This window comes from Eleginops maclovinus, chromosome 4 (assembly GCF_036324505.1).
Source record: "Eleginops maclovinus isolate JMC-PN-2008 ecotype Puerto Natales chromosome 4, JC_Emac_rtc_rv5, whole genome shotgun sequence".
In the NCBI taxonomy this organism is placed as follows: Eukaryota; Metazoa; Chordata; class Actinopteri; order Perciformes; family Eleginopidae; genus Eleginops; species Eleginops maclovinus.
In genome coordinates, this window is record NC_086352.1 from 27372530 (window position 1) to 27478711 (window position 106182).

At 41.4% G+C, this 106182-nt stretch overlaps 1 protein-coding gene across 2 annotated transcripts; it reads right to left on the reverse strand.

Annotated features, from left to right (window-relative positions):
* Window positions 1-10177: 10177 nt before the first annotated feature.
* mpped2a (metallophosphoesterase domain containing 2a) lies at window positions 10178-62323 on the reverse strand. Of its 2 annotated transcripts, none has more exons than XM_063882171.1 (7): window positions 61952-62323; window positions 59420-59683; window positions 44619-44800; window positions 38697-38922; window positions 13535-13650; window positions 12168-12281; window positions 10178-12074 (listed from the first exon to the last, which is right to left on the reverse strand). In XM_063882171.1, exons 2-7 carry the CDS (start codon window positions 59530-59532, stop codon window positions 11956-11958), a joined length of 870 nt encoding a protein of 289 aa, XP_063738241.1. In that variant the 5' UTR covers window positions 59533-59683; window positions 61952-62323; the 3' UTR covers window positions 10178-11955. The 2 variants fall into 2 exon arrangements, with proteins under 2 accessions (XP_063738241.1, XP_063738240.1); XM_063882170.1 differs by having other exon boundaries at window positions 59420-59688; window positions 61952-62322.
* Between the last annotated feature and the right edge of the window lie 43859 nt (window positions 62324-106182).

The following is a 106182-nucleotide window of genomic DNA, read 5'->3' on the forward strand; positions in this document are numbered from 1 at the left end:
AGATAGAGGTCTTTATCCAGGAGCAACATGAGCAAATACTTCACTTCTCTTATCTATTTTTACTTTTAATAACCTGATCCCCTTTGTGTGATCAGGGTAGCTAGCTAAGGCTAATTAGTGAGTTGCATAGCAACCAGAACAGCCCTTGGAGCTCATTTCAGTTGCAAGGGAACCTCAGGATAAAAACCCCTCGGATGAAATCACAGCCCCCATGATGGTCATTACTCCGTCTGTCTCCCCATAACCCCGTAGCTCTATGAAATATGTGATGAATGCTGTCTGCCTTCATACAGATCCACCCTGCTCCTGATTCTCACTCCATCCATTTTATTCTGGACTTCCTCTGCAGCGCCATAATTATTGGAGATTTAATTAGTCCGGGAACAAAGGCAACTTGACCTTCTCTGCAGGTTCAGGATAGTAGTGTATCATACAGACAGGAAGCAGAAGCTTAACATTTCTCACCAGCGTGTGTTTTCCCTCAAATAAAACTAGATTTCCAATGCCATTCACAGACATTTAGTAGTGTCTGCATATCATTATATTTCATGCATTATGATCTTTTTTTTATTCTTGTGTAACCTGTCGGTCACAAGCAGCATCTTCAATAACCAAGCGTACAACATACAATGCAAGCTCACATCATTGCCATGTTCCCATGTAATTCAATTTGATAATTATATTACTTAAGCTAATGTTAAACTAATCTATAAATGTGAACATAACCAGACTCCCCAGGTGCTCTGCAGCCTAGTTGTTCCTTCCTTGTGGTAAGGTGAAGTTACGTAAATCTTCATCTAGACAAACAGCTTTTGTGTTTGAGGGATGAAAAATTCCCTAACTACAGGACTCAAACTGAAACAGGTTTTGATGAGGGATAAGTCATGTAGTCATGATCGATGCTTCTTGTTTTACATTAAATTACATGCAGTGGGACCGAAACCTGCTCTCTCCAGATCTGAAGATCATTGCAATATCCCAATGTGCCACAGCCTCCTTTTAAATCGACTTCTGACTTGCTTTTTTTGTTTACGAGCTTTGAGCCATAATGTTTAAACAACATGGGTGCTTCAAAGAAGACGTTTTGTAGTTTCTTGAGTAAAACGTAGATCCTCTCCAAGATGTAATGTGTTTTTAAAGTTTCATAAAGCCAGCAAGAAGTTTTTTCCTTTTTTTCTGCTGACAGACAAACAAAGCGAGCCAAAAATGCAACCTCCGTGTTGCAGGTTAGATTTGAAAACCTGTATGTGTTTAACAGCAGTGTCAAAACGAATTACCATATTTAACAATTAGAATAAAGTACACACTTCTGTTGGAGATGGTGTTTTGTTCTGTCTCTTATGTACTTGTTGATGAGGTTTTTTATTTTCAAGGCCCATCGAGGGGGCAATGCAAATAAGCCTAGGCTAAAAATTCAAGATTCAACATTCCTTTAATCGTCATTATATGAATACAGCAAAATTGTATGCATTCCTGATGGTGCAAAACAATACAACACAACATTGCCGTTCAAATGCAAAACAACAATACAGTCATGCAGTAAAAAGTGCAATAAAAAGTGCAAAGTCAATAAATAAGTTATTGCACATTAGACTTTTGCACGTGTATTTATAATTATAAAAGCAAAAATAAATATGTATTCTCTAAAAAAACATGATGAGGAAAAACATGTGCAGTTGGATGTAAACATATACTTAGTAGGGCACAAGTTCATTTCCGTTCTATTAGTGCTGTTGTGTAAGGCTTTAGTTTATGCTACATGCGTGCATACACAATTAAAGCACTAAAAAAGAGATACACCTTGATACAAACTCACTATCAAGTTTACTATATTTAAGCCAGAGCAGAGCAGATAGGGTTGTCCTTGCTTTGTGCAAACAGAGACAGTACGCAGAAGGCCGTTTAATCAATCAATTAATAAATTCATTCAATGCACCTACATTGCTCCCGCAAAAAAAAAATGTAAGTAATAAAATAAATCATGGCTGATGCTTAAAACTTGGACTCGAGGCTACACAAGGAGAGATAAAGGAAGGGTAACCTTAAAATGAATGAACCCTTGAGACAAAACGCACATATTTACAGCAATTCAGAATCGTCATGCTCAGAAAAATGTGCCATAAGTTTGAGGCCACAAACATCATAAGGCATATTCAAGGACAGACAAAAAATAAATAAAATGGTAATAAATGTTTCACTTTCACTCAGAGGTAAGAGTGAAATAAACCTCTTAGCTCAATTAGAAGGGAAGAGAGCTGGAATATGTCACTTTAGAAAACGTGTAGTAGCCTATAGCAGGTTGGAAATTTAAGGTTAGTCTGGGTTGATATTACTGGAATATGACTTACAAGTGCCCCCATTTCCTGTAGTGTTTTATATAGGTTTTTGGGCATGTAAATATCTGCAAAGGTTAAAATCCTCTCGCACACAATCCCCCCTGCCTGAAATGCCTCCATTGGACTCCTTTGTTTACTTCTGAAACATGGTGACATCACTACGCTAGCGCTCCAACACATTGTCCATGAAAGGTTAAGGGTCGGGACATCTCTAAGCAGTTGACCAATCACAACAGAGCCAGGCAGTTAAACAAACAGCAGGGCCAATATGAAAAAATGTAACCAAACTGCTGAAAGTCTGACAGTTAGGTATTAAAAAAAACAGTGCTGTCTTATAATTTGTTTATGTGTGGTGGCAGCCATTATCTCTGCGTTTCCTTCTCATGGGGGGCTGAATGCTACCCTTTGATAATATTTTTGATAAAATCCTAAGTGACAGAAATTAGTAAAATGTCTTGCGCGATAAAACCTCCTCTGCTCCCGAAAGATACCTTCAGCTAGCTGCAGGAGCAAATCGGTGTAACTTTCGTGAAAGCATCTGCTTTGCCATAAAATTAAACGTATAACATTTACTGCATGTAATAAGGTTTCAAACTAAGCCTATGGTTTTATGTAAGCCTGTTGTATACATCCTCCAAGTCCTGGTTTGCAGCATTTACACTTTAGAGTAAAGATCGAGACTACTTCACCCTTTTAATACAGACTCCAAACATTTCAAATTTTCTGGTCAAATGTCTTGAAATGTACGGTGCATGGTGGAGAATGGAGCGAGGCTGAGTAAACAACTGTGACACAGGGGTTATCATACTCAATTAAGCCGCCATCACCCGGATAGAAACAGATCCTTTGTCATGTGAAGGCAGAGGCCGAGGGCGAGGTGGCTTCTCATGTCGAGTGGCTGCTGTTAACTCCCAGGGCAAACACAATTGACACTGTGTTGCCAACTATAACAGCCGTAGTGCGTCTGAGAGAGCCTGAGTGTGTGTGTGTGTGTGTGTGTGTGTGTGTGTGTGTGTGTGTGTGTGTGTGTGTGTGTGTGTTTACGTGTGTGTGTGTGTGTGTGTGTGTGTGTGTGTGTGTGTGTGTGTGTGTGTGTGTGTGTGTGTGTGTGTGTGTGTGTGTGTGAGTGTGAGTGTGTGTGTGTGAGTGCCAGGGGTTTGCGTCATTTCGGAAAGAAGCAACACTGGCGCCAACGGACTGTTCCACAGAGACAGAAGCAGAAATTCCTCAGGATTAAAGGACAAATCCTCCTCAGATACTCCTACCCTGTTATATCTCATCAATGTTTGATTGTGTTTGCAGCAGGTAAATGCTGTACTATGCCACAAATGAGATTGTGTTCACCTTGTTTGTGTGTGATTGAATTGCTGCAGTAGCTATTACTCTAGATTTAATACTTGATTTTTTTTTTTTTTTTTGACTGCTCAAAGATTACTTGTCTAAAAGTACTTTTGATTTGTTCAGAAGTTGTTTCGGTGGAGTTACATTATCCTATCCTATAGTACACAAAAAGTATCCATCAGATACGGCAAAACATATAGTTCTGGGATTTGTGGTGAGCCATTACAGATTACATTTGGTCTTGTGTATTGATCAGTGGTGGAAGTATTCAGATTGCATTTTAAATCATACCTAAGGAAAAGTACAGAGACCAAACTAAAGAAAAAGATACTTATGCATGTCAGTCTGGGTGTAGTTGAAAAATAAATATACCTATATTAAAAAAAATGTAGACATTTAGATTTGAAAACAACCCAATAAAAGAAATTGTACAATATACCAGAGATGATCACATATACTTGTTGTAGACCACACAGGAAAGACTAAATATACATCAGTCCTCCATGGTTTATACTCTGGGTGAGCTGCATCAGCTGTTGAGCCAGGTCCTGGTGTATGCTGGGAAAACTTGTTTATTTTTCTACATCGTTTGGGCAAACCTCTCTGTGCCCTCTTGACCCTCCCCGTGCTGTTGTTGGCATCCTCTGGCTCTGTCTGCCATAATGCGCCCCCATATGGCAGACAGCATCTCCTGCTGAGGGACTCCTTCACTCCTATTAATACACACAGTGTAATAAAGGGCCCAATTGAATTAATCAGCTTGAAGACATTAATCAGACATTAATGAAGTATTGACCTCTGCACCGCACTGCTGTTCACGTTGTCTGCCTGCCTGCTTACGTCTAGAGCCGCATAGACCTGCTGCTTCGTTTCTTGGAAGGTATTTTGTTGATAATCTCCTGATTTCTTATTAAACTGACATGATAGCTGAAGCTGCTGCAGAGTACTCTGTACGATGAGCCAACAGAAGCGGCTGTCAGGAAGCAAACAAAGTATTCACAAGAATAAACAGAAATGAGGAAATACATCTTTCAATGCCAATGTATGGATTCAATGTCACACATGGTGAATATGTTGGACATGAAATTTCATTTTGGACCATGGTTATGGTGGTTCAACAAAACATACTAAGCTCAAGGCCCTCCAGTGTTTTTACTGAGCTTTTCTCTGACATGAAAAGCAGTAGAAAGCTATAGAAGTACCCGCAAACGCAACAAAGACAACCTGGCAACTAACCGAGGAAATAGGGCTGATAACGGTACTGACAGGACTAACGAGAGAACATGGAGAACAGGTGGGCAGGGAGGATCAGGTGATGGGAATGACAGGAGAGGGGGTTACTAAAGGGCAGGAGGGAGGGGCTGCATGTGACAGTCATGTGACTTGGAAAAGTCTGAGGGCATTCTGATCGGCAGGTATGGAAATTGCAATGAAGGAAGTGGAGGGAGGGAGCGAGAGGCAGAATGTTGATTCAGTGGTGTTTAGCTTTGAACATGATGAATACGCAGTGATTAGATTTGATAAAACTCAACTGGATGATCTTTCCTTGCTTAAGTATTGTTATCAGTTCAAACAGAATGGTAAACACTGCAATGAGTTACAGCTTCTTAGTTTGCCTACCTCTGCCAAGACCAATGGTGCATACACATGCTCCTCGGATGGTCCCATATCCAGAGTAGGGAAGTAGTTCTTCTGACTTTGATGCGTTCAAGAGCTTTGAGTCGTAATGTCAAAACAACATAGACGCTAACAAAAGCCTAAAAGTACTTAACTTAAAAGTAGTATTTTCTTGATGAAAGCATTTACAAAAAAGGTTGACAGCTGTTTCTCAGTAATTCCATCTACATGTGAATGCAGCACAAATTACCTATCTCGCAATGGTTGGATTTCAAATTTCATGAAAGTCAGGCCAGTAGTTTTTTCGGTATTCCTGCTGACAGACAAACACACGGACAAGGCATACCAAAACATAACCTTCGTGTTGAAGGCAACATTAAAAACCTGTATTCCCACCAATTATCTTCCAGCAGTGTCAAAACGGATTAACATATTAATGGTACATGGTATATTTTAATTTGTTAATGTGGAAATGTTCTGATCAGAGGAAAAGCTACACTGACGTATTTGATTGTGAAGGATTCTGACTGTCCGTTGAGCAATGTTCTTGATTAGTGAATAATGTAAGAATGGTACCCAACAACTGTAATTACCTGTCATTTTCGAAAGTCCACACAAACTAATCAATGAGGCACTTCCGAAACGACGGCTAGGATAGAGAGGGACATGAGTGCGAAAATCAGGAAGGAGGTAAATTATATACCATTAGACAAATGTAGCTTTTGTCTCTGCGGAGATGTAAAGAAACAGCGGAGGTAGTAATCATCTCCCGTCATTCAGCCGATCCACTTGTGATAATCATGTATTGTTACGGGGTCGGGGGGGTCACTTCTCCTCCAGTTTAATCAGCTCTTTAGAGATTCCTTTCAAACTCCAACGTAAAGAGACATGACAGCATCAATCCGCTATGCGGGGGAAATAATTAACTTGAAAAATAATTAGGAAAGTTCTACAATTAGCCGAGGAACTTTCAATTTAATTTGATCAAGTTTTACATTTGGAAATGACTGAATTTAAACTGAACCAGTGCCTGCATGCCTTATTCTCAGTATATTCACATTTCTGATTCGATTGTGACAAATTTGATGTTAAACAAAGTTCTCAGGAGCTTATTTACTCCATTTCCAAATGTCCTCTAATAAACCCCAAACAGTGTTCTTCGTAATAATAAAATACTTACTCTAAAGAAATGTTAAGCAAGGCCACATGGGAATGATGAGGGCATGGAAAGCATGACTCCGATTTAGAGAATTATTTCATACCAACTCCACTCGTGCCAAATGAGCTCCAGATTACAATAATACCACTGGTGGGCAATTAAGTCCATATAAACACTGCATGCAGAGTGCTGGCACCCGAGTAAGCCACACACACAGACACAAACACAGACACATAAACACACAGGTTGATGTGGTGCTAGGGCTCGATCAGCCTTCACCGTGTCTCGCTCTGTATCCATCAGCGGCAGATGAAGGCTAACCTGACAAACACCCGGCCCCACTGGCAGCTGGATGGATAATTAATACAGCCAGCAATTTGGCAGAGCTATAAACGTCTTTACGCTAAGACATGAAGGGGTGACTGCTGGAAAGGTTTTCATGAACAGAGAGGGCAGGAGAGAGATGCACCGATAAACAGACGCTAATAAAGACAACTTAATTGTTCTGTCAATGGAAAAATATACACAAAGATGTTCTGTTGATTTTCTGCATAGATTTCAAAGCTGATGTATGGACATGCTCCTGCTTCAATCATCATATTTGGAGCCACCTTACCAAAGAAACAGCCATACCATAAACCTATTACATAATTCAAATTATAAATAGACCGTTTGAGAAAGTTTGTAGATATCTATCATGAATTAGCTTCTTATCGTTGGTTGTTTAGGCTAACAGTCACCTGGTTCAAGGTGTTGACATTCACACTTTCGGTTTGTTAGTAGGAGGTTAACATTCCTTCAGTGTATGTTTCCTTATATTTAGTATTCAACGTTAAGCTTGCTAGCTTTCTAATGTTTACTGTGCATTGTTTAAAATATTAGTTCTCAAGTATTTTGGTACGTTTTTAGTTTATGTAACTAACTCACACATTAACCTTAACAGGTATAAGGCAACATTTAATCAATTATTCATTAAACTCATCAAAATACTTATAGAAAAACTATTCTACCTCTACTTTAACAATAGCTAAGCTGCTGTACCTAAGTAAAAATACATACAGTAAGTTAGAGCATTATAATTAAGTCCAAAGTTATTAAGTACCAAAAGTTAAATGATGTTTCAAATAAGGTATGGCATATCACTGGATTATAATTTCTGATTTATAAATGGGTTCTTTTTATTCATGTTGAAGCTAATTACCTGTATATTTATATGTTGTGTTATTACTGTGAATCGGTTAAGTCAGAAATGTTGTCAAATGTGTTTTGTAGTAAAAATGATCAAATGGAAACATGAGATAATAACAAACACCTCAAAATTGTATATAGCCTAAGTACACTTGGGTAAATGTACTGTAATATGTTCCATCCCTGTAACTAACTGAGATGCTAATGTAAACATGTTCAATTAGTATGCTGATATGCAAACATTAAGCATGCAATTTAGAACATGTCAAGATCCTGACATTTAGTTTAGGATGTAGCATTTATAATATTAGCTTGTTAGCAGCTTGCATTAAATTACCCTGCTAACTAACATGTGCAGTTTGCTCATTAGCATTACAATGATTAGCATGTAATGCTGACATTCTATCAGGTTTACATGTGTAATGTTAGTATACTAACCGGGAGATGTTTAGCATGTAGCATATCAGGGAGTATAGGACTATATGAAAGTACTTAAAAGTATATCAGTGCCAGCATTAAGAGGACTGCAGAGACACAACATGTGCAGCGTTAAATTGTCTGTATACATTCACACCCACGCTAAGAGGTTGAAGGAACTGAACAGAGCCAGAACAGCCGTGTCTCCTCCTGCTCATCTGCAGCCTATGTTAATATGATTAGACTGGATTATGGTAATGTGCAGGGGGATCTGGTGGGTGCGGGGCGGTGCTTTGCTGCTCTCTTTTCGGGGAATAGTTAATTGGTTGGGTTGCTTTGATGTTGTGGTGATGAGAGAAGGGGGTTGGTGGGAAAGGCTGGCCAAGGCGCCCAACAACTCAAGCCCATTTTATTTTTGGCCTATGAAGGATCTGTGCTGGCCTCTGTTGAAAACTAAAGAAACCTGATGAAACCAATGGGAAATGATGCAGATCTGGAGATTCACATTGTGAACATGCAGATAAAAAGAATGGGGAGAAACATAGGCCACATTTGTATTCTGTGCTGCTGAGTGAAGCCTGTTGAGTCCTCTGTTGATGAGAGTTTTGTTTGTGGTCTGTTAGAGGTTCTCCACATCTCACACCTATAGTCCACTTGATGGGCCAAGTACTGTGGTTCAAAATGTCCTCCATCTATGCTTTTAAGAAATGTTGTCAGCAGTAACACAGCTAAAATAAGAGTTGCATATTTTCCTAAATAGAAATGAACAATATAGCAATGATAACCTCATGTTGTGGTGCATCTTTAGTAGTTAATGCAAATAAACTCCAGCCTTTAAAAACTTTAAAAACTAAGGAGCTATTTTACCATTGTTATATAAAATAAGCCTCACAGCCGGAGAGGTCCACAGGGTGCAACAAGTTTTACATTTCAGCTTTTTTAACGTTTTATAATCTACTGTCACGGCGGGGTTAAAGCTGCTGCTGCTGCTCTTTATATTTATCTGAGGGTCAAGACTTTTACGCATGTTGCTTTTCTGGCGCCGGCACATTTAGGACCAGCAGGTGTTCTGCCTGTAGAGGCAAAACCTGCTGTGATATTGGGCTGTGCAGATGAGTATACGTTTACTCACTTGCTCAAATTGCTCACATACAGTATGTAGGCCAAGCCTGTTTGCGGCTGTGTACAAGTCATGAACAACATCAATATTTATTTGTAATGATTTCTTTTAACTAATGACTTACACTTTTATTAGCAGGTTGCAGACACCAGAAATTCAGTTGGCTTCTTTTATGTAGCAATATAATGCTTAAATAATTGCCAGGTTTCAAATAAAACGTGATAACAGCAGTAAGGTTGCACAGGTGTGGACTCCAACCACGCTATTTGGAAACAAGTCAGGGATGTGATGACTATCTCTGAAAATACTGACTTTGACATCTTAGAAATCAAACATCACCTTAGCCATTTGACCTGAGCCCAAAACAAGAAATGATGTCATCAAATCACTGCAGTGAGCCAAGCATCCCTTTCCCCTACAAAGGATATTCTTATTTTACAGCAGCCAATCAACATGTGATACCTTTAATGTAAAAACTCTGTGTCAGCAGAACATTTAAGCCAAAGATGGAAATCAAGCAGGCTAAAATAACAACTGATTGATCCTACTGCTTCTGAAAGTTCTCGACTGAAGACACATTTTGGGAAAAAAAACCCTCACAAATCTGATAGATTCTATACTTATTATGAATACTGAAATCTTGCTAAATGACTTTTTCCATAATCTAAATGGAAACATTTCTGATACTAATTCAATAAACTAATGTTATATTTTGTTATGTTACCCCCACACTCCTATTGGCTACCGCTCAAACACATTGTATGTGATAGGCTAAGGGGCGTCTTGCCAATTATCTCTAAGCGGTTAACCAATCAGAGCAGACTGGATGTGGTTTCAGACGGAGCGTGTAAAGAGGTACTGCAGCACAGGCAGTATGAGAAAAGGAAAGAGCTTTTTGAACATTAAAGCAGGGAAACATGTCACAGTAGAGGCACAACATACAAATATTATCACAACAGGGCCCCCCTTTAAGATTAGAATTCAAAAGCAAGACAAAGGTTGATAAGTAAAAATCTTGCAATTTTATTTGCATATAAAGGCAGCTAAATATATCACAATGAACTGAAAGAGAACTAACATTTCCATGAAGAGGGATACAATCAGAGAAAGAGCGAGAGAGGAACAGAGCACGGAAGAGCATTTACAGCGACAAAGTTGAGACAACTATTGGCAACATTTTTTTTGTGCTAGCAAGATTGCATTTACACACAGTGCAAAATTAGAAAAAAAGAAAAGCAATAAAACACAAATACTATCAGATTTACACTTTAAAAGGACAGCTTTACCAGGTTTAGGCAGGCGTGTTGTTGGGAGCAACCAGCACCTGTTGGATTGTGACTCTGACATATTTTCCTCTCTCTTCCAAAATGAAAGTCTGCCCTACTGGCAGAGTCCATACAAAACACATTAAAGAAAGAGCGTCTGAAGGGAGCAGAAAGAAACAGGTCAATTATACAGGTGCACACAGAAAAAATGCACCAGATTTTCTTTTTTTTGTCAAACACTACTTTTAGTACAGATGTTTTACAACATGAATATATAATATATATTTATATATATTTTATACATACATTTTCCAAATTAGATCAGAAATCCATAATGGGAAGTTAAAAAGTTAAAATTTACGGGTTGTAATTTGATAGCTTTCTATCCCTGCGTTGGTCAGGTGTTGTTTTGCGGGTAATAAATAAGGACTTTTCTCTGAGCTCGCAGAGAGTGGGGCTCTAGCTGAAACATTTAAGCTAGTTTAAGGCAGCGTCCCTGTCAGCCAATAAGAAAAGAGGAACTGACGAGAGAAAAAAAGAAGATCTAATCACAAAATATCAGATGATACAACATAAAACAATGGCATCCATTGTCCGGCCAATGCAAACCAAACATAAAGAAATTGTACAAATTCACAAAGCATCATTTATCTTACAGATCTGACCAATATTTATCAAGAGCAAGATTGTTTAACCACAAAATCCCCCAGAAAAGGAGAATACCAGTGTCACTTGCAGCTTTGTTTCACATTCCCCCAAAATGAATTTGACATTGCATAAATGCAGAATTGATAGTACTAGAGTACGAAGAGGACAATAATCCCTCCAGTTTTTCCTGTCATCATAACATTTGATTTTTGTGACATCAACAGCTTATATCAGAAACGTAACTTGTATTAATTCTCTCAACCCCCTCACCAAAATATGGATTTGTCACAGAAATAATGCGTGTAAAATAAGCTTGTTTTGTAGGAAATTAACTTTATGAATCCAGAAACAAATGGACCCTGCTCAGTTCTGCAAGGCAGGGGATTTTTTACGGATACTTTCCTAGATGATGTTTTCACTTTTATTTGTAGCTGCATAGTGATTACCAGAAACCCGGTGATTAAAAATGCTAACTCTGCATGATGCAAATGTGACAAAAGTATGTTTGTTTTTATTCTTTCAACACTGGATTTCAAGAATGAACAAGGTTAAATAACATTGTTGTTCCTCTGAAGAACAGACCCTGGTATCTGCCACCATGCTGACTTGGCGCAGGAAACGAGCATAGGTGGCACGTTTTGAAACAAAAACACCGGTATTCTCCTTTGACCCTCCCAGACAAACCCCCCACCAAACCCCCGCCCCACATCTCCACATCTTCTCAATCTCAACAACAGCTTGAGAAGACCAAAACGTTTGCAAAGAAACACTTAGATTTTTTTTTTTTTTAACTTGACATATTTATAGAAAAAAAAGTAGTTTATGGTGCCCTTGCCCCTCCCCTCCCCACCCCTTCCTCTGGTCTCAGGAGCTGGAGGGGTTGGGCAGGTCGAACACGATGGGGGGGTTGGTGGGCTGGAAACTGACGGTGCAGGTCGACGCGTTGATGAACGTCGTGAAGCCGTCCGTCATGATCCCGTAACCTGAGGAGGGAGGAGACAGGTGTCAGTGAGGGAGGCAATTCTGATATATCCTTCCACCAAATCTGATATCTGTGTGCTTTTTATTCTCAGTACCTTCGTGTATGCCTCCGAAGGCATGGAGTTTGGGTCGCACCCTCTTCTGCACCGTGTTGAGCAGCTCCACACAGCCGACCCGCTGCAGCTCCTTAGGAACCCAGTCTCGGAAACCTACACAAACACACATGTATAGAAGTTTAGATTTCAAAACGTTCAGTTCCACAGGCGGTCGATGTATGGGAATGCAACACGTGAGCTTAACAAGGAGGGTTTAAAATAAAGCAGCAGCAGATAATCATCACCGACCAACAGTAAAGTAAAACACTGACGGTCAGAACTTGTTCTGTAGTAGGTGAGCTGAACTTTAATGAGGCAGAACTGTTAGCTGATCTTCAAGTTTCAAGGGATTCGGATTCCAATTTCTATTTCTGAATCTGTTTGTTATATATTCCTGGCTTTAATTCCTCTTGTAAGTGAGATTTACTTTGTTAAAAAACATCTCTCTTTAGGCTGCAGTATGCTATAAATTGTCCTTAATGCCCAATAGTTTGTAGTTTTTGGGTTAAAACCGAATAATTAAGAAACAGATATTCTCTTATGTCTTGCCACGTCCATATTAAAAGTCTCTCCTGCTGGAAATGCTTTGCCGTATTGGACTTCCTCTCCTGCATGAAGTGCAATAATTATATCTTGTTTCATCCGTTCAGAACTAATGAAGCGTCTCTAACTGTGGAGCTCTCACTGTGGTAAGCCACCAACCCCTGACACTCAGTGGACAGGTAAACCCCCCCCTTACTGTTTCTGTTCCGCCGTTTCATCGGAGTTTACCAGTAAATCACATTCCTGCTCATGAAGCTCCTTCCGAAGATTTCCTCCTCTCTTGTGCAACCCTTTTTTTTTATTCAATCTTTTTGTCTTCTAGATTTGGAAAGCCCTCCTACATCTTCAAGATTCCCCCCCCACCAGCTCTCTCTCCTCTCCAACGGTCTCTCTCCAATCGTTTGCAGCGTCTGTCACACTGCTGCAAAATCGAGTTTCCATGCAATCAAACGGCCACAGCGGCTGCCGCAGCAGCAACCCTTCGTAGGCGAAAGGAAAGGAAATCACTCAATAAAGCCAGATGGAGAGCGCAACGGCAAAAACAACAACTGGGGCCCAAACAACTAGAAGGAAAACTAAATCAGTGTGAAGTGAAAACAAAACAATATGTGTTTTGTATTTGATGAAGTCAAACCCAAATATTGAATCCGACTCTAGATACTGCTGGATTTGAATGAAAAACGGTGTTGACTTTAGCGCACACACACACACACACACACCGCCTGCTGCGACGCCTCCAGTGACTCCATTCAGATTTGGAATAATGAGGCACAACCTCATTAGATATGGTGATGAGGGGGCTGTGATTGGTTAATTGGACTCACCGAGCGGAGGTCCGTGGGTCATCAGGATGTCGATGCCTTCAGGGACGAGGTTCCATTTATCCAGCAGAGACTGACCCCGAGGCAGGTTGAACCCCCAGCCGTTAAACCACGGAGTCCTGCAGAGACGGAGGGAGAAGGATCACATTAACACCGAGACTAACTCCACCATGATTACGGGAGGGAGATAAATTGCTATCTGGGAGCAAAATCTGTTTCTGAATTTATGCATATTTCTTTCAGACAGCTATTTCTTAAAAGCAACTCTTTGTTGTTATGCTTACTGCTTCTGCGTCCTTATTAACTAGAAGAACTTCACGCATTCAGATTTTTGAGACGTTGATGGATTAAGAATAATTCATTTAAATAGGTAACTATTATAAATGAATGGTATAAATACTGTACACACGTCATGCATCACAAATAACTGGCTGCACATTTTCAGAAAGCCCTTTAATGCAATGTAAACAATGCAAACATAACACTCCGGGATACATTCAATGCGTTTTGTGGTGTGACACTGAACGTAAACAGCTCAGAGATATTTAAATCATTTGATTGGTTAGCTGTGGACAGTACGACCAGCTGTAAACACAAACATATGACATTGTCACCTTAAAAATGTGTTTAAGCAAAAAGTGTTCTAATGTACACATCCACAAGACACAGAGCAACATCAGCATGAATCCACCAGCAGGAAACCCTCTTTACACCTAAAGCAGGTAGGGAAAATACATGAGGGTTACAGCTGAAACAAGCACCGTTGATAGGTTGATGGGTTGCCCTGAATAAGGAGCGTTTGGTTTGACGCACCTTAGAGGTACCATCAGGTTTAATTAATTTAAGAAGCCAGAAATATACGACTGACTGCCCAGGCCTTCTATAAAAAAGAGAAGCGTGAATTTCTAAGCAGCAGGGAGCCACATCATGTGTCACCCCCCCATCCCCACTGCTGCTCAGGCTGCAGATTGATTGACAGCAGCCGGGCCACCTCCGGCAGCCTGGATGGGAGTCTGCAGCTCGGGGGTGACAGGCAGCATCTCAGCCTCCCCAGCAGACACAAAGAAAGCCCCGATGTGGCTGAGTGGGAATGAGGGATGGATGGATGGATGGATGCAGGGGGGGGGTGAAAAACAGATGAAGAAATAAAGCGAAACCGCGGGGAGGTTAGATACAGGAGCGGGGGCGGGGGATACTGAGGGGAGAAAAAGGAATCGAGTAGAGGCCGGTTGATAAATAGAGCCTTCATTTATCACAATAGTTGTAATGGCAGAAGAAGGCTGACAAGAGAGGAAAGGAAGATAGATTATCAGCACAGAACTCCTCCGTATATGAGCTGACTTGCTGCAAGAAGCCCGGAAAGAAATCCTTTAAGTCTAATTCCGCAGCAGAAGAGGCGCTGATGAAAAGATGATTTCCTCTCTTTTATTCCCAGGTTACTCCGGGACAGACCGCTGAGTTGGGAGAACTTTCCAGTCACTTGGTGCTGCGGATGCTATTTGACCGAGGGGAAATCAGGGCTCCACAAACATCCATAAGCTTTGTTACAGTGAGGGATAGCTGCTCTGGCGCTGATCAATACTCACTGTTCCACAGGAGGGCCTCAGCAAAGCCAGCACACTCCAGGTGTGTAAAATATGAGACCTCCACCCCTCCTGGTTTTTAAAACACTAGCAAGCTCAAAATAAGACACCCAAAAAATTCAGCATGATGAGAGATAAGAGCATTCTAAAGAACCGGCTCAGCCATTCAGGTCTGGTACTTGAGCGGTATCGAGTGTTTGCGCGCTTCACAAAAAAATTAGGTGATGGCGGCGGACCTGAAGCTCTCTCTTTGATTTGCTCGCTCAGTCGTTGCCTCGTTCTCTCGCTCGGTGGAGAGCTGAGAAATGAGGTTAAAAATGAAATGTGAGGAGCGCAGAGGGGAGCGAAGGCCACAGACTGAACTGATTAATTAGAACTAATCACACAAATCGGAGCTAATGGAAGTCTAATGGATTACTGGGAAGGCTCGCCACTTCATGGATGGATCTAGCGCTGCTGTGGTGGAACTCAGAGAGGGGGAGCGGTGCCGAGCGGCGCTGCCGGGGTCTGCCGGCTGCGTACGGGCAGGTTATTTGTCTGGCACTAGTTTTGACTAATCGCAACAAGGCCAAACTTTGAAAAATGGCAAACGCATTTATTTCCCCCCCGTTCAGAGAAATAAATAGTGGTTTCAGGCAGCACAAATAAATGAATAGCTGGGACGTTGAATTTGCTCCGTGTTTCACATGTTTTCCCCCGCATAAACACATTCCTCTGGGAGATGAAACATAACCCCCTGACATAAGCCTAGGATCCGCAGCCAGCCAAAAAGGTCCTGACTGAACGCAGAGCGAGGCGCTGCAGCTCCACGCCACAATGGCCCCATTGTCGGCTGTCTGCCTATGAAATATACCTTCCATGCAAGTGCATTTGTTAACCTCCGCCGAGATTAATGACATCCCGGTCACATAAAGGAGAGATTGTTTCCTGTGTGGCAGTGACACAGGCTTTATTATACTGTACTGCAGTGTGTGTGTGTGTGTGTGTGTGTGTGTGTGTGTGTGTGTGTGTGTGTGTGTGTGTGTAGTGGGCAGAGTGGACATCCACCAGCATCTGAGTAGGATGAAGTGTTGAACAGAATGTACAATGCCAGTGTCTCCGTCTGTTCTCAGAGTGTGTATATGTAGATCAGTGTGTGTGTGTGTGTGTGTGTGTGTGTGTGTGTGTGTGTGTGTGTGTGTGTGTGTGTGTGTGTGTGTGTGTGTGTGCGTGCGTGTTTTTGCGACTACATTCGGAGCCGAGTCTTTCCTTGACACTCGCCATCTGGAGCGCGTCGCTGTGGCAACAAAGGAGAAGCGTCTGGAGGCAGGCATAGTGGGAAGTAAAACACCGATCACGGAAATAGAAGCAGAAGTAAGAGAACGAGAGAAAAAAAAGGGATGAAGAAGGTGACCACCACAGATCGGTGTAAAGGACGCGGTAGACAGATGTGGTCATGTGGTTCCATGGCAGACGTTTCAAGAAATAAAGATAAAACTTACTTTAGGAAATATTTTTTTAAATATACTCTAACTCGAAAAGCGACACAACAAAAACACAGCTTCAAAAGGACGTGAAGCCTGTAACCATGGTAACTGGGATATTTAACGATTACTCCCCCACCCCTCTCCCGGGAGTCAAACAGTGGAAACAGGTTAAAATGTGCAGCCTGGGCCAGCAGTGGAGGTGAAGCAGACAGAAGCCATTTAGCCCTCGTGTGCAGAACGTCAATATTCAATTAGGCCGGTGGACATCATTAGGACAGCGCAGCGTCTCTCTGGGCGTGACACCGCTCTTAACCCCTTACACCCCCCCTACAACCTACTCTCTCTGGGTCCCTAGACAGGCTATGATACCCCCTAACAACACACACACACACACACAAAGATGCTTGGTTCCTCTCATTGCGCCTTTTTAATCCGACTCCTCCCCCGCTTAATGGATCATTCCACCAATTCTCTTACACCTCACTGAAGTCTCTTTGACGTTTTTGTGTCAGTGACCCAGAAATGACTTGCTGGGTGCTACTGTCTTGTAATGAAAGTGTATTGTACTGATCATCATCACAAGGCAGTATTATTTGAATAAATTCTGTGTACTGGATGTTTCCAAATGAATGAGAATATTAAAACAACAGGTAAAACTTTGAGTCTTTCATCAATTAACAGAAAATATAAGGCAAATATTCTTACAATCAAATAATCATTAAAGTCCTTTATTAGTTTTTCGGATTAGCTTTATTTAAGGTCTTGATTAGTATACATTAACACCTGGAAGTAACATAAACCATAACTGCTATATTAATGACTTAGTTTCATTTACTCTTGGACATATTTGTATCCAGCCATGTCCTTATGAATTCAGTAATACAGTTATACCAAACCATGGATCATTTTGCTTAGAATCTCTGATGTTACAGACCTCAATATCTTCTTTCTCCCCTCTCCACCCTGCCTGGCTTTCTCCCTCTGTGTGCGTAACACACTCAGGTCAACCTCTCTTGTTCTCTGTTCATGACCTACACAAACACACCGGTTCCTTTCATTTACCCTGTGCAGGGCACACTGTTTACCAAACAGGGAGCAGACTCTCGGCCACCTCTGGTTGCGTCTCATTCAACACACACCTGAAACTCAGAAGAGCAGACCCCACAATACACACTCTTACAAGCGGGTAAGAGGAGGCAAATACTGTCTGACTGTTTGTACCAGTAGAGCTGTGAAGTCAAAATCTGAATAGTAAAGATTAGTTACGAGGACATTTTTGATATCCAAAGCAGATTTTATGGAGTTTTATTTACTATTGTAATTCCTAACTTCATTAGTGTTGGTAAAGGATAATCATTTTCAGCAAAGGACATAAAATCATCGAAAATATCCAGTGGAGAGCACGAGTGTCCTTAGCTAATGTCATGGAATTTGAGCCGGAGGTATTTATAACAAGATCAACAATCTGTTTTGGTGTCAGCCCCCTCAGAAGCAAAAGGAAGCTTTTCAAGAGGTCATTTATAGAGAAAGCAGCTGCTAAAAAGACAAAATGCTGAAAAACTAGAACCTTTAAAAAGTTTGAAAGGGAACAACACACATGCACACAAATACATGTCCCTGCACGGAGAGAGGGAGCACTCTGTCTGTGTTTTGGTCGTGTTGAGAGCAGAGATAAAACCGAAACATGTCTCAGGTAAAGTATGGCCCTCCACCTAAAAGCCAGAGAACAGTTGCACCCTGGGATTTTCAGGAACAAGCTCTGCCATGACTAGCCCAGAGATAACAGAGAGAGGGAGAAGAGGTGAGAGACTGTGTGTGCAGGTCCAGCGATCCATCGTGTCTGACCTCTGAGTCAGAGCAGCCCCGGGTCAGCGGGGGGAGGGGTCTAATTGATCAACCTGTCAGAACCAATGAGGAGGGCCCTGTTAATGGGACTTTTATAAGCCCTGCGGGACGCACCACCTGACACTCAGAGCTGTATGAGTATGTGCAAAGCATGCAGTGCATGCACTGTGTGTGTGTGTGTGTGTGTGTGTGTGTGTGTGTGTGTGTGTGTGTGTGTGTGTGTGTGTGTGTGTGTGTGTGTGTGTGTGTGTGTGTGTGTGTGTGTGTGTGTGTGTAATCCCATAGCACAGCTAGCCTTATTAAAAGGAGCCAAGTGGAGACTCTGGCTGGGTTTTGACAAATGGCCTCTCAACACCAAGGCCACCTTTGCAAACTTTGGGGACGAGGTAGAAGGCGAAGTCAATGGCCGTGTATGGAGGAGTGTGTGTGTTTGTGTGTGTTTGTGTGCTCTGCTCGGCCCCAGCACTAATAACCTGTGCCTGGTGACTGATGGAGTGTGCAATGGATTAATCTCGCTGCAGACATGCTGCCAAACGCAGAGGCGCTAAGGGTTAGCAACCGGACTTGGCCCGCTTACGAAAGGCTACAACCACAGGGACGAGTTGCTTCAAACTCACACTTACGCTCACATTCACACACTCTTTCTCCCCAGGGTTTCTCTCCACGCTGAGATGCAGCCAGCTGCAGTTTGACCTGCAGGCCGCTAATGTAAAACAACCGCTGCATCAGCCAGCAGACGCTCGGCAGCAAACACAGCTGCTGCCGGCAGCTTCCAGCCATTACTACATGCAGGTCTGAGAGCAACACAGAGGGGAGGGGAGGGAGGGAGAAGACAAGGGCAAGAGACCAACACTGTAGCAGGAAATCAGAGGAGAGAAGAGATGGTCAGAGTAAATACCCTACCATCACTACATCTACAAAACATCCTCTTACACAGCGTTATATAGGCTGCACCACGTTTCTTTAATTGTTCTATCCAAATAGGATACTAGTGATCTAACATAAGGCCTCACGAAAGTGATTAAAAGTAAAAATGCTGCCGTGGGAACAGAGATGAAACACAAAACGAGCAAGAACCACAGGGGGGGGAGAAGAGTTTGCAGTACCTGAAGTGCTTTGTGTTCTTCCTGGTATTGTTTCAGATTTGTCAGAAACTGCTTTGAAACAAACACCACTGTTACTACAACACCACTATTTCCCAAAGACAGTGAAGACACGCAGGTGCAGAGCTGCCGGTAGATGGGGAGGTGGGGTTTGGGAGGAGCAGGGGGGTGTTATGGGAACACGGATGTATCCACATGTTAACATGGAATCCATACACTTTTAAATGTGGATATGGACTGTCGGGAAGACGGGCCTGTCTGAAGAAACTGGAGACCAGAGTAATAACGAGGGGGGGGGGGGGGGTTTCTGAGAACCTGTATTGGGGCAGGGGCCGCAGCCCATTCAACCTGCCCCGAGACTGGGACAAGGGTCCCATTACCCTGCTCCAGCTTCGACCTCCATGAACTTGATCCTGGGGAACAATGTAAGAGGGGGAAGGGTGGAATAGGGGAAGGGGGAGTGAAAAGAGGCAGGGGTGAGGATAATATCTCTGGGAAATGAGTGAGCTTTTCTCAATGACAATAACTGCTGGACAAGGTTTCATATCCCAGCTCTGCTCCAAGGACCGGGGCGGGAACCTTGTTCCTACGGTTTCAAACAGGACGAGCTGAAGGTGAATCCAGAGAATGCACTCCATCACACAGGTGTGTGTCTTTCAGGTTTCAGAGCTGAACCCTTTTTTTTCCGAGCATAAAGACCGCAGCTCCAGGTCTGCAAGTTAATTGGAAAAAAAAAAACGTTGAAAAAGCTTTAACATTTCAAACTTTCATTTATGACACACAATACTGGGAGCAGAAAGGAGAAATTATTTAAAAAGGACCTTTGTGTGATTTGGCCTCTGCTAGTCCTTGTGACAATTCAGGCCCGATGCTGAAGGTCTGCTGCTCTAAAGACTCGATCAGCAGACAGAATCTCATATTGAGATTCTGTAAACAGAATAAACCCAGAGGGTGGACATAAGAACCTGGGACATTCAGACTTCAAACCTTGTTAAGCCTGATTGTTATAGACCAAATTCATTCACTCTTCAATACGCGTCTAATATTCCTCTTCCCTACCTCATTTATGTTATCGAAGGCCGTGTCATGTGAGCATTCATCCTCTGCACTAACACTGTTGGACAGTAAAAGAAATCCAACAATTGTACAAAAGAATCAGAGATATTGTGTTTTTGTATTCCACACGTTCTTCTTCTTTGCTGCTCATTAGGCTTGGAGTCCATATAGCTTTTTCCAATTGTTCCCATTGAGGAGGGAGCATGTTTTTGGAGTGCAGCTGGTTGAAACTCTCGGATCTTTCAGAAATGTGCTGGTGTTGCCACTGTTGATGATCCAAAAATGTATAGATACACAGCCTCCGCCCTAAGTCGGAGGTTCAGGTTTGTTATAGTCGCTGCTGATGTAACTTCAACCTGCACTTTTAGCCCCTTGTCCCGTCTGCCACACATGTGACCCGTTGAATGCATCAGGTGTTGTCAATGCAAACATGGAAGCATACAAATCCTAATTGACATACATTCAAAACCTGCATAAACCTCAGAACTGGTTTAAAATCTATAACCTTAAGGATGCCTAAGTCCCTCGAGCAGATAGCATCAACTTCATCGTAACAGTAGCTCACTCTATTGCCCATCTTTTTCATACACGATGCTCTAGGTGCACAACGGAGAGGTTTCTTCAGACGTTTATGGTTCAATGGTTTCCTGGTTGCTGCAGCCTGTGGCAGTATTGAAACGATGTACATTTCCCATTTCCGGTGTGTAACGAATGTCTATGGCCAAAATGTTCTGTTTTCAAAAACACCTCTGCCATCACTATGAGGGGATTGAAACTAACCTTAGATATGCGAGAACTTTTGAAGACATAATTATTACACCCTATGTATTAGACTTCATATTTCCACATTTATTAGGTGCTCTGGCTTTGTTTCACCTCAAAGCTTACACAATGGGCTTTTCTTGTCAGTCAGATGAAACTAACATTATGAACAAAGACCGCTGCCAGCTGTGCAATGACACTGCTTTGATCTTAGTAGTATGTGTTACTGTGGAACAACTCTCCTTCTAAGGATTGGTAGAAAGAAAGCAGTAGCTTCTCACATATAGCTGTCAAAAAGCCGGGAGCACAACCTGCCTTGTCCTGACATGACAGGCCGACCAGTCTATGCTGGAGAAGTCAAAGGTCAAGGTGGGAGGATGAGTGTTAAAAGGCAACAGGAAGAGCTACGGGGTCGATCCAGCGCAGATACATGGTACTCTGTTCACGGTTATTGTGTGGACCTTACAACGAGTGGATGCTAACCGGGGCACGGAGACCAGGGGCAACAATAGGCACAGGAAAGCACACACACTGGCATTGTCAGCCTCAGGGGTTTGTATACACAGAGCCAGAATGCAGACAAAACAAAACACACAAGGCTGAAACGGGCAGCCTGTCACACTCAGGAGTTGTTCATAGGCACCCATAAAATGTAAACCATAAAACACTCTAAAATAATAACAAACGTTCATTTAAATGCAGTTGTTTTAGGGGAGATCTACAGCTATCAATCTGTCTAAAAGATCATAACATTGTGCCATTCATTTGGCATATTCCTTCAAATAAAAGTCCTAAATATAACTGACTTTTGCTTCCATTGTTTGCTGTTTGCCTGCTCACTGAATGGAGGTCCCAGTTTGCCCACGTTTTATTATTTACGACACTTCAGCCCTGCAGACACCTGGGGGTTCCTACCACCCACATCGGGTGTCTAAATCCAGCGAGTGGAGATAAGCAGAGTGTCGTCCTTGCCGCTGAAGCTGTGCAGAGGTCAACAGGAAGGAAGGGAAGTGTTGCAGGACGATGTGAATGCTATCACCGGCGAGCAGGAGCCGGTCGGTAGGCTGCCCTTCTGTTTATAGAGCTGTCGTTGCCAACGTGATTGATGGCTCGCTACAGACAATCCACATCTCCCTCACGGGCCACAGAGTGCGGTGGGAGACCGAGTGGGAGAAACTGAAGTGTGTGAGAGGGTTTGTGTGTGGAGCATTTGGAAAAAGAGAATACTGGGAAACACTGTTCCAGCTGTGGTGGTTTAATCCATGATTCAGTCCTACACTGAACAATCTGCTTTTTGTCATACCCCCTATGCCCTTAAATATGTTTGCCAGTTTAAAGCCAGGTGACCTTGAATTGTCCAATTGCATTATGTTGTTGTTTTAAAATGTTAGATTAAATAACTGAAATTAGACAAACTATGAAACAATGACGTTCAGGTTTAGCTCCTTTAAAAATGAAGGCAGTGTGGCAATGGACCCCGAACACAACAGCCATATTTGATATATATATATATATATATACCCACTCATTTAACTGAAACTCTTTTCAAATGTGACTCATTATACATGTATTCACACATGTTGGCACAACCCAGGTGCAAAGATCATGCTAGATCAGAGGTGTTCAAGCTACGGCCCGGGGGCCAAATGCGGCCCGCAGGCCATGTTGAATCGGCCCTCAGCAAATTCTGAAAGTATAATGCAATATGGCCCACAAATTAAACTTTTGCTTGTCTTATATTGTACGTCTCAAATATATATGTTAAAATATATTAATGAGCCCAATTTTCAAATAAATTCAGTCATTTAAAATGTTCTAACAAATCTTAGTGGATTAAAAAAAGCCCAATAACTTATTTCCATAACAAGTTTGAAATTGAACCTTCATATTTACTCCTATTATAAGTAATCTGAGGCTTCTGTTTTAAGGAATGAGCTGCCAACAAAATAAAATGAAACCCTAAAGAGAGATGGGATATAGGCTGTGTTTTCCTTAAAGCGTTTTTAAGTATTGCGCATTATTCACCTACATTTGATTTGTTTTGCTAACTTATAACTTAACTTATGAGGCAATATTCAACTCTATAAGTGGCCCAGCTCTCCCTATATTTTTTCTGTATGTGGCCCTTAGTGAAAAAAGTTTGGACACCCCTGTGTCAAATCATCAAATACGTACAGCTTCTGCAACAGTCTTGAACATCTCATTCAGAATCCAGAATTCACTTTCTCCCATTCAGCCACGATGACACCAAGAAATGAGGTGATACGGTCAAACTCGTTTCAGTTCATTCAAAACATTGTTGGATGGGGCAGGGGGCAGGGTTCTGAGCAGACCAGTCCTTCATCTGAATCAAACTCTGAAAACCATTTCTGGATGGAGTTGGTTTTGCAAAGTGACATTGTTGTGTTAAAAGATGAAATTGCCTTCCCCAAACTGCCATTGTATGCTGTAGCTCTTTTTACTGGAGCTATCCATCCCACAGCATGCAGCACAGTCCCAGGGTAACAGCACATATATGTGGGCAGGGGTGTCTTCAGTGTGTTAATACTGTATCCCTAACTCAGCATTAGTACACCGTTTACAGAGGACCAAGCTTCATGTGTGGACTGCTTTTAGAGGATAACTAAACTGAAAAATAACACCTTACACAGCCTGATTTAACTCCATTTTAAATAATTCATGTTTTCTTCCTTTTAAAACTTGCCATGCAAACTCAGTGGAGCTTGCACTTCTTTCCTTTCTATCAAAGACCTTACAGCACTTAGCATCTCTCCTGTTGTATCCAGACTTTTTGTCACTGACGGTTTACTTATTCATCCGAGCTTCGGCTGTGACTGCACTTAGGTTGGTGACCTTTCACACCGAACTCTGCAAAGAATAATGGCCAAGACAGTCAGGTACACTTTGAGCTGAAATCTATGTGTAGGTAGAAAGAAGAAAAAAAAAAGAACCAGCGTGGTAAAAGGTGCAGCTAATGCAGAGCTGCTACACCTCAGGGCCCAGCGGCTGGGGACACAGTATTCCTCTGCTTTTCAAATATTTATTCCCTCATAGCGTGAGACACAGCATGGGACGGCAAACAAGAGTGAGTCCTGCTGGGTCCAGGATCAGCCCATGTACACACTCATACACACCAGGACAAACACACCAAAGACAAAAACAAACAGATGGGAAGATTCAGATGTCAGAGGCATACACGTGCCCCCATTGTAGAAGAGTCCAACGTGTTGAAATGATGGAAACCCAAGGCTGCTGCTAAAAGAGCAGCCTTGGGTTTCTAGAATCTTCTCTGTGGACTGAGCAGGTAGCCTGAGGTGGGGTTCAGGATGGGAGCAGGGGACCGTCTGCTGACAGTTCGCCCTAACTCCCCGGCTGGTTCCTGAGCCATCTCGGGCACCAATCCAGGGGACTGTGATTGCATTTTATAGCCTGAAGTGGCTTCCTCGTGTCATGTATCCGTCCTCATGTCGCAGACATCTGCTTAGCTCTGGGCTCTTCAAGTCCCCCCTGTGCTCCCTGCCGTGCTGAATCCTTTGATTAAATCTGCATCGCTAGTAATCATACTCAGAGAATATACCTGCTGCCTCACTGCCATTTTTTTTTTTTTAAAAAGAGGCCCTATCACGCTTTTAGGGTTTCCCTTTCCTGTAGTGAGTTATATAGGTTTTTGGGATTATAAATGGTCTGCAAAGGCACAAATTCCAAAGTTCCCTGCAGTGCCTGAAACGCATCCATTGGACTCCTTTGTTTACTTCTGTACATGGCACTATGTAACAGTAGTGCTTCTATTGGCTAGAACTCCAACACATTGTACAGACTCTAAATTATGTAAATGTGTTTAAATAAACTAAAACTTCACTAATGATGACAATAGTAATGTCGCCAAACATCGAGGACATCTTCAAATAGGAAGTTTAGGAGAGACGCAAGGCATTTGAAAACAGCCACTGCTGAAACTCATTTGCCATCACTTGCCTGTTCAATTCTCAGAAACATGGAACCTATTTATTACCGCCTGCTCGCCTACCCCATCACTAAACTATTCCTTATCAAGGTGACTAACCTGCGCAGCCATTAGCTGCAATGCTGTCCATTTCTTGTAAGTTAGTGCAGGTATGCTGTTAACAGGCGCCGTGCCATTAATTCTGCAGGGAAAACGTGACCCTGTTTCAGAGAGCTGCGGCGAGCCGGCGCACCACCAACACCCTGCCGCCGTGTGTTTAACGGGCCTCGTAGGGGAAAGAGTCTCTCAGTGTGTTTACACAGTGGCATCTCTGAGCTGGTATTAATAATAGAGCCACTTAGCATTCAGAGGCACCGGTCTCAGCCACGCTGTTTGTTTCACAGGTCATTAAATTTATGCCGCAGCCCTAATGTTCATTACAGCAGCAAACTGGCCAGGGGTCTGTAACACTCGCTCACTGTCTTTAATCCCCCGCTGTATTCCTCACACTGGCTTTCTTTTCATCCCTTGCTCATTCTCCCTCTCTCACATCTCAATAGATTTTCTTCACAACAATCTTTTCCGGGTTTAATTAAAAGGTTTGCACCAGTGTTTCCAGGTTTCTCGTGTTGTTTTTTCTTTTTCCGACTTAATTATTGAACCCCCCTCTCACGGGCAAACAGTTTAATCCAAAACAAACCTTGGGAAATATTCTAGTGTGAAGCAAATGTTTTTGTTTTGGAAAATCTACACCCCTCGCAAGTGTAGTTCTTCCAACTGAGAGAGCTGTAGCTGCAGCACAGAGCGGCTGCTGGGAGGCCAGTTCTGCCAGTTTCACCTTGGTGGGCGATGCTCGCGAGAGGAAGCTGATCTCTGCTCCGGCTTAACAGCTGCTGACTCCACTTCCACTGTAAACAAACCAAAGTCACCAAGCTAACCGAGACTGGAGGTCACCATGATAGACAAAGGCATACAACAAGAAAACTAATTAGGGGTTTTAATAAGACCGGAAGACCAGAGGAATTTGTATAAGCTCAAAGGGAAACATAAATACATACCTTTATGATACAGGAAGATTATTTTATTATTTCTTCTCTTTCTCACATTGTATCTAAACCCGTTTCATCAGGTGCTTCAGCAGACAAACATTGATTTTAACCATGTCAAAACACAGACTTCCTGACGTAGGGGGGGGGCAGATCTAATGTGTAGGCAAGGTGGGGGGCATGTTTAACACGTACACACACAAATAAACACTGCGTGAATTCTCGTTGCAACCACAAACAGCAGACTGGTCCCACAGGCTCAAACCGCCCACCAATGCCTTCATTACGCCTTAATGCGACTGATTATTCTCTTTACAACCCCCCCACTGCCACACAGTCCTGCCGGAGAAAACACAAACGTTTTAAGGAGCGAGCAAACACTTTGTTTAATCTATTTAATCCTCTTGGAAATGTAGCGCACTTTGAAGGCCGACTTTACAGCCGCTGGAGGAAACCAGCAGCAGTGAACCGCAGAGGGAATGTTTCTTTGTGGGGGATTTTCTGACAGTCTTCCCGGTTTATTTATTTCAGTAAAGGCGAAAATCCCATAAAATGTTTATAAAAACAAGAAGTAGATAAGGTATCAAACACAGCACCTTATAGTCTGTTGAGCTTATGGTTTCTGGCGTTTCTTATCCAATATAATTTGGTTTCCTGGACAAAATCCCCGACTGAAACCAGAATTGAAGATCAGAACCGGCGTCGATGTATTGAATGTGACTCTCTGTGGGAACTGGATGATCTCACCCGGAGTGTCTGTCATTACATGCATCTGTCGTCCCCTGTGCCCTGAGTCTGAGCGTTTACAGTGGAGGATCAGAGGCTCTGCAGAGCGTCGAGTCGTGTGGCTCTCTAATTAAAGCTGACGCTGCCACTGAAGCCCGCCAGCCCCCGGGTCAAAGGTCACCACGCAACCGCAAGCAGGTAGCCAGCCAATGTGAAACAGGCTGAAAGGCAAATAGCCACCACCGACAGCCTCCCCCTCCTCCTTAACCTGTCCTCCTCCCCCACTGGTCTCTGCTACTCCTTTTCTTCCTCGTATAGCCTCAACCCCTTCTCTCCGGAAGAAAAAACACCCGCCTCCCTCCACACATTTATCCACTCAATGACATGGGAGAGAAAGAATAGAGTCCGAGTAGAAAAGTAGGAATGAGGGAGGGGAGGAAGAGGAAAGGCTTTTCAGCATCTAAAGGAAGCTTGCACTTCAGAGCCCTTTCAGCGCAATGAAAGAGGCGAGGATCTCGCTGCAAGGGCGCAGGGCCGGCAATGGAAGGCCAAACATGTCACGAGACAAATAAATACTGTAGGTGGAGAGGTGACTCTGCTGTAAAACCCACGTAGGAATGATCCAATGATCTGTTCACCGAAACAAAAGCGTGCTGTTGACCTTTGACTGTGCCTTTTTCTAAAGCAAAGTGGAACCGGACCTTGGTGTGTTTTCATGTCGAGAAACAAAGCTGGTGCTGAGGTAAAGGGGCAGGAGCGCTGAAGAAAGCCATTCATCATGATGGAAGCAGGTCTGACCCGTAGAGTACAGAGTCCCTTGTTGTCTGTGGTCAGGCACAACTTAACCAGAGTCACATGGACTCAGCAGTCTCTTGTTTACAGTCAGGGTTGTAGCAACCAGAGAGGTCAGACACTGCAGAGGAGGGGAGTCGAGGTGTTTTCAGTCTGTTTCTGTGCTGCTCAGCCTTCTGAACACGAGGAACTGCTGGCTGTCAGATGTCAGCATCCACCTCCCTTTCCCCGCTGCATAGAAACACTCGTGCTTTGAGGTGGCTTCCAGGATTTGATTGGGGTTACATGCTCACTCCAAACAGTCTGCACTGCTGCTCTTTTATTGTGGTTTATTTGATATTGACCAAACAAACACAAACTGACAAAGTGATTACACAACTGCAATGTATTGTTCCAGACGTGAGGCTTTTGATCATTTGAAACATCCCTAGCAGGGCTTTTGTATCGGCATCAATATAGAAAATACAATTTAGGAAGAAGAATGAGTAAAAAAAAAAAAAAGGAACCTAAAATCTGCCAGTGTTGTTCTTGAGAAGCTGGGTATGATTTGAGAATAATATGATAATGTCATTTAATCATGTTTTACAAAAGAAGCCAAAATCTCTTGTATTTCTTATAAATTAAGATTCTTGTAGAAAAAAGTGAAATTCTGATTCGAGAATAATAAACATGACTGGTTGTTTTTGTCGATACCAAAAGTACGTTGGTACAATATGCAGCTACATTCTTGCAGGTACATCCTTTCTGTGAGAGCTGAAGTGAAAAACTTCAACTTAAATTTGAATATCCCAGCAAGAAACACGTCAATACTTTGCGGTTCACACTGGAACCAAAATAAGCTGAAGGTGGGATGCATTTCCTTTTAGCCTGGCGTTAAGTGTCTCACTGCGGATGGATGTGTCTCACACTTGAAGAAAAAATAGCAGGCTTCAAGATAAAAGATGCAAACTCCATTAGGTGAAAAGAGAGCCAGATCTATATATTCAACTCATAAGAGACGAGGGAAAGGATGCACTAATGCACCTTTTCATCCATTAGTTTCTGTAAGTTTGGTCGCACATGTAGGATAAGGAGAGACCCAGCTCTTTATGTATGTCTCCATGTGTCTCCATCAAAGGGCTTTGAATCTCAGAGCGTCAACGAGCCTTCAAAGACACACACACACACACACACACACACACACACACACACACCTTCCAGCCAGGGGCCTTATGTGTATTGAAAACCACAGTCTGTCCACACCGTCAGGGAAAAACACCGATCTGACCTCAGAGCAGCGCCAACACTCTGCTACACAACTCCAGAGCAGAAACAAACCCGCGGCTGAACACAGCTGTCTCTCTCCATCATTCTCTGAGCGCTCAGTTTTTGGCTCACATCACAAAAAAGTTGCTGATTAAGACTAAAGACCAACAAAAATTCAACATTATTTAACAATGTTTTGAGACAAGCAGAGCAAGATGTCAAATTAACTACACAGAGGATTTGTAAATAGCCTCAAAAGAAAGCTCACCCTTCCAATCTAAACTATAAATCAACAGTCAGAAACCCTGATTTATATTTCTACTATTGGATCAAAGCTGTCCACAAAGACCTTGTGTTTTGCTTAACTGTTTTTGTTTGAGGAAAAAGGGATTGAAAATAAAGAAAGTAAGAGTTCTTAGAGTTTCTTTCCGTTTTCTTGTGTAAGAAAATAATCTGGACTAAAGAATGAGAATGTTTCTTTAAAACTTGCAAACACAGCAAGCCTCCAAACACTGATCTGATTTCACACTTTTTCAGAAGTCATGACGAATTGATTTACTCCTTCTGCATCATGAGAAAGACACATCGACCAACTAAAACTTGACAAGGGCTGCATTTAAAAAAGGAAAAAAAAAGAGCAAATGTGAACACCAGACTAAATGACTTCTTTCCCGGATATTTTGGCTGTGTCAGCCTTTTTCCAGGCCTGACAGAGTGTGATGGAGCTGCGACCCGTCGTGAGGCAGACCTCTGGCTGCCCGGGCCGGTGACTGATGCACACCAGGCCGCGAAGGAGAGCTTTATTAAACGACGTCGAGGAGCCATCACTCTCCCTCTTGACATATTGGGGGCTCACCTTGGGGTGGGAGGCGAGGGTGGGGGAGGAAGAGTCAAGGGGGATGTGAAACATTTAATCCGTCGGTATGAACAGACCTTTGTTAAGACTTATAGCGTTTGTTGGATTCTTTTTTCTCAAAACGTGTATGTTGTGAATATATGACTGTTTGTGTGTGTGTGTGTGTGTGTGTGTGTGTGTGTGTGTGTGTGTGTGTGTGTGTGTGTGTGTGTGAGCAGGAAACGCCGACATACTGCAGAGCAAGGGCGCGATGACAAATCCATCACTTAACCCTCTCATTCAATCCTTTGACACACTGAAAAATTCTACACACACACACACACACACACACACACACACACACACACACACACACACACACACACACACACACACACACACACACACACACACACACACACACACACACACACACACACACACACACACACACACACACACACACACACACACACACACACCTGCAGACCTTGACAGCCAGCGAGAACAAAACCGCCAACGCACACATACTCCTCCTCCTCCTCCTCCTCCCAGCCTTCATCAGCAGCTGCAGGAGGCTCCATACAGTTTGAACGTCCCCGCATATGTAACCTGACCGCCCACCTGCAGCCACAGCAGCACCCATGGGTGCACCAAGCAGGGCCAACAACAGCAGCAGATACACACACATTAAAAACCACACACACAGGTACACAGCAGTGTCCAGCGTGATCCGGCCACGGTAACAGATGCTTCCTGATTTCTATTTTACGCTCCATTACGTAAAGGTGTCACATTTTAACATCAATAAATCATTATCTCATTAATCCTGAAACAGTGCTGTAATTAATGTGACACGGCTGTCCACTGGAAACATTTCATTTCCCATAATGGAAAAATAAAAATAATAAGGCTTTTTTTTGCAGCTCGACAACAACTCTTTATTTGAGTTTATTTTGAAGCTGGTTAAACCTTCAACATGTTCACGTCTGCGAGGGATAAAGAAAACAAATTCGATCCAGCGACAAAACTGTGACGTTATCTCTTATCTACATAACTCCTCAATCAATATTTAAGACAAACGATTACTGCCTGAATTTCAGAGGGAATTAGGCGCTGACAGTGTTTTTTTCTATAGGATTTAATAATAATCTCTGTCTATTAAAAATGTCCATCCAGCACTTGATTTTCATTAATAAAAACAAGCATCCCTGCAGCAAATGAAGGCATTTGTCTTAGTTTTGTAATTTATTAAGTTTCAATTTGTTCTTAAATAAAACTTCAGCGGTGAATAAAAACTGTTTTCATCCACTAAATAGGTTGCATTTCAGAATCTCAGAAAGTTTCACCTCACAAACTTCCTGCAGAGTGAAATAAACGAGGGCAGAGCAACCATGAAGCCCTTGACTTCTTGGTGACGGACATTTGTCAGGCCATGTGCTCCCACTATGAGAGAAAACAGTTTGTCTCACTCTGTGTGTGTGTGTGTGTGTGTGTGTGTGTGTGTGTGTGTGTGTGTGTGTATGTGTGTGTGTGTGTGTGTGTGGTGGGCAGACTGCCAACACAAACTGACAGTGGATGGCGCCGGCGAGGGGGTGACTTAAGTTAAGGGTGATTAAGCTAAAAGCAGCCGACAGTAATGTCCGATCTCACACAGACACAACACAACGTTCACCATGCTTGTGTGTTCTCTGTCACTTAAAGAGCTGTATAAACTTAATAAGTACAATTATATGAATATATTAGATTGCTTTTATGAATAAAGATTATTCACGTAATGAATAGAAAGTCACATGCTGGATGACTTTGGCCTTCAGAAACTAGATCTTCAAAAGAAAAAGGCTCATTTCAACAATGAGAAAAACCTTTAGAAGGATTTGAAAGAATATTAAAATGTGAGTAGACTTTTGGCCTGGAAGGGTAACTCTTTGAATGGAAGTCTGCAGCAGCTCTTTGAATATGTGTTATTACCAGTGAGAGAAGAAGACCGCTTATACAAACGTTCATTTACAGCGCCGACTAGACAGAAAGGACACAGTGCTCTGTGAGAGAGGAGAGGAATACCATCTCAACGTCCAAATAAAGTTAACACTTTGGATTTTATTCTGCAGTTTTGTTATGCAGGACACGACTTGTTGCTGTCGGACAAGAGAAAAGAGTGTTTAAACATGTGAATGTTTTTTCATTCTTTTCCCCAGAAGTAAACCATCATGTACTTTTGGCCACAGAAACAGAGAGACGAATAGATGGCGAGAGGAGGGGAAATTATTCCAGAGGAAAACAAACCTCACAGATTTCTGCCTGATATTCATACACCACCGCTGTGCAGAGCTGCCTCTCGCTTCCTCTCTGACACGACACACACACACACACACACACACACACACACACACACACACACACACACACACACACACACACACACACACACACACACACACACACACACACACACACACACACACACACACACACACACACACACACACACACACACACACACACACACACACACACACACACACACACACACACACACACCTGACCTTTACAGTGAGAAAGGAATACATGAATAAAACTAAAATCTGCAAATGACAAATCTGCATTTGGCCCTCCAGGTTTCCCCGAGGGTGAGTTTCAGAGTCAAATGAGGGCAGTTGGATTTAATCTGCCGCCTCTGGGATGCACACACACAAATACACACACACATGCACACAAAGGCCAGCCCGCGGACTGATTTGCTATTGAAAGAACCAACCAAACATTGATTGTCATTTCATTTGCTAACAGAAACCAAAGTGATTAGTGTGGGGAAAGAGACAAGGAGAAGAAGGAACATATGAACTGAAATGAGGAGCAAGGGGAAAGGAGAATGAAAAGAAGAAGAGTAGATATGGCAGGAAACAAAGCAAGAAGAAGGAGAGACTCCCCAGTGGACGCTGCAGAGGAAAAGAGAGGAGGAGAGAGGAGAGCAGGGAGGATCAGGGGAGGTAGCAGCAACAGTTTGACCTTCGACCAGGGAGTTAAGTTGTGGTCAAGTCAAGAATCACACAACGTGTTAATCCCCACAGAGCGCCTCTCTCCTCTACTCCTGCTGCTCTGTTCTGTTTCAGTCAGCAGAGCTTATCGGAGTCGGCAACAGCAGCAGGATTCCTCGGATATCTGTGACCCGCCTGACCGGCTACTCCCTCTACTGTTGACGTCTGTGTGTGTGAGATTATTTGATGATTATTTTCATGATTTATTTGAATTGATTTGTAATGTAGTCTATGAAATAAAGACCGATGCTCATTCTAGATTCACATAACTCAAAATGATGTCTTTAGGCTGGCGTGTGGTCTTGAGAGTACATATCAAACCTGACTGGATTTACAACGATGATAAGAAACATAAGCAGAAAAATTGGATAGAGCCAATGTTTTAGAATATTTTTGGATGGATAATGTAGTGTTAGGGATGGGTATCAAAAACTAGTTCTCCGATATCTTAGCATCACCTCAGTAACTATGGATGCTTTGCCACAGTTGCACGTTAAAAAAGACACAGTCGGAATCATGTTTGGGAACAGCGCTACGGCGAAAAAAACAAACACTCAAAAGCCTAAACTATAATTAGTTCAAGCTCTGCTGAGTAATAACAATTATTTGGCAAACGTTTCATAATGTGTTCAAATGCAATAAAGTAACATTTGGTTTTTGGGGAAAAACTATAAATGTCCTGTTTAACACTGTTAGCTCTAAAAGCTTAAAACACACAATTAAAAGTAGAAAAGGTTAGATTATGTTTAATCAAAGAAAAGATTGAAAGTAATTCATTTGGTAATCATTTGAATTGTGTGACAACAACAAACTACAATAACATTTACCTGTAAGTAATCTTTTTCCAACCAACAATTTGTTAGGAATTTATAATGAAAATGATAAAAGAAAAAGAAATCCAATTTAGTGTGTCGAGTGTATTATGTGTAGAGACCTGGCCACTCTTTTTAAAAACAGCTTTTAGACCCGTCGTGTTTAGGCAAAAGCAAGAGCTGTTCTGAGCCACAGGAACGGCACTCGACTTTTTACCATTTACAAAAGGGCAGAAAACTGAAATTCATATCTTGTATTAAAGCAGTAGCTCAAAGACGGAAGATTAAAAAGATTAATAAATATATTAAATGGGTTTCAAGTTCAGAGAGAAGGACTCAAGAGTTTTACTTTCCTCCAAAATCGTGTTGCCTGGAGCAGAGAGAGTTAACGACGTGAATAAAACCTTCAGCTCCTTTTAAGAGAGGATTGACTGACAAGGTGCAGAAGCCTGAACATTTTTCCAGTGTGTGTGTGTGTGTGTGTGTGTGTGTGAGTGTGCATGTAGGAGTGTGTGCTTGTGAGAGGAGGAGGTTTAGGTATTCGGTCTGTTAAGCATCTGTCATTAAACGGTGTGTGTTGTGTGTCTTTCACGCTACACTGCTTTCACTCCACGCAGAAGTGAAACGGGTTAGAGGAGAGTTTTATTCACATGTGTAGAGTCCGCCTACAGGATTATGAAAGGTGGTTAAGTATGTCCTACAAATTGATTTGTTCAATAAACAAAGATTGGAAAATGAATATCTCTAACACAATTTTTGTCCTCCAGATCAAAACACATTTTTTAGAGCAAATATTTTAAAGAAAGCTGGTTTCACTCAGCCTCTCAAACATGACGATCTGCTGCTGTTTCTGTATTTTATTCATTTTAAACAAATCTCAGTTTTCAGACAAAATCAATAAGGCGACATCACCTAGGAGAAATGGTGAGAATTGTAAAAATGTGATTTATTTGATGATAAAAGAAACGTGTAGGTGCAGCCCCTTATTGTATCCTACTCATGAGACTGAAAGATATTTCCCACTAAACGTATTCAAGATGTTTATGTTTGTGTTTCAGTAACGGATTTCTGAAGACACTACGAATTCAAGTGTCTGAATGAGAGCAGACTAAACTACTAATAATAATACATTTTATTTATGGGCGCCTTTCAAAGCTCTCAAGGAAACCTTACAGAGCATAATTAGGAACAAGCAACAACAAAGGTCAAACCGTCTTATTTCAACACTTTACGAGAAAGTTTAAAAAAAGACAGAATGACAAAAACATGGATTGTTTCTAATTTTGCATAAAAGCAATCCGTGGCAAATTTAAGCATTTAAGAAAATGAATATAGTAACTTATATTAACATCGTCATGTCATTCCTTTTGTTTCTAAATTGTGACATAAATAAGAACCGAACATATAAAGTAAAACAAGTCATTTAAATATCTCGTTCTTGAAGTCTCCTGATTTCATATTAATATCGTCTCTGAATTTTTCCCCCGGCAGTGAATTCTACCATGTCAGATTCACGACATCTGTGGCAATTTTCCGCTCCACACTCAGATTTGTAGAGTTTTTCAGACTCTCTGGTGAGATTAATTAACCGAGGCAACTTGTTGGACACATATTTCAGAAACCAAAAAGCTATGTGTGTGAGAGCTTGGTTCAAATCCACCTCGGTCCCTGAGGAGAGGGGTTCAGAAAAGGCTCTCCTTCCTCTGTTTCAGAAGATACTTTCTTGGAACTATCAGCGTGGGAAAGAGCAGCTTTTCACTGACATGATCCATTTCATTTGTGTGTGCTTCTTTAGGCCTGAAGCAAGGACAGCCGACAGAGAGGTGTCCAAACGTATTGCACTGAATGAACGGCTCCTCAGTCGTATATATTCAAAATGTTTCACTGTAAACGGCCACGTGCTGTACAGAAAACCTGCTGCCAATATAAAATGGATTATGTTTGAAAGGCGCTGCAGCAGAAGACCTTTAAAAAACACACATTTAAATGATGGATGGATTAAAAAAAGAATAGCTGGGGCAGTGATGGGTGAAGGGTGTGAAGATGTTTCCCTCCATCTTATGCTGCTGCTTCCCATGATGCCCGGGAGGAAATGTCACAGTCCTTTCTGCTAGAGAGGTACAACTAAACTGACTGATTAGTCCAGTTGGTGTGTTATGCAAAACACAATTTGTATTCTTAGCGTGATATAAGAGGAGGTGTGGAGAGAATGTAGTGTATTCTTACACTTGTTTGATTATCTAAAACTATTGTGTTTTGTGTTGTGCTTTATCAACCTACTTGGAGGGTGGGTGTAGAAGTAGAAATCAGTGTTTTCCTTCAAATAAAACTGCTTCTTAGAACAGAAACAGAAAAGACATGGAAGCATTATTTGGATTGCATTTGGTTGCCGTCATAGACATTTTTCAGTTTGATTTTGACAGGGGTGGTAGATAAAGTTTTAGTTTGTGGCAATTTCAATATTGGCTTACAACAACCCGAAAACATTATAATTTAATCTAAATAATGTACATTTACCCCTATTGTCTACATGGTGTGCTTCGGTGCTCAGTACGGGAGGATCTCCTTGTGAAAACGCTTTCTGCTGGCCCTCACAGGATCTATTTTCTCTGAAGTGCTGCAGCTTCACTGGCTCAAGGTAGTCATAGAAAGGACCAAGGTAAAGGTCTTGTTTCAAAGCCACCTGTGCCCCTACCGCTCTGCTTTGTGCTCCCTGTGTGAAAGCACCGCAGCAGCAGCAGCAGCAGCAGCAGATGAGGCCGCTGCAGCGTTTATCAGGTGGTAGTTACACGCTACATTTCCTGAGTGATGCTGCCGCGGCCCGTCCCGCAGCAGCAGAGCGCTGAGGGCTCGGAGGACCTCGGCCACCCAGGCGGCGAGCTGCTGAGCTGTTGATTAAGTGAGGGGTCACTGCAGGGCTAAGTGAGACCTCACACTGGACAAGCAGGCCAGACCTCGGGCCACCATGGCATATGGGTGTGAAGGAGGTGAGGAAGCTGAGGAGGCATTGTGGGGGGGGAGGGGGCACCCAAGCTGTCCACCCCGCCTCTCATGAGACCCCAAGCTGTCACAACAGACACTTTCCAGCCCTCACACTAAACACCCACAAGGGGGAGAGGGGGGCAGCATCCTTCCTCTTTCAGACAGAGGGATGGAGAGGAGGAAGTATGGACGACAGAATAAGTCATCTCTTCTTCCTGCTGCTGTGCTGCCAGGTCGCGGTCCTCTGCTACTCCTGAAGCCCGGCTGCAGACCTGCTAATTATAGCCGCTGGGAGGATGAAGGTGTGACCTAAATACTTATTTTAGGTCTGTAGCTGACCTGTGAGGGAACCGGTGTACACAGAGAGCAGAGGGAGTCCCAGCAGGGCAGGAAGTGACAGACTCCACTGGTCACACTACAAGTCACACAGCTGCAGAGCAGGGGGGCGGAGGGCACCGTGAGACTCTTCAAATACTGTACGGCCACTACGGGTCACACTGAATACAGGGATTTATCTTTACTGGACTAAAGCTGGGGCATCACAAGAGAAAACTGTATCAATGTATTAGCAAATCATCAGTGCCAGTTTGGGATGCTTCCTACTGCAGAGAAATGATGCTGAAAATCAGTCAATTAAAAGATTGGATAGGCAATTAAGAACCCATTTAAATGTATAAAATCACTCTTGATTTATCCATAAATGCATATGTTGGCTTCACTGATTTGAGGAGATAATTTGTTTTTCTGTGTCAGACGATTATATACAGCTCCAGAAAAAATTAAGAGACCACTCCAAATGTTTCTTAAATCTGTATCTCTACATGTATGGCAGCCATTCCAGTGTCTGACGAATTCCAACACAGAGAACAATTGTCAGTATTTAGGGAATACAATTAAAAAACAAAAACTCAAAGACCTGTCTATGAATATATTTATATCTTATATAGAATTCTATATATTGATCAGAATAAGTGAGCAATTTATCAACTAATCCCAGATTCTCAATATCCAGGGTGATTTCTTATTTTATCCGAAACCCAAATATATTCGGCTTAATGTGACATTTCAGCATGAAACCTTTATTTTAGATGTATTGCTACTCAAAATATTTACAGTGCTAGATGATTATTTTTTTGTCAATCAATAAACAATTCCAGACTTATCACTGCAGCTTTCATTTTGAGGACAATACCTATTTTTTGACATTTCTAGAAAAGACTCAATGCTTAACTGAAATAAAGAAAGGCGAATTGAATGCATGGATCGCCGCCACTTTTCCAGACCTACTTATTGACCAGGTAACTCCGAGCTTCCATTGTTTGCTCAGTCTAAGAGGTATAAAACCCACATTTTATCCTACACCCAGACACTGATTACCATTACTAGCATTACAGAGAATGACATGTTGGCCGGACACCAGCGAACGTAGCAGTGATCCACAGAGTTTTCCTCCACCATGACTATTCGCTCTTTCTCTGCACAAACACTTCACACTCGCCTGCTTCTGTTTGCTGAATACATGCCTCTTACACCGTCCCTCCACCAAACATCGCCCACCCCTTCTCTGCGCTCTTTCCACACCTGAGAGCCTATTGACAGTGTGTCCCGGTACCACGCGTATCACTTAACCCCGTGTCAAAACACAGGTGTAACGTAAGCCGGGGGAGCCGGTGAAGGTCCCGAGCTCATAAAGAAATGTGCGAGCTGGGAGTAGCACCCTGCATGTGAGGAGGGCCCCTCTTTGAGAGCCGAGTACAGAGTTGCTGCAGCGAGGGCAGCTGGAAGGCAGCCAGACTCTGACGGAGGCACACCTTCACCTCAGGGATCCGCAGCACAACGACACAGAAATACGACTCAGCAGTAATGAAAGGCAGAAAGTAAAGAGAGTAGTTTTAAATGGAGGGAATAAAAAGGAAGGTTGATGCTCTTACCAGGGCGCCCCGTATATCCGGAATCCCTTTATGGTGACGTCCGAGTCGTGCAGGTACACACAGTTTGAGAGGAGCGTCTGCACATTGTCAAAGTCCTCGGGTTTGAGTTTGGACACGGAGGGGAATCGGTAGTAATCCTGCTTGACCAGCTCGGCCATAAAGTCCTTATCGAAGGTCAGCTCGTGGTTGCCGGCGATCACCACCTTAAACTCGTACGGAAGGCCACCTGAGGGGGACAAGAGAGGGAGAGGGGTGAGCTGCAGTCTCAAATCCACATATTTATCCACACATTGTTCTTATTCTCTTTGTACATTGTTGGGCATATTTTCATATCGCTGACATTTTCTAATACCTCTTATCTGAGAAAAACGTTTGGTGTTCAGGTGAATTTAAAACACATCAGGAAAACATAAATAAACACAAGCTGACAGAAGAGAGACAGAACCATTTTTAACCAAAACATTTTTAAATATTGACTACCAACCAAAGTGAATGCAGTCTTTTGCCTTTTAATTATAATTGCAATATTTTAAGAATTAAGTTGATTGTTTGCTTCTCTGTTATTTATCAAAAATGCACCAATAAAAATTCACAGTGAACAAATAGGTTTGATTAGCACCTAATACAAATGTGTTGCTTGATTAAAGTAAATCAATATTTCTCCAGGTGTTTCATAACGCTTGTTTTGAGGGAAAATAAAAAGGATATTATTGATCGTTCAATAACTCTGCAGTTTGTGAAAATAATTAAAGAAAACTGTGATTCAACTTTGATTTAGTTCCATTGCAAATGAATCAGAGCACACTGCATATGTTGTGCAGATCGTAAGCAGCATAAGGGTATAAAATACCAGAGAGCTTGTACTGTTCCCCTCTGCTGTCCTGGTGTTCTGTACATGGAGCACACACCCTTCTCCCTGTATATGTAACCCAGAGCACATATCAGGATTGCAGTGAAACCTCAGGTAAGTGGAGGGGAAAACACCCCCCCCCTCTCAGACAGTCAGAGGTTACAGCACAGCTGACTGCTCTGCTTGACCCCTGCGGACCACCGTCCATCTCCGCAGACACCGGGCGGCTGCAGGAAGCATGAACCTGAACTAAATAGAGAAGAACATCTATTACAATTCTCATCCCCTCATCTTTCAACTTCGGCTGTGCCCTTTTTTGCTCTGCTGTCTGGTGATTTGTCCCGGTTCCCCTTCGCCATCAAGAAACCGACTTACTACTTTATTCCAGTAGATTGAGCATTCGCAGCTCTGGCCTTCATCACCCCTCCATTCTTTTTCTAGAGTTTTTTCTCCTCTCCTTTTTTCTATTTCTCACGCTTTCAGTTGATTTTATTACTGCCGTTGTACAATCTGTATTGGGTAATCTAGTATGATTAATCAGCAGATTCATTTATAGATTCATCTACTTATAGCTTGGTCTACAAAATAATTCAGTTTTCTTGTCTGACAAATGCTTGTGTCGCAACTCATATTTTTAGTTGATCGGGAAATAACACAAACAAAAGTAGTCAATCCTCAAAAGAGGGAATCAGAACTTGTGAATGGTAGAAACATATATATTTAGCTGGCATTCAGCACAAGTTTACTAGATTTTACAGGATCCCCTACACGTTTCAACAAGAATGAAATATTTTTTAAGAACAATTCATGAATATTGCATTATTATTATTGTTATTATTATTATTATTATTATTATTATTATTATTAACAAAGTAGATTCCCCCATCCACCTAAAGATTCAGTTTAACTGACAGGAAACGTTTCGTCTCACAAACATTAGATTTCCCCTTTCATGAAGTGACTCGGTTTGCTCCTCTGTTACGTATTGCTCTGCCTAGTAAAATGTTGAATAAAGAATCCAATTCAACAGATTTGTAGCATAAGAAATGCTTTCCAGTCTTGACAGAAAGTGAAAGAAAAGATGTAAACTCATAAACTGCTCAATTCTGTAGCGGTCAAGCTCACAATTGGAAATAAAGATAAAAGAAACTGAATAGAATATAAATTCAATCAGGACACGCTGGCTCTATGCAGATATATTAAAAAGAAAAAAACCTGCTTCCATCTAAGGGTGTGTGTGTGTGTGTGAGAGAGAGTGTGTTCTCTAATGCCGAAAATGAAAGAATCATGGTTCCCCGGTCTACAGGTTTCATTCCCGCTCCTCTAAATTAGCTCTTGTCGCGTCTCAGGATCATAAATTCCAGTCTAACCTTATATGAGAGCCCGTCTCTCAGTCCCACAGCACTCTAACTGGATCACACAGCCATTTATACACACACGCGCAGACACACACACGCACACACAACAGCAAGCGAATGATCCTCCCCACCAGCAGGAAGGGAAAATATGGGGGAAAACATAATTACCATCAAACAACTCCATCCCCATTACTCTACTGGGAATTTCTACTGCTCTTTATTGCCACCGTGATACATCTTACAGAGGGCTGCCGGAGTGATACACACAGATTTATTTTCTATCCCTCGCCCACAGAAAACTCTGATGTTTTGATACACCTCTGGAAATGCAGTCAAGAGATCCAAGATGTAAAAAAGCTTGTTTGAGGTAAATAACTAAGGTCACATTATGTCAGTATGATAATTATTACCACTATATAAATGTCTATATATATATATGGCGCTTCAAAGGGTTGTGATAGCAAATATGTATTTCAAATGACTGAAGAATTGTAGAAACATTCTTAAACCACACATGCAGGAAGGGAACAACATCTCTATCTGTGAGTAATCGCTGTTTAACACACATATTTAACCTCCTTATATCTACACACATCTGAGCCTCTGGGAGCTAAAAGCCGGAGATCAGAGCCGGAGCTCTGCCATCACACAGGCTGGGTCAGGGAACGCTCGTTCCTCTGCATCGATCTCCAACGATCTACTTCACGGGGCCAAACGGGAGGCGATGGCCCCAACAGACTTCCTCCAGGAGCAGACAAAGGAGGCCGAGAGGGAGGAGGGGAGCAGCATTAACACACTGCTCCGTTTACAGCTGTTAATCTACAATAACAACCTCATCCAGCTTTGAGTTTAGGATCCGTTTCGATGTTGTTGATTATTGTGTGGATGATATATTGTGAACACAACATCTGTTTTGAGATCAGAGGAAGAACTGGTTAAAGTTAATGCTAAGATTAAAAATCAGCACAGATTACAGCGTTATCGTGATGTGTTCAAATGTGATCGTGTAAAATTGAGTTAATGACGGGAAGCTTTTGAAATGAAGTAAATGTTTTCACAGCGTTATAAGACAGATATTAGAGATTGAAAACAGCAGCTGCTCATCAACCATCGGCAACTGGTTTCAACAGCAAAAATGTGACCTTTACTTTTCTTGTTATATTATTAGATTTTCTTGTGAAATTCCATCTTTATTCTCATTATAGCACTTTTAAAAACAACATTTTCTGAATATTATAACTCGAATTTACAACTTATCAGTTTTTCCTCATTTAAGAGTCAGAAACACGTTTGTGGTAATTTTCCATCCTCTGACCCACGCACAAACCAGGCAGGGCGCTCCACTACACTAAGCCGTTTTCCACTTCGCCCTACATCGATTCTCCATTAAGGCCAATATCTGTTTTCACTGAGGCTTAACCACACACACACACACACACACACACACACACACACACACACACACACACACACACACACACACACACACACACACACACACACACACACACACACACACACACACACACACACACACACACACACACACACACACACACACACACACACACACACACACACACACACACACACACACACACACACACACACTTTATGTAGCTGTCTGTGTTGATGGATGGAGGAGTTTGATAGAAAAGCTGAACAGTGTGTCCCCCTGGTGATGCCATGAGCTGTGTTTGCAGTGACAAAGCAGAAAAAAGTAGTGTGTGCAAAACTGAGTGTGTCAGGGGAATTAGGGTACAGCACCTGGTAGTAAAAGTCAGCTCAGTAAAGTTGGTGCATTAATGAGAGTTATGTTTAGATACAAGTATAAAAAGTTCCCACTCAAATTTAATTGAAGCCTTTTTTACTATAACATCAGCTTTGCTTTTTGTGTGTTTGGCGATGCTCAAGCACCACCGAGCTTTAGCAAAACAAGCACACGAGAGGGAAGACAAGTGAAAAGGTTCAAGTTAAAGCAACTAACCACAAAAGGAGGTCAGAAGAAATGCAACCATGTCTGTACAACAGTCCCAAAAACACTGAGATATATGGAACTCTGGCTGTTATATAAATGGAGTTTTCAGACGTGTCTGTGTCCGCACTGTGAGTGTGAAAGGTCTGTGTGTGAGGATTGAGATGTAAGCTATGTTTAAGGTAAGTTCTGTTAAAGATGTGACTGTTTGAACAAGCAGAGCATCCTGACAGACAGCAGAGCAGTGGAATATGCTGCAGGAGAGGTTTGAGAAGGCTCTACAGACGGCTGTTTTACTGTGAAAACTGGGTCAGCGTTGGTATCCAGTGTTACTGCTGTGAATCCAGACTCCAGACTGCAGCCGATTTCGACTTTTGAGAGGCCAAACTTTGACAGCTACCTTGAAACTCAGCAGGGGGCGAGTGTGTGATAGTGCAAACACAGAGGTTGAGAGCAGTGCCACTTTAAACTGAGGGGTTTACTTTTAGTTTGAAACTGTAAAAATATGTCACTCTTTCAAAAAAACAGTCCTAACTTTTGAGTTTTGTTGTAATTATTCACCGAGATGGTTTTTTTTTCAGTAAAAAAATCTAACCAAAGTAGGTCATGAGTCACTACCTGACCCTGGATTTTGAGGTAGAATGCTGAATCTTCACTTCCATCTATGCTGTTTTATGTGGTGTTTCCCTCTTCTTATCCTCATCTCTGATGTTCCATTCACTGTTCTGGGAATAAGCCAGACTGTCATAACAAATAGAGGTGTGCCGGCTTCCCCCCCTGAGTCTCCAAATAGTTGTTTATGTTAAATTGGGTGAAGCAGGGCTGCAAAAATTCTCAATCATGGGACGATTAATAGCAGGGACAACTCTGGTGTTTCCAGGATTGCTCTGGATGTTTATTCTCCCCTATGAGCCAAAGAGTGACATTTAATGTGACTACCTAGCTTAAACACCAATTTTGTTGGATAAGGGTGTTTGTGTGTTTTTTCTCAATAGCTCATCTTCTGACTGATGTCAAAACTCAGAAGGATCTCCAGCCCTACTTGTAATGTCCTCTTGTGTGTCTTGTCTTTGTTCTGGTCTCCATATGTTCATGAGAACATGAAAGATGATTGAGAGGTGCAACACATTTTAGTTTTGAGATGAAACATTCACAACGCATGTAGTCTTCCCCAAAATGTATCTGATAGTGATACTTCTGAAACCATTGAGGTTGTTGTGTGTCACCTGGTAAGGACTGATCCAAAGGCAAATACAAACTATTGAAATATATACTAAATCTCAGATGTCTGTAAGCGTTACAGTTTGGTGCGGTGGGTGGCTCTTATTGATTTATGCACTTAGAGAGAGGGACTGTCGGTCAGTATGTTTGTGTGAAACATGACTACATTAGAGGGACAAAAATGCTTCTGCTGTCGCCTCGAAGGTCTACAGATACACACACACACAGGCCAGCGCTCCCACCCACAGCATGGTACCGCAGGGAGAGGTCAAAGGTTAACTGAAGCAGGGAGTTAGGTCAGAGAGGTTAAACTGGACACTTTAGCACAGCAGTTGTGGGGTCAAGAGGGGAGGGGCGAGGGGAGTCACTGTGTGGTCCAGTTACTGGTTATGCGTGCAACATGTTTCTTGCCTCCTCCTTACACAGAGAACGTGTGCGTGTCAGCTTTGAGTGCGCAAGAGAAGTATGCGTGCGTGCGGCGGCGTGCAGACAAATGTGTGTGTGAAGCAGCTTAATACCTAGCCAGTCGTTGAACTTCTTAACCTCGGAGGGCAGGCCCAGCTCGGTGAAGTCACCCGTGTGCAGCAGCACGTCGCCGTAGGGCATCTGGATGCCGTCTGTGCGCGAGTGTGTGTCTGACACACACACAAACCTGGTGTGTCCTGCTGGCTTGGGATTGTCATAAGGAATGGGGTCCACCCTGCAAAAAGACAGAGACAGTGAGCCCTAAACTGAGATATAACATGTCACATTTACCTCCATTATGATGCAGTCATTCATCACTGATGCTTCTCAGTTCATAGACATTCATTGTTAGTCATTTCCGTCTATGGAGTTCAAGCCTCTGATGTTCAGGACTTGGTTCTTCGTCATTGCCTGTTGAAGTTATTCAAAGTTGAACTATATGCTGTTTTTTTTATTGAAAACAGTAATATAAATAGTCCTGGTAGCCTTTTGGTTAATCGGTATCATTGCCAGGTCCCAGTCCAGAAGAGGATCTGTTTCATAGCATTCCCTCTCTCACCCATGGTGCCTACATTAAAATGTTACAAAACAAACACTGGAAAGATAATGGAAAAGAAGGAACTGTAATCTCAGCAACTCGCTGAACTCAACTCAGGTGTTGAGCAGTCTGTTAAGACTCTTTGTGAGTTGATGCTGTACACCTCTTTTACTGTGTTGAGGTAATCATATCATATCAGTACCATATTATTTATGCTCTTATTGTTAAATCACTTCACACATCCATGTTTAAGTAATGTGGGAATCTAATGGAAACAATCATTTTCAGTGAAAACGGAGACAGAACCACCTGAATATAATGCTGTTTGAATGACTTGTTAACATGTATACTTTATTTCTCTATTCAACCTACATTTGATTAATGACAATATATAACAAAAGCTCAAATGCAGGAACTATGCATAAAGTTTTGGCAGTTTGTGAATATTTTCAGTCCTCAATGTTGCTAATATGTTATGTTGCTTTAAAAATTGAATGAATGTATTTCATGTTATTATAACTTACATCTCAATTCAAAATGTATATAAAAAAGGTACACAACTCAGCAAGCATCCAAAGCACATAAAACAAAAAGACCAAAGTCAGCTGATGTTGCGATTGAGAAAGTGCTTCACGTCTGCCTTTGGTTTTATTTAATAATCTTGAAGATTATTCTCTGAATGAAAGAGCTGCAATTCAAAGAACGAGCCCCTTTTCCTCTTTATTTTAGAAAGATGTACCAGATCCAGAAGCATATTTTTAGGAAAATGTATGCAAATTTCATACCAGCTAGCAGAAGGGGCACAGCTGAAACCGGAACCTTAAAAAAAAGATAATTTGTTGTGCAAAATAAATTACACGGTTCACAGAATAATGCATGCAGCGGAGCAAAAATGCATCTCAAAGAAAAGACGGTTAAAATATGTGTAGTCGGAGCTGGAAAACCACCAGCATTCGGGTTGATTTGTGCACACAAAGAGGGCAATGGTTGTTTTGTGGCATCCGATTGGCTAAAGAGACAGTGAATTAAGGCATGCCGTGTCCTTTCTATCCATTATCTGAAGAAAAACACTTAGGCCCAAGTCTGGCAGGACAAAAAAAGCTTTTTATTCAGCCTTTTTGTTCGATGTAAGCACGTCTGTTAAAAAGGAAGAAAAACCTGTACTTCTCTGACTGAAAGGAAAGAGGGGGGAAAAATCATCTTGTCTGTAATTGAAGTCTACAATGTGCAATCCTCCAGCACTCTGCCACCAGACCATTATTTCATTAGGAGAGATGTCACTCTGTCGAAAACATCAGACACATAATCAACGCTGCAATCTCCAACCTGACAAGCACACACACACACACACCCACAGAGTTAACTCACATGTGGACTCCAACATGGCATGAAAACAGCCGCAGAAAGCAGATGAAATCAAAAGGTTTCAGACTGAGAGGACGTCATTAACAGAGATGGAGAAAATGGGCACCTTGGCACAAAAGAAAATTCTAGTGGGGAGAGAAAGCAAGAAAGTGTCATTTGGGAAGCAATCTTCCTGTTTTTACATTTCTGTAGCATGTTGAGAAGAAGACTAGACAGGGAAGAGGTTTACAGACAGTCTGGCATCTGCTGCTGTTCTGTTTTTCAGTTGAACAGCCATCTGCCTGGCCGTGTTAGTGGTGAACAGGCTGCTCTGTAACGCACCTTTCACTGACGCACACATTTAAAAACAACACCAGGTGACTTCATGATGATTGTGTTGCAGAGCTCCGTTTAAAACCCTCCTGTTGTGTTGAGATCTGGTGTCTGAGGGCCATGGCAAATATTACAGATTTGGGTAATTTATTATCCAGCTATTCAGTTTTGTAACCCATCTGTATATTCTGACTTATAGCCAATGTTTTTTAAATGAATTTGGAAACTGTTTATAGCCAAAAAAAACAACCAGGTGTGAGTGTTTGAGTGTGTGCCTGAAACGTATCTGTGCGTCACCCCTTTGCAGAAGTCATGTAAATCTAACGTTGCCACAAAGCAGTCAGACTCACTGATTTACATACAGTCACCAAAAACAGCAGCTGCATACTTTCAGAGTATTTTTGGCTTTGCAAAACGGGTGCAGGGAAGAAAAGGCTGCTCTAAACTTTAATTCTGAAACGCTAACAGACAACATCAGCACCCTCATTCACATATTACGACTTTTATCACAAACGCTACACTCCTGGATCCAATGTTCTTGTTTTCCCAGAATCTGACTCTTGTCTGATTATGTGTTTTTTCGTCTGTACCCTGCAATCAGTCAGTATTTGAGTCATAACACCTGTTACTCCTTTGAGCCGTCAGCTAGGTAGTTAGACGCTGGAGCATAGCGAGCGTCTCTGTGACCGGAGCAGCCCTGAACTTAATATTAAACGCGCTGGACAAAATGAAAAACTGGCCACAGAGATACCGGTAATGCTATTTACTATTGACTGTGTGCAGTAAATAAGTGTGTGTTCCTCTATACACACAAACACATTAACTCAAGCCAGCAGAGCAGCACATACGCTGCAGTGTAGCTTCTGATTAGATTCGGTGCTCTGTGGTGCCTCCATGTCACGCAGCTTTACAGGATCCGACAGTTCCCGTCATGGAGGAAGGAGGGATGCAGAACCACATGGGATAACAAAACGCACACAAACACACACATATGTATATATACACACACACAAGCATGCATATTAAAACAAAGCCATGAGAAAAACAACCTCCATCTCCTCCCCTTTCCTTTGAGATTTAATCCACCCTGAGAATGTAAGTAAATACCAGCAGCCCCTATCAATTAAGAGCAGGCCTGGGCCAAGAAACCTTCTTGATGCTGCTGCGTTGGACACACGCACACGCACACGCACACACACACACACACACACACACACACACACACACACACACACACACACACAGAGGGCCCCTGTCTTCCCTGTTAACATATGACTGTATAACAATCCAGAGGTTCATTAGTAATGTATACAGGAGTTCAGGAGTTCAGCAGAGCAGCGAAGGCCTCTGATCTATTGTAAACGGAGACAGTGAAAATGAAAAAGTCTGTGCGCCCCGGCAGCAGGTAAAAGAATATTCTCCTGTGACAGACTGAACTGTGTTAGCATGAAGGTTCGTGTTAACATGTCTGAGCCTCGGCGTGACATCAGAGGGAAGACTGCGGAGGGAAAAGAGTGGGGGAGAAACAGAAATGCTAATGCGCTCGAGGAGGGCAGGAGCACACTCTCAAATCCGCCATGACATTGGAGCTGACACAAAACCGAGGTCTGTGGCTGCAGAAATATCTGCTCGATGAAGAAACGTCTGTGATCCCTCGGCAGAGAAACCGAGCGAGTTAACTTCTCCTCACCTACAGCTGCAACATTTATCAGTCTCCATTTTGGGAGAATTATATGATTGCACTTCTGAGACTTCACAAGCGTATTAACTTGAATGCAGTATTTCTTGAGCTAAGAGCAGCCACACAGTTGAGTCTTTATTCTCACTGTCATTCTTTTGTTTTGTTTTGTAATTACAAAATTCACAGTTGACAGATTTCACATTTGCAATTAAAGATTTTCTCTTTTCAAAATAAGTCGGATTGTTTTTTCTGATGTGAAATGGGAGTTAAACACTTGAATGCCTGTGCCTGTTATCCTGTAGATTCCAAACATTTTCCAAAATATCACATTTTAATATCAATGCTAAATGATCTTGATGTGCTTTGCCCTAAACATACTTGCAGTTCAGAAACATAAACAACTAAATCCTGGAAAACTGATTTCAAACCGTTTTGAGTCAAAACAGAGAAAAGCATAAATCAGCGCTGGAGAGACAGAGGAGTACTCTCTGTTGTCTGTAAGAGGATATTCAATTTGGCTGAACACACTTGGCTCTGTGGCCTTTTAGAAAAACACACAAGCAACCGGGGTCAGAGTTCAGCCTGGGCTTGCTTCTTCAAAACGTGACTCTTCACTCGCAGCAGATAAGAAGGTCGCGCTCTGTGTCACTCTCCGACTCGTCTGGCTCTTTAAGGACGCCACATAATCGTTGTGATTGATTACAATACTTCCTCACTGAGAGTTCACGGCGTGAACAGAGCGCTGCTATTGGCTGTGCCGCCAAAAAACTGTCCAGCTAAAGAGCTCTTATCGTACATTTTAGAATTACTACAGTCCAACACCGCTATCAACCATTACAGGAGATCACTTCATGAGTAAATCAAATTTAAAATTAGACTCTCTCCATGATTTCAACTGGGAAATCCTATTCATCTTGTTTTAAAGAAGGGAATGTACAAAAACAGAGACTTGAGGCTGGAGATAAATATGACTTTCCTTTCATACATCATATTAATCAACTCAACGGACTCTTATGGTTAAAACCTGATGAAGTTATAGTGCTGTGTTTGGATAGGGGCCACCCAATATTAAGTTCTAAGAGGAACACTTTCAAGTATCTAAGAGTCATTCAAAAAACAATAAAGGCTGATTCTGATAAATAACTAAATAAAAAATGTAATACTGTAAAGTGAATCCCAAAGGTGTTCAGGACTAGTCAGGTCCACATCGAACTGGAATACAAATATTTCTTTATGATTCTGGTTTTGTTCGGAGGGACGTTATTAAATAATTGGAACAAAAAAACAAACTAAATTTTAAAAAAGTAAATGTCTACTTATGTGCGGACAGGAGTGTGTAGCATATTAAGCTTAGGTTAAATATGCTGCTGCCCTGGAGTTATGCAGCCCCCCCCACCCCCCTGCAGGGTTAACGGGGTCAACGACCTTCGGAGCTGCCCACTTGTCTCGGAAAGAAATACATGTCAATCTCAGCGTGGGTCCCTGAGCACTTTATACCTGCTGCCAGCGGCTCCTCCCTCTCGCTGCCTCCTGTTCCTTCATTGTTAATGGAGTCGTCCCTGCTAATGATTTCTCATCAACAAAGACCCCCCAGTGGGGACCCAGCCACCTAAACACTCTGAAGGTCAAAGGGGAAATGTGGAAATTGACTGCTTATCAACTACAGCCGGCCTGTTCATTCACGACAAACAGGATCAAGACTCGTACGCTCGCTGGCTCAAAAGGTTGCAGAGACAGAGCCCTTCCTGCTCACAGCATGAAGTTCAGTGAAGGATGTTGACACACAACGGAACCAGGCAGAATTTCCATTGGTTATTAAATGCTATATGAAACAGGACCATGGGAGCTTTTGTGAACACAATCACAACGCTGTTTGGTGGAATTACTTTGGAAAAGTTGCTTCCGGTCGCATTATACAAACACTTAATATGAGGTTTTAATTTAACAATTTGTCAAGATATCATTTAGTTGCTAACAGAACCATAAACAACGCTCGATACAAATGTCATTTATCCAATCGCTAAAATGTGACTGTTAGCAGATTTTCTTTTCCTTACAGATTTGTATTTTGCAAATCCCTGCAGCCCTTAATGATTTCCAGGGAGTATAACTAATTGAACTGTGACATAAAATGACCAAAATGTTTAGGTCTGGTCTTTATTCTCTTACAGGGGGAGCTGACAGTAATAATACTCTTAAACAAAACACAGTTTCCATGATCAGAACTAAAAACGGTCCTTTGTATTCACCACCTCCTTGTCGAACTTCACAACAAAGGCACTCGGGGAACATTTGATGCCCGTGTGTCCACCATGCCGCATTAATAGTGAATTTTAAAAGATAAGCACGGCTGAACTGGAGACCAAATAGTCCCGGTTCTTCCACTGAGCTCAGACCGTCTTAATCGTTCTTTCAGGAGAAACATCAAAACACAATGCTCCACATTTCTACAGTCTATAACCTCTGCATCGGTTCCCCTCCCCCTCCTGTAGACTCAGACTCACACACACATTCACACACTCACTCATCCACAGTGCAATACCATTTCTGGGAGAGGAGCAGAGAGCGCGTCTCTCTTATCTTCTGCATTTCAGCTGTCTGCGCTAATTCAATAAACTTCAGAGGAACAAAATGAACACAGAAATAACAGGGGGGGGGGGGGGAGTGGCGATGGGGGGTGCTCAAGGGAGCGGAGAAGGAGGCAAAGGTGGGAGAGAGAAACAAGCAAACAAGAAAACCCAACAGGAAAAAATGGGCAGAAGCACAAACAGAATATAGATGCAGAGCGGTGGAAATTCACAAGGGGGGTGGGTGGGGGGGAGAAATGTGCACACTGTAAAACAAATATTCAAATGAGAATTGATTTTAAAGAATGGTGAATGATGGCCCTTTGCCTTATGGCCCCCACTCTCTCCCCCTCTACATTTGTTCAGGCAGGGAGCGTCCTCCTCATCCCTCCCATAATGGCACACAAAGCCAGCGCTGGAATATCAGCTCCGGAGAAACCTTCCGGCACTGCGCTGGGAAATAAATTGCTTCTGCTAATGTTCCTTTCATTACGGCACAGCCCTTAATTGTGCTGCTGACAATCCGCCTGGCTGCAGGGCTGATGGGAGGAAGGCTGAGGAGACGGCAAAGACGTGGCCCCCGGGGCTGAACACCGACCGGCAGACTGCTGGGAAGATAAACTAGTGGGGTAGTTTGGACGGACTTTTCCGCTGGGTAGCATTTAGTGTTAAATCATTACTGTTTCAGTAAAAATGACTTGAAACAGTGCAACCAAGTCAGCTGACAGACCACGTCCGGTCAGAATAAGAAGTCTTTACAACGAGAACATGTACTTTAACCACTTCTGAGACTTCCTTTGTTTAATGACAGAAAGACGTTTCTGAAAGCATGTTTGTTTACCTGAAAGTAGGATCTACACATAGTCCTTGAGACTGTGTGATGAATGGTTTGAAATCAATAGCCCGTGTGTAAGATCTTCATCGTACTACATCATGTAACTTTCTAGAGCTAGATGCTGCACATAGCGGACAGTAACAAGTCGCTGAACACACCCAAACAAAAAAATGATTCAATGAGTGTAACACCTCGCAATTAAAGCACTAACATTTAGCTTCAAGTAAAACTGAAGATAGGGATCCCAGCCAAGAACAACAACAACAACATAAACACTGTTCTGTCTTCTGTTCCCAGTTATTTTCAACTCTGAGGGTAGGATGCATTGGTCCATTTCTGAGCACCTTACAGAAAAGAAAATAGCATCTAGTGTTCATGCTTAACGCTAGGAGAAATAAAAATGACTGCTGACTGATTACAGGTAAATGCAAACTAAACACATTTAAAACGGCGTGAATGGGGAGCTTGTCACGTTGAGAAGTTGCAGACTCGGGCAGTTTTTCCTCCATTGCATGTCAGGAGCGTGGTGACATCATCCGCCGATCGTACCCCGTGATGCCAGGCTCCGGGGGCTAAGAGGCCAAAATTTCAAAGACATCAAAAGGGCTTCAATCTGAAAAACCGCAGACCTGTCCTATGTCAACTGTCACTTAACCCCCCCACAACCACCACCGTCAACTCCACCATCAGCACCGTCCCGCCGGGCTCCAGCAGCAGGTCAGGGGTGGAGAGGGAACTTAATCAAGGGTTCTCCAGTTACAAAAGGCCCTCCACTCCTGCCGCGGGCTGACAGAAACAAAAGGCCACAATATGGGAATGGCTCTTTGTTGTCCTCAGACCTGAAGCCTGAATGCTGCTCCTCCACAAACTGTTTGATTGGACGAAGTAGAACAATGGATGGCGAAGTGAGGACTAAACATGAGGCTGCACTGTTAATCAGAAACTCTCCCCTTTGATTAATAACCAAACATTTCCTGGCCACAGAGGCATGTTTCATTCTCCAAAGAGTCCTATTGGGCTACATCAATAGTCTGAAAAGACTCATTCAGGCTGACTATGTTTTCATGTTAGCCCCTTTTTGTTTGGGAAAGGGGAAGGGGTTATCTCGTTTTAGGATGGGCTTGACTTAAGCATCTCAACTTTATATTCAGTCCAATGTTTGCTTTGTTGATGCAGTAGAAAAGCTCTTCTCTCTCTCATCCACATCGCAGGTTCTGGCACTGAAGCAGAAAGAGGACATTGAGTGGTCTAAAAAGACGACTGCCTTTCTGATTCAACGAAATAAATGGTCTAGAAGAACAAGTGTTTCCATTTTAAATGACCAATCAGAACCACGAGACCGAAATAGTCTTCACACAAAGCATCGGGTGAAAATCTGAGCACAAGCACTGAAGAAAAAAGGACACCAGACGTACGTTTAGAGAACCAAACCCTCAACATGTTTTAGTTACTATAAGTAAATTGTCATCTGGACACACAATTTACCAGACGACCAAAACAACCAAAATCAGACCCTGGAAGGAGTTTGCCTTCAGGTTGTAGCTATGCCATAAACTAAAAAAAGAATCACATAATTGTAACAATTACACTCTGAAAACCTTTTGAATAGAAAACACTGCAAACCAAAAGTAAAAACAAATGTTTGTTCTCAATACATCTCTCCAGACCGAGGCGAATAAGAAAAAAATTGATAGGAAGCAAATGGTTTGAAAATGGAGAAATCAATTGCATTCCCTCCAAAAAAGTTAACTACAAAATATGAAGCTTGTTTTAAATTGCACAACATAAAGTTATGAAATGTGTGCTTTTTCTGTTTGAAGTCCGATTTTTCCACAATTAAATTGCCAATTATCCAAATATGTTCAACGTCAAAGTGTCCCCAGCTGCCGACACAAACAAAGGTCTAACTTGTTACTCAACAACATGGTCGCTTCTTGGATAGTCCATTTTGTGTTGTGAAGCCAAGGTTACCAACACAAATCTGGAAATGTCCTTTAATTTGAATCCGAGTAACTCCTTGGGCTTTATCCATCATTTGATACAACATACTGATCCTCTTCCCTCTTTAAAATAGACAAACACATCAATGGAGAATGTGTTTTATTATTGTGTGCAGATAAAACAGCATCAGCTGGATGATCCTCTCACTGTGCTGAAACCCATCGTATAAAATCATCATTTCTAAACAGTTTCCCCAACCACATTTACAGCTCTCTTCCACTTTACAGAGAGTAAGAGGCATACAAATTCCCAAAGATTTCATTAATAAATCTAGGACGGTGTTAAAACGGATGTGTGAAGGCTGTGTTCTTTCGGTGCTGTTTTCTCCCCAGCTTGTCAGAATATCCACGTGTATGGATGCAGGCGGCGGCGTCATTAAATGATTCATACTTACGAGTTCCTCAATTATTCAGAAGGCGGTAATAATTAACAAGGCATCTGGAGGAGAAGGCGTTTGTTAAATGGGATTTCTTTCCCCCAACATTTGTGAGAAGGTTAAAAGATTTTTTTATTCCCCAAGATAAAAATGAACGCATCGAGCTCAGGTGTCTGGTGGGAATGATTTTTTTATAGAGAGCAACTAACTGCCCTAAAAAAAGCTTTGCTGTGTGTTTTTAAATCAGGATCACTGTTGAATGCAACTTTACCGTTAAATCCCAATGGTGAAAAAACTAGTGAGTTAAACGGCCTGATAATGAATATAGGTAAAAATGTTTCTACTTTATGCAACCGTTTTGTCCTTTTATATCATGCCGGAAAATGATTGTATTTTTTCAAAGTAAGGCGTTATATATATGAGGTGGGAGGTGTTGCTACCTAGCTGTGGCATTGTATGAGCACCGGTATTTAAAAAGAAATGTATTCTTTTAACACAGTGTTGACAAAACTTGGTTGTTGGGCAAAGACCGAACACAGCCAAAGGCAAAATCACATCGACCTTCAAACAAAGAAAAATAAATGCCAAGTATAATAAGTAACATATCACTTTATTTACAAAATAACTGAGTGATGAGACTGCTTTTTTATAACCTCGTATCTCCAATCGCTGACCCTGGCTTGCTTCACTAGCGCAGTTTTGTTGTCCTGCATCGTGCGCATGTCCGCTGGGATTCAATAAATGAACACTCTTAAGGTGTTAATGGTATATGCCTTTAAATCATCGAGAGAAATGCCGATACGTCTGCAATCAAGATCAAGCACAAAACAGCATCCCTGCACCGTCTAATATTGTGCACACGATGAGCCCCATCTTGCTCAGGGTTCTGATCACTTTCCTTCCTGCCCTTTGTCGAGTAGCCATTTTATTCTGTTTAGGAATCATTGTTCATTGAACGTCTTTCAGTTTGAAGTTCCCACTTTGGCCCGTAAGATTCAGTTTAGGTGGGAAAAAAAAAAAATCACAGTCATTTATAATGAAAATGTTTATACGTTAGAGACCAACCAGGATTTAATTCTCAGGGGAAATTCTTAGAAATCATCCTAACCTCTTTTCTTTGAGAATACGGCCCAGGAAATGAAATGTCAAGAGGAATTAAGTTCAACTGTGTGAATCAAAATATTGTAGATATCATTTTCTGCTAAGCTTTGACTGGAGGCCAATCACAGGACACATGTCAAGACATATTTAGTCCTTAAACTTAAGACTTTATTAGCCTCTAAAATACTAAAAGATTCTCCTTTTAGTCCTACTCTTTGTCCGTTTGTCTGTCTGCGTCCCGTGCCTTCCCCGCAGTCTGGCCCAGATCCTGCTCAAATTGGATTTGAAGCCATTAGTGTTCCAACTCGAAGCATATGTTCCAAGTTGCTGAGCATTTCATTTCACGAGACGGCGATGAGAGGGAGAAAGAAAAAAAAAACACAGACGGCGCAGAAAAATAAACCAGACACAAACAGGGCTGGACTGAGTCTGACGCTCAGTGACAGACAGAGAGAGACGTCCCATGCTCTGAAGAAAGCTCACTTTGACTAGGGGGGTCAGGTTCTTGAACATTAGTCTGCAACTGTGTGTGTGTGTGTGTGTGTGTGTGTGTGTGTGTGTGTGTGTGTGTGTGTGTGTGTGTGTGTGTGTGTGTGTGTGTGTGTGTGTGTAAGCGCTCCACATGCATGTTTTCATATGCAGTTCAGAGAGCAGTACCTTTCACACCACATAAAAGACGCTGCTGTACTCCATCACATCTAAATATTCTGTCTGGTGGGGGGGCATCAGAGCAGGGGTTGTATTTCAAATGGCAGGCAACCCCCTTGCCTTTTTCCCCCCTCCCTCTCTTCGCTGACAGAGAAGCAACAACTTTATGTATGTCCAAATACTGTGAATGCAGTGAACAGGAACCCCTAAGCAAGTGGGATCATTATCTCTCAGAATCTAAACAAGCCTTTACTTTCCCAGAACAGAGCGCGTATTCTATAAGCACTTAAACATCGGGGGGATGGGCTTATAGTCGTGCGCATGTGTGTGTGTGTGTGTGTGTGTGTGATCCGGGGTTCCCAGTCTGAGTTTAAGAATGGCAGGGTAAAACACTGCAGGCTCTGTGGAAGCCAGGAAACAGCCTAATGTATTTATCCAAACACATATCTGCTGAGAGGCCCCAAGGCTTCAACACATCCCCTTCCTACAGGGGCTTCACTTTCAAAAACCACTGCAGCGAAAATGGAAAAAAAAACAGCGGGGGTGCACAAAAAAATGATTGTAGTGATTATTAGGATAAACCTTGTGATTATTTATTCCGAGTTTCAGGAATTTTAACTGCATTTCTGCACCTCAAACACACAGTCACTGTGTCATTTTCCTTCGCAGTATTTTTCAGACCAGCTGAGAAAATATTGTTCTCATTTCGGCTGCAAGAGTCTTTATACAAAAAAATGTTCCAACAGTATACAGCGACTTTTATATCTAACAATACCATCTACAATATGTTCCTCGTTGACGTCATCTCGAATAAAACTCAACTGTGTCTGGATGATAAAACACTTTTAGAAACATTAAGTTGGTATCTAAAATCTTTTTGCACTTTGCTGGTTTCTTCTTTTTTATGCTATAGAAGAAGTCAAGGAACTAGTAGAACATTCACACTAATAGGCTGAGAGGAACCACAGCGAGACTTGATGTTGAACTGAAACAAAAACTGTCAATCAAATGAACATCATATAATTATAAATCCAAAAATAAGAAGTGAAATTAAGTCATGGAAAAAACATTGCAGAGGTAATCCTATTGTGATTTAGAGCTGGGAAATATTGTTTGTAATATCTATTTGTCTTAATAAAATAAGGGAGCCTATAAAAACTGCTTTTTGTTCTGGTGAATCCTGTGCTGTCTGCCATGTGCTAACCTTCTTTTATATCGAAGCATTAAGCCTGATTTATTTCTGTCTTCTTCAACTATTAAAATGGACTGACGCAACACAAACTGAGAGGTGACCTCGTCTCCCTTTCCAAAATCAAGGCTCAGACGCTCGCTGTGCTGGCAGCCGAGCTCACAGCTGAGGAATCCCAAAACAACAGAGTGGCACAATGATGTGAACACTGCCAACAGAGAGAGGAAGGTAAGAGTGCCATTCATCGGTTTACTGGTCCATAATTTGACTATCCTCCCAAAAGCAATCCTGTTTACATGAACATGATTTATCAAACAGAATTGTGAGAGTCTTTGAGGTAAACAAAAAACTTGTTTTCCAGATGTTCCAGAAAAAGTTTGCACTGATCTTAAACTGCTGCCCAAGTCTCTTCTAGCTTTAATTTAAGATGACACTTTCTTTCCCACCTCAACATAACACAACAATCTGAGAACACATGCAACCTGAATGCTTTCCAGGAGGAAGGACTGACCGACTGCCTCCTATCGGATGGCTGTTAAATAATTCTGCTTACTCTGATCAGAGATTGCCATTAATATAGTAAAATTAATCCATAATCAGGTGCAAACATATCATTTTGCAAACTACTAATGTTTTCCGGAACAACAGCAGGATGTCTAGAGCAAATAATAGAAGGCAAATGGTTGTTTAACAGTGATTTATACATTTGTGTTTTTTAACCAGACTTGACAACCTGGTTTTTTACATAAAGTTAAAGAACAATGAAGACAAACTTTGATAAATGGTGTTTATCTATTACAAGGTAACAATATGTCAGGCTCATATATTTACATAACTGTTAAATCTGTCAGTTATGTAATTAGTGGATGGTGTTATTATGGGATTTACTTTCTCAGGTTATTGCATGTAAACTGTTTGACATTCCAAAGCTTAAAATTAACGTCAAGTTGTTTTGAGGAGTTAAAACCTACCAACACAGTTTCATATTAAACGTATTCATTATTCCTTAATGTGGCACCTGTAATTTACAAAATGATATTAAAAAAAGAGATATAAAAAAAAAGGAATGTCAGCTTCACCCCGAAAACAAAAGCGCCAAAAAAGCCTTAAATCAAACCCAAACTATTTATAACCATGAGAGTGAAAACAGCAGACAGGCAGCAGTCTGGTGCTCTCTCTTTCAGTCACTTCCTGTCCCTGCTGCACCTTCACTTTTTACACAACGACACGCTCAGAGAACCTACAATATCTCAAACTCACACCGTGCATGCAACCACAACACTTAAACATATTTTACAAAAGCTCCAAACTGCTGTGAATCAGAGACAAAGCAAGCAAACAAGCAGCTGTGCATTAATATCCGTCCACAGATAAAACACACAGTGCTCAGTTGAGTGTGAGTGTGTGTATGTGTGTGTGGTGAGGGTCACAGCACTCTGACCCACTAATGAGCAGCAGAGCATAACAACATCAGACAAGAGCCACGCTAAGTAACTGGTCTGATAAATAAATAAAAAGAGCGCCCTAATGCGGACAAAGCCCTCATGCACCACAGTGACAACATGGCACAAATGATAACAGTCTCACAGGGAGCCGCAGCGAACCGTCCTCAACGACGACAGAAATCTTTAACTCAAATCTGAGTGTGAACCATGAGGAGCATTAAGACTTCAGCGTGCGATTGTTTTTAAAAGTGACACCTAGCTTTCAAACAATACATTTCACCTGCCCCACTAACTTTTCAACCAGTAATATCCAATTTCCTCAAACGTTACACAGTACAGTTTGCTGTCTCTTCCCGTTTTCAAAGTGTGTCCTCGATGGCCACCGTACGCTCTGAGCTTGAGCCAATTAAATCAAAGAATAAACAAAGACTCTGCATCAAACATGCTCCTGATTGGCTTCCTGTTGCAACTCAAAATCTCCAATTGTCTGCCTTTTTTGTTTCCACAGTCTTTATCACTACATCTTGTAAATTGTGTTTAAAATGTCATACAAACTCAGCATAACCACCAAAACAGGAAATGTGAAAGACCTGTAAATATGTATGTTTGAAAGACACAGGTCTTACATTGCAGGATGATATATTTAAAGTATATATGAATTTATTTTAAAGATATTCACATATCTTATTTTATTCTGCATTTCAGGTGTTCCAGTGTGTGTGTGTGTGTGTGTGTGTGTGTGTGTGTGTGTGTGTGTGTGTGTGTGTGTGTGTGTGAGCGTGTGTGTGACACTTACATGTGGACATGTGGAGGTTGGAAGCGGCTCTGGTTGATGTTGTAGTGTGTGAAGGCCTGTGTCGGGTTGGAGCTGTACTCGTCCACCGTGATGGTCACTTTGCCATGAGCCATCCTTCCGCCGTTTGGACATGAGACGCCGTTCGTTCACCGGGATTCAGCAGTGAGCCGTGCAGCAGTCATCCTTCAGGGCAGCTCAAGAAGCTCAGGAAGTCTCCCAGTAGCAGCGACCCAGCCGACCGACTCGACCACGACACACTGCAGTCTGCACTGACAGGAGCAAAGAGACACACACACGGATCAGCTGCTTTAAACTCAATCACCTACAAACATGCGCCCACATCTGAATGGCAGGTATTTTACATAAGTAAAAACTGAAAACCAATAGGATTTGAATTATACATTTGTTTTACTGTTCAAAAAATGAGAAAGTAAAAACAGGTGTATAAACAGAGCACACATCAAGTGAGGAGGGGATCTGTGTCTAAATATGACCACAATGAATACTCCCTGATGCACCTACAGTGTCTTGTTTGGTTTCAGAGAGCCCAAACGGAAATAGTTTTTTCACTTTTAGATTTTCTTAAAAAAAACATAATTCCTAAAACTGCTTATCAAACCATTCTCCACATCCAAATTACAAGAAACGCAGCGAGGCAACTCAAATGTAAAACTTAGATTTATTCTGACTTTCCAAATTATTTTAATTTAAATTATTTCAAACACAGAACACTGGACTGTTAAGACATGAATTTACAATCTGGAAGGCAGGTTTTTTTATTACTGCTCTGCTGCTCATAAGCAAGCTGGTTTTAATGCAAAATAATATATTCACATGTAAAAATCACTGCAGGCATGGCCTCTAAGGTTTTAGCCTGAAATTAAACCAAGCAAAACCAGGCTTCAAGTATAAATCTCTGCTGGTGATCAAATTTTGTGCAAAGACTTCAATAAAACAAGAGATTGTTCACAATGCATGAACAAAACCCCAAAACATGCAAAAATAGATTTCTGCTTTTTTTCCCCCAGGCCTGATGCTTCAATTCTGAGGTAACTACAGTCAACCAGTCAGCTAAACTGCTCTAGTGTCTGCTTAACCGTACAATAAAGCACACTTTCACACCTTAAATTATTTAAGGAAAAGCAGCTAAAAAAAACAAGTGGTGTGTTTGCATGTCCAGAGCTCACTCACCAGGCTTCGCTGTGTGTCTCCTGCAACCCTGAGCTTCCCTCCTGCCTGACCTCCCTGACTGACAGTAAAGTGGCCACTGTGGGCTTGACAAGCTTTTTATACCAGACCTCGCGATGCAGCGAAAGAGGGAAAAAAATTGCCCTCAATTCAAAAACGTATTTTTTTTTAGAGATAATGAGCATCTCCGCAGTTCATTTGATGGTTAAATCCTCTGATGCAGTGTCGAGTAAAACTAATAAAAAGACTGTGACCTCCAGTTGTTGAATATAATAACGCAGTCAAACCCTACATTTAAATACATAAAAAATCACATTTTCACGAAAGCACTGATTTATGTTTTCTGGGTCAGCTGGACTTTCTCTGATATGTACTATGAATTTAAGTCCCAAATATCTATGCCAGCCTAGAACACAAAGGCGGCTGACCTCAAATCTTGCAAATAAAAAATCTGTACATTGCAAAGCTAAAATGACACTTCCATTCCATTTTATCGTTGCTGCTGCATAAGGAACTGATCTCTGCTGATCCTCTTTGGCCTTCAAGAATCACTTCAATTAAAAGCTGCCCTGTCAGATGCCTTGCACACACTTCACCTCAGTAGTCATTTCTACCGATGCAAAATACAAGTACTACTGTTTCTTAGGAAATGTGCTCTTTTTTTGCAAGTGCAGCAGCATTGCTTCACGGTCTCCACGCCGTGTGTGTGTGTGTGTGTGTGTGTGTGTGTGTGTGTGTGTGTGTGTGTGTGTGTGTGTGTTAAACTCGCATGTCTGTCTCTACCTTGTGGCTACAGTAGCAGCAACTAGCTCCGTAGCTTAGCCTGCTAAACCTGCCCTGGCAGTGGATATTTTTTATTATGCAGACTGTAGCTTCGCACTGAGCTGCTTTGCGATAACGGCGTTGCACACACACATTGTCAATTTGTCAGTCCTCTCTTTGAACATACAGAACCCCCCCCCTTCCCCTCAATGCACAGCATATAGCTAACTTCACCAGTAGAAATCACTCCGGGAAGCAGAGAGAGGGTAAAAGGCGAATAAATTGACCCTATCTGATACCATACATATACACAACGTGTACTATGCGCCTCTTGCAGAAACGCACACAAAAAGAAAGGAGGTCCGTACAATCCTGAACTCTGCTCCCGGGATAATAAAAGCACCCAAAGGTGGTCAGTGTCACAGCACCGCCGCGCTAACCTCTTGCTCGTCCTCGTAAATGACAAGCCACCTTTTAACCGACGGCTTTGTGTCAGGAATTTATTTTTTTCTCCCAGTCTCCCTCTCTCCCCCTTTTCCCTCCCTCTTCGGTTTTCAAAGCAAAGCGGAAAGGTTGCTCTACCTTCGTGTGGGTTTTGTGCGGTTTTTATCTGGCCGGAGAAAGAGTGTCGGGTCGGGGTCGCCCTCTACGCGGCGGCGGCGGAGGGACGCGGGTCCATGCGGCAGCGGCGGGAGAGCGGGGAGGCTGTGAGCGGCCGTCCGGGGGTTGCAGCAGTCTGGGCGGATAGGGCAGAACCTTCGACCCGGCGGGACCTCGGCTGGCTCCTGTGGAAAGAAACCAGACAAGAGAGAGAAGGGGAGAGAGGAGGAGAGACACTGACAGACAGAAGGAGAGAGAGAGCAGTGTGACGGAGGGGGAGTGCAGTGAGTCGGAGCTGCCACTGGGGTCAGAGAGCATAGAGAGCAGGAGCGAGCACAACCCCCCGCCACCTCCCGTGCGCGCGCCCTACCAGGCGGGCACACGCGCGGCGAGGCACGAGAGCGAGGGGGGCGGAGGAAGAGAGCGCTCGCGCACTCCCGCTCTGTCTCCGTGCTGCATTCACTTGCCGTCGGAAATTACTTCAGTAAACTGAGATGCGCTTCGCACACAGCAGTGCAATACAGACTCTGGGTCAATAAAGCCAAAATGCTTATGAATTCATATTTACATGTTTTAAATAGTATAATTACATATAAAGGCTTTACGAAGCAGAGTGGTAATCTAATATTCAGAAGGTTTCTGGTTCTCCAGAGAATATAAAAGTGTTCTTAAGCAAGACACTGAAAGCCTTGACACACCTGGTGGCAGCCTCTCCGTATGAATGAGGATTCTTAAACTATTACTACTCATTTTGGTTTATAATTGGTTATTTACCGTATTTTGAAGGAAACACCACGTTATTCAGAATTCATGTAGGGTAATAAGGCAAACATGATTATGTAGGCCTACAATTGAATTTAAATATTTTCTCTTTTATTAAAGTTATAGTTTCACCTGCTAATTTATAACGTATAAGGTATATGGCCTTGATAAAGGGATGCATATAAGAAAGTGATACCTAATCACATAACATCTTCAACTAGCCTGTGTGTTTGTATACATGTTGAGTTCTCAAATCAGGTTATAATCCTTTTAACATCCACCACCGTGAATACTTATATCATGCTGGTGACAATAAGAACAGAACTTCCAACCAGGCTCCTTAATCGACTGTTTACCCCATAATAAGAAAGTTATTGATTTTCCTCAATGAAATCTTATGCAGTATTCAATATTGTGGTTGCTGCACCTTGAACTCAGCGTACAATGTCTCGTTTGTAAAACCAGCACACATGCTGAATCTAGTTGATTGTCTTAGATAATTTAGAGGCATTTTTAAATTGGGCTTATTGAAATAATCAGTGCATCTGAACTCTGCAGACTTGAGCGAACTGTTTATTTGATTGTTTGACTATAAGTTCCCATACTGAAATATGGTGCATAAATTCAGAGCAAATGTTGACTTGGTATTTCAACACTTCAGATTATCACATATGTGTGGGAAAAAGATGCCAGAGTGTAGAAGGTGTTGTAAAATCTATGATTAGAAGACAACACGGCCCCTCTGGGTTCACAAGTAAACAATGCTAATGAGTACCTGTGGGATCCCTCCACACAAACTCAAATGGGGCAGCACAGTGGAGAACAGTTTCAAACCCTGGAAAACTGCAACTTGGATGACTGAATGTAAAAACCACATTCTTATAATCAGGGTTTATCTACCTGATTATCAATTCACTAACTTAAAATTGAAATCTGGGACATTTTGTCATTTGTTTGAAATGTACCGTGTTTGCTGCATTTTAAACTAGGATAGCTGTATTTTAAGTACAAAGAAATGCTTTATACAGATTCCAAGCCTCCTAGAAAAAGTCAAATGGGAGCAAACAAAGTTTCTAAAAAGGGCAAATCCACCCAGACTTCATGAAGAAGAAGTGGTTTGACACCAAACAACAATGGAATTGCATATGGAATAGTATGCACAATGTAAAGTATACAGTACTTTTCTGTATAACTGCATTTCAATCAATGTCAATACCTGTTCCAATGTTATTAGATAACTGGTTACAAACATCTCTGAAAATGATCTTCTCTGCGCAAAAGTTAGTCAGGAAAATGTTAAAATGCCATAACAAATGTGAAAGCTGTACTGCTGGGGTTTCAGCTGTCTGCCAAAGAAACATCAGTGGCTCACGGTCATAGCCATGGATTTTGTTTAAGTTTGGCATCGTTCACCTGGAACGCTTGGAGGTCAGAAGTTGGAATTTCAACTCCAAAAATTCCACCATCCGAGTTGTCTGGAAGGCAGCATAAGCTTAAAATGCTGCTTGCTAGTTTTCTGACCTTTCTACTGCTATCCGACCTTTCTGCTCTTGTGGGAACCTTACTGTGTTATTGATGTTGCATTTTACAAAGTCAGCAACCAGCCTTGCTTTTATCCATGATTGTATGCACCATAATATCATCCAGTCTCTGGTGGGTCTGCAACCATATTGTTATGATTCAGAGGTAGCAACGTGTAAAGACCAATGAAGTCTACTTGGTCAAGAGGGAAGGATGGATGCATTAAATAACGCAGAGTGGAATTGTTTTATGCTTTTTCAAACCAAACCACAATCTTTTCCTAAACGTACCAAAGTAGTTATGTTTGAATTCACAACACTAACCACATGTTGACTGTGACCCTAGTGAAGTTTGACACACAGGGCTCTCAGTGCAAAAGAAAGTGAAACCACGGCTCCCGACCAAATGTCCGTATGTGACGGGTTGGGAAAGATAATTGGTTGTCTTGAAACTAATTCCAAACAAATTTCTAAAATGTATCAGAATGTTTTGTATCATGATTGTCACCGTAATTAATGACACATCATATCAGTTTCACAACAGTATTCCACATGTGCATCACATATGCTGTGCAATGAATAAAAACAACTTTGAACTAAAGAATGCGCATGATGACTGAGATAAAATTGGCTTCTTCTGAGGCCAACATGTGTGCCATTGACGTTTATAATGGTACAACTATAATTCATGGTGTTCAGCTTTCATTTTTCTCTGTAACAAAACTTCAAAGCTTTAGTTTCATTGATTGTCTTTCAGTTTTATTCTTGGTTAGCTTCTTCAGTACAATGATCACTGCAAGTGGAGCACATCTCTCAGTGCATTAAATCTCTTTGTGAAGGGAGTAGTGCGGTAACATCTTAAAGTAGCATCAAAGTGCTAATTACTATAGGAAAGTAATAAAGCACAAATGGACAACTGTCTATTTTTGTTCTGCAGTACTTTAGTGGAATGATTCCAGAATAGATAACTCACTGTAAAAATCAATTTAATCTTGGAATAAACTGTTCACGGACAAACTTTAAATAATGAATGAAGATTCAAATGCTGCTGCTTTTTAACTTTGCTCAGCTACCATGGTAAGTATTACCTTTTTTATTTGATTTAGCCTAATGCATTCTTTTGGAGAAAAAACTGGAAATACATGAGATATTTTTTTTTGAAGTTAAACATAGACACAGACTAAAATCCAATAATAAGCCGTAAAGAATACTGGTTCATTACATAGAAAAGGAGCTTACATACATAACACCTCCAGTGAGATACATAGACATACAAATGGTTCATTCCTGTAGCACATCATCCCTGCCCCATTCTGCATCTGATGAAACTGATATTTTCAAATAGTGTCCTCCATTTTGTCAGATCGTATCAGGACAATATTATTATCACTGATTTAGAAAACACAATTGTATTACAATAAATCATTTTCATTTTCCTGTAAGACACTTTTCCGCTGAAGGATGAATGATAATGTTGAATTGCTGCCCATCACTGGGCTCAGGAATGATTCAAATCAGTCAGGGAGAAAAAGAAAGAATTAATTTATCAGTTCCTAGGCTATACCTTTTAATATACTGATGGGATTTCTGATGAGAAAAGGCTGCGTGGGACGGTCCATAATGGACTCATCTGAGGGGCTCTGCCACATTTACATGTCTGCCAGTTGAGGCAGGGCTGGCTTTTTCTAATTTTACTGACATGCTTCAATTTCCCGGACCCATCAGCACGCTCCCCACTGCCACAACAGCCTAGCGAGTCATTTCCATTTGACTTTTCTCTTATCTGCGCAAAAAAAAGCATTTTCCATCTACTAGCCGGCGGGTGTTAATGTGAAAGCAGGGTTTGAATATAATGTGGAGAGGCCACATTTAAACATTTGACCAGCGTTTGTTCTCCCGGCTGCATATAGAAAACTGATGATAGATAGGAGACCAAATGTCACAGAAGAAATGGCTTTTGCCATGAATGTTTTATTCAGCCCGGTGTCGCAGCCATCACATTTATACAATAGAAAATGTAAATGTTATGCAGAGCGTTAGAAAAAAAAACACTATATATTTTATGACCTTCTATAAAAGAGGGTAAAATGACTTCCATCCAAATAAGGCAGGAATGAAACACATATTTAATAGGAGTGGGAAATAGGACCGGAGCTTTTTCAGGAGGCAGAGGGTGATATTCACTTAACCTGCCGGCCGAGGCGGTTCAGCGCTCTAAACTGCACAGATTTATGCCCGTCTTCCCTGCCTGCCATGTGGATACATAAAATGGATGTCTGTCTATCTGAGGGGCCCATCCACAGACAGGAGTTGGGTTTTTAAATGTTAATGTCATTCAGATTTATGGGATGCAAATAGATGGTTGCTGAGGGTATGGCAGGCTAGATACTGTTTATGTCATTGAAATGCACACAGACACAAATGTTTGCCCCTGAGCCTCGACAGCACTCTGAAGACCGAGCTGCTGCCGGCACCAGGCGTGTTTTCAAATGAACAGAAAATTGAATACAATCTCTAGATTCAAAGAGTTTTTTCTTTTACTTTTTTTTGCACTGCCCGGTTGTTATCGGCTAAAAAAAAAAATCAGAGCAATATACAAGTTAATTTTATTAGCACACAAAGTGGTTTTGTCCAGTGGAGCTTGAAGAGAGAGCGAGAGCAGGAGGGCAGGGAGAAGAAAGGCGAAGAGAGAGCACACTAGCATGAAAGCCAAGTGTATTAATTCTCCTCCCATTCTCCTGCTGTGTTGTGATAGACTGAGTAATATGCAGGCTCACTTTCTATGCCAAAGGCTAGATGAAGGCTCACAGGAGAGGACTCTCTGAGTCAGTCTCTCCAGGCCTTGCTTGCTCTCCACCTCTGTCTTTCCAGCCCTTTAAACTTTGGCAATGTGAAACTGTAAAAAATACAACAATCATTTAATTTCCCCCTGAGATCCAGATTTACCCGCATCCATTCAACAAATTCAGCCTGCCTCCGGTTCCTCTCTTCCTCCCCTTCTCGTTCTGTGTGTGAGTGAAGTGGTCGATACAGTATAAATTAGGAGAACACTGGGCCACGCTGGCCTGCATGTGGAGTGACGGTGTATTAAATCACGTTAATTGATTAGCTGCAGTTCAGAAGAGGACAATCCTGCATTGCACTCAGTCCTCAGCTGCTCTGTTCAAGTGGCTCCTGCTCATTACAGGTGACGACCTGAACACCTACACTGGCAATTAATCCACTGTTGATGCTTTCATCGCTGTGGTAACTTTCTACATTCTGCGCTTGTGTTTGCCAAGAACCCCCATGCACAAAACTGTGGCTCAGAGCCTGCGAATACATATGCTGTATCCTAAGGAACTTTATACACAAAGAGTTGCAGACTTGTGCTCTTGATGAACACTGGTGACCGAATATGCAATGCAAAAAAACTATTAATTAATTATTATTATTATCAATAAAATTGAATTGGACCTTCTTTACGAAGTTTGCGCAACAACATTGTTTTTTCACTTTTTGTGACAGTTGAAAGTTGTTGATTGTTTTTTGCCAAACATTTGAACTATTTTCTTCATTGAAAATAAAATGATAACAGTACAGTTTACTAAACTGTAGTATGTGTATGTGCTACATCATGTTATATGAAACTGTGACTAAGCTACATGCTGAATTTTACAGGAGAAAAAACAGCTTGGATACATTTGTTAATTTAGAATTTTGCACTTTAAAAACTAGCCTGGTTTAAATGTATTATTCCCCCTAATATCCATACTGATATAATTTAACAGTGATTTTGTGTGGCAATCATTCAAGGGGCCCTAATACGCTAATTGTCAGGTTCATATTTGTATTTTGTTCCTCTACGTTCACATGTCTCCATGCTTTAATGTTCCAAAAAGGTCTTTATTTTTCTCATACTGCCTGTGCTGCAGCACTTCTTTTCACCCTCTGTCTGAAACCAGATACAACCTACCACATACAATGTGTTGTAACACGAGCCAGAAAGCTGTTACATGGTGATGTCACTATGTCACAGAAGTAAACAAAGGAGTCCGATGGAGGCGTCTCAGTGTGGGGAGGAGTGTGTTTGAGAGAAAATTGGGGATTTTAGCCTTTGCAGACCATTTACATGCACGAAAACCGATATATCAAGCTACAGGTATAAGGGTAAAAACCTAAAAGCACAATAGGGCCTCTTGAAATGAAAACAGAGTTCATTCTGGTTCCTGTTGCACACAAACAAAGAACAGCAACTGGTTATATTTGGACCCCTAGTAAATTCATTTCTAAATCTCGAGAATCTAGAAGGATTTGGTTCACATTTTGGATAAAAACAATCAACGGAATATAGTTTAAGATTTAGTGTATTTGTTACATTCATTATGTTTTCTTTCCCATTTTAAGAGAATGTGTTTTTTGATAAAGACTGTGTGATAGATTGATATAGACATCTCTGAGTTTCATGTTGTAAATAATGCCAATTATTATGTTACCTAAATTAATTAGCACATTTTTGGATTCACATCTGGTTTAAATAAGGTGACGTCTGTAGGGACACTTACATGTTTAATATTACCATAATCAAGCCATAATGTTAAAACCTTCTTATCGTACATAATTAAAGTTATGGTTGGGCATGTTATTCTTCAACTGTAAAATGCTGAGAAGAGCTTCCAATATGCTGTCTGCTGTGTGTATTTTATATGCCCTTTGTGTGTGTTTCTGTGTGTGTGTGCATGGTTGGTTCGCCATTACACTTGTTTCCCTTGTAGTCAGACAGCGAGTGAGAGGAAGAGGAGAGGATAACGACGGGATAAAAGCATGTCAGCAGGTCAGACACTGAGGGTTGAGCTTCCAAACGCTGAGACTCACCCAGAAAGCAGAGCTACAGAAAGAGGTCAGAGACATCGGATAAAAGACAATGAACCCACCGAGAGCCCAGAGAGAGAGGGGAGACACTCAGAGGAGCAGAGTAAAAGGCAAGCTCATGTGAATAATATGCTGCAATGCCCAGATTAAAGGGAAAACTCACCCAGAAACATTGTTAAATCAGATTGGGGGCATGCACAGTGCATTTATTTGTTCTTTGGTGTAGTTTGTTTATCCTAAGGATAAATGAAAAGCAAACAATCTGATGTCATGATGATGTATATATCTGCGGCCACTGTGTTAAATAGCATAAAAGTCTTCAGCAAAAGCTAACAGTAAACATCAGATGTTGGCGTCAGTACCAACAAAGATACAGGGCTTCCATTTGGCTGTTTTTTCCAAAGATGAATGTAACGCAGCCTTGAGATCGCTAAAGAGTCGTGTTTTGAGCGCAGCTGTATTGTGTGTTTTATCTAAATCACTCCCATGGTTACTCATTCACTGATCCCTGCAGAATAAATACTCAAAAGTTTGCTCTATAGTGAGTTTTAATTGAGATTTAAACATCGATAACAGAGTGACAAAAAACTGTCACATTTTAAATCAGACAAAGGCGAAGGAATGCAGGGTGGGGTTCTGACTAAAAAGTATGCAACCTTCTATTGAGACTGCTTTTTTTTATTTCAATTTGTGAATGTTGAAGGTTATGGTACATGGGGGCCTTTCAGAGAAGTGCCAAATAAAAAAGTTGGTAAATAGATTGATTTTATCAGATGCATTCACCCAAACATTTAGTTTAGGAAAGTTTCTATGCCTCTAAACTACCTTGTTCACACATTCAAACATTAAAGCTGCAGTGGGATCCGTTAACCTCCTAGCAGCTCCACTGGTAATTCAACTGTCATCAATCTGTTGTGCATGTAAGAGGAAGTCTTGGCGTGGCTATCATGGATGTATAAAGAGAACTGGATACAGGCTGTATCATACAGCATTGAAAGTTGCTCAGTGGCGCATGAAGCAAAAATTGTCAGTTCCTCCTGGGATATTCTGGAAATCTTCCGCATCCATTTGGTCCATAGAGCAAGCGCATTGTTTTCCTTTAGCCCAGCCTCCAATTCCGCTCCATCATGAGCGTCACGTCCAGTGTTGGCCCAGTCAAATGAGTGAAAGGGAAAAAAAATCTACCACACATGTTAAGCCCCTGTGATTGTTTAAATATCTACTGTATATGAGGAAAAATGTGTACTTGCAATACTGTTGTTGGCCAAAAGGCCACATTGGTAGTAGGGCTGATTTGTCGTGCTGTTTCCAGCTTATTTAACACATTAATGCTTTTTGGAAAGAAAGCAAGCTTTTTTTTTTTTTGGAGAGAGCCATATCTGAGATTATTCAAAACATTGCTCCGAAGCAGCATTTCCTCACAAAACCAGTTCAATCGACAAATTAACGTTAAGTTGGGTCTTAAACAGGTTTCTGCCTAAGCCATTGTTTTAATTTGATATTGCTATCTAGAACAAAATCTGTGCAAAAATAAATTGAACAAGACATGAGAGCAGTATGAGCATGTAGTAAGCATATTTACTTTACAGCACATCGAAGCCAATGGTCTATCCAGTATCTGCCATCAGAGGCAATCTGAATGAGTGTTACCTGAGGGAGCCATTTGGCATTTCTTATACATCCGTGAGTGTAGCCACCGAGTTGGACTACCCAGGGTAAATGTATCCGCAGTGTATGAGTGTGTGTGTGTGTGTGTGTGTGTGTGTGTGTGTGTGTGTGTGTGTGTGTGTGTGTGTGTGTGTGCCAGGGACAACAGTCTGGGTTTCAGTGCGATGTTACCTGCTGTGAAAGTTGATGGGGTTCCCCAATGAGGATGTGTGAAATGATCCTAGCAAGTGATTTGTGTGGGTGAGAGAGAGAAAAAGAGAGGTAGACTTTGTTGTGTACTCTGACCAGTAGAGTGTGTGTGTGTGTGTGTGTGTGTGTGTGTGTGTGTGTGTGTGTGTGTGTGTGTGTGTGTGTGTGTGTGTGTGTGTGTGTGTGTGTGTGTGTGTGTGTGTGTGTGTGTGTGTGTGTGTTACAATTATTCTTGAACAGGTGAGATAGGAAAGGAGACTGATTGAAAACTCAGATGTTGCAGTCTCACGCTGTGGCTCTCATTTTATCTCAGAACTGCTTTCAAAACCCATTTGATCGTTGCTGTGTGATTCATTTCAGAGTCAATTTTCTGAGTCTTCTTCCAGTCAATCCCTCTTCTCCACATTGTATGGTGGGTCAGTGCAGCGTAAGCAAACATATGCAGATGCACAGAAGAGTAATAAATATAGAAAACTCTTCAGAAAAGCCTGTATTTGAAAAAAAATGCTGCAGATAAAAAACCTATAAAGATCAGAGCGTTTAAAAATTAGAACATCTCGGTGCAAATCAGCAACACCTTTGAACATTTTTGGTCACATCAGGCTGTCATTTCACTTATCATTTCAATAAAACAAAAAATCTGAGGCTAAAATGGCAATCTCAACACTTTAAAAAAGTAGTGGAAATCCAAACATAACTATTTTTGCTAAAGTGTCCACAACTGAATTTGCTTGTTGTGCGCATGCATAACCTTTTTGCAGTCTGTTGAAGTCTGTTTGCACTCCATTCGATAACGCCATTCGATAGTTTTGTGGGACCACAGAGAGCCAAGGGAGTTGAGCACTATTTCCTATTTTATTGTTTCTGGGTGAACTAGTCATCAAGATGGTCGCTGGTCAAGTCTTGCTTATAGAATGTGGTGGACACAGTTTATTTTTGGTCCGGTTCATATACTTTAAATGAACCTCCATTCCTCTGCTTTCTGCTCTTTTAAGATGTTTGCTTGAGGTGATTAATGTGCATATGAAACTGCCTGCTCTCTCTGTGTGTCTCTCCATGGAGTGGATGGTGTTTTCATGAGACCAAATACTTGCAGATTGTCTTCTGGCTGGGGGAGGCATGTGGAGCTCAGTGTGGAGAGTCCGCCTGCTGCTGCATGTTTTATCTTCTGTCACTGAGCTTTCAGCGCTGCGCTCCGCCTCTCAATGATTTACTGTCTTACAGCAGCCTCGTCACTGCACTGAGGAAGTGTGCATGTATATGCCGTTGTATCACAACACCAACATAAATTGATGGTGGGGGAGATATATGAGAATATATGATTGAAGGAATATCTGTCCAGAAAAAAATAAAATAAGTGTCTCTATATGTGAAATTAACTGACACCTATATCATTGACTATGTAGACTTTTGCCAAGGCAAGTCACACAACACTTTTTATATAGTTTTATGGCTATATTAGATGACATGCTATTAAAGAAATGATGTTATTCCTTTTGGTTATTGTTTGATTAATGCATTTGAGCCGATACGGTTCAAAGCTAAAGCACTGAGAGACAGACTTGAGCGATGATATCATCCAGACACAGAAAAATCCTGGAGCTCCTCCATGGACGGTGAATAATGGAACAACTGCACAGTGACAGCAGCTACTGTGGTTTTACTGGGAATAACCCCTTCGTTCAAATAAAACTCACTTGGATGGAACAGAGGGGAATGGGGAGGAATAAATAGCCCAGCAAAATGTTTTTCCCCAGAGACAAAGTTAGTTTGTCAGATAGTAAGGTTCTCTAGGGGCCTGGATTCACATTTCATCCTGTTATAAATCTTGAATACGAAAAAAAACCCCAAAAGAAACACTATACATGCAATGTCATTGAAACAAAGTTTTCTGAAAAATTACTCCTGGATTTCTGAGTATTGACCATGGTGTGTATTACACATCAGGCTTTGCTGTTCATGGTGGAGTCCCTGAGTACATCTCAGAACGGTTGCTTACAATTACCAACAAAAGCATAATTACTATATATATACACAGCAGTCTGTTAATAAAAAAATGCATCTTGGGTAAAGTTTAGCTTTGCCTTTGTATTATATTTCTTGGTTTACCAGGATGTTCGTTCCAAATCTGTCTAATCATCTGTCTGCTCGTGATGTTGGGTCTTTTTGAATGCTTTTACCATGCGTTTTAATGAAGTTGTTGAGTACAATGTCATTATAATAGAAATGATGAACAAAAATAACAAGAAAATACTAAATATATATAAGTCAGTGTTGAGAAAAAGTGCTCAAGACTGACTTATACTCCTATTTGAACTGAAGTATAACCTTGTTTTTTAAATTCTGTTCCTCGTTTAAACTAAACAAATCCTAACTTGCTTACTTACTTTTGCTTTGTGATTAATTCCTACTTTTGCATCTGTAACATGTTCCTGTGAATTATTTTTTGACTTAAATATCTCAGGCACAGTCAGCCACTATTTAGGAACTATGGATGCACATCATTTGGTCATTTTAAGAATACATTTTATAAGGAAACACACACTGTACTGGATGGATTTTGATGCACAGGAATGGTGTGTGACTGTTTCTCCACACACATGTTGCGTGTAATGCATGCTATACTGTAACTAACTGTGTTCAGGTTTCATGTTTGGCACACACAGTCAACATGGATTCTTCTTCCCTTGCTCCCAGTGAATCAGATAGGCTGCCCAGCCCCCATGAAGGAGATTACACAAATTTATGCAAAGCCTGTAAATGATTTATACTGCAGAGCACAACAAAGGGCTTTTTTTTACAACACAGCGGACAAGACTAGGAAAGAATGAGAGAGAGAGACACCTGCATTAATCCCCATATTCACCACCACATACATCTTACTGTGCCACCGCCAACAGAAGGGCGCAATAAAATATGATGGAATTTTTGCTTTAAAAATAATAATATAATAAGGTATATTCAGCTATTAATGTTATTTCAAACAAAGTGAATAACCCCCTTATTTCTCTGCACACAGAACAGCTATTGTGGCTTATTCGGCTGCCATGCAGGCAACAGAGTGCAGTGATGGTGGCGCTCAATTCAGGACCACAGCACTCACTGTTGGCCTTGGGTCTGTGCTTAGGCAGAGCTTTTAAGCACTCTGGTGTCTTGAAAAAAAACAACACACAGTGTATGAGTGCATGTGTGTGTTTGCATCATGTTTGTCTGTGTGCTGTTCTCTACGTTTGTATAAGAGGGAGTCCTTTATCAGAGAGGATAAAAGGCAAAAATATGTCTGAGCTCATCCCATCAGCCCCTACGATCCAACGCGTGGATGGGTTTATACACTATTCATAAAGATCACTATGTGGAAGAAAAATGGGCCCATTATTCTCCAGCAGTAATGGGATATATTTGTTTTGTGGCCCTGAGTGAGTAGTGGTAGTGAGTTTCTAAACGTGTGTGTCTGTGTCTTTGTGTGAGTCACATACTGTATGTAACATGTTTGCTTGTTTAGACCTTTATGTTATGTGCTAGGCAGTCAATTGAAGGCCATACAATTGGTGTTTGAACTGCTGAGAGGCTGAATTAAGTGTCTGCAAGGGCAAAACGAATGATCACAGCAAATCTCCATACATATAGAAGCATGCCTAATCTCTCAGTATTGTTTGTCTCGAAAACAGCATGATGTCATGACATAAAAACATTTGACATTTTTGTAATAACAATGTATCAAATACAAACATTGTGTTAAAGCTCTGTCAAAGTGACCAAACTACTCTATAGTGAGTTTCAATTTCGGCTTATTGTTGTCTGACAACAATAACTTTACTGTTTTGGTTCACTCTTAGCGCTCATGGCAGCTATTTTCAGCAAAACGTTTTAAAGGTCCACTAACACACAGTAGTGACACATTTAGCTGTTAAAGAGTCTGACATTTTACTTAAGAATTGTTCGAGACAAAAGGCAGAGCTCAAAAAAGTTTGAAATAATTAAACCCTCTTGTTCAACTTCTGGTTCCAAAATAACAAGATGGCGACGGACAAAATGCCAAACTTGGTTGAAATGGCATTGTTCTGGCCGACCAAACTGGAATCGTCAAACCCCCAAGCGTTTTTCTATGAGTTGTTTGTTGTCTATCATGGTGGTTCTGGTAGTCTGATTCCAAAACTTTGACGGTATGGAGAACTGAAGGGAACATACAAAGTCCTGAACGTGTTCGTCTTCTGACTTCCTTTAAATCTACTGAACAAGCGCTCCTGAGGACCCCTGCTGGCTCACGGCACACAGCTTCTGAAACCGTGCTTCAGGTCAGTGGTCCTGCCCGACATCACTGCTGCATGTTCGCCTCTTAGCCTAAACACTTCCATTGCTGACCGATGGACTATGACCAAACTAACTCCCATACATAGACTGTTACCAGGTGCCGAGTCCCCCACTGTCCCCTCCGCATAGTCACCCCTCCTTGCCCCTCCTCTCCCCTCCGCCCCTTTAACCCTGTCCTTCAGACAGCATTGTTTGGACAAACAATGGGGTCATTGTAACCTCAAGGTGGTGTATTGTGAGGGGTTTTCACAAGGGGCTGCAGAGGTGACCCTGACAGTGTAGCTCAGCCCTCATTTCACCTCCCCACACACACACACACACACACACACACACACACACACACACACACACACACACACACACACACACACACACACACACACACACACACACACACACACACACACACACACTCACATGTGGTGTATGCTTCCCAAACTTTGCCGCTCTAGGGCTTCAGGTCACAGGGTACATAGGTTGAGGAGCAGCATGTTTGTCCTATAGCCCTGTGTGTGTGTGTGTGTGTGTGTGTGTGTGTGTGTGTGTGTGTGTGTGTGTGTGTGTGTGTGTGTGTGTGTGTGTGTGTGTGTGTGTGTGTGTGTGTGTGTGTGTGTGTGTGTGTGTGCATGCGTGCGTGTGCGTGTGTGTGCGTGTGTGTGTGTTTCAAACAGCAACCCTGCATTCACAATTTAGAGCGATTACATTTTTTAAAAGTATTACAAGTTTTTGCTTCTCTTTCATAACTATATATATATATATATATATGTTATATGAGTACAGTTGATAAAGAAAATCTCTCTGGAGAGAATATTTCAGAAACAATTACATATACATGTAGGGTCACCCAACCTTGAACCTGCTACTGACAACGCTTGAAACTGAAAGCGCAGACTGTATTGAATACACTGACTTACCATCAACACAGAAAGAAGATAATATGAATTTATACACTGTACGTAATGCACATAAAGCTTTGAAAGTTGATGTGACTGCTTTGTTTAGTGGGGGACAAAAAAAACCCACAATTGTAGATAAACTTATGTTAATACTCAACAGACAAAGTGATTTGAATTAGTACAATTATTTTTCCACCTATAGAAAAACGTCAGATGGACTTGGACTTTGAAATTGGACAATTTAATAAGAGATTTAAAAGCCAACTGTTGATTTGTTTCTTCATTACGGGGACTTTTCCGGTACTTTAGACCAAAATATGGTCAGTACAGCAACACTTCACTCAGTGCACACAAAAGACTGCTGTTACGGGCCGCTGCAATGCCTTTAAGATGCTTTTAAAATTCACCCTGTGTCGTGTTTTCTAATATCAATAGCACAATCACTTTGGATTCACAGTCTTTCCCCTCCACTATGTTGGCTTGAAAACTCTTGAGGAGAAGGCAGAACTTGTGTATTTAAGGAAATAGTAATTCTGTCTAATCCAACGTTTCCCCTCAGTTGGTATCTGGGTCTGTAATGTCAGGGTGCGGATGGATGACCCATCTGTCCATCTCCTCTCACGGAATACCAGGCGATCATCTTACATACACACAACTAACTGTCAGTCAGTCTCCATCTTTTTGTCTGATGGAGTACCAAGCTGGAGACAGACTCGCCTTTGTCAAGTCAGATCTTGCTGGCTTGTGGGAGGGTTGGGGGGGGGCTTACTTCCTGTGCCCAGGCTCTAGAAAAACAAATGTTAACTACTTGACAGTGATGGCCCACTCTGTGCTGGCATTTGGCTTATGAACATGTTGTATGCTGTGTCTAGCTGTTTGCTTTCACAATAATTACTGTTTCAAGATGTATTAAAGTGAGAAAACTGAAAGCTCTGATTTATTGTGTATTCCATTAACCTGCAGAAAGAATCAAGGCCATGACATGAGGTTTTTTCTGACTCTGAAAGGGAAGTGATAATTTTATCAAAGATTGAAAGGAGTTAAAAAGACCCCCTTAAAGAAGAACGGAAAAATAAAAGTAGACATTTCTTTTGTTCTTTGTTCTTCTCTCTGTGAAACAAAAAGGAGAACATGTTCGAAATCCTTACTGCAAATTTTTGCAAACAATATAGTGGTGATCTGTTCATTAAATGAAATCACATTTCATAGTGACTTGATTTAAATGGAATCAAACTGCCTTTCATGCCCAATATCCATAGTTATGTTTTTTTCTCACTAGAGCCGTATTATGTTGCTCAATTGTCACAATAATGTGGAATTTTTATTCTGAAATAGCCATATGTAACACATTGTATCTCTCATTTGGAGCTGATGCGAACATCTATTAGAAATCTATACTTAAATTATATCGCAGGAAGTAAAGTAACAACAAGGAACAGACACTGAGATGACTGGATGGGTTTACCAGCTTTTTGGTTGTTGTTATTATTATTAGACTTTAATTTTTTTCTGGCTTTTTATACAGTAGATTTATTCTGTTTTACTCCTGTCGAAGAAGCTGCACAACACGGTTTGCGGTAGTAACAAACTGCACCTGATGTACCATGGTAAAAGTAAGGTTATGTCAAAACAACCAAGACTCAAACTTTAAGATTATAACTGGATATAAGGCATTTTCCATTTGAACAATCAATTATTAGACTTCTTCATTTATTTTTTGGAATAACAAATGTTGTTTGAATAAAAGGAAGTAGATAAAGGCCATAGGTTAAACAAAAATCTTTTCAAATCCATGTGCGTTAAATGCTGATGTGGACACTTACAATGCAGCAGTTTAGGGTAAATCCTATACTGTATCGATGACTTTCACCAATTCAGAGACATGCAAAAAGTGCAAGAGTAGAGTGAGGATCACTGATTTCAACAGGCATGTGACCTCAACAGAGGGGTCAGCGGGGTCATGCTGGGTGTAAAGGGTGACGTGGGAGGAGACGAGGTCAATGACTAATTAGAGCTTTAAAACAGTGAGCAGGTCAGAAGGTTGGATGACATCACCAGCACGCTCCGGTGTATTATAAAGAGACGACTATTGAAGTGAGCTCCACTCCAATCAGTCTGACCTCTGACCCCTGACAAAACAGGTGATTAGTTAGTGTAGATCATGAATGTCTCACTTAATACTGATGTTGTTGTTTCTCATCTGTGCTGCAGAGCCTCACTGCTTCGATTCTACTATTTTAAGCGCAAAACATTAATAATGTCCATTAATTATACATTTTTTGCATTTACATTTTTAAGAGTTTGTCATACATGTTACTGTTTTTGAATGATTTCCTTTCTTTTAAACTGATGAGGCTTTCAATGACACTAAATTGTGTAGATTATTAGATGTGAAGCAATTTTAACTGACCTAATGAAACCAAAAGTTCAAGATGTGTTTGGATGAAATTTAGAACGTTTTTATATCTTTTATTGCTCGGCTGAGTTGAATACTTGATTCTGAAGTGGTCAATTTTGACATTTCAAAGATTGTTGATACTTGTTAACACACCACTGCTAAGCAAAAATAATGACCGTTGCTAAGGTTGATCAAGGGACAAAGTGAAAGAGGTTAAAAGTTGGAACATCAGATAAATCAACAGAAGAAGGCAGGAAGTAAACAGTAAAGGGAACACGCTATGGGCTCTGGCATCGTTTAAGGTCTTGTTAGTGGAAAAGAAACTGTGAACAGACTCGAACAGTTACAGCAAGCATCGGTCAGTGCTGCTGTTTTTAGTCATGATGTTCCCACTGTTTCTAAGTTGTACTGATTTAACTGGATGTTCCGGGCTATTTTCCTTGTAAGGAACTAAATATTTCTTACTGCTTCCACACTACATGAATGCAGCACAAATGCTCTAGCATCGTTAACAAAAGTGGAAAATAAACTGTGTATCCATCCGCCAGTAGTTTTTCCATAATCGTGCTGACAGACAAAATGAAAGACAACCTAAGCCAAAAACAACCTCTGCCAAGGAGGTCATTATTTATCCTAAATCAAGGGTAGCATATTTGATTAGACAAAGATGTAAATGTCTCAGTAAATAAATTATGTTTTACCCTGATTTATACCCTGTCCTTTCGAAGGCTTTTTTATCAGGTTCCCCCTGTTCTGCTCTCTCCTTTTCCCTACCTGTCACCAGATGATGACCTCATGGCTGTAAGAGTCACACTATTAAACAGCCTCTCACCTCTTTAACAAGACCAGCCAGTCCTCAGCTGGGTACATATGTTCCCTATCAGACTAAAAATAAAAATGCACTTTCCACACCCCTTTTAAACCTTCTCTACTGCTCCAAATATGTCTTAGTTTCCTTCAGTCTGGCCAACAGGCAGCATGTCAAGTATTATTCAACCAAATATGCCTACACAGATGACACATTTATCACATAGGAAGACTTAGAGGCTGAATGCAAGTTCATGATAAAAACTAGTCTCACTTTCTGAGAATAAGTGGAGTTAAACAACTGTATCTGATTCTGGAAATCCACCTGTCTTCCAGAGGAAGTGCATTCTTATAACTGGCAAGTCTAGTTTTTTTTTTTTTACCCATGGGACCTTGAGGTTTCAGTGCCTATGCTGGCATCTCTCGGCTGTGAAGTTAAAATGTCACAAGGCTGTCACACTATCAAAGAAAATAAATGGCCCACTATAATCCTAGTTGCAGTGATAAAATGTCAATGTACTACTGCTGGTGCAACTGCTGAGCTCCTGACAGCTCTGTCAGCAAAGGTGGAGATCACACCGACCAGCAGCAGAGGAAGCAGTAACACCAGTCATTCTCATCATTTCCATCTGTGCTTTGGGACATGAAGAACTGAACTTGCCAGCCTCCTTGCAAACAGAGGAGTCGGGATTTGTGGGGGTGGTGTTTAGAGGTCAGAGGTTAGACCGAAGGTTATTTCAAAGCAGACATTTCATACTTGCCCTTGTAGGAAAATTCCGTCAGTACTGATGGATCAGTTTTTTTCAGTTGTCCCAATAAGCCATGACAGAGTGACAAGAACTGTGAAATTGTGGCAGCCATCATGTGTTGTATTATTAACATGTGTGTTTTTTCCTACTGTCACTTGTCAAATGTCTTTAAAGGTCTATTTTACCTATGTGTCTCTGTAATGTAGTTACAGTGTAGATACGTAAGAAGTGTTTGCTTCCCTGAGTACTCCATGTATGTCTCATTTTAACAGAACTTGGGGTCCTGTATTTGTGTTACCAGTAATAGGGCAGCAGTAGCTTTAAGATTATATTTGAATGACCCCAATATCACTTTTGAGGTGCCCTTTTAGTAGTTGTCCCAATCACCGACCTCTCCAGAGAAATTGCTAAGCTTGCAGGTGGGATGTAACCCTGTCTCCAAAGCTATACCCTGACTGAATAAGGGGAAGACAGTAACAAGCTCAGTAATTCATTTAAAATAATAAACAGATTGGATTGAAGTTATACATTTGCAGGTTTTCCATATTCTTATAATGTCTGGGGATGTTCGTCAGCTGTCAAAAAGAAGAGGAAATGAAAACAAGAAGACATAATTTCTTTGTACTTATAATCTCGGTGATTTCATTCCTGTTTTCATGTGTGTTTTATCGCAATATACTGCCAAAGCTTTGTAGGAACGAACAACTGATATCAGATGTTGTCTTCTCTCCAATACATGGCGTGCACTATTTCCTGTGAATCCATTGTGCAGGTAGGGCACCATGCAGTACCACATGAACTTTATTGTCTGTTATGATGGTAGAAGCCACAGGAAGTCTCAGTTAATGGTGGATTTTACCTCCAAAGACCAACTCATTCCCTATCAAACACACACACACACACACACACACACACACACACACACACACACACACACACACACACACACACACACACACACACACACACACACACACACACACACAAACAAGGAGCACTGCAGTGATTGGTATTGCAGTTAATGGTGTTGGAGCAGCGGGGCTGTTTGACATAGCAGCGATGTGTAGGCTGTGGCCTTTGTACAATAGCCTTGCCCCCCAGGGGAATCTGAATCCCATCTTTAGTTCGGAGCTCATTAAACCGATTATTCCCATAATCTCTCTGATGGCAGCCAGAATAAAGAAACACACATTAATAATTGCCTGCTTACATTTTGGTCTGTATGGCCCTGTTGACTGTTCAGATGAGAGACTAAAAGATACACTTACAGTGTGTGTGTGTGTGTGTGTGTGTGTGTGTGTGTGTGTGTGTGTGTGTGTGTGTGTGTGTGTGTGTGTGTGTGTGTGTGTGTGTGTGTGTGTGTGTGTGTGTGTGTGCGGGCACGTGTGTGTGTGTGTTTGTGTGTGTGTGTGTGTGTGTGTGTGTGTGTGTGTGTGTGTGTGTGTGTGTGTGTGTGTGTGTGTGTGTGTGTGTGTGAGACAGAAAGAGACAGTGTTTTTATCTTTACACTGAACAGATAAACAAGGTGAATGGCTGAGGTGACAATAAATAAAGCAAAATATAAATAATAAAATATAATACAACACAATAGAGCTTTATCTTTCTTTACAGTATTGGTTCTACCTGTAGCGCACACACACACACACACTCCTTTTGTCTGTCTCCTGTCAGGGGGATCGTGACATGACTGACAGCTCTGACACCACCAATCAGCTGCAGCTCAGCAAGGGTCACCAGCCGATGCTTGGCTCTGATTGGTTGCTGTGCTTCTACCTGTAGTCCCTGTCTGCTTTGATCACTGCATGTCTGTTTGTGGTTTTGAGTGAGGGTTCAGGTAGATAGATACTGTACCTATCCCCATCCCATAGGCATGTGTGTTTGTGTGTGTGTGTGTGTGTGTGTGTGTGTGTGTGTGTGTGTGTGTGTGTGTGTGTGTGTGTGTGTGTGTGTGTGTGTGTGTGTGTGTGTGTGTGTGTGTGTGTGTGTGTGTGTGTGTGCATGTTTTAAAGTTGGAAATATAATGGGGTTAAGTTGGGATAGGAAGATGGATGGTGTAAATTCAAACTGAGACAGTTTGTTACCCAAGGTAATTAAATCACAGCAGAGTCAATTAAAAGTGTGCGTGTGTTTGTGTGTATGTGTTTATGTGTTGGAGAGAGGCGGAATAAATTTGTTAAGGCTAAGCGGATGAACAGGATGCATCACCGGGAATCATTTTAGGTTTTCACTGTTTACTCGGCCAATGACTAATACCTCCATTGAAAATTTCAATTAATATTTCAGCAAATGTAATTTCTTATTGCCTTATCAAGCAATGCTGTGCTCTAACTTCACTTAGACCTGAATGCCAGTATAGAGATGAAATGTGTGCGTTGCAAAATGGTACGTTTGTGACCATCCTAAAAAAGCCAGTCACTGCTATGCCTCCATTCAGAAACTCCAGGCACAGTCTTGAGAAAATCAAATGTTTAATTGAGAGCTCTATTATCTGATATTAATAAATAAGAAAAGTGCTCTATGCTACATATAAAAGTAAACCAGAGAAGATTAAAACAACCTTTTCCTTTTGTAGTTATTCCCCTTGTCTTTCTTGGTTTTATCTCATCAACAGATACACCCACCACCTGCCTTAAATTACCCATCAGGCCTTGCAGGTCTGGCCTCAGTCAGCTATCAACTCCCTGATGGCCTACACTAATCACGTCTGGTTAGAGAGCAGCAGGATCTGCTGCCAGATTCTCCCGGTGCCCTGCTACTTCCTTGACCTCTGTGACCCAACTGGCTGCTCTTTGACCCCTCGCCACATGATAAGTGTCTGTGACCTCTGACCTGTTTGGATAATTAAAGAGGCGTGACCTCGGGGAGATTGCATTGGAAATCTGTCGTTGAAGATTAGTGAGTTAGGATGAGGTAAGAGGGCACGGATGAAGGAATTGCCTTTTTTAAAAATGTTGATATTGCAAATAGAGTGAATGTGTGTGTGTGTGTGTGTGTGTGTGTGTGTGTGTGTGTGTGTGTGTGTGTGTGTGTGTGTGTGTGTGTGTGTGTGTGTGTGTGTGTGTGTGTGTGTGTGTGTGTATGTGTGTGTGTGTTTTAATAAGATTTACTAACAGTGGCTGATGTACAGTAAGACTCTTCTGAATAATTTAAGGCTTGTGTTACTTTATTTTAATACGTTCTTTATTGATAGTTTATTATCATTTTACTGTATACAATAGTTTTACTCTTTACTAAATTTTGCATTTTTAAATACTAGCTAACGATAAATAATAAATACTGTATTGAGATTACTTTGACTAAGTAGTTCCTGCTTTTAAGTCATCAAGATAAATTATACATGCAAAGTTGTTTCTGTTTGACACCTGGCCAGTAAACAATTCATTTGTTTTGCAGGTAAAATAGATGTGGATGTAAATTGTGATTTTTTTTAGTTTATTTACAGACCAGAAAGATGTTGAAGGGATCATCCGGTGATAAACTCCTTGTGATCCAGGAGATGCAGGAAAATGGATTGAGTTCCTTAACCGGATGCTACATGCATTTTAAACCACATAAAGATTCAGATATCAGAAAATGTATAGTCCAAACAATGGATTGGATTTTGAAGTCTGATAATGATAAACAATAGATATCAACACAAACCAAAAAAAAACCTTCAAAACCCCTTACATTGGTTTATGGATGAATTGTGATATGTACTAAAATAGATCATTTTCAATTGTAAAATACATTTTCAGTATCCTTTGGGAAACCAATCTGCATAAAGGCATCACAGAGTAATTATATCTTTGGCAAATATTTGAAGTAATTCTCTGACCTCAAGTCGGTTGAAACAGCTCTGCCGAAGTATACATTTTTTCTTTCTAAATTCAGAAATTGTGCAACATTGGCAGATATTTGCACTCCTCAAGATCTTTCAGGGGTAACATAACTTTCTGACTGTCATACAAACCAACATTAATCACACTTATACCTTGAAGAGAGGCCTGGCAACATTCACATTGTTGTGCACATGTGACTGTGATGCAACGTGTACTTCTGAACAAACGAGGCTGCAGAGAACAGAGAGCGAGGGCTGATGTGAACAGCCGAACAGCAGCGAGTCGCAGAATGAATTGGCATTCCTCACTTCTCCACTCCACTTGGTTACTGTTGCTAAGGCTCAAAAACTTTATCCGGCGCTACCGGAGGGATGTCTGTGTCCATTAGATTTTTCTCTCACAGCTCCTGCAGATCGGGTCCCACCACTCATTACAACAAAGGTAGCCTACAAACGTTTTTAGTGTTTTTGTTGCCTAAATTCTTGTAAACTGTAGAAAGTAAAAATCTGAATCAGAATCAGAGGGGAAATGTTCATTTGTTACAGCAAAAAGAGCCAAAGACAGCTTAATGTTACACCAAGATACAAAAATATATGCAACAGTTACACAATTTTACAGAAGTCACAAACAAATAGACCTCAGAAACCGTTCTGAGGTATAGCAGCCAGGTAAATATTGCACAGTTATTAACTGTATATATATACATTTATATATATACATATATATGTATATATATATATATATATTGTACATTATATTGCACATGGTGTGGGGTGTTATAGTCTGTGTTGTTATATATGTGGGGGTCTACCAGGGGCCACAATGGTTGTACAGTCTGACCGCTGCAGGAAGGAAGGACCTGCGGTATCTCTCTCTGAGACACCGCGGGTGCAGCAGCCTGTCGCTGAAAGAGCTGCACAGTGCGGACAGGGTGTCGTGGAGGGGGTGGGACACATTGTCCAGCAGGGAGGACAGCTTGGCTGCCATTCTCATGTCTCCCACCCCCTCCACAGTGTCCAGAGGACTCCCCAGGACAGAGCTGGCCTTCTTTATTAAAGTAAATATAAGGAAACTACTCAGTGTTGAGTAGGAGCTGCTGTAACAGGCTGCCACTCCGTGCGGCGCCGGAAGCTTATGAAAAAGTCCCAAATGAAGACTGCTCGCAATGTTCTGTGCATTATTCTCAACCGAGGCTACTGTTTTTCATAGCCCTACAGACCAACACATCAGATTTACACAAAGGTTTTCACAAAATCAATTTAATCTTTATTGTCATATTAGGTACTCAATGGAAAATCTAATTTATTAGTCAATGGTTTCAGATTTGTGATGATGTGTTTATGCTGTGACACTTTGAACCATTCTACCATCCAGTCAAGTAAAAGCATTACATTTGCTGAGCTGTCATTATTACATTTGACTTTGATTGGCAGAGTTGTTTCTGACCATTGATTCAGTTTATACGACTAGGGCTTTTATTGTGAAAGGGAGATAGTGACTTTGAGGCTGACAGAGGCTTCTAATGAAAGTGAGGCTTACAGAAAACCAATCTAAACGCAGATGGTGTCATTACTCCGCAGTCATTCCATTGCGCAATCAACATTGACTTCCTAATGATACGTTCAAGCCAACATGTAATCTAGTGCCACTTTAAGGACATCTCACTGATAACACATTAGCACTTTTGCTTCAGTAGAATTTCAGATGATTTCTACGTATGAAAGTAGGCTATTTTATAATACGGTGCTGTTTCTTTTATTTAAAGGTCTCCCATCATGCTATATTTTAACAATATATTGTAGGGCAATATCTATACAAAACTTGTCTGTGAAGTGTTTTTCTCAAAATACCAAACAGATCACCCATTGCAGCATGCCTCATACCCCTCTATTTCAGCCCTGTTCCTGAAGTGCTGATTCTGTGACTGTCGCTTTAAATTTGACCTGCTGCTGGCCACGCCCCTTTGGAGCGTCATGCAGCTCTGTCTCCTCTGTGAAAGTTTTCTACCAAAGATAAATGCTCAGCTAAACGCTGCCGTGATTAAACACCATATCATGTTCCAAACCACATCTAGCATTATTTCTGAAACACTTCTCAGTGTTTACCACTAGAACAGAGACTTTATATGTATTATATACAACAACTCTAAGTCCCTCCTGCAGACATCCTGCTGAACACAGACACACAGAGGTGCTGCGGAGGGGATTCAGCTCGCCGACTGTATATTGGAGATGATAGGTTAAGAAGTGTCACGTGGGCGGGACGTTGCCAGGAGTTCAATGTAAAGCCAGCCCACATTTCCGTTATGACGTCATAACCGAAACAAATCTGGATCAGCTCGTTTTTACCCCTGTTTTTAGAGATGTTCCCTTTCTTGTAGTGTGTTATATAGGTTTTTGTGCATGTAAATGGTCTGCAAAGGCCAAATTCCCAAAGTTCCCTCCAGAGGGAGTTTTCTCTTCCATACAACCTCCCCATCCTGAAACGCCTCCATAGGACTTTGTTTACTTCCGTAACATAATGAACACAATTTAACACTCATGCTTCTATTGGCTGGCGCTCCAACACATTGTACGTGATAGGCTAAGGGGCGGGACATCTCTAAGCGGCTGACCAATCACAACAGAGCCGGCCAGCTAACCAAAAAGAGCAGACTGGGCTCTGGTTTCAGACAGAGGGGGAAAAGAGGTGCTGCAGCACAGGCAGTATGAGAAACTAAAGCACTTTTTGAAGATTAAAGCATGTAAACGTCACAGTAGAGGCACAAAAAACTCATTTGAATCTAAAATTGAGCATAATAGGGCATCTTTAATTCAATGAACTGGTCTGAAATCTGCATTACAGTCCTGTTTCGTTTAAATTCTTTTTAAAGTTGAGTCTAGAGAGTTTCCCATTCTGAACCTAAAGACTTCCCCTCATCAGGTGGTTGTAGGAGAAAGACATGATGATGTGGTTAGTATGGCGGAGGATCCAAATGGTAGATGGTGACCGGATGTCACCAGGTTCACCTCAGTGAGCTGTAATTCACCTGACATTTTCACATTCGCTTAATTGCCATTCATTCCCTAATAGAGCACATTGTGCTCATAATGGCAGGAAATGTCAAGTCAGCTTTTAAAGGGGTGAATAACTGCAAATTGCTTTCCTTTTAGATGAAAATACACACCTCTGTCCACAGACGAGGCTCGAAGCAGTGTGATGGCACTGTTGACATGTGAGATTTTCTACCTGATTCATCATACCAGAGGTTTTGCTACTGTAGCTTTAGTCATGGCATTTAACTTGCCCCCGTCGGCCCGAAACACATAATTTACCACACGCTCTTATTTAAAGGTGAAGGCAGCTGACACAACGAATAAGATCAACTGAGTTTATTATTTTTGATGATGGATTTTCATGTTATTTTGCGTTCCATGCTCCCGCTGCTCTCTATGTCACCTTTGAAGTATTTGCCAACGTTTTTGACACTTTGATTAACATGAGCGAAGATGCAGAAGAAGAGAAAGGAGAAAGAAATTATGATAATAAATGCTTGGAGAGCTGATGAGCTGAGGTAGGTATAAGATGTTATTAAAGACTGTCTCAGTGACTCACTTCTGCTACAAGTGTTGAAATTGCTACATTCAAGTGTGGGTTTTCATTATTTGTAAAGAACATACCAATTTTTCTATCACACAGCCTCAGTGTAAATGCTTTTCTCAGATCCAAAGATTCTGCAGCAAATGCCTTATTACCTCTCTTTTCCATCCATCTTCACAAGTATTAAGAATACAATATGCTTGAGTAAAAAGACCATTTGAGGCTGTTGATGCAATCTGTTGTATTCATCAAAATCCTTCATAAACAACCGGAAAGCGTTAAAGCAATTTTAAGATAACCTTGACAGTTGAGAAGCCACGGAAAAGCTTGAAACACAAAAGGCTTCAGGAGGAAGGTGAGAGAAAGAAGGGGAAAGGAGGAAGAACAGGAGTGTGAGGGGGTGAAGAAGGGGGAGGAGGAGGGAGAATAAATGACATTCGACTCTAAGGTCCACCTTGGCCACCTGATTGTTCCAAAATGAGAGAAATGCCCGACCCAAGAATGAAAAGAAAAAGAGAGAGGAAAATCAATACAGCGCAATTAAACACAAAGCATGGCTCTGTGGAGCTGAGGGGAATTTGTTATTTATTAAATTCACTCCTCCACCTTCTTCGCCCCCCAAACCCTATAACTCCTCAGTCTTTAATGCATGAGCTGCCCCGCTCTCTGCTGTCCTCTCTTCAGGTAATCTGACCTTTGTGGTTCGGACAAGACTGAAACGATTGCGAGAGAAGAGCGAGGGAAGTCAGCAGTGTTCTCGCTTATTGATCCAAGCCCCCGTCAGCTCTGCAGCAAAAGACAAGTTGCTTTGGTTTTGGAGAGGAAACAATGTCTGCATGGAATATTTTTTGCACACAGCTTTGTGCAGGGTGGCCCCTGCAAAGCATGAAGGCTAATTCGGATACATTTTCTCAGATGCATTTTAAAATACTGACACAAATATCTGCAGCATTTTTGAAAAATGGAAAGCTTCATTTAAGGAATTGTTCACCCCCAAAATGACAACCTCAGTCTCAATTACTTACCCTGCGCTACCTTGAGTTCTTGAAACACAATGTTTTTATGGCAGCCAAACAATCAAAAACGTAGAAAAACCTTGATGTATTGAAGTTAACAGCCTCAACGTTGCATTTCCATTCAAGGACTGTTTGCACTCTTCAAAATTGAGTTTGATATGTATAGGCATACCAAGATGTGTGGGAGTTTGCGAACAATGCGGCCTCCATTTACTTCATTTCATCCAAACCTTTCTTCGTTTTTTTTATTTTCGTGATAATTCTCAAGGCTTGTAAAAAAAAAAGGTAACACATGTTGAGTAATTCATATAAAAAATTATAATGTTGGTGGCTGAGTATTTCTTTGATGTATTAATTCAAACAAATCTTCCAAATTGGCATTGTTTAAAAAATAAAAAACCTTTCTGATCCAACACATACTTGGTTAGGGTTGGGTAAAACAGGTACAATTAAGGTTAGGGTTAGGGTTTGGATTGAAATAACTAACACATATTTAAACATAATCATAGGTTGTTTGTCATGCAAGGACAGATCTGTCTTGAAATGTAAAATACAAAAACCTATTTTCACACTTAAGTCTTGTTGTATCTAGTCATGCAGAAAGTCAAAGACAGGTATGCAAGCAATACTTCATTTAGGAGATTATCTCACGTTTATCGCCTTTATATAAAATATCTGGTAGATTTAATGTGGTTGTCATATTGCCTGTTACCAAGGACTGCCTAAAAAAATCGTCTAATGCAAAATCTGGGCAAAAGAACTACAAAGAGCAGACAGGTGGGGGGTTTCTAGGCAGGGAGCATACAGTGGGTTAATCAGAGCTGAACCACCAAAATAAATGAGCCGTAAAACCCGATCTTCATTAAATCACTCCGGGGATCTGAGGCAAACTGCAGATTAGGGGAGATAACTCATTGAAGGTGTGTCACATGAGGTACACCTTACACATTATACATACACAGTTTAAATATTGTAATATAAAAATGTTGATTATTGCAGTTAGAAAGGAGCTTCAGAAGAAATAACCACTTCTCTAACATTCTTCTGATTTTTTTCTACCAGGCATGCTCCAAATGGTTAGAGGTGAATTCAGCTTGAAAAGCAGACTCATCTGACTGAATAAACTGCTCATGCCACAATGACCCCTGACAGTGAGTATCAACCAGACCCTTAGTTCACCAAGTCTACACTTCAGTTGTTCAAAACTTTTTATATAAGAGGTTGTTCTAATCCTTCATGTCAATCAAATTAGAAAAAAAATCAATTGCATTTCAAGCACAAGGACAAAAGTGTTTGTTTTGTCCTTTATTTCGAGGATTCTTTTCTCTGATGACTTATCTGTGATTGACAACCTTGTGGTAGCATCTTTATAAATTGGTGCACACACAAATACACACGCCTGACCTCCACAAGCACCATCTCCAGAGCCCATGTTTCCCTCCTTCCTCCTACCAAAACCCAGAGGAAATTAGAGGCCTTGTGTCATTGTTTTCAATGGACCTTGTTTCTTTTTCTTTTCTTCATCTTTCCTTCTCAAGCTCTCTACCTCCCTCCACTTTGTTGGTGAATTTGATCCAGGACCGGGATGGTGAAGCAGGGTGAGTAAATGAAATATTGATCCGTGCTCCGTGGCCTTGCCTTCACCTTGTCCTGCATGCTGAGTTACCGACTCTTCCGTTCTGCTTGTAATAGGAATTATTACAGGAGGCCGGGGCGAGTAATTACTTGGCATGGCGGAGAGGGCGCAGAGGAGGGGCTGCTGTATATTTCCTCTAAAGAAGTTATTTACCGCACTTGCTACCTTCAACCCAGCGCTGCCCCCTCCTTCCCCTCTGACCGCCTCTCTTGCCGCAGCCATGTTTTTCTTAACCTTAATTCAATTCTGTTAACCATCATTAATCATACAAGGCGTCAAGGGAAGTTTATCAATTCCGGCTGAACCAAAAGGCTGCGAGGCTAACTGAGGGAACACAAGCACCAGGTCTGCAGGAATCCTGTTTTGGCTTTGTGTGTACAATACCTGTCTTTATTTACTTGTTGCATTCGCTCATCATGGCTCACCACACACTTCTGCAATGAGGAGCAGCAAATACAAAATTGAAGTACACTTAAAATGATCAGTATGCATGCTACAATCTCTTGTTTTTGAGAGTGGTGTTGATGGACCTACTTTTGTCCCACAATAAAATGCAACACAAATGCTGTGTACAAATTAAATTAAACAGATCATGGTAGTGTCATTTCTTCGGGGAGTTTACCCAGCCTTTGTGTGAAAAGAGTTAGTGGGCAGAACACCTGCAGCAGTGACCTGCTGTTGTGTTGGAGTTTGATGTATTCCACCGTCGCTTCACCAGGAAGTGGCCGTTTGTTTGGGTGATAGATCCACAGCGGTGGCCTGTCTGGTGCTGCCAAGCTGGGTGATATCCCACTGCATCAGAGTCCCGCTGAAGGTCACCCCTGATGGGACAGAGGGACTAACAGCGATCCATCCTGGGACGGGACACTAGTTTAACAAGGCTACAGGGCTGGGACATATGAGGTAAGAAGTTATCCAAAGCCTTTTTTTGTGGACGTTCTTGAATCATCCAAGTACAAACACATTTCTTTAAAACCTTGGGAACTTTTTTCCAACATGTCTGGAATTCCTTTAAGGCAGAAGAATTCCTTTAGAAAAATACTGCATTGTCTCGACAATACTGTTAGACTTTCTTTTGCATTCAGTCTCTATATTGGATTCCAGTTTTTGTTCAAATTCATTTGAAAGAGGAATTTACCAGAGAAATGTATGAAAAATAAAAATATCTATAGTTATAATCAGCAGCTATCAAAGACCTCAGTGTTTTAAAGTCTGAGTTTGAGGTTTAGTGATTTTCGTATTTGCTCGGTGTCGGTTACCTTTGTAAGGAGATTAAATCCATATCAAAAATAATTCATTGAACTGAACTAATTATTAAAAATTCCAGGTCAACATTGTTAAAAAATGTAATATTTGATGTAAATAGTTCAAGTGAGAAAATAAAGGTAGATATGCAACATAAATGAAACAGTGAAGTATACCTAATGATCATAAGGTTCTCATGATTATTTCCAACTGGTCGTTTCCATAGAGGCATTACAGCCAGGAGACATTTTCTATAAAAATACCATGGACTACAGGATTAGGGGCAACTAAATTCAAATACTATGAAGAAGTTCATGAGTAAAAATGCTTTTAACAGCTAAAAGGGAACATTATTCATGTGTCATCGGGTCCAAACTGATGACTTAGAGATAAAAGGAGGATGCAGAGCAAGTAAAGCAGGTAAAGTAACAAAATCTTCACACTGCAAAAACGTCAGCAACAGCTTAGTGATCAGCAAACGAAGGCTGGACCACCAGGACTATGAGCCTCATTAGATAATCGGTTACATGAGTGTGGCTGGAGTGAAGCACATGCACAGGAAGGCTGATGAGGGGGAATGAGGAACAGGTGTGCAAGCAGGTATTGTTGAGGTGAAGGAGGAAAGGGAGAGCTTGGATGAAGTGATCAGCACAGACCAGGACTGCTGTTTGAATTAAAACACAACATTCATTGACTCAATATCATACATGAGCAGTACTTATTGCCCAGATTGTAGCTGATTGGGAAATGTCTTGGTCCCAATACCATAAAATTGGAATAATAAAGTAGACAAACACTTCTTACAACTACCTTAATTTAAAGAGAAGTTATTTAATGATATTGTAGGAAATCTTTTCAATTATAATAAAATTCCTTTCAATAATAAGAAATGCATGCATCTTTCATAACAAATAATAATAATAATCTGTGTGTTTTGATGAGCCACTCTTGAACGAATATTTCTAAAAGCTTGAACGCAGTTAAATTAGTAGACATTTTCTCTTTGATATTCAAACCAGCTAGGTTTGCTCAAAATCAACCTCAAAAATAAGTTATGAACCCAAGAAACCCTTACACCAGACTTTGGCTTTAAAAAACCTTCGGAAAGGGGTATCTTACAAGCACGTAAAAAATGAAGAGCGTAATAATTGAACATTGGTTTGGAAAAAAAAAGCAGTCCCCGGACGTAGCTTTGTCCTTTTTATACTACACTATCTGTCCTAGCTCATGATTACGTTGGTATCACACAAATTGATTTTTGGGTTTTATAGAATGCATTTACTTAACTTTTATTTTATGAACATTGTAAGAGAACACACTTAACCCAACCCAAACTCTCTTCATTTGAGGACTGCTGATACCTGTTTAAAGTTTACACAGCTGTAAAATCAAGCAGTTTGAATAAGCTTAATTAATGCACCATTACCTTGATGTTGTTATAGTACTTTGTCCCTTAATTTAGCCACTCAAAAAAATATAGAATCACGCTGTAACAATGTCTACATTTTACAGTTTTGATCACATAGTCAAATGTATGAAACGTTGTGATACCTGAAATAGTTTCTTCATATATCTTGGCATGAGAGTATTGAACAAAGCCTCCATCCAGGCCGCTGATGGCTTAGGACCCCGATGGAGCCATTTCAGTCCGGCGGTCTCTAACAAGATCAGACCCAGCCCTCATAGATTCTATTACCCAACCACTCTATTACATTACATCTCCATTTACGAACCTTAAGCAGCTCGGAGCACGGCTGGGGCTTCGACCTTGTCAAAGAGGAGAAACTCTGACCAGATTGAGAAAGAGGGTGAAAGAGAGAGAGTGAAGAGAAAAGGCAGAATAAAAACCTCAAAGAGGCACACTGAACTGTTGGAAGTGTGTTTGAGAAGATGGAGAGAGCTGGAGGACAGAAGGGAGGAGGGGGAGAAAAGGGAAAATAGAAAATCGATAGGCCAGGGGAGCAGGAGGATGAAGATTGAAGGATGATGTGGATAGGATTTGGGGGCTGGGGCGGAGGTGGCGTTTGAGAGATTGTGGAGTAGCTTAGAGCACTGATGGTGATGGCCATCGCTAAAAATGTATCAATAGAGGCATCGTGAGACTGTGGGACAGGACAGTTGATACCGGAGGTGACCAGTCCGTCTTCTAAAACATTCGAGGGTCACGACTTTCCAACTTCACCATTGAAACGGACCAAATTTTCCTCTATTATTGAGACCTGTCCGTTTTCTCCCTCGGCTGATCTCAAAACATGTCTCAGGAACTTATTTGTGACACTCTATCCACATCATTGTCCACTAGAAAGAAGCAGACAATCGCTTTGTCGATTCAGGGTGATAGTCGGCTTCAAAAGAAAACAAGTTGTTCTGTCAGTCTTCACTCAGAGTTCAGTGTCATTGGCTATTGTGGTGAACTTGCTTCCAGAAAGAAAGAAAAAAAGCAATTTGTTCATGTGAAAAAAAGCTGTGGTTTATTTATTTGATGTACTTGCTATTTCCTATTCAGGGTTAGAAGAATGGCAAAGAGAAAAAAAATCTCATCATAAAAGGCAGGCAAATTGTTGTACAGTATTGCACAGGAGACAGAATTTGAAGTATTTGCCTTTGTAGCACGTAATCCTTTCTTTAACTACCAGACTTATTTCACAAGAAAGTACAACTGGGAAATCCAATATATTTGACATTTTAGCCATAACATGTTGTACAAACAATCATTTCAGGATAGTCCTTCTGGATGAATAGGAACCATTTCTGCAATCCCTTCACCTTCCAACCTGCACCATCAGATATATTTTATATTTAATGACCAAATACCTGAACAGCTGATCACATCAGCCTTAGCGTATGTAGGTAATGCTAATTAGCTTTATAACACGCTAAACAGTGATAGCAAACAAGCTTAACCTATATGCCTGCTAAACATCAGGAGGTTAGCATTATGACAGCTAGAATATCATCATGAAAAGTTAGCATACAGGTCAACGTATAGCAAGAGTCGCTTTTAAGCTGTTGTCTCTTTGTCTCTCAATACTAAGTAATGTTATATCTGCGAAAGGACCTAACAAATAATTGTATTTTCTCTGTCTCAATAGGTCTTTTGGAATGAGTAGACAATTTCTTTGTTTGTTTTTAACATCTGTGATTTTGAGTGTTCTGGAGTATTGCAATACTGCATGCAAGGTGCAAGTGAAAGGAAAATATAAACTTACTTTAATCTGTTACCGTGACCTTGGATGACTTTGTGGGCAAATAATAGCAGTTAACCACTTCCTATCTGAAGAACCTAGCTCGTATGTTGGAAGTAAAGCACCATCTTCCACACAAAAAGTGAGTTTAAGGTCCAAATGCAGAATTACATAAAAAATGATCAATGATTAAGTGATTGCCTCCACACAGATCCCAACATGGTGATAACTGGGCCAGCGACTAGCAGCTAACAGTGTTAACAACACCAAAGGGCTGAAAGAGCGGAACATTTTACCATGAGGGGGATCCTTTCGGAGGGTGGGCATTTCACTAACCTGGGATGTTTGTCTGTACAGCAGTATCAGCAGTAACTGCTGTATGAGCAGAGCATATAACAAAGAGGAGTTTGAAAACACTGAGGAAGAGGGACTTCTCCTCTGCTCAGGATGCCCTCACTCCACTATATCTTTACAGTTGTTGCTTCTATATTAATGCTCTTCATGCCGTATGTAGAACCTTTAAGACTTAACCAGAATTCCACTGAAGCACCAAGCCACCACCTAAACAAGAAAAATGTGCATGAAAACAGCGGGTAGATTGTAAATAATTCTCAATTTTTCAGAATGAGCAATTACAAATCACAGGCATCCATCCATGATGGTGATGCATTTCCCCTCCCTCGGCCCGCTGTGATTATAACTCTCATTTGGTTTCATATAACATCACTGAAAAACCTGCCAGCACTAAAGGCGTGCCTTATTTACAAACTAATGTACCCGCCCAGCTTAATACGCTATCACCATGCCCTAATGTTGCCTGCTGCTCCATAATATGGTCATTATTTGCCAGCATACTGATGTTCTATCATCATGTTTGGTAACTGAGGAATCTGCAGTCAGATAATCACTCGCATATGGAGACAAACTAACTCTTTTTACTCTACTCCTGCCTGTCTCTCTGTCTGCCTGTCTCCTACCTCTCCTCGACCCCCTCAGCCTTTTTATTTTCAAGGAAGGACCTAATGAATATTTCCCTTTGAGTGGGAGGGTGTAAAACAAACCCAAGCCTGGATCTCCTTTCCCTTTTTTGTGATTCCTTGGAGGGAAAATGTAAGATGCATGAAAAAGCTGAGAGCCCTCAGATCACATGCAGTATCTTGGCATCTGCACTGCCTTCTCTCCTCTCACCAAATCCTCTCCAGTCCTCTGATCATCTCCAACAACATGGCAAACGTTGATGGAAGAGAGCAGGAATTAAGCTGATGCGAGAGAGAGACGCTGCCTCTGCCACCCACGTCGCAGAGCAGGGATATGAAGGAGACACAAACGGGGAAGTTCTTTGATGATCAAAATGTGCAGTAGAAAATACTTAATGAAATCTCAGGATCGGTATCAAACCTTAATCGTTTTTAGGAAAATAACTGAAAAATGTCAATACATGCTGGCCTAGATTTTTACTCCTGTTCAATTCTGTTTAATATACTTTAAAATAAGGAGTATTAATAGTTAGCTCTGTCCTGCTTTTAACTTTGTTTCGAGAAGTTTATACTCCAGCAATTTCTTCCTCATTATCCTTCATCTTCAATCTCTTTGAAAAGTCAAGAAATCTTTTAATTATAAAGGACATTAAAGCTAAAATATACTCAAGAACTGCTTTTCAAAGTTTGTCTTACTATTGTATTATTTCAAACCATGCAAGGGTCACAGAATGTTGGAACATAGCATTTTTATTTAAACTTCTTACACTGTGATACAAGGGCTAAATAATTGTGTAACGTCAGAGGTATGAGGATGATAAAGATAGATTCTGTGTAACAAAAACTCAGGAACTTCAGTACTTTTGGATCATCACAGACAGGACCTCCGTTTATTACTGTAGAGTCCTACTTTCAACAACTTCAGAACACACTGTGCATACACAAACAAATGCACTCTCAAACCAATGCTTACAGTTGTAACACTGGACTTGATATAAAGCTAGCTTAGCTTTATCATGGGTCAAGGCTTCATGTTTTAAAACGTATTGTAGTGTTCCAGCTCATCAGTCTTAAGTATTTGCATTAGCTTACCCTAGCTAGCTAATGTTAGCATTATCATTTCATTCAACAAAATCCATGGCTGTAGTGTCGAAACAAGAATCCTGCTTATGTTCACTTCTTTGTGAAATCCTGCAACAAAATGGTGCAAGAAAAATAAATGAGCCTAGCAGGAAATGTTTGTAAGGTTGAAAGATAAACTCCCAGATAATGTTAGCTACAAGGAAGAAGCACTTATAGGAATTTAACATGGTGAACTTAGCATTTGTTCCGATTATGGTTTAAATAAAATCTCCATTTCAATCCAGCTTGTGTAACTGAAGCTCAGTGACGTGCGGTGAAGTTCATGGCTGGTGAGGCACTGACGTCATCACAATCAGATTTGAACCTTAGAGCATCTTATTCATTATTTGAATGGCAGCAGTTAATGGTGTTATGTTTAAAATCCCAAATCAGCAGTCTTCACATATAAAAAAAAAAAAATTAATTAAAAAAAGCGGGTTAGAGCAATACAGCTTCAGTGAAGCTGTATTGCTCTAACCCGCTCGATGGTTCTCCAGGGTGGCTGCTCGGTGCACCAGGTCTCCCCGTAGCCATGCCTGGTGTATTAGCTCTGATCAAAGGGGCTCCGGCGGGAAGATTACCCAGTGAGTGGGTGCTCCGGCCCGGGTTTCCGCCGGGCACAGATGGCACACAGTGAAGCTGCAGGCCCGGGGCTTTAGCTGCTGAGGAAAATCAGAGAGATGCGGGCACAGTGCTGGGGTCGTCTGGGGAGGATAGCCCCCTGGCCGCTGACAGTCCATCCAAATGGAGGCAATCTTAGAGCCCCTCCAGGGAATGGCTTGCAAATGTACCCATCAAAAGAAGGAGGGGAGATGAGGAAGGGGGGAGGAGAAAGGATGATGCGGTGGAGGAGAGGCAGGCAATCTAGGTGTGTCCTTTGAAGCTTGTCTTATGGCTTTTAACTGTCAGGTCTCTCTCTAGGGGCACTAAGGGAGTCTGGCTCTGGAAGACAACCCTACTCTCAAAATCCGAGGCTGAGTTCAAGCATCCAGTCTGGAAAATCCCTGCACATAGTGAACATCTCACAACATCACCTGTGACATTCAGACTTCTGCAGTAAGGAGACAGCACCATGAATATAGGTAATGAAGTATATGACTAAAGTAAACACCTTTATGCTTTTGTCAATGCAGGAATGATGATTGAATGCAACACTATACAGTCAATGATGCAACCGCAACTCAAAAAATAATGATGCAACGTTTTCACCTGAATACAGAAGGTAGGTTTGCCAAAGGAAGTTCAACCAATTCAACAAAAATCTGGTTTTATATTTTCAACTGAGAAAATGTGCACCTTTTTAAATGACTGTTTGCATGATCCAGATGTCTTTAAGGGTTTGTTGGCCAAAACAACCAATGGAGTACTGCAGGATTGAGTCCTTCAACCGGGAAACGAGTGAGCAATTCTTGTGTCTTGTAGTCAATGTGTTTTTGTTAGATATGTGGTTAACACAAGCTTAAGAGATTCTTACAGGTTGTTTTACAACATAAAATACATCAGCACATATCTTAAAAAGGCGGATACTAAGAGGTGGCATATCTTTTGTTTGCTATGAATATTTGGTATGGATCATTGCAGTTAAAGAAAGTTTAAAGAAATTGAATGATGCCTGCACTGTAAAAGATGCAGTTCTACAGTGAAGAGTTGTAAAGTCTTTAAAATATATCTTGAAGTAAGTTGTTTTCAATATCAACAGTGAGATTGGCCATAACTATAGGGCCTGACCTAACCAGACCGGTATGTGTTTGTGCCTTTGCTCCAGCCTTTTCTGCAGAGGTCTCCGGCCAAAAGCCTATCTTTAGCCTGCTGCGTGATTGTGGCAGAGCTCTGTAGGCCTTGTTTAGTCCCCTAGTGCAGAACTAATGTGCTTCAGATCAATAGTGGCTCAGAGGCAGGGCTGAGATGAAGCCTACACAACAGCAAGAGAAGCATGGCCACTGCTCTCACCATGCCATCCCTCTTCTGTCTCATCTACAGAGGCATACAGTATAGGGAGGTTTCCGCTGTTTAATCTGAGTTTAAAGAGATGTTTTTAATAAAAGTGCACAGTTGAGACTGAAAAGAACAAAACACATTTTCTATTTGCTGCAATGTTTTTCAGCGGGAGATATTTTCTCCCAAATTTCCACATTGATTACCTTCTTTTCTTTCCCTTCTTTCAATTTCTCTGAGGCAATTCATGTATGGTATTCTTCAAGCTTGGTCAGGACTAAATAGCCTTATCTTTTTACTGCCTCGCGCCTCGTGTATGGCGTGTCAGAGACGATTGTTTTCGGAGGACATCACAGGCAGATAGATAGATACTGCCGAATGCCGACTCCTTGTCAATTCTCTGAGCGGCAGCATGTGCGTTCGCTCTGTGTTATCAGGCGGGAGATTGATTTCTGTGTCCATCTTGTTTGCCCTTCCTTTTGTGTTTCAAAGCTCAATTTAGAGAGGCCTATGATGTATTGACGTGTGCACCGTGAATTACCCTGCTAAAAGATGCAAGTGCACAAAACATCTCACAGAAACGGATAGGTTCTGTCCTTCCATTTGTGACGGCGGGTTGTTGCCGTTCAGGGCACGTCCTCATTGTGAGGCGGCGTGTGATGCCTCGCAGAGATGAGACTAATGTTTGGCAGCCAAATGTCTGACTGCAGCAGCACTAACTAGATCAAGCCACACTAAACTGGGATGTCAATGGTGACTAATAGGAAAAAACTATTTGCCTCTTATCAAAGCTCTTATTGGGGGCCATCGCCTTGCAAGTGCATTTATCACTGTGCAACATAATAAGCCATGAACATCATCACTCTAGAGCAGGAACCCGCCATCCTCCTACACACACACACAAGCACACACACACGAACACACACACACACACACACACACACACACACACACACATTTTATCCACTTTCTCCATAAACCTGGGCGTTTACTTCATTACCTCGACAGGCCGTTTGTAGGCCTGAATGCTGCAAATCTAATTAAGAAACTTGCTTAATTAAAAAAGAGGCAATAAGCCTTTAATGGTGATGAAAAATAATGACAATGGGACCCAGTAATGACCAAATGAAATACTTATGCTTGTACTCCGACATTCCTCCGTACATTTGACTGCCGTCCACCTCGACGGCAGCCGGGCCAGCAGAATCCTCCGCCAGCCGCCATTGTTGTTTGGTCAGGAGGACAAATGAGACAGTTAGTCACTGTAATAGATGTGGCAGTAAAAGCTACCATGGTCGTATTAGCTTGCTGCCTCACCCATCAAGAGCCAAGCAGAGTATCAGCCACAGAAGGCCTTGAGGAAAGGGGAACGTCTCCAGAATACAGAGGAGCATCCCGCTAAATGCCAGCAGGCCACAGTCATTCATCTCTCATAATGTTTCACGACTATTATTATGCTCATTCAGTCACTGTGGTGTACTGATGTGGGGGATCAGCGGTGTCAGATGATTACAATTTAGTAAAATGTTGAGTCTTTGATGCTAATTGTCAAATATTTAACCCTGTTCCCTTACAAGCTGTTAACAAACTGGAGGATGTTTAACACGTTTTTGAAAAGAATTCAACATTTTAAAACGGAATTTTAAAGAAATTACAGCTGTGTTCATTCAGATCTCAGTCTTTTACTAGTCCCAAACAACATCCCATGTACATTTAGAGTTGTAACAATTGTAACATTTCCTGCAGATTGTCCATGATTAGGAAAATAATCATGATACGAATATTAAATCATTTAAATGAGACCTGGTGTATACCCACAACAGAAGCTTCGACCAACATTACACAAACCTTCCCACGCAAAGGATTAAGATATATGGTGTGGACTAAAAAGGTAAGATTAAACAAAGCAAATTTGAAAGAACAGGTCTAAATAATTAAAATATCAATGGCTGAATTCCAATTAGCTGCTTCAGTTTTTAGGGTCCTGTAGTTGTGAACAAAACAGAACATCATTAATGTGATTAGTAACAGATGTGACCTGCTTTAAACTACACTCACAATGGAGGTCAATGACATGCCATTCCTTTTGATCATAGCATTGTGCCAGAACTATCCAACCCATATTCTGGCACTTGAGATTTTACTGAGACTGATGTAAATGTGCTTGTTTAATGACGGGATGAGTCTTCTTACTTGCACCATATTTAAACATTCACAACATTACTGCTGTTTTGCAAAAGACACGTACTGTAGTCTCAATCAAAATGAATGGATTCAGGTTTGTTTAAATATGGCAAACTTGAAATTATCAGTGGTGAAAGAAGTTTTTGAAAATGTACATAAGTATCAATAAAACAATGTAAAAATACCCAGTTACAAGATAAAAGCCTGTCCTCACAGTTCTACTTTTAATTCCAAAAGTATTACAAGACAAATATATACTTTACGTATTAAAATAAAAGTAAAAATGTACTTTTCTGTTCCCCTGTGACTGATTGTTATACAGAATATGACATTAGATGAATAATACTGGGGCATCAACATTTATGCCACCTTTTACAGTTAAATCTGCTTGATTTTTTGTTATTTATGAATAGTAAGCAGATTTCCTGTGGTTCCTAACCTAGGGGTCACACCCCTCTAAAGGGTTACACACTGAATCTTAAGAGTGGTGAGGTGATTGGTTAAAGAGGGACATGATGACATGTATAGATTGTTTTGTGAAGTATCACAACTAAATATGGGATTATTTGAAATATTTCTCTCTGAAATGTTGTAACTGTACTATTCTCAACTGCCAATCAAAAACAGAAAGAAGAGAAATGCTAATGCAAAGTTCACCGCTCATCTTTTTCACATTAGATGAGTTATACGAGGAATTGTCCTTTAAAGGAGAGCCATCTGAACTTGCTAGAATGCCATAACTTTTTGCTGTTTCCGACGCTGGCTATAAATACCAGCAGCGTGGCTCATGAATGCATGTAAATACCTTCATGAATGCTAATAGCGCATTAACAATACAAAGCAGCGCGTTGGAGAAGGTGAAGGAGCTGGAACATAATGCGTTTGCTACATAACAGATGGTTGCATCGGGCTGTAAATTTCCTCACACAAGGCCAGCAACTATGCCATGATGATGTGACCCAGCCGGAGAGCAGAACGGGGAGAAAGAAGATGGAGGAGGATGAAGTCAGGATGAGCATGCTCCTCGCTCACTTTAGGCCATGCTGAGATTGGTGGTAGCTTCAGTGAAGCGGTCATCAAAGCCTGTCTATCAGCGCAAAGCAGAGAACATCTGAGGCCCAGTGGGAAAAGAAAGTGTACAGGGGGGTGTTCATTGGGAAATGGCAAAAGAGGTCACAAGCTTTCTTTCATGGCGAACAAGTCGCAGTCGCTTCCTTTTATAACCCAGACCTTGAAGTTGATGATGAAAGTTAGCAGAGTTTCTCATGTCAGGACGGCAGAAATTAAAGGAGAAAAGAATTCACCTTGTCATTCGCTTGAAAAAAGAAAACACTCTTCAGGCACACAGTACTTCCTCTGCCCCCGCATGCACAGCGACTTCATTGTGTTTCACTGTTTCCTGGTTGATTCAATGAACTAAAATGAAATGAGACACATTCATTCCTGTAGGACAGGACAAAAGCTCTCCAGAGGAGAATCACTGACTCCAGCTTCAACAGGAAAGAAAATCCTTCTACATCAAGGTTGCTTTCCTACAAAGGTGTGTAAGGGCCTTTGTAGGTAGAAATAAGAAAATGATGGAAGATAGCAGTGACTAAAATGGGACTAAAATGATATACCATCAAATGTGTTGAAATGCTCTGAAATTGAGGTCACAAATCAACATAACTGTACTGGTACAGTATTGTTTTGTCAAGGAGACATATTGCTATACTTTACAATGTAAAATCAACCTCATCACACCACAGACCCTGGCCGCTTGCCACGTATTATTCCTCCATTCAGTAAACCCTAACACTAATCAACTTTTAATTTTCAATAAAATAACAATAAGAAAACACTGAAAGTGCTCAATCACGTGAACACTGTGACCTTTCTCCCATGTCTGAATAAGCCATTACCATACATTTACGTCACAAACCCCTATACAAAAAAAAGCAATGTTAGTCGTTGGACGTATGTAAAGAGCTCTCTTTGGTACCTTGCTTATTTCTATTCCATACAGCAGTGACCTGTTCCTCTGTCTGCCTTCATGATACACATGGTGCTCTCCATGTTTTAGCGCCTGATGAACGCACGTACGATGTAGCGTTAATGGGTTTGTGAGTGCTGTTTTAATTTCCCATGTGGAGGCCGGGGGAGCCCGTCCTCCTGACCCTGGCATGTGTCGGATAGCCCTTCCAGAGCTCAGCAGAGAAAAACGGCCTTATTAGCCCAGTTCATTAAAATCATTAATAGTCATGAAATGAGAGGCACCAGAGTCCAAAAGGCTTAATGCGCCATCCATATTAATTAGACGCCCACAAATCGGAAGTGAGGGAAACCGGGGCTGCTGCAGCACACATAAACATGCGCACACGTACACACGTTAGCAACCTGCCTACTGTGGCGTAACCTCCTCACACCCCTCACCCTCCCCTCCCCCCGACTGTCAGCACTGCTACCCTCCTGTTACGACTCCCGATTAAATTCCGTTTTAATTAAAACTGATCACATTAAGAAACTGATGTGGTTAATTAACTGGACTCTGGTGGAAGTGGCTTCTTCTACATCTGACGGGTGCATTGTAAAACACTTCCTGTCGAGGGGAGCAATGCTGCATGTAAAACCGCCATCGTCTATCAGCCCCGCTCCCCTCCCCCTCTTCACACCATTTTAAATTCTCTTTAAATTCCACACAAACCCATCAGTCTCAACAAGTCATTGAGACTCATTTTCAGGCTTTAGGAAAACTGGAATGAATCAATTTGCTGCGATTTCTCGTGTTTAAAGAATGTTCTAGAAATATCAGTATTTTAAAAAACGGTTCATTAATATTGCATTTTAGTCATGTATAGTGGCAACTTTAAGGAAACCATTGTAACATGATTGTCCTTCTGCATTCCACCTCCAAAAAATAAAAGGACATATTCTTCAACCTACCTCTCTTATATCTCAAGCTTATTACCAACTCTCAATGTGAAATCTGTCGTTTTTATGCGTTGGTACAGTATTTCAGGGAGCCAGTAAGTTAGGAGCTCTATCCAGCATTTAGACAAGGCCCATTGGTAGTTAACATGACAAGGAAAGGTGAGCTTGCCATGTAAACACATGGAGGCAGTGCCCGTATTGAGACCTTATTATTGGTGTTTCCCCAACAATATGCATAGTTTATGGATTCTTGAAAGGTGGTAAGAGTTTCCCAGCAGATATACTAAGCCCACAGCTTATTTCGAGACCTTGAAGTGAGAAACTTTGCAGTAAATACCCAAGGTAAAACGTGTGTTTTGCCTGTATTGAAAGTTGAAATTCTCTGCAACTGTTAGAGTTATACCAAAGTGAATTGCACCGATCAACAGCACTTTACAGTAATAAACCTCAATGACATTCCATGGTACTAGGAAAATACCGGCGGTTGTACCTTTAAATGAGATAGAAGAGACTGACATCCAGAATATGATAAGATGTTAGATCCTTTATGGGACTCAATAAGCGTCTAAAAAGCTAGCAGAGATTTTTTTTTTTTTAACCAGTATTGGCTTCACACCTCCCTGCTTCTCCTTCTTGGTCTTTTATTGATGCTTTTAATTTTTCATGCCCCATCCTCCTTTAATCTCCCACACACAACTCTAATTTTTCCCTTTTCCTCCCCTATTTCCAGCTTTTCCTTTTCTTTCCTGTCTTTCCTGCTCTTTGTTCGTCTCCCCCCCTTGTCACTGCCTCCCTGTCTTCCTCGCTGGGCTCCGACCACACGGCGCTCTTGCTTGCGGTTAGAAGTTATGGTTTGTGGCTGGTGAGCTGACAGCGCTACAGCAGAGGGCGAGATAAGGCTGTGACCTCTTTGGCCGGGGAGGATGAGATGAATACATTTACTGTGTGTGAAGGGAGGCTGGGGCAAGAGGAAGAGAAGAAGGGGAGGTTGGTGTGTGCTGTCCCTGGGTGCCTGGCCCCCACCACTAAATCTGCTGTATCTGTAACAAGCGCTACAGACAGGAAGGATGGGGAAGAGAGTGGGATGGGCGGGGGAGTAGGAAGGAGGAAGACTGGAGGGTGTTTGTGTGTGTGTGTGTGTGTGTGTGTGTGTGTGTGTGTGTGTGTGTGTGTGTGTGTGTGTGTGTGTGTGTGTGTGTGTGTGTGTGTGTGTGTGTGTGTGTGTGTGTGTGTGTGTGTGTGTGTGTGTGTGTGTGTGTGTTTGTATATAAATATATGTGTGTATTGTCTCGTCTTTTCCCCCAAGGCCTGATATTGGATGATGTCCCAAAATCAAGGCCTCCTGCCACGAGGCCACGATTCATCACCCTGAATAGATAGTCTGTTTGTGTGTGTGTGTGTGTGTGTGTGTGTGTGTGTGTGTGTGTGTGTGTGTGTGTGTGTGTGTGTGTGTGTGTGTGTGTGTGTGTGTGTGTGTGTGTGTGTGTTTGTGTGTGTGTACGTGTGTGTGCGTGTGTGTGTGTAAAGTGTGTGTAAAAGTGAGAGTATTTGTGTGTTAAGTATGTGTGAACGTACATGGCAATGTAACATACAGTCTGTGTGCATCTCTTATGCATTTCTTCTATTATTAGCGCACATATAATGTAAGATGGTTTAAGCATATACTTAATTTGTTATTTCAAGGCGTTTACCGGAATTAAGCTTTTGTAAAGCTTGTAAAAACAACAGAAGGACAAGGGTGTGTTAAACAATTACGTAAGGGGTCATATTTTTACATTTTTGCTGGTCGTATTTAAATACATACTGCGTTTGACCGTTGGAAGTAAATGTTTGCACACAATGAAAGTCTCTCTAAACGCCGAGACTTGAAATAAGCTTGCACTCGATAAACCATCACATTGCTCCTTCAAGGACAGTAATATCAGTATTAAAAGATAACAGCATTGCACTAATGATCTATCTTTGATGAAAGGGGGGTAGAAGGCAACAATATAATATGACTGTTTATTCTTAAATTAATAGTTGACACTGAAAGACCACATGTTGAAGCATCCTGCACCAACAGAAAGTTCTACAAATGAAAAAATATCCCTCATCAAAACACTGCATATTTCAATGCACTGATCTTTTCATACAATTTTCTGTTTGTTTTTTTAAGTTTGAAGAAAAATCTGTGCTATGCAGAAAAACATTTTACCCATTTCTCTGTAGGAGAAACCATTTTGTTATCTTTTGTCTCGGGTTTATCTTGAGACCTTAGCAACCACTGAATTAGCAAAATGCTAAAGCCTGTGTGGCTGTTTAAATGCAGATTGATGAAAAAAAAAAAAAGGGCTTGAAAATAACATCCAAATTTCCCAAACACATCTGATTGGTTGGACACATGTTTAGTTGTGATGTCAGGTAAATGCGATTTGTACCCCAAGTACAAGATTTTCCTTTCGTCTTTGTC

Bases quoted from the DNA above. Each gene is read 5' to 3' on its own strand.
- mpped2a (XM_063882171.1), bottom strand. From the start codon at position 59,532: ATGGCTCATGGCAAAGTGACCATCACGGTGGACGAGTACAGCTCCAAC. The intron at 44,801-59,419 runs GTAAGTGTCACA...GTCTTTTTGCAG, and splicing joins CAACCTCCACATGTCCACAT to GGTGGACCCCATTCCTTATG. The intron at 13,651-38,696 runs GTAAGAGCATCA...CCGTCTCTGCAG, and splicing joins CGGATATACGGGGCGCCCTG to GACTCCGTGGTTTAACGGCT.